The sequence below is a fragment of the Girardinichthys multiradiatus genome, chromosome 20 (genome assembly GCF_021462225.1).
Source record: "Girardinichthys multiradiatus isolate DD_20200921_A chromosome 20, DD_fGirMul_XY1, whole genome shotgun sequence".
Lineage (NCBI taxonomy): Eukaryota > Metazoa > Chordata > Actinopteri > Cyprinodontiformes > Goodeidae > Girardinichthys > Girardinichthys multiradiatus.
This window is the reverse complement of record NC_061812.1, coordinates 34,800,216-34,944,394: the sequence shown is the minus strand read 5'-3', so window position 1 is coordinate 34,944,394 and position 144,179 is coordinate 34,800,216. Positions and strand designations below refer to the sequence as shown.

General features: G+C 40.1%; 6 protein-coding genes across 8 annotated transcripts; 4 read left to right on the top strand and 2 right to left on the bottom strand.

Moving 5' to 3' along the window:
- The first annotated feature begins 55,494 nt into the window (after positions 1-55,494).
- Positions 55,495-57,427, top strand: msx1a (muscle segment homeobox 1a). The gene is made up of 2 exons (XM_047346586.1): positions 55,495-56,032; positions 56,213-57,427. Exons 1-2 carry the CDS (start codon positions 55,606-55,608, stop codon positions 56,629-56,631), a joined length of 846 nt encoding a protein of 281 aa, XP_047202542.1. The 5' UTR covers positions 55,495-55,605; the 3' UTR covers positions 56,632-57,427.
- Positions 57,428-69,964: 12,537 nt separating this feature from the next.
- On the bottom strand, positions 69,965-71,541 carry LOC124857130 (cytokine-like protein 1). Its single transcript, XM_047348256.1, has 4 exons — positions 71,333-71,541; positions 71,203-71,247; positions 70,805-70,951; positions 69,965-70,703 (listed from the first exon to the last, which is right to left on the bottom strand). The coding sequence occupies exons 1-4, from the start codon at positions 71,474-71,476 to the stop codon at positions 70,602-70,604; spliced, it is 438 nt and encodes a 145-aa protein (XP_047204212.1). The 5' UTR covers positions 71,477-71,541; the 3' UTR covers positions 69,965-70,601.
- A 1,871-nt stretch (positions 71,542-73,412) lies between these two features.
- On the bottom strand, positions 73,413-92,629 carry LOC124857496 (limbin-like). Of its 2 annotated transcripts, none has more exons than XM_047348769.1 (23): positions 92,149-92,629; positions 90,224-90,293; positions 89,809-89,987; positions 89,669-89,725; positions 89,363-89,549; positions 89,157-89,257; positions 88,937-89,002; positions 88,680-88,814; positions 86,980-87,119; positions 86,555-86,879; positions 86,237-86,476; positions 85,431-85,606; positions 83,579-83,738; positions 83,267-83,443; positions 82,829-83,139; positions 80,984-81,158; positions 79,745-79,888; positions 79,390-79,617; positions 79,069-79,298; positions 77,841-77,928; positions 77,582-77,754; positions 74,170-74,271; positions 73,413-73,937 (listed from the first exon to the last, which is right to left on the bottom strand). In XM_047348769.1, the coding sequence occupies exons 1-23, from the start codon at positions 92,356-92,358 to the stop codon at positions 73,583-73,585; spliced, it is 4,029 nt and encodes a 1,342-aa protein (XP_047204725.1). In that variant the 5' UTR covers positions 92,359-92,629; the 3' UTR covers positions 73,413-73,582. The 2 variants fall into 2 exon arrangements, with proteins under 2 accessions (XP_047204725.1, XP_047204726.1); XM_047348770.1 differs by having other exon boundaries at positions 88,955-89,002.
- A 963-nt stretch (positions 92,630-93,592) lies between these two features.
- On the top strand, positions 93,593-121,563 carry LOC124856290 (ellis-van Creveld syndrome protein-like). The gene is made up of 21 exons (XM_047346605.1): positions 93,593-93,721; positions 93,805-94,000; positions 94,081-94,194; positions 95,930-96,016; positions 96,407-96,630; positions 96,717-96,801; positions 96,901-96,999; positions 97,098-97,226; positions 97,325-97,486; positions 98,298-98,514; positions 99,842-99,990; positions 100,103-100,201; positions 102,372-102,584; positions 102,718-102,827; positions 102,971-103,172; positions 103,656-103,880; positions 103,980-104,115; positions 104,305-104,407; positions 104,688-104,814; positions 104,915-105,011; positions 121,271-121,563. The coding sequence occupies exons 2-21, from the start codon at positions 93,821-93,823 to the stop codon at positions 121,417-121,419; spliced, it is 2,907 nt and encodes a 968-aa protein (XP_047202561.1). The 5' UTR covers positions 93,593-93,721; positions 93,805-93,820; the 3' UTR covers positions 121,420-121,563.
- Positions 121,564-122,149: 586 nt separating this feature from the next.
- minar1 (membrane integral NOTCH2 associated receptor 1) lies at positions 122,150-126,719 on the top strand. The gene is made up of 4 exons (XM_047348464.1): positions 122,150-122,419; positions 123,171-125,178; positions 125,479-125,697; positions 125,825-126,719. The coding sequence occupies exons 2-4, from the start codon at positions 123,181-123,183 to the stop codon at positions 126,017-126,019; spliced, it is 2,412 nt and encodes an 803-aa protein (XP_047204420.1). The 5' UTR covers positions 122,150-122,419; positions 123,171-123,180; the 3' UTR covers positions 126,020-126,719.
- Positions 126,720-132,256: 5,537 nt separating this feature from the next.
- On the top strand, positions 132,257-143,952 carry LOC124856942 (rac GTPase-activating protein 1-like). 2 transcript variants are annotated; one of them, XM_047347929.1, is made up of 17 exons: positions 132,257-132,415; positions 132,722-132,821; positions 133,909-134,111; positions 134,297-134,451; positions 135,833-135,902; positions 136,005-136,058; positions 136,230-136,307; positions 136,430-136,547; positions 136,655-136,791; positions 136,880-137,044; positions 138,629-138,724; positions 140,106-140,304; positions 140,391-140,496; positions 140,613-140,745; positions 140,902-141,010; positions 141,723-141,831; positions 142,787-143,952. In XM_047347929.1, the coding sequence occupies exons 2-17, from the start codon at positions 132,737-132,739 to the stop codon at positions 142,860-142,862; spliced, it is 1,893 nt and encodes a 630-aa protein (XP_047203885.1). In that variant the 5' UTR covers positions 132,257-132,415; positions 132,722-132,736; the 3' UTR covers positions 142,863-143,952. The 2 variants fall into 2 exon arrangements, with proteins under 2 accessions (XP_047203885.1, XP_047203884.1); XM_047347928.1 differs by having other exon boundaries at positions 132,269-132,435.
- Positions 143,953-144,179: the final 227 nt, after the last annotated feature.

Genomic DNA, 144,179 nt, shown 5'->3' with positions numbered 1-144,179 from the left:
GTGGCAAGCTCATAGAGACTTATCCAACACAACTTGAAATTGTAATTGCTGCAAAAGGTGGCACTACAAAGTACTGACTTTTTGAACATTAATGCAACCTAAAAGTTTTTGCTGTTTTGTCCTATTTGTTGTTTGCTTCACAATAAAAAAATAATACATCTTTAAAGTTGTCGGCATGATCTGTAAACGAAATGGTGCAAATAACTTAAACAATACATTTCAATTCCAGGTTATGATGCAACAAAACATGAAAAATGCTAAAGGGGGTAAATACTTTTGCAAGTCACTGTAACTCTAAGTGATCTCTTGCTGGCAGGTACTATTTATTAAAGTCATAGAATGACATTGCTTTATTGTAAATTATGGTTAGAATACAGCACATTACTTCATTACTTCATCGGTTGTCCAAGTTGGTATGAAGATGGCACTGATTTTTAACTGTAAAAGTGGGATGCAAAACAACCCAAACTGCAGACATACAGAATAATCACATTCATGACTGAACCAAGTCTATTGCCTGGCAATGTCGTACGAACAATGGAAACCAAGTTGCAAGCCGTTCTGGTGCCGTTTTTTTACACACAAGCTCCTCTTTCTCTACTCCACTGAGTGAGATGGAGAACAGGCACAAGGGGAAGAGCACAGCAAAGTAAACATTACGCTACTCAAAAAGACAAAATGACTTATCTGACACGAAAATCTAGCTCATACATCAAATGAATTTATATTCAACATCTGAGAAAAATTTGAACTGAGACATCCCACCAACAGAATATATACTGGTTGATTCAAATCCTACCCCATCAATGATCATTTCACAGATAACATGTCATTGTAAGGTGGATTTTTAAAAGATGTGCCAGTTGGGGGAGTGCATGGCTTAGTGGTAGAGCAGACACAATGTAAATAGAGTCTGCAGTACTCAACCCAGTTGTTCTGGGTTTGATTCCCCATTTAATGCATGTCGTCCCCGTCTCTCTGCCTGTCTTCTTGTCAAGCTACTAATGAATAAATGCCACTACTGTCACCAAATCATTACATTAAAGAGAACAAATGGAGAAGCCCTGATACCCTTCACGAAGCTGTAAATCCCATCTTAAGTATGAAATGTTGACGGGTTGAAATGACCGGAACCTGTTTTCTTCATTATTTTTCCCCCACAAGCTAAAAAGAAAAAGAAGATCCTGATAACAATATATCAGCTTATAATTCACTGTAGCTGGGGATTTTTAAAACACCCCAAAAATGACAATGAGTTTAGGATGTTGCTCTTGGTCTTTAAACAATTTTTACATTCTTTGTTTCATGAGAGCACAATTAAAAACTTTGTTTCAAAATGTAATTCAACAGCATTTTTTGTGTACAATTTAACATCACCATTGTGCTACTTAAAACAGAGTAGTAAGTTTTATAATCTCTTTAGGTATTTTTAAGAGCAATTTTCATGTTTGTGAGATACTGACTGGATGCAATTAAACATTTAAAGCCCCCCCCCCAAATGTTTTTCTATTTTCATAATAACAATTGCTGATAAACTATAATACAGTGATAAGATTTACAATCCAGACAGTCAGTGTTTTGAGTTACAAACAAAATATTCAAAGCAAATCAACACTATTAAACTTCTAATTTCACAGAACACAGCAACAAAAATCACCTTAAACTTAATTTGTTTTAACGATTGTGGTGTTAGCAGTTTTAGCAGCACGTCTTGGTTTACTGTCTCAAAACTTTCTTGAAAATTTTTATTTCAAAAATAAATATTTTCAAAAAGTACAACTAGTTATTTTGTGGGAGAAAAAAAAAATCAGTAATGAAGCAGCACTTTGCACTGACTGAAAAAATGATCATCTCTTGAATTGTTTCTCTATTTGTAAAATTTGCCTAGTGATGAAAAACCCCTTATTTACATTTTAGGTTAAGCATTCCTTTTGATAGTGGTGCTGCAGAATGTGCAGTCTGTCCTCGAGCCCGGTGAGTTCACTTAGACCCTGGTAAAAAAAACGCCCGTGATGTTTTCATAGCCACAGCAGGCCTGTGCAATTGACCTTCTCTGTGCTTTTCATGTGGTGCAGTCCTAAGGCTTACCTCAAACCCACAACATGCTCTTAAATCATCTGCTCAGAACAGATGCAGCAATAGTTATTACATTTGAGGCGAGGCACAAGGGACAGCAGAATGATTCGCAAATATAGAGTATAATGTTATTGCCCTATTTTTCTTTTCCTTTTTAGGATTAGTTGCTGATCTCTTTGTAACTTTCCTTCTAAAATTCATTTTAGACAAAAAGATCTGTTTATGCATCAAATTAAAACAAGAATGAAAAAAGAAATAAAAATAATGAAGAACAGTTAAAAAACTTTATTTTTTAAGAAAATATGTTAACGTTACTGCATTCTTAGTTAAGAAATTTTGCTGTATGTATGTTGAGGATCTTTGCAGTCTTTGAGAGCGAGCGCTGGTCTCTGTATTGCCTGCGTGTAGCTGCGGTGGAGGATGTTCTGGAGGGGTCGGATCAGCCGCATCAGCCTTCTTAGCAATGGATTAGATGAAAATAGTCTTCTGTGTCATAAAAAGCCATTAAAGTTTATTGATGAGACTAATGTGTGTGTTTAAAGTAAATTAGAAGGAGGGGAGATGCCATGCTTTGAGGGAGAGGGTGATGAAAGGCTTGCATTAATGAACATGGTGGATGAACTTCTGTTTTCCATTTAGACAAACCACTTCCTCTCAGCTCAATGCACTAAAGCCACAAAAACACACAAACACACATTTAGTACCTGCTTAGAAATACAGTGTATTCTACAAACTGACAATCTCTATACAACACACTCAGACACAGACTCTCAACCCTGCCTCCGTCACAGCAACATACACATGTAAGTCATATACTAACCAGAGTAGAGCTGGCGCCTGGGGAGAGCAGCCTGAAATTGCCCCTAAGAAACCAAATCCACTTTATCAAACTGCCAGATGTCACTACCAATCCTCCTCCTGTAGACTCTGCTTTCGCCAGGCAGTAGCACAGAGGAGACACTGATTCCGATGAAGGGGATATGGTGACACAACAAAAAAAAAAAAAAAAAACACAAAACAAAACAAAACAAAACAAAAAAGATTTTTGAAAAGGCAGGATTACCTTTTTGGCACATTCATTATTTTTAATCAAACAAGACAGTTTAAAACTGCACTTCATAACTTGATGTTTTGTATGAAGCCACGATGTTACACAACAACATGACCTGTATATAACTATACTGCCAAAGTTAAATTAATTGTTTTTTAGGTAAATTTTACCCAGTGACAACCTGGAGCCAAAATCCTTTTCAACTATGCATACTTGAGATGGTAGTTCTGTCTTTATTTCCAGTTCAATCTAAATAAGCTTGACATTCTGAATACTATGGCTTTTTTATTTGTAAATAAGTTGTTAGCCAGAATGCCTAACAACACACACAACTGAAGAAGCTTTTACCACCTTCATCAAAAGCCCAATTGCTATGCCCCCATCCTCTCTCTTCACCCTGCTGACGCTGTACCCAGTGTCTACCTTTCCTCCATCAGGTGGTGGGCCAACATGAATGTGGCCTCCATTTGCCTTTTTGGGCTTGTGCCCCATTTGCCATGGGTCAACTACCAGGTGCTTGGTAGCAAGCTCCCCTCCAGGCCTGGCTTCAGGAGGGTAACCCAGATTTTATTCCGGGCGAAGATTGCCTAATAACGTCATCAGCTCTCATTGAGAACTTTAAAACAAGAGGACTTGGTTGAACTGGATCAGGCATATGATCATAATACCTCCTGGTCACCTCCCTTTGGAGGTTTTTCAGCTATTTCTCACCGGGACGAGACTCCAGGGAAGCCCCAGATTAGCTGGAGGGAGTATATATATCCCTTCTGGCCAGGAAACACCTCGGGGCTCACCCTGAATAAGCTAGAGAGCATTGCTGGTGAGAGGGATTTCTTGATTTTTCCTGGACCAGTTCTGCCCAAGGCCCAATTTCAAAAGACAATGAATGGATGAAGAGAGGTATTTTTTTTTTCTGACTGAAAGGGAATTACCTCAAATACCTGAGGCTCATCAACATAAACAGAATACCAGTGGAAACGTGCAAAATTCTGGGAAGCAGTTAGTTTTTATTGCTGTAATGCATCAAATATTTTTCTATTCATAATTAGTGTTAGGGTATAAATTATTTTTGACAAGCCATTTATTAATGAAAAGTAAATAAAGACACATAAACTTCTCAAATAAACCTTTCTCATTTCTGGCCTACCTGTATCACTGATGCACACACTCCAACCCAGTAGGTGGCGGTAATGTCCCTAAAACATGTTGCTTCAAGCACAGTCACCGGAGCTAATGTAAAGCTACAACTATCCTGATACAAGTTCAGTGTGTATGTGTATGAGTTTCAACACACACAATATATATAAATCTGAAATCTAAAATCTCATCTCTGTTTTACTGTCCTAAACTTACGATAAAATGTAATACTTTATTTTAAACTGTATATTTTTTATTTATTTAAACATTTCCCTTCAGTCAGTTTAAACTATTTTTAAAATAAAAAAACATTCACTTTTACTCCTTTTCTCTGTAAGATGTTTTATGTACTATAGAGTATTTTGTTGGTGCAATCTAAATAAGGCATGCACAAAAGATAACTTTTTTTAAAGGTAAATTTGTGTTAATAACAACACGACCGTGGTTGCTTAAGATGCCACGCAAAGCAAACACTTTTCAAAGTCCAACAGCTCCTTTAACGGCTCCAGTGCCTGCTTGGATTGAACAGGAAGTGAGAGGTAATTTGCCGTGAGCTCTGTCCAGCTTCAGAGCCCCCAGACATTGTGTCGTCCAATTACAAGTGGAGTCGCAGTCTTACAGAGACACGGAGCCAGCGGGTCACAAAGTTGAAACAGATTCCTGCCGTCCCCAGACAGATGTTGATTGAGTTCCTGGTAATCTGTTTGCTAAAATCACTCTTTCCCCATTTTCAGGCCTTTTTTTTTTCATTTCAAATCCATGTGTTTTATATAAATCTGAACAATCAACTGCAAATGGGACAGCTGTAGAAAAAGCCGAATATCGTTTAAAAGCAAAATACTTTGTCATGGGTACTTTGAGAAATGGAAATGGGAAATGGGCACATGCCTTAAGAACAATATGGTTTAAATAAAGTCAGCCTTATTTTACTATTATGTCACTAATTGCATTTCTTGCTTTTCCATTCTGAAAATAGATGTTTTCTTCGCTCGGGGAGAGACATTTAATGCATTTCCATGCCATAATTAATTAGTTTCACTTAATAGCCTGGAAAAGGCCCCTGATTGTACTAAAAACATGCTATCTTTTCCCCATCATATCCAGACACAATCAATTACTGATTGGTTTTCTCAGAGGAATCCAGAGTTTACAATGTTACAGGGTTAAAATTCAGTTGAATGTTCTGATTTTGTTCTGTTGGTAGAAAATGTTATTTTGCTTCATATGACACAATTTAACAAGGTAGATAACTTTTCAAGGTTTTTTTTTGGCTACTTTACAATGTTTCATGTGAGCTTAAACGTTTTCCATTGGATGATTTCAGCAATTCTGCTGAACAAAGATCTCATGCTTCCAAAAGACATACAATAAGGGAAAAAAAACCTTACCTGTCTCTGCTTTTTAACTCTTGTCCTACGTCCAATTACTGATATGTAACTTCAATCTGTCATAGTTCATTCATTTCTACTCAGCAGGCACATAAAAGCACAGATGATCTGTTTCATTCACCTCAGAAGTCAGAACTCAGATTTCAGAATGATGTCACATCCAGTTTAACTGTTCAAAATGCAATTCAGATAACCAGTGGGTGCACAGAGACCCAGCTAACTACTATAAGCAACAGGCCATTAGCAATGTATTTATCAGTATTCATGCTTTCAATCACTACAGGAACACTGTCACATCCAGAGGCTGCACAGAACTACTGTGATTGTTAACTGATTTAGTACAAAGAAGTGCAAATAAGAAGTTAGGGATGCATGTGAGGCAGCTATATTAAATTTTGAGGTTAATGCAGAAGTTTCAAGCTGCCTTCTTTCCCACTTGGAAATCAGACTTTCAATGTTTCAGTTGAGTTTGACAATTCTGACTTCTGGGTAAAAATTAAACAAAGTATATATTTAACACACCGGACATTTAATCATTCAATTATTTAAACATTAATAAAAAGAAATTTAAAGGAATAGCTCAGCTCTTCAGTTAATATCTTACCTTCAGTAAATAGCTCTATAGGTGCTTCCATTTAGTATACGGCCTTGTCCGCAATAACACAGACATTCTGGAAAGCAGGCGTTTTCTGCTCTGCCCACATGCCAAAGTGGCTTTTGGTGAGAAACACGTTTCCAAAGTGGACATTTTTGTAGTTGTTACCTGGAGATTGAACATCCCGAGATAATTAAAAGCGATTACATAGAGGTCAACTTTGCGCATGTCCATTGTTTGTATCTGTGCTGAAAATCCCAACAATATTGAAGCTCCTCAACTGTCTCACTTTGTCCTGACTCTATTTCCATTAAACCTCAAATATGATCTGAAGAAGTTAATGGGGGAGAGGAAAGGCTAAATAGCATGAAAAAAACATACAAACGGCAATTGTTCGTTCGTTCGTTCGTTGTCTTCCGCTTATCCAGGACCGGGTCACGGGGGCAGCAGACTCAGCAGAGACGCCCAGACGTCCCTCTCTCCAGACACCTCCTCCAGCTCCTCTGGGGGGAGCCCAAGGCGTTCCCAGGCCAGCCGAGAGACATGGTCCCTCCAGCGTGTCCTGGGCCGTCCCCTGGGCCTCCTCCCGGTGGGACGTGCCTGGAACACCTCCCGAGGAAGGCGTCCAGGAGGCATCCGGTATAGATGCCCGAGCCACCTCAACTGGCTCCTCTCGATGTGGAGGAGCAGCGGCTCTACTCCGAGCCCCTCCCGGATGGCCGAGCTCCTCACCCTATCTCTAAGGGAGTGCCCGGCCACAATACGGAGGAAGCTCATTTCAGCCGCTTGTATCCGTGATCTCGTTCTTTCGGTCATGACCCAAAGTTCATGGCCATAGGTGAGGGTAGGAACGTAGACCGACCAGTAAATTGAGAGCTTTGCTTTTCGGCTCAGCTCTCTTTTCACCACAATGGACCGGCACAGCGCCCCCATTACTGTGGCAGCCGCACCGATCCGTCTGTCGATCTCCCGCTCCATTCTTCCCTCACTCGTGAACAAGACCCCGAGATACTTAAACTCCTCCACTTGAGGCAGGAACTCCCCTCCAACCTGAAGAGGACAAGCCACCCTTTTCCGGTCGAGTACCATGGCCTCGGACTTGGAGGAGCTGATCCTCATCCCAGCCGCTTCACACTCGGCTGCGAACCGCCACAGCGCATGCTGTAGGTCTTGGCTAGAGGGGGCCAGCAGGACCACGTCATCCGCAAAAAGAAGAGACGAAATCCACTGGTCCCCAAACCAAACCCCCTCCGGCCCTTGGCTGCGTCTAGAAATCCTGTCCATAAAAGTTATGAACAGGACCGGCGACAAAGGGCAGCCCTGCCGGAGTCCAACATGCACTGGGAACAGGTCCGACTTAGTGCCGGCAATGCGGACCAAACTCCTGCTCCGCTCGTACAGGGACCGGATGGCCCCTAATAAAGGGCCCCCGATTCCATACTCCTGGAGCACCCCCCACAGGGCATCACGAGGGACACAGTCGAATGCCTTCTCCAGGTCCACAAAACACATGTGAACCGGTTGGGCAAACTCCCACGAGCCCTCGAGCACCCTGTAGAGGGTATAGAGCTGGTCCAGTGTTCCACGGCTGGGACGAAAACCACACTGCTCCTCCTGAAGCCGAGGTTCGACTATCGGTCGGACTCTCCTCTCCAATACCCTGGCGTAGGCCTTACCAGGGAGGCTGAGGAGTGTGATCCCCCTGTAGTTGGAACACACCCTCCGGTCCCCCTTCTTATAAAGGGGGACCACCACCCCAGTCTGCCAGTCCAGAGGCACTGTCCCCGACCGCCACGCAATGTTGAAGAGGCGTGTCAACCATGACAGCCCTACAACATCCAGAGACTTGAGGTACTCAGGGCGGATCTCATCCACCCCCGAAGCCTTGCCACCGCGGAGCTTTTTAACCACCTCGGTGACTTCAGCCTGGGTGATGAAAGAGTCCAACCCCGAGTCCCCAGCCTCTGTTTCCACCACGGAATGCGTGATGGCAGGATTGAGGAGATCCTCGAAGTACTCCTTCCACCGCCCGATAATGTCCTCAGTCGAGGTCAGCAGTCTCCCGCCCCCACTATAAACAGTGTTGGCAAAGCACTGCTTCCCCCTCCTGAGGCGCCGGACGGTTTGCCAGAATCGCTTCGAGGCCAACCGGTAGTCCTTCTCCATGGCCTCACCGAACTCTTCCCAGGCCCGAGTTTTTGCCTCTGCCACAGCCCGGGCCGCAGCACGCTTGGCCTCACGGTACCCGTCAGCCGCCTCAGGAGTCCCACAAGCCAACCACAGCCGATAGGACTCCTTCTTCAACTTAACAGCATCCCTTACTGCCGGTGTCCACCACCGGGTTCTGGGATTGCCGCCACGACAGGCACCGCAGACCTTACGGCCGCAGCTATGGGCAGCAGCATCGACAATAGATGCGGAGAACATGGTCCACTCGGACTCTATGTCTCCAACATCCCCCGGGATCTGGTCGAAGCTCTCCCGGAGGTGGGAGTTGAATACATCCCTGGCCGAGGGCTCCGCCAGGCGTTCCCAGCAGACCCTCACTATGCGCTTGGGCCTGCCAAGTCTGTCTGGCTTTCTCCTCCTCCAGCGGATCCAACTCACCACCAGGTGATGATCAGTGGACAGCTTAGCCCCTCTCTTCTCCCGAGTGTCCAAAACATGCGGCCGAAGGTCTGATGATACGACAACAAAGTCGATCATCGACCTCCTGCCTAGGGTGTCCTGGTGCCAAGTGCACTGATGGACACCCTTATGTTTGAACATGGTGTTCGTTATGGACAATCCGTGACTAGCACAGAAGTCCAATAACAAAACACCACTCGGATTCAGATCTGGGAGGCCATTCCTCCCAATCACGCCTCTCCAGGTGTCACTGTCGTTCCCCACGTGGGCGTTGAAGTCCCCCAGCAGAATAATGGAGTCCCCGGGAGGGGCACTATCCAGCACCCCCGACAGGGACGCCAAGAAGGCCGGGTACTCCGCACTACCACTCGGCCCGTAGGCTGAAATGATAGTCAGAGACCTCTCCCCAACCCGAAGGCGCAGGGATACGACCCTCTCATCCACTGGGGTAAACCCCAACACGAGACGGTTGAGCTGCGGGGCAACAAGCAAACCCACACCAGCCCGCCGCCTCTCCCCGTGGGCCACTCCAGAGTAGAAGAGAGTCCAACCCCTCTCAAGGAGATGGGTTCCAGAGCCCACGCTGTGCGTGGAGGCGAGCCCGACTATTTCTAGTCAATATCTCTTGACCTCCCGCACAAGCTCAGGCTCCTTCCCCCCCAGCGAGGTGACATTCCACGTCCCTAGAGCCAGCCTAAGCATCCGGGGATCGGGCCGCTGAGGTCTCCACCTTCGTCCGCCACCCAATCCTCTTTGCACCGGTCCCTACAAACGGCAATTGTTCTAGATTAATCTTTATCCTGGGACTTCTTCAGCTATGTGCAGGATCTTCTTTCGAATACCGATGTGGTTGATGTCGATGTTACCGTCATCTGCTGATGAGCCATACATTATGTATTATGTATTACAGTTTATGTAACAGAATCTTAGGGAGAGATTTTTCAACAGAGGAAAAAATAGTCATATAAAAGAAATGTTTAGAGTTGTGTAGCTGAGGTCCTAAACCAGTTTAATCAGACCAAAGCGGACTTCTACCATCTTAAAACAACTTCATCCTCTAAATAATCTAAGTGATTTATGCAAATGCTATTTTGTTAACCTTTAAACTGACTATATTTGCATTGAGCAGTTATTTACATAGATGCCAATAGTTATTTAAAAGGGCATTGGAGGTAGGAGACAGATTGCCATCAGTGATATTCCTATGTGCAACAGGTACTGAAAAAGTAAAAAGTAAAACATTGCCAGTCAGAGTTACTACCATATAGAAATAAGGCATTGGGCCATGGTGTTGGCACAGGTGTAAAACGTGTGACCCGTGTACAGAGACTACAATCTTCAACGCAGCCATCATGGGTTTGAGTCCTGGCCTGTTGATTGACCTTTGCCCTCTCTTTCTACCCTATTTTCTGTCAGTCAAACTTACAATAAAGGCCACTGGTGCCAAACAAAATGTAAGGCAGTGTGAACATCTATAAAATAGGGTTTGCTTAAACCTGTATAATATCCTTGCTTTTTACACTGTTTTATTTTTCTATCACAGTTACTGTGATTGGAGAAACGTTACATTCTCAGTACGTGTTTCACGTGGGAAGATAATTTTTTTGAGCACCGCCTACTACCACCAGCTCCCGTGCAAACACGAAGGGTCATCATACTGTTTGCATAAACATCTATGGTGTTTTTCAGATTGAAGTTGTTCTAAGACAGTAGACTCAGGCTTTGGACCAGGTCCCTCTCCGACTAGTTTTTGGCTTCAGCTTCTGGGTCCAACTGATCTGGAGTTATACTAAATGGAGTAGCCAAAAGAGGTAGCTAGTTCAGGAAAAACATTAACTGCTCATAATCTTTAAGCAAAACATCCTACTGTGATGTCGGGAATGAAGAAATTATCAACACAATATCAAAAGCTGTTTGCTATACATGGCTGTTAACATTTAAAATTTTGATATTGCATTTTAACACAAATGTTGATGCTTGATTGACTATGTTTTGGAGCCAACGTCAGTTTTCAAGCTTTCGGCACTTGCACATTGGCTTCAGCTTTGGCCTGGAGGCTGCTGGTTAAACTTATCTGTTGTGTGTGTGCCAAGCTGGCTGAACGCCACCTGTGGTTTGCACACAAGAGGGACACACAATCACACAGAGACACTGACTATTCCGACAGCATCAGTTGATTCATGCAATTTTCCCATCGTACACAGGAAGCGGTTTCTCAGGATCCCCATATTCCCAGGATGCCACTGGTAACGTGGTGTTTCCTTACCACCTCTTCATCTTCATCCCATTCCCTCCCTTGTTTGTTTGTTTCCCTGATGTTTTTATTTAAGGCATCAAAAGACACCCCCCACTTGCTCCCTCCCTTGCAACATCCCCTCAAAGCCCCAGAGCAGTCAGAATGATTTGTAAACTTCAAAAGACTAAGAGCCCCAGCCTGGTCTCCTCTGCTCATTTAGGTAATTCAATAAGCCAGGGGGGACAAGCGCAGCGGCAAACTGTTTCCCCTCCTGCCCTCTGTACCCTCGCTCTTCCGAATGGAGCCTCGGTGGACTATCTAGCACACATGTCAGTCTGTAATGGAGAAATGCTCTGCTAAAGAAGGATCCAGTAAAGGAATACTTCATGCTGTATTTGTTTTAAACAAATCAAACTTAAGTGTGTTTAGATTGGCAGCCAAGAGATCTTGAATTCTGCTTTCTCTGCCTTCTTCTCTCGTTTTAGTCCCATTGAAAGCAGCGTGCATGATAGTTAATTCTTCCTTTAAGCGCTCTCATTCTTACATCATAACAAAAGAATGGGAATTAGGCCCCATATTAATGTCTGCATTTGATCTGACAACCTTATGAAGTAAAAGTGGTCCAACAGAGAGACCCTGGTGAACTTCTCTGCGTTGCTGTCACATCTCTGCCTCTTCACGACAAGCGCCTTATCAGCCAGATCAGTGTGTACATGTGATGGTTCAACGAGGCACCAGTGCCATTAACAAAATCAGCAAAACCCAACCGACGACTTTCCTCTGATTATCGAGACGGAGGTGGTGGCACGTTTATGCAGGCACCGCTACAATGGGACCAGGCTCGTAAGCGCTGGGAGAACATAAATCTCTAGCTTTATCAAAACCACACAGAGACATTGGTGGTCACTCCCCACTGTGGGCTTCCTATAACCACCAAATCTACATCTGATAAACTTGTCTGCTCCACTTCACTGGTCCACAGCAGAAACAGTACATAATGCCACACAAAACCTGGTATAAATACATTTAGAAACCTGCATGCTCTGAAACAGTCTATAGAATATTATTTGAAATTGCATGACATGTTGCAGCTCATGTTGAAACACAGTCTCTAGACCTCAATGAATCAGTTTGTTGTAAATAGCAATTAAAGACATTAGCAGAGAAAGGTGGTGGCTGCCATGACTGAGAATGTGTGCTTTGTCTTCGGAAAAGTATTTTAAAAAGAAAGTGACACAGTGATCTGAAAAACAGAAGAAGAGCTTTAGTATTTAAGTCTTGACACACCTTCCACATTTCATGCATGCCACATGGCCTGAGACAAACTGCAAACTTTCATTACTTTCACAATAGCTTTTTGTCATTTTTCCATAAGGGCCAGATTTGTGAAAGGCATAACTAATAATTGTCCTGTAAACAGGTTTCTCCACTTTAGTTACCATGGGTCTCTTGGCATCTTCTCTGAGTTTAAGTGAGTTTTAGGTGCATGGCCATGTCTGTGTAGGTTTGCAATTGTGCCACACAGTTTCCATTTTAACCCAACTTTGGTTAAAACGTTTTTACTACTTTATCCCTGACCTATTTGTTGTGTTCCTTTGTTTTCATGATGCTGTTTGTTTTCTGATATTTTCTAACAAAGTGCTAAGGCCTTTACAGAACACCTGTATTTATACTGAAAACAAAATAAGCACAGGATGACTCCGTCTATGAATTAGGTGACTTCTGATTAGTTGCACATCTCCTTATTTATGTCAGAGTAAAGGGGCAGAATACAAAAATATTACTCCTCAGATATTCATTTGTAACAATTTTGAAAAACACTTACTTTTCCTTCTACTTCATAGGGTTCCTAAACAGTGGAAAAGTCTTGAATTTAATTGTCAATTTTTCAAGGTCTGGACACGTATAGAAAAAGAAAACACATTATTGTATTTCCAGAGTATCCGTCCGTCCGTCCGTCCGTCCGTCCGTCCGTCCATCCACCCAAAGATGATTTCAGTTTGCGCTAATTTCATTCATATTCTAAACTAAAAAATAGTTCTGAGTGCTCATGAAGCGTGCTTTTTCCTTTCCTCCTTCCTTTCTTCTTTGCTTCATCATTCTTTCCTTCTGTCTTTCATTTCTTCCATCGATTATTTCTTCCTTCCTTTCTTCCTTCCTTTCTTTCTTCCAGTCTCTGTTGTTCCATATTAAAAGCCTGACCACTCTAAAAATATCTGACATAAACTTAAAAACTATTACATTTATACAAAATAGTATATAAGTACTGAACAATCTTTCAATGTATGGAAAAGTCAAGAATTTTGACATGAAAAACTGAACCCTGACCTGTGAACCTTGACTTCACAATCATGCACTCTTTTATCCTGGATATGACATACATTTGCATTAGTATTCATTGTCATTTATGGCATAACAATTTACGGGGTATGAATACTTTTGCAGAGCCCTGTAGTTTCCGTGGCTGTCTCTGCCTGAGCCCACCTTCTAAGGAGGCAGTAAATGGTCCACTTTATCTCTTCTCTGTCAGCCATGACTGCAAGACCACCAGATAACAATCTAGAAAAAATAAACTGAATAAAACAATTTAATCGCCCCCACAATTCTTTTTACAGTCGTTTCAAAACTGTTCAAAGCAAAGTATGATTGAGATGAAATTGCAGAGATTCTTCCGGAGGAAGGAAACGCTGACTAGCCTCTTCGTCATTTATACTTGAGCTCATTGGGGCCGTACGGCTTGCTAGCACCGCCCACATAGCCACGACCAGGGCTGCATGTGGGGTGCCGTTGGATGGGTTGCTCCAAAGCAAAAGCAGCTCGCAGAGAATATTTAGATTGTGCTGTTGAAATATTTGTAATGTCCCAACACAGCTGCCGCCACCCAGAGCTGGCGAGGCGAAGACTGCCTGTAATTGATTTAATTATCGTAATTACACAATGGTTTTGTGTACTCTCTGTAGTCCTGGAGCAGAGGGGGGGTGGGGGGGCGTCAAAGTTAATGATGTGTTTCCATCTTAATTAATGCTGTGGTCCAGTCTGGTTAAAGCACAGCCGTACAAACACATGTAGATATAATTTTGTGGCAACTGACACAGATCAACGTTGAGGGTGGTGGTCTTTCATGGGTTGACATGAATGAAAGGACCAGTGACACTTTTTGTAGCAGGACTAAACAGCAAAGGTAAAAAAGACACAAAAGTAATGAGTGAATGCCCTTTGCATTCACACAAACTCCTGAGTTTGAGGGCAGGGGTGGGAGGGGGGGCTATTAAAAGTCTCGAGTTCTAGCCTGTAAATGTCATGTTTGGTCGAAGATTTCCGTTTTTGCCTTCTAATTGGTGTCGGGGGGATTTTGGGTTTTGAAAGGAGAGGCTGAAAAAAAAGCAAGTGAGGAAACTATGTGCGTTTATGTGTGTGTCGGGGGGAGGGGGGGGGGGGTGGTTATGGTGGGGTGCTTAAGCTCATAAAACTGCAGAGTTGCACTGAACCTGAAGCTTCACAAAAGCACGGCTTGGGTCACTGAGACGGGAAAACGGGGTTGCGCTAGAATAATAATTCCCTACTTTGATTTGACAGCACAAGAAAAATATTGTGTCAACACATAAAAGAGGTTACTGCTGATCATAAAGTACATTTACTGTTCAGGACTCTTGAGCGGGAGGTGTAGCTGACATGAGAACGTCAGTGTGGGAATGAAGAAAGGCTGGGTCAGGTTTTGCCGAAAGGATGATCTGTAGGTAAAAATAAAGAAGAAGTCTTCAACAGACTCCTTATGTTGGAACTTCAAAGGTGACACTGAGCTGTTGTCATAACTCCCACTTGTGAATCTGAAGGCATTTCTCTTTCACACTGTGTGCACAAACACCCCCAAGTCTCCCATCGCTCTACTCCCCCTGCACTATGTCTCGGTCTCGACAGTGAGTGGGTTACTCCACTGTTTACAATATTTCAAATTCCCTCTCAAGTGTTTGGTTTGGCAGGTTGTTCGGCCTTTTCCCTTGCAATTACAGGCTTGCTGGGTTTCTCAAATGGGGCTTTTGAAGAAATAACACTTTTCTCCCTAAGCTTAAAGGGGGGCGGGGGGGTTTGGCCAGCAGCTCATACAGTCAATCACACAGACCGAGCCTGAGCACTGTCTGACGCACTTGGCTACTAAAATATCCTGAAGTCTTGCATGAGTGGAGACATAGATGTATACGCACACTTTATGCCCCTCAGTTTAGTTCGTTTTCAACTGACTTGCTAAAATGTATAGATTTGATGTGAAAACTGTAAAATATTTTTTTATTTTTTAGAGATTGTCGCTATAAAACTAGAGTTGTGCCAAAGGTGATAGATAGGTGTTACAATGAAAACATTACGTAACCCTTAGTGGTACAAAATGCATTTTCAGTTCACAAACATTGGAAATTGTCCATCTACTTTTTTCTGTTATAGAGAAGCTTTCCCTTTTTTGCAACAATCAACCAGTAGAATCAAAGATAACTTTGAGAAGTGCCTGTTGGACCCGACTATACAGAAAATGAATATAGATGTAACAATGACAACAAATAGTTCTTAAAGTGTTTTTGGAAACACTAACACACAGAGTAAACGTTTCATGAATCTGTAATCAGTGTAAAAACATTTAGTCTACATTTGACTAGTCCATATTATGCAGCTTTGATACTTATCTTAATCTAAGGTGGACCTAATGCCAAACAGGCATGGAAAATGTTTTTGTGTTTATAGTAATGAAGGTTTCTTACCTTTTAAACCGGGTTTTAATCACTTTCTGAGTGTAGTGTCATTGCATTCATAATTGAACAGTTGATTTATTTAAAATTTAAACAATAGGGAATAAAATGCAGTCCAGATTCCTTCAAAACAGATGCTAACTTTACCATCGTTAGCAGCTAACAGCCAGTTGTGCTTTTCTCACAGTGCCTACAAACATTCATGTCTTGTTGGTCACGCTATCAATATTTCTGTATTGTGCCAGGGACCCAAAAAGCTGCTATATGAACAATTTAAAATTAAGGAAGCTATTATTGTAGTTCTTTTTTGTCTACTTTGTTAATGTATAGTGTATAATGTATAGTTGCAAAGATAACATGAATGAATATAGAAAGCAGTTTTTACATCATAGTTTAATTTATTAAAGAAGAAAAAGCTATCCAAATCAATCTGGCCTGATGTGAAAATATATTTGCCACCTTGTGATTAACCATTTTTCTTGGATCAACTTCAGTAGCCACAACAGATCTACATTACCAAGAAACCACTTAAATAAAATCTCTGTAACGCTAACCCTTTTACCTTAGCAAATAAAATAATGATTTGATAACTCTGTTTTTACTCAATATATTCCTGTCTAGTATTAAAAATTGTTGGATGATCTGGAATATTTAAGTCCAAGCAAAAACAACATGCCACTGTATCAGACCAACAACTTAAATAATTTCTTACTATATTATCAGACATAGCATTCACCGCTTTACCAGGGTCTCACAAAAACAGTTCTGACAAAGAAATGTGATCAACCAGGGAATTTTACGCCTAGCATGAAAAATGTAACTCAAAGGAGCAAATAGTGTGTATTTTGCAAGCAAATCTGAATATGCTGCTTTAATTTAGAAAACTGACTTTTATTTTAGGGTGACTTCTTTAGTTCTATTTTGGTAGCTGTTTAACCACAAAAGCGTGTCATTCTCAGCAGCCCTGCACCGGTAAATGCCCAGAGAAACGTCAGCTATTGCTTGAATACGAAAATGTTTTTAACAACAGATGGACGTTAAGTATTTATGAAGAGAAGATGAAATTAAAGGTGCGTCCTCAGCTTGTGGAAAATAGTCAGACTTGATTGAATGTAAGTGATCAAACTAAAACTACAGTAAATCACAAGATTTTTGCAGATTTTTTAAAAGTTTTTTTTTTTTTTTGCATAAGATCAGTTCTTTTTGGTTAACGAAATGTAAAGTTTCAGTTGTTCAGTTGCAATGATTACCAGAATATGATAAAAATTAAGATAATATAAAAATTATATTTACAGCTTATTTAATAAAAATCAGCTTTCAATAACAGGCATAGTTACTTATGTGGCACCTCATGAAAAATATTTTTTTTTGCATCTAAAGAGGTTTCTAGATTGGGCCTTATCACTTCCCCCATAAAAATGAATGATGAATTTTGTGCTTGTAAATTTAAATTTAGCTTGAGAGAAGATAAAAAATGATCCATATTTATCTAATCACAGCCAATATTTCTTGATGGTTCAAAGCCTGCAATGAGCCTCATCTTCTGCTTTAGGTTAGAACAGATGAGACAAAGAGAAGAAAGGGGGGATGAAATAGATGTTAATTTTTAAATGTTAATTAATCTAGAGTTGAAGAGCTCGCGTCTGTAGGAGTATTTTAAGGACATACAGTAGGTCATTGCCACATCACATTCTAGTAATCATGTTAGATGTAATTACACAATTGCTCTGCTAAACTTTTTCTGTGAAGATTACGATGCCGAGCTCAGATGAAAGGCCTGATAACATCAATATATTTGGCCTTGCATTGTTTGGGGGGGGGGGGGGAGCTGACTTCCTTACCCTGAGGCTAAGAATCTGCCCCCTCCTCTCTCCCTGTGCCCCTTCCACCCACACAAGGGAGTTAAAAATCCCATTTACTCTGACTGGAGCCAGGAGTTGGCTTGAAAAGGCAGAGGACAAAAAGCGATTTTCCACGGAACAAAACCATTACAATGGTCCCACTTTGATCTGGGCTCTCCCCGCCTCCACCTTCTCCAGTCCTACCAGTGCCAATTGAACTTTGTCACCATGCAACTGTCATCTACGAAGGGAAAACCCTTCTACTCTCAATGAAGCGGTCCACAGCAATTTAGTCCAGACAGGGCTTTGAAGTGTCAGGGAGAAGTTTGGCTCTCGGACAGCACTTTCTCCTCGCTACCTTCGTACTTTTCTTCCCTTCTCCCTGCAAATTGAAATGGCCAGTGAGACAGTGTGGACACTCCAGAGGGGGCAGCGACAGAAGTGAGGGAACATTAAATGTCCAGCATGGCAGTTTTCTCCCTCTTTCACTCCCTCCCGTCTGAGTAACAGAGGCATGCAGCGCTGGCATGTGGATAATAAGCCATGGGCCCCTGCAACATCAAAAGCTTGGAGAGCCCCTAAGAATACAAATGTGAGGCCTAATGGTACACTTCATTAATGTCCTCGCCATCAAAGCCCACTTTACTGACTTGGGAGATTGACTAATTTACACATTGTGGGAAATTGCTCCCAGCCATGCGTAAAACTGCCAAGCATTTATATGGAGAGACTCAGAGGGGGGAGGCTGGGGGGAGGTAAGTGGAAGGGACAGCCTGGATTTTCTTCTGTCCTTTCTTCGACTGTTGGAAGTGGCTAAAGGCCAAGCAGCGTCATCACACATACATTATGGGGAGTCCATGCCTTTGTTAATCATTCTAGGCATTATAACATGCAATCAAGCATTCTTCATCTTCTTCCCTAACTCTTCATCTTCTGCTCTTACAGCACAAGTTCTACCTTGTTTTAATCGTGTTTTTAGAAAATGTCAACATTTTTCAAAATGTGTGCTGCTACTTTCTGGAAGTATGATAATATGGGCCTCAGGTTTGCTATAAAGATCTAGCAGAGGTCTAAAAACTCACTTGTAGGTTTTAGTTTAACACTAAAAACTGGATCAGATAGAAAAAACAAAAATTGTTTAGGTAAAAAAGCACTTCAAAATACAATTCTGGTCAGAAGCTTTTATGCTTTTAATGATACATTTGAACCATTGTTCTTCCAGGGTGGGATCTCTACTTAGCTTGCATATTTACCCCCCTCCAGATCTCTTCTGTTTATTTTCTATTTGTTGGGTTGGAATAAAATGTTTCAGATCAAAAAACAAATATTAATATCAAAGATAATCTGAGATATGATGTATGAAGTATGATTTTATTTTCTAAGGCAAAAAAGTTGTCTAAAACAAACTGGCCTAAACCTAATTACTAATAGCTGGTTGGAGTTCTTTGGCAGCAACGACTCCCATCAAGCAATTTGCAATAACCAGGAATGTGTCTCTTATCGAGGAATTTTGGCTCACTGCTCTTTGCAGAATTGTTTTAGCTCAGACATAATAGAGGGTTTTTGAGCATGAATACACCATTTAAAGCTGCAGTAGGGAGTTCTGAGAAAACTGTGGACTTAGCCTAAAGTTTGAACAAGCACACCTCACAGATCCCTCCCCCTTGCTCTCTACTGTGCAACAGCCCTCCCTCCACAGTGGAGCCTGCAGTGAATGTGTAGGCTACTAAGCAGGGCCACAGATGACGGTGGATAAACAGCAGTGGCACATTCGCTATTAGGGACATCAACGATAAGCTTTACATTGACTATAACATGCCCATACTTTGACTGCAAACTTGGTCCTCAAGTCATTAGCACAGCGACATTAGCACAGCTGCAGTACACTGGCAATCTTGAACGAAGGTCCACGCAGTGTGGGGAGTGGAGGGGTATGAGTGAGCAGCGCGTACAAGAGCATGATTGAAACCACTTAGACATTCCTCCTGGCTCTGATTGGTTGTTTCTGACCAGGGGTGGTGTATTTCTGCAAATGGCTGTAGGACCATTGGGAAGAGCCAGAGGAGCTTGATTTTTTCAGATAATCTGTCTCATTATATACTGTCAGGACATGGTGAAACTTTTAACAAATATGATATAATTCATTTTTACAAACGTTTCCTACTGCAGTTTTAAGTTTTATCACAACATCTCAGTTGTATTTAAGTTTGGACTTTGAGTGGGGCTCTCCAAAACCTTCATTTTGTTTTTATAAGAGTCATTCAGAGACGGACTGTCCTTTGGATCATTGTCCTGCTGTATAACTCAAGTGTGCTTAAGCTTGAATTCACAGACTTATGGATTCTCCTTCAGGATTTTCTGGTAGAGACCAGAATTCATCAATCCATTTATTAGGGCACGTTGTCCATCACAACACCACCACATGTTAGACTGTAGGTATGATGCTTGTTTTTGAAATACTGTGTTAAACAATATATGTTGGTATGTAGCAGGAATAATTCTTAATGAACAAAGAACACAAGAATAAACTAAAAACTAAAAAGGAATGAACTAATCAGGCAACACCTCTGTAACAATAATGAACACTGAATATGGGAAAAACTGGATAACATAAACAGCAGGGAAATGGTAAGAACACAAACACAAAACCTAACACCCAAGGATCATAACAGGATCACCACCACCATCAACAACCATGAAGAAACCTTGTCAGGAGGTCGACCAGGAGACTGGGAGAACAATCAGAAATACTTGTTAGGAGGGCGTTGTGGAGGAATGGAGAACATTGCCAGCAGGGCAGCTGGGAGGCTCAGAGAACCCAACTCCGATCTGGGTGGATGAACTCAGCTAACTGCTCCACAAGACGTTGGAACCCACAAAGGTTCTCTGGGTGGCATGGAACCCGGAAGAACCCCCACGGAGCTCTGGAGAATGCTGTAGAAGCCAGAAGAACACTGGACAAATCTCTGGGTCAGGAGATGGAGGCCAGTCCACCTGGAGACTCTTGTCAGAAAACTCTGGAACAGGAACATGAGGCAGGTTGTCCTCTACCCCTATGGAGGAGAACTCAGAAACAGGAACACATGGCGGGTCATCCTCTACCTCCTTGGAGAACTCGAGAACGGGCACATGAGACTTAAATGGAGCTGAAGAGAGCTCAACAGGAGCTGTAGATGGTGGCGAGGACGATGACGGAACATGGGGCGATGATGATCTGACTCTGGGGCTCAGAGGCGACATGGAGCAACACAGTAAACAGGCCTTGGTGTGGCTGATGAAGCTAAGGAAAACAACGTGGTTACTCCAGGGTCAAGTTGGTTTAAATAGGTCGTTTCCTTAATCAGTCACTTGTAAACTGCATTTTATGTTTACTTTGTTTATTTTTGCCTGTGGTTAAAATTAGTTTGATGAACTTAAAGTCTGACAAAAAAAGCAAAAATAGACAAAATCTGTAAAAAAAAAAAAAAGGCAAATAATGTTTCACAGCACCGTACAACTGCAATAAAAAAACAGAACTAGGTGCACAGGTTTCAATTTATTGTTTATTTATTTCTAATTCAGACTGGGTCAAAAGTATACGTACAGGCTCAAATATATACATACACCCCACCTGATTTCTAGACAACATTGTTGATGGTTGTAAAAAGTATGGTGTTATGGCGCGGCGCTGATGGTGTAGGGGTTAAGCGCACAACCATATACGGAGGCTACAGTCCTCGAAGCGGCTGTCCCGGGTCTCCCCCTCTCTCTACCCCTCTTTCCTGTCTGCCTACTGTCAAAAAATACAAATGAAAGCCAATAGTGCCAAAAAAACATCTAAAAAAAAAAGTATGGTGTTAGGGAACATGTGTGTATGGGATAATTGTCTTATTAGAATGGTAAATAATGTCCAAACATTTGACGCAAGCAGTAACAATCAGATAAAAGGAAATTAGTTATACTGTTCAGGAACAACCTCGGAACCATCAAGCCTTTAAAAGCTAGAAGAGATACTGGGATATCAGTGTCATTCAATGTCCACAGTGAAGGACGTTTTATATGGTCATATGTTCAGAGAATACCCACATGGACAGGCCAAATGAATAGAAGAGGCACATCATTTTCCAAATTGGAAATTTTCTCTCAGTAACTGAAGATGTGCCATTGCCCATTAACATGACCTCATAAACCAAAACATTAAAACACACAATCGCCATCCAAACATGGTAAAAAAATAGAACATGTAAGAATTACACTTTGACGACAATGTAAAATCAATAATAATATGATAATATGATAATTGGGTTTTCCAACAGGACAACAAAATAAACATCTGTAATGGCCCAAAAATTAACCCCATTGAAAGTGTTTCGACTATGCTTAAATGCCTAATCCCTGCCAGGAAACCAACGTATTTAAATGAACCTTATCAATTCTGCTGAGATTACAGGTCAAATATCCAGCCAGAATTATGCCAGAAGCTTGATTATGGCTTCAAAAGCGATGTGGTTTTTGTACGTCTTTTGCTGCTCTGTTTTCTTTAACCTTTCACCAAAGTGACATCGTTTGGACCAGATAAAATCCAAAATAAATGTAAACTGACTAATCCATATAAATCCCTCTATTTGAACACATTTTTAACAATCACACACTCATACCCATAAAAACTCATATTACTGTCATCACCACTTATTATAGGCCATAGCTGCCTGCAGCCCTGTGTGTTTTACAACCATGTAAACCATACTATAGGAAATTAGATGACAGCTTGAGATATTTTTTGTAGCAGTTGAGCATAAACTTGCATGAGCATGCACTTTATGCATGTGTGTCTCAGAGGGATCTGGAGGGAGTTAACGCCTGGTTTTGGGCCCTGACACCTTTGATACAGAGTAAATCTTTCAGCAATAAAACTAGACGGTTTTAATTTGTCTCTTTTTGAAACAGTGTAGCTGGCCGCAGACACCAATGCCAATTTCTGCTCCAATGAAACATTGAGGGGAATGTTAAAAGCGTGTTGAGTGTCTGTATATGTAAGCACTGCTTTGACATAAGTAAATACACGAGCTTGGGTGGAACACCTGTTTATGTTGGAAACTGAAGGGGCTGACAGACATTATAAAGGAGTTTTCAGCTTTTTCCATGTAGCAAGAAAGTAGTAACTTTTTTCTAAAGGAGCTGAACTGGCAAAAGGTGCTGTGGCCCACTGGACTGTGGTTTGTTGGCAGGAAGGGAAACTTTAATATGTCTTATTTGCGATCTGGACAAAGTTTTGAAATTGGCCCGACCAAAACTAATGTACACTTCAGTCACCGACTGATCAACGGAGACTGTTTGAACATCATGACTAATTCTACCAATTAAACTATCACAGGCCCTTTTTCCAACAGACTGCTCATCTATAATGCTGTTCTCTGTTGCCATGGGCTTTGACTTAAATTCTCTCCATTCACAGTGGAGTGGAGCAAAGCACTAGTTCACAATCTATTAAAGCATAGCTAGGTTTACTCACTGTTCAGTATGACTGTTCAGAAGCTGAATGGTCAGGTCGGTATAGGCTGTTCAGGGCAGTATGGTTTGATCAGATTGGGGATTAGTGCATTTGCTGACAATGAACAATTCCCATAAGGTTAAATTTCCAACAGTTGAATCACGATGATGCAATGATTTACAGAGCAGGGAGTGTTCTAGGATGTGACATGAGAAGAAGTGAAAGCTCTTACATGAATGGCACCGTGGACGGTTACCCAAACACACAAAAAGCACAGAATAGAGATTTTCTGTTTTAAAGTATAATTGTTCAGCGTTAAATGATCCAGTTCAGATCTGAGCAGTCTAAATATTTTTAGGTTTACAAGTACAGGTGATCAAATACAGTCTAGATTTCTAAAAATACTCATTTCAAAGCGTACACCAGTTTTAGCATTTTTAACCAGTCTCAATTTACAGACTGTGTTTACGCTGGGTACAATACAGAGGGACACCCATTTGCAAATGGGCCAATGGTTTGACTTGGAATATAGCAAGAGAAAACTCCACCCTCCCTCCAAATTTAGTGGGTACTGATCCACATCCTCCAAATAAAAAAGCTACCACTGATGAACAGAAATAGAAAACGTACACCAGAGGATAAAATTTGCAGCAATTTCATTTACACCAAACCCCTTGAATGACCAGTAAAACGTGCAGCTCGCATATTATACAAATGACACTGTAATATGAACTGAGAAATCTCAATATAAACATCACACCACTTCAGCTAGGTTTTGCATGTCAGTTTATGCCTAAGCTATAAGCTTTATAAGACTAAAGTGCATTTAGACATAATTTTCCGTCCCTCTTTGTAAAGACTAAAATTATTCAAGTTCTGGGAACTTTCCAATGTTAAACCTGATAAACTATAGATTGCAAATAAAAGCTTGCTAATAATTGAAAATCAAATGTTTCTTCATGTGTTTGATGTGAAATATATTTTGTTCAGCATTTCATTATTTCCTCATATTGTCCACAAAACAAGAAGGTTTGGAAGAAGTTACTTAAAACTCACATTTTATGCAAATGACATTGTAATATGAATAGTGGAATTCCACGATTTATCATTATGTGTATAAGAATCACACTTCAGTCAAATTTTGCATGTCATTTTCTGTAAAAGCTGCAAGTCTCTGTAAGGTGTTTCTGTCAATCTTTGCAAAGACTGAAATTATCCTAGTTCTATAATTTTCTTGGCTCCTTAAACCTAAGAAAGTTCTACAAATCAGTGTTCGACAATAGTCAGTGATCAAATGTTACTTCATGTGAAATATAATTTAAGATAGTCCTATGATTTCTCCATCCAGAGTTTTTCTGTTAACTGTGCAGCAACCAGTGAGTTTCAAAGTGACTAAGGCCCAGCACTGTCAACCAACCAATGGAGACATTTTGGGTGAACCTGACATCAATGGAGTAAGCAGAGTCAGGTCTTGTGAAGCTCAAAGGGAACGCTTGAATTCACCTTTTGTTTGTCCCTAAACGAGACGCTGGGGAGACCGAGCCAATCTAGTCAGCAGATCTCAAAGAGAGGGAGAGCCACACTTGGATTTAAGTAATGCGCTGCTCCTTGTTGAACAAATTCACCATTGTGACTCGTTAGCCTGATACTATCCACATACCTGCTTTCGGGGAATGCATGTGAAAGGTCTGCTCTGGAGTCTCTGCCAAGAGGAGGGATGGGAGTGCCAAGGAAAGAGGAGGGGTCCAAACTAATGGGTCACAAATTCACATTGAGAGGAACCACATCTGCATTTTATCAACAGGGCCCAGATAGTGTTACAGGGGGACGATTGTCTGCAGATTGGCCATTGGGCCTTTTAAAGTGGTAAATTCTTGAGCAAAAGCAGAGCTGCGCACAGGATGACGTAGCATGATGCAGACTGCCACTCACTCAAACCATATGTTTATCACCATTAAAAAAGACCTGATGAATGTGGAAGATGCTTTAAATCATTTCAGGTAGAGCATCTTTATATTCTCCTTGAAAATGCTCCATCTATGATCATATTTGAAGCTGTTAATCAGCTCCATCTCTGACAATTCAGCCATTTCTTGTTCACGTCAGTTTCCTTTTTTTATTTACTCTCACTAAGATCAAACACATCAGTGGTAATTTGGCGGAAAGCCGTTATCTGCTCAGACATGCTTTCTTCCCATGGCTGACCCAGAACATCGTCTGACACATCTTCTCCACAGGGAGCTGTGGACGTGGGGGCCTGGCGTGGCCTGACAGCACAACAAGCCCCACGGGGCGTAGGCGTCCCTGTCGGGACCCTTGTCTCTTCCCTCTGCTTCATTACTGTCTTTTCTCCCCTTTCATCTGCAGTCTATTGCTGGCTGCAAGCCGCTCTTCATCCGGGAATACTGTGAATAAGGGGTGGGAGGCTGCAAACGGAGCGGATATGGGAAAAAGCAGAGTAAACATTTCAAAGACAGGGGATTTTCATTTGAGCTGTAAATACCCTTTTTAATTTTAAAACAGATGCCAGATTAGAGAAATGCAAATGTATGCTGTTGGCTTACACAACAGTGATGTATATATTAACGGTTTCCTATCGGAGATGGTCAACTTGAAACCAGGCTTCATTATTTATACAGTGTATATAATCTAACATCACAGCTGAATGACACTTTAGTGAAATAAATGAGGCACACAAGAAGACAATTTGTGCTCAGGGATAAATCGAGTAATCAATAGAGATGCTGCAGGATTTGGGAATCAGCTCTCTGGCTATTTATTCTTGATTAATCGGCCTGCAAGAAACCTTCAGTTTCTTTCAAGGCAGCTCACCCCAGTGACTAAAACATCGAGTGAATGTAACTTTGTGGACTCTGCTGCCTGAGTGACAAGGTGAAGTCCTTCAATTGGTCTTCAAAGGGCAGACCAATAAAGATGTTCAGATGAATCTCTCCACTTCATCTTGATTGTCAAAGTAAATGAGAGGGAGAGCCATTCCACTTTATGATCACCTATTTTCACTCTAATGGTGTTTATGAAGGGATGGAGATAAACAAATTAGGGCTGATGGGCTGGATAAGACACACACACATATTCAGACCAGACACAGCTTTTTTACTTGCTTACCATGTAATGTAAAAAATTAAAGTGAGATGTTTATTGTCTTTTTTTAAGCAATAGCTTTCTTCTTGACTTCTCATTAAAAGAAAGTGCTCAACTAATAGTTGTCCCATCTACAGGTTATCCCACCTGCGCTGCAGCTCCTCCAGAGTTACCATGCTAACCGTGGTGGATGACCATGCCTTGGTATTTTTGCAGTTGTGTCATAATATCTCTTTTGTAAAATGATGGATTGAACAGTGCTCTGTGACTCGTTCAAAGCTTGGGGTATTGTTATATAACCTAACATTGAGTTAAACTTCTCCACAACTTTCTCCCTGACCTGTCTGCCATCCTCATTGGCCTACATGATCCTTTTTGTTCACTAATGTTCTCCGACAAACCTCAGAAGACTTCAGAACAGCTGTGCTAATAAATAGTATAGAGGCCTACCATTACTGACCGTTGACCAACCTTAAAAATTCTTGGATATTTAGGGGTCTTGTTCACAAGTGAGGGAAGAATGGAGCGGGAGATCGACAGACGGATCGGTGCGGCTGCCGCAGTAATGGGGGCACTGTGCCGGTCCGTTGTGGTGAAGAGAGAGCTGAGCCGAAAAGTGAAGCTCTACATTCCTACCCTCACCTATGGCCATGAACTTTGGGTCATGACCGAAAGAACGAGATCCCGGATACAAGCGGCGGAAATGAGCTTCCTCCGTAGAGTGGCCGGGCTCTCCCTTAGAGATAGGGTGAGGAGCTCAGCCATCCAGGAGGGGCTCGGAGTAGAGCCGCTGCTCCTCCACATTGAGAGGAGCCAGTTGAGGTGGATCCGGTATCTATACCGGATGCCTCCTGGACGCCTTCCTCGGGAGGTGTTCCAGGCACGTCCCACCGGGAGGAAGCCCAGGGGACGACCCAGGACACGCTGGAGGGACTATGTCTCTCGGCTGACCTGGGAACTCCTTGGGCTCCCCCCGGAGGAGCTGGCGGAGGTGTCTGGGGAGAGGGACTTCTGGGCGTCTCTGCTGAGTTTGCTGGCCCCGCGACCCGGTCCCGGATAAAGCGGAAGATGACGAGTACAAGATATTTAGATGGTTTTTCTGGTTTACTGTTGCAAATTTCCACATGAAGCTGTTTCCCACATTGCATTTGTTTGGGCATACACATTTAACAACCACACAGTATTTGTTGTTTCTCTTTTTGCATGACATTTTAGTGAACTACAAATTATTCAAAACCAAAAATGTGTAATTTGAGCAGTAAATCATAAATCCCATTTCGTTAGATTTTTTTAATTTAGAGGTGAAAGAATTTGAGCGTACCATGTTTAGTATGAGCTTGTTTTTTTCACACAATCAGCTTATTAAATCTCTTATTTTAAACTAATAATATTAATATTAAATAATTCTTTCATCAAATTGTAATAACCCAAACAATTGTTTCTGATTTATTTCAGGTACATATCGTTAAGAATAGAAAAGGGAATGTCCTCTGATTGAATGAAACCAAAACCTGATACATGAAAAAATTGCTCTCATTCACAGAGGGACAGCTTAAAGAAATGATCCTCCTCTTTGATTTATTTGATCACTAACAACCTCACATCTTTGATAATTATGCACAGATTATCATGTTATTATGCATGTGGTATGCATCCATGAAAAGGACTCTACCTGCACATCCTCACCTTTTTATTTTGTGCTTTCTCTCACATGTAGCTACCCTCTCTGCCTGAAAGCTGCCTTATCTCCAGACTCTCATGCACCCCCCAGACTCTACTAATCAAGACAAACTCCAGCCCTCATCTCCTCCTAAAACCCACCCTATCATATCCTCCTCTCATTCCTAACGCCGGCCCCCCTCCCCTCCCTTCTCTGCCTCTGACCCGGACTCGTTCCCTCCTCTGCTGGCTGCCTGTGGCTGCTGGGCCGCACAGGGTCCCACTGTAATTGGTTTAGACATAATTTACTGCCCACTTGGTAATGTAGCATTTCAGCATCTGATAAAAATCATATCAAGTCACAGCGCTGGCCGCCACAGCTTGAAAGGGTCTCATTGTAATCATTTAGATACTGGAGGAGGTTCCTGCTCTCTTTCACTCAGCTTCGCTTGGTTACTAGCCCCCACCCCAGCCTTTGTAGTGCTGTTTCTCTGCACAATGACTTAAATATAAATTAATGTATTCACTTTTATGTATATATCTCACTCACATGTACAACCCCTGATGACATTTTCCCCTTTTTCTCCACTTTCATTTTTTTTTTTTTTTACTGTACACAATTATTTAGGGTCTGGTCAAAAGGTAGAAACCATAATTCTGGTTGCTGTTACTCACTTTAACTCTCAGTGTAATATTATTCTTGTTCACCTTTATTCTTTTGAGACAGGGCAGCAGGACCAAAAGGAACTGTTAACGAAAGAGGAGAATATGGGAATGAACGAGGAATTACCTAAAAAACAGGGAAAGCAGGGGAATATTAAGGTTTATGTATGATAATTGTTGCAGGGCTTTGCAAACGTATTCATATCCCTTGAACTTTTTAAACAACCTCAAACGTCAATGTGTTTTATTAAGATTTTAATGCAATAGACCTACAGAAAGTAGCTTATTGTGAAGTATGTAATTTAGTCATTGTATGAATACAGTGGTTTGTTAGAAAATAATTAGTGAACAACCAGCATCATTAAGACCAAGCAACACAGCTGGCAGTGCAGGGAGAACGTTGTGGAGACGTTTCATCAAGGTTTAAGTTGCAAAACAATATCCAAAGCCCTGAACATTACAAGGAAAACTGTTCAACCCATGATTCAAAAATAGAAAAATGTATAGCACAACTGCAAAGCTATGAAGTCAAGACCGCCAACTAAACTGACAGGCAAGTAGAGGATTAATCAGGGAAGCAACAAAGAAGCAATTACTGACTCCGAAGGAGCTGCAGAGATCCACAGCTCAGGTGGGTGAATGTTTGCACAGGAGAACTATTAGATGAAAAAAACAGATACATTTAAAGTTTGCCACAAACCATGTAGGAGACACAGCAAATATGTGGGAGAATGTGCTCTGGTCAGATGAGACCAGAACTGAACCTTTTTGGCCTGCAGGCAAAATACTGTCATGGAACACTATCACCATGTTCACAGTGAAACATGGTGGTGGCAGTATGATGTTGTGGAGACACGTTTTTGAAAGGTACGGAAAAGCTGGTCAGCATTGATGGTAAGGTGGTTGGAGCTAAAAGCAGGGTAATACTGGAGGAAAACCTGTTAGGTGCTGCAAAAGATATGAGACTGGGTTGGAAGCTCACTATTTAGCAGGACAACAACCCTAAACCTTCAGCCAAAGCTACAATGGAATGGTTTAGATCATAAATTATTCACATGCTAAAATGATCCAGTCAAAGTTCAGCCCTAAATTACGGGCCATAATATTCAGGGGATGGACAATAAAACTGAAACACCTGTCATTTTAGTGTGGGAGGTTTCATGGCTAAATTGGACCAGCCTGGTAGCCAGTCTTCATTGATTGCACATTGCACCAGTAAGAGCAGATTGTGAAGGTTCAATTAGCAGGGTAAGAGCACAGTTTTGCTCAAAATATGGAAATGCACACAACATTATGGGTGACATACCAGAGTTCAAAAGAGGACAAATTGTTGGTGCACGTCTTGCTGGCGCATCTGTGACCAAGACAGCAAGTATTTGTGATGTATCAAGAGCCACGGTATCCAGGGTAATGTCAGCATACCACCAAGAAGGACAAACCACATCCAACAGGATTAACTGTGGACGCAAGAGGAAGCTGTCTGAAAGGGATGTTCAGGTGCTAACCTGGATTGTATCCAAAAAACATAAAACCACGGCAGAATTAAATGTGCACCTCAACTCTCCTGTTTCCACCAGAACTGTCTGTCGGGAGCTCCACAGGGTCAATATACACGGCCAGGCTGCTATAGCCAAACCTTTGGTCACTCGTGCCAATGCCAAACATCGGTTTCAATGGTGCAAGGAGCGCAAATCTTGGGCCGTGGACAATGTGAAACATGTATTGTTCTCTGATGAGTCCACCTTTACTGTTTTCTCCACATTCGGGAGAGTTACGGTGTGGAGAAGCCCCAAAGAAGCGTACCACCCAGACTGTTGCGTGCCCAGAGTGAAGCATGGGGGTGGATTAGTGATGGTTTGGGCTGCCATATCATGGCATTCCCTTGGCCCAATACTTGTGCTAGATGGGCACGTCACTGCCAAGGACTACCGAACCATTCTTGAGGACCATGTGCATCCAATGGTTCAAACATTGTATCCTAAAGGCGGTGCCGTGTATCAGGATGACAATGCACCAATACACACCTCAAAACTGGGGAAAAATTGGTTTGATGAACATGAAAGATAAGTTGAACATCTCCCATGGCCTGCACAGTCACCAGATCTAAATATTATTGAGCCACTTTGGGGTGTTTTGGAGGAGCGAGTCAGGAAACGTTTTCCTCCACCAGTATCACGTAGTGACCTGGCCACTATCCTGCAAGAAGAATGGCTTAAAATCCCTCTGACCACTGTGCAGGACTTGTATATGTCATTCCCAAGATGAATTGACGCTGTATTGGCCGCAAAAGGAGGCCCTACACCATACTAATAAATTATTGTGGTCTAAAACTAGGTGTTTCAGTTTCATTGTCCAACCCCTTTATATGCATGCCACACTTTTAGGAATTTATTATTATTATTGGAGTTGGAAACAATTTGTGTTATCTTTAACTTTACAGTTACACATTACATTGTGTTAGTGTATGACATAAAATAAAATGACACCACACTGAAGTTGGTTCTAGGTTATTTCTTTGTAATGTGACAAATCGTCAAAACGTGTGAGAGGTATTAAAGGCCCTGTATGTACAAATTACACTTTCTTTAGGACTGAAATTTGTTGTTTTATGTGACAAATTAATAAAATGACAAATGCAATCCATAAAACTGCACACACTGTTTTGTTATTGTGTCTTAGTAAATTCTGCAATCGTAGTAACCCAGACTCCTTCAGTTAAAAAGCTAACAGGAAATTGGGATAATAAGCAGGATGCATAAGGATATGAACTTTGGGTTCAATTGCATGTGAAAGGACTTTTCTTCCAGGCTTATAAGAGCGGAAAGGAGACTTATGAACCAGCTAATCCAATAATAACACTGATTGCTCCTTAGCTTGCAGAATTTTAAACTATGTATATATATTAAAGCCCATAGCATGATTTAAAAGACTGATATTTTGACACTGGTTTTATAGTCTTATCAGTAAATTAAAATTTATAGAACACCTGAGATTTTACTTCTATGTTTTACTAAATAAGCCTACTATAAAAACAAATTTTAAAATAACCTAATACTATTTTCCCTTTTAGGAGTGATTAAGATCAAAATTTCCACCCACCCATGGAGCTGAAAGAGCGTGGAAAAAAATCCTCTTTGCTGGGCGATGGTATTTGAGATGGAAATTTAGTGGAGCCGATTCCTATTTCCAGGTCCTGAAGTGGATCCCTATAAGTGCACAATTTGCCATGTGTTTTATGAGCGGCGCTAAATCTGGGTTTTATCAGTGTTAGGGAAAATTCCAGGGCCTCTCCTTGGGTGTCATTAACATTTGAAGCAATAGCCACAGAAGTCCTTCCCCTCGCTTCAGGACTCATCTGCTGCCTGCTTGAACACAGAAAGTGAAACCACACAGAGAACAAAAGATGCTATCTAAAACACTAAACAAAATGCAAATATTCCTTTTTAGATTAAGTGGAAAGGTGACCAGGCAGCAATGAACTGCCTGGAAGAATGTTCTTTACAGTCAATTCATCTATGCGTTGTAGTAATTATTTATTTTATTTGACATTTAAAACAACAAACCAATTTCTTTCAGCTCTTTTTGGAAATAATCTCAGTAAATAATCAGTAAGTAATCTCTCAAGTGTACAATGTATAATTAACAAATGTGCTGTAAATTATAACTGAAAAACATACAAATCTGTGAAAGATAAAAATGTAAGAAAGATTTTTTGAATTTTGTTACATTTGCAAAAGATCTCATTGTACAAAGGTATCGGTCAGGCAAAGGCCTAAAAAGATCCACAGCATCATTTATATACCATGGCACAAAAAAGGCATCAATAATTGGAATAAATATTAGACAACAGTAATGTTGCAAAAGCTGAATGTTTCTCCAAAATTATTAAAAACAATTAGGTGGAAACTGGTCAGGGAGGCTGCTAAGGTGCCTAGAGCGAGACTGGAGGACCTGCAGGAATTTCCATCAAGGACTGGTCGTGTTCTACATGGGACTACAATCTCCTGTTTTCTTCATATTTCCTAGACTAACAAGTAGGATTGTGAGACAGAAAGCTTTCCAAAGAAAGCACCCAGGACAGGCTAAAATTTCCCACAACGATGTAGGAGATTGTGTTATGGTCTGATGAAACCTAACTTAAAGTTTTAGGCCACAATTTCAAAAGGAAGGTTTGGCACAAAAACAACAATGAGCATCACCAGAAGAACAACATGCCCACTATGAAACATGGTGCTGACAGCATCATTCTCTGGCTTTGCTTTTCTCTAGATGGATCAGACCTTTTTTTCTTTTATCAAGGTAGATCAAATCTAAAACATGCTATGTGCTTGAAAACAATGCCTTCATGACTGGGAAATATATTTGGAAGGGTTTCTCAAAGGTCAGAAATAAATCTGACAGAAAGTCTGTGGTCAACTAAGGACAATATATGTCCGATATATTTGGAGAACAAGGTACATTTTTTTATGTTTATTTTGGGGTTTTTTTAAGACATGAACTGGCATCATAATGCATCCCCAAAGAGGATCAAAGTTAGCTAATCATATTGAAAATTTGATGTGAAAATAATATTTTTTGCAAAAACAATAATCCATGTTTTAGAACTTCTGATTTGCAACTGTAATATCAAATAAAATACCACAGGCAACTGAGAAAAGCATGTCTTGTTATCTATTCTACTAGTCTGTCTAGATTATACCACATCATTGTTGTGAAAGCAAAGACTGGCTGTTCAGATTTTCATTTTGGTGAATGAGAGGACAAACAGGTTGCCAATAATTGTTTTTTTTCTCAGGGCGATGTGTTCTCTTTTAAGTCCTACTTACCTTTTAATGCGTCCATATTTTCTTTGCTTTTGTTTTTTTCTATGCCAGTCTGCACGACCCAAGCATAAACAGTTAAGGTATTTTAGACCATCACAGGTGACTCTAATGGGACAGTTTTATCTTTACTCAGTGGCCTAAACAAAGCGTCATACTGGAAGAGTGACCACAAACCACCAACCAATCCGTGCAACCTACCATTGGGATGTTATTAATTAAGTTGTTTGGACGTAACAGTGTCCACCAGGCTGCATAAGCACTAGTTAAGGCGGGTAAATTAGGCATCAACTAAGGTTAACCTTCTTGTATGTTTGGTGTTTCTGTAAGCCGCCAAAATGCTGCAAATCTCTGCCTGCCACCACAGGGCCGCCTTCCAGGGGTAAACCATTAGTACTCATTGTGAAAAGTGAGTTTTTAAGTGCTTGCTAAATCAAAGGCAGGCTTCTACTTTCTGAGGAGGAAGAACTTGGAAGTAAATAGGTGGTTTTCCTGCTTGGTCCAAAGTAAATAAGATAGAAAACTGCTTCCATCTACTTTGGAGCTCAGCCGTCTGGGTTCTATTTACACCGCAAGCTATTAGCCATCTCGCACCATCACGTTTATGACCATATGCACAGATGAAAGGTATTTGTACGCATGTAGTAAATCCTTGAGAGGGCCAAGTCTTGTTTAGCTGAAATAATAGAAAAGGGATTATCGATGCATGTGGTTGTGTGCCTAAATGCCCAACCTCTGACTTGATAGTTTTAACAACTTAATAGCATGTACTAAAGGGCAAAAGTAAGGGCCATTATGCTGGGAAAGCAAAAAAAAATCCAAGACTGGAAACAATTTTACAAACCAAGGTGCAGGCTTAAGTGTTTTTTTTTTTTATTGCTTGAGCTTATTTAGAACAGCTCTTAGAAATCAAGTGTCATTGGCAAACAGAGTAATTACATTTTAATCCCAACTAATATGTTTCAAAACTGTGTAATAAAACAATTAATACGCAGTCCTACCTCCAACCTCCAGCGACCGCGGGTGTTGGAAAGCTGCCATATTTTCACAATCCTCTCCACTGTAAATGAAAACACAAATGAAACCGTATATATTACTCAGCGCTGATGTCCTGACATCATCGCTTCATTAGTGCGTTGACTCTCACAGGGCGCTCTCTTCACACAAGAGTGTGCACTTGATAAGACTTGTGACCGCTTAAGAGGCTTTCTAGTGGTTTTCAGCATCTGTCAGGTGTCAAGTGTGGTTCTATGGCTTTGTTATAATAAAATCCCCCCCTTAGCTGTCACAGATCCACAGAGGTCCCCTCATCTACTGAAATTCACCCTAATGTCAAGCCATGAGGGATTAACTTCAGGCCAATAACACGCAATTAGATTTATTTCCCCCTCTTAAGCCTATTAGGCTACAGCTGAGCAGTCAGTGGTCATGCTTTAGCTGAATTTAATTGTGTTTTTTATGCCCAATGAGCTATGTACCGCAGGGGGTGGGAGGGATGAACGGATCCTTGTTGCACAGGAAAATACACCTTAAAGAGTTCACAAGTGGACGAGGTGATTGTGGCTCTGAGGCAGAGCTGTGCTTCCAGCATGGGTGAGGTGGGGACTCTGTAAACTGCAAAGTGAAACTGACACCGCCACTAATCGTTTCACTTTATATGCCTTTCATGGACTCAATAATCCTGTTACACAAAGATAAAGATGTGTCTTCCAATCTGAGCCCCTGTGCTGCTCCATCACAGGGCTTTTTTGCCTTTGTAGACACATTGGTTTGTCCTTTATTGCTGGCTGAGTGGCTGGCCCGCTGCTTCACACAAGAGAATGACAGAAATGAGAAAACATAGACCTAACTGTAAAGCACATTTGCTGCTTTCGATGGCAAATATCATAACATTTTAAAGTTATGTGTTTATATCTTATATTGTTTAATGAGATACACTTAAAAGTTGACTTTCAGCACGACTGGTGTCATAAAAGGGAAACTGCCTCTAATATGAATAATGACTGACCGCTCAGGGAAGGATGGTTAGAAAAAAAACAGGTTTTAGTAAAACCTACATTCTTTAGAGTGGAAATTGTTACTGAGGAAAGAACAGTAGATATTTTTAGCGTCAGTGAGGTCTTTAAAAATGAAGTCAGATGAAGCACAGAGAAGCAGGATGTTATTTGAAAGGAAACATTATTCCCTATGAGTCTGGAGACTTATGTGATTCATTCAGGCTGCAAGAGAGTGAGAGAGAGCGAAACTTCAGCAGAATACAAGAAGGCTTTAAAGCAGATATGAACTACTAATAATTTTGTCTTTTCCTAAAATAGTAAAATAGTTCACTCTGTTCACTCTCACCTTTGCTCCGAATATAAGCAGTTACTGATCTCTACAGCGGGTCTTAGAGCTTCATTTAATTTTGATGCTGATTCATTGAAGTCAGCAATACATTCACTTCTTCAGAAATAATTCACAATAGGACCTGTAATCTGTTCAGATTTTCTAATAATATTCCAAAATAAAACTTCCAGAAAACATGGTTTGTTGTTATTGTTTTCATCCACCTTGTCCATTCCACAACTTTAAGTATGTGCATTGAAACAGGCTAAAGGCATGACTAATGACAGTCTCAAGCAGTGCTTTTTTCATCATTAAAGTTAATGGTCTCCCAGGCTTCGGCGTGACCCTTCTTTCAGTGTCTGATTGTTGCATTGTCTCTCTGCTTTTAGTATGGTCCTCAACAAACTGAATGCAGCTCAGTCACACAGCAGACAGTGTGTCACGACGGTTTGTAAACAGTCACAAACTGATTTACTGATGCCGAGACACAACTTCACTCATTTCCTTTGTATATTTGGGCATAAATACAAATCTAAAACCTTAAATGCACAGAAGTTTTAAGTCTGTAGCTGAAGTTAGACATGGATGTTATCCAGGAAAGCCAATTTTATCTACTTTTAAATAAATCATTGAGCTTAGATTTCTGATCTTCTTAGCTCTATTATGTCAAACATAGCTGTTCAGGGTTTAGAGTCAGATTTATTAGGCTTAAACATTAAATATGGCCCATTCAAATCATAATTTAACACAACAATTATAGACAAAGCTAGTTACAGTGCCGTCAGTGGGAAATACATGTAAATTTCTAATCTTGTATACAGATATAAGCAGACAACACCTTGCAAAAGTATTCAAACCCCTTCTACATTTTCCACACATTGCCAAATTTTTTCACAAAGACAGTTTGAAAACCAGGGCATTCATTTGTATTTAGCCTTACTTACTCTGATACCCCGAAATGAAGCCACCAAATTAATGTAGAATAGTAATAAAGTCCATCGGAGTGTAATTTAATCTCATTATGAAAAACAGCCGTTCTATGAAGGCCTCAGATGTTTGCTAAACAACATTAGTGGACAAACAGCATCAGGAAGAACTAGGAACACAGATCAAAGAGAATATTGTGGAGAAGTAAAAGCAGGATAGGTTATAAAACAATGTCCAAAACTTTGGAAATGAATGCTGTTCAATCCATCATCCTAAAACTACAAAGGGTTGGCCTGTCCAATTTATCAGTCATCCGAGTCATGGCTATTAAAACAGGTTTACATTGAAGGCAACTGGACTTTTGCTCATTTATTACTCAATCCGTTTTTCTCAGCCTCAACATGTAGAAGAATTGGAGAAGTGGAGGTACAATTGACAAAGATTCAGATCTTATCAAAAAACTCATTTAGAGCTGGTTCCTATTCTTGAGATCATATTCACATTTAAATGAGAACTGACTCTTGCTGTCTGTTCATGCCATTCTAAAGGTTGAGTAATGAAGCATTCATCCTCTCTCGTCAGGTGATGAAATATATTCTGTTCCAAATTTGAATTAATCATGAAATGAAGGTTTAGTCACACCATTATGTACATGAAAAAGGTGGCAGAGACACCTCAGTGGAGTAAGGAACTAACCTACGGGTTCTGAAGACAGACCCTTAGGAAAAGTGAGGATTATCCAGCTACCCAGTTAGGAAACATGTTTATTGTGTTTCATTGTTTTGTCCAGAATCAAGCAAGTTGTTTTGATCCTGTGTACAGCCTATGACACCAAGTCTGGGAAGACCCAACAAATTGCTGCCATTAAAAGTATATCGCTCCACCCATAATGAGACCTGTGAGCACTCAGAAACCCATCATGCCTCACGCAATCCAATCAGAACAAAAACAAACATCATGAACAGCAAGCCCTCATTAGACCATCATCCTCCCAGACCCCTTCTTCAGTTTAAAACAGTGCTTGATGACTGAACAAACAAATCCCCAACATCTTTACTGTTTGGTGTTTGGGGTTCTGGGGTTCAGATTAGTAATCATATCTCTGTCCTGTTATTCTTGTCTGCCAGCGAGGAGGAGGTGTGGGACAGCGGATTCCAGTTAAAGGAAAGGAGAGGGGCTGGTGGGCTTTCACTGAAAACATAATTGGCATGGCCCCAGTGACACTGTCCATCAGATTGTGCTGTGCCTCTCTGTGTGTATTTGCGGGGCCTCTGCAAGGTTTCATTAAACAAGGAGCAGAGGCCTCAGAGGAGATGTTTGTGCAGCCTCAGTGGCTCCACCACACAGCAAGGAGCGCGGCTTCTTAAGCGCAGCCTTTCACAGAAACAATCAGCTTTGTAACAATATCTAATAAGAAGCCTGCCTGTACATTTTCTCAAGCGCCCGGGTTCGTCCCTACTTTAAGGTTTTATTAAAAAAAAGCAAATTCATTATAATATTTATTTTTATTTCAGACAAAATTAAACATATTTTTAGCCCTGTCATACCTAACTATTTTGACTATTCAAGGCTAAAATCATTTATTTTCATTATGAATTTTCAGTGCTATCAGAAAGTACTTGAACCCTGACAGGTTTTTTCTACACTCCTCTTTGCAAAATTGTTTTCATTCAACCACATTATTTCAAGCATGAGCAGGATTTTTGAGGTCATGGCACTGCAACTCAATTGGAATTAAGTCCAGAGTTTGACTAGGCCACTTCTAAACCCTCATTTTTTGAGGCAAGGTGGACGTGTCGATACACTTTGGACATAAAGCATAATCCGAATGTGCTCAAGGCAATGAACTGATGGTCGGACATTCTCCTTCGACATTTTCTGGTAGGGAGCAGAATTTATGGTTTTATTAACTACGGCAAGTCGACCGGGTCCTGAAGCAGCACAGAAGCCCCAGACCATCATACAAGATATCATGTTATTTTTCTGAAATGCTGTTGTGCAACAATAGGTTTGGCTATGAATAACTATTAAAAAGTGCTAAAGGCAATTATTAACAAAGTTAGTATTTTGAATAAAATTACCATTTTGGGGCACCACCTGATTATCAAGAGTTAACAACCAAGCAGCTCTTAGTTATTGTTTCATGAATACCTGCATGGTGCAGTGCAGTATTATAGGACAATAGATGAAGGAGTGAATTCACACACTGGCGTTCCCAAAGAGCACGCTCTAAACACATCTACACAATAAACTTCTCTTCAAAATATAAGAATTTATTTTAAAAATAATTCAGTTTCAATGTGAAAATACTTCAATTAACAAACTATTTAACTAAGCTAATAACATTTAATTAAAGAATGAAAACTAATAAACTACAAAAGAGAAAAAGAATAAACAATAACCAATAACCAATAAAATGATGCAATGGCATCACAGTTCAGTGTGAATATATTTGTTTCAGGACCAAGGTTTGGAATGAGGTCAACACAATTTTAAAATAAATTAAGAACAACAGTTGCTATGTGTTTAAATTACCAGTTCACACTGCAAATCAGTGGGGAAATTAAAATTATTATAAAATATTATAAGGTTATTTTAATAGATCTCTTCTTATAAAGACTGAAAAGTAACGTGTATGACTGATTAAATGTCACTTAAATAATAAGAACAGTCAAACTAAGGTGGTTTTACCACTGTTGATGCGAGTAGCAGCAGTCATCTTTTTTTAAAGATTTTTCTGCCACACCAGTAGCCCTTATTTTTGTTATTAGAAAAAAGCCAGACCTAAAGCGGGGCGGAGAGAGGGGGAAGACGCAGCACAGGTCACCGGGGACGGGACTCAAACCAGGGACATCGGTGCCGAGGACCGAAGCCTCCACACATGGGTTTGTGCGCTACGCCATGCACCTCACCCAAGTAACGGCCATCTTTAATGCCCCTAGTTGCCCGTGGTTTCCAGTTCAATTCAACTTTTGAGGGCATTCTAGTTGAAAATTCCTACTTGGAGGTTTGAAATTCCAATGATGGAATATTAGAAATTAAATATTAAGAAAAAAATATAATTAATATGAGTGCTGACGGCACGTTACGGCCGATCACGGAGCATACAGAAGGAAGGGTGTTTTAAGGACTATGATGACCTATTTTATGCAGGTTATTGACAAGAGATTGGTAAAACACAGATAAAACAGAGCAAGCTCATGTTACTGGGCCATCAGTGTTTGAGCCACTAATTGAAATAAAGTTTGTCTTAACTTTAAAAAAACAACCTAAAACAAATTTGTAGCTTCAAGGCTAATAGGCCTATTAGCGCTTAAGGAGTTTAGCACCACAATAATAAACACAATTAAATTAACAATATTCAAATTGTTTTATCCCATATTAATAATCTCTGCCCAACACTGTTTAGTTTTAGACCATAAGAGACAGGGTGCACACCTTCCAAAAAGCTCCTCTTATGTCTAGACAGTACAAAGAATATTTTCTCCAATGTCTTAGGGATCATCAAGATGTATTTGGGAAATGTTAGGAAGATCTTTATGTTCTTCTTAGTTAGCCTAGCTAGGTTATGGCCTTGAAACTCCCCCATGGAGGTCATTTTGCCCAGTTTCTTTCATGTTGTTGATGCATGAACACTGAACCTTAACTGAGGCAAGTGATGTCTGCAGTGCCATAGGGTTCTTTTATAACCTCCTGGTTGAGTCATCCATAAAATCTTGAAGGAATTTTCATACACTGACCACTCCTGAGAAGGTTCACCACTTCCATGTTTTCTCTGTTTGTATATAATGGCTCTGACTGTGATTCGCCGAAGTCCAAAAACCTTACAAATGGCTGTGTAACCCTTCCCAGACAGATGTCAACTACATAGTCTCTCATCTGTTCTTGAAATTCTTTACCTACTTCATGTTGTCAGACAAGTTCTGTTTAAGTGATTACTTCCCTATATGGGTCAGGCAGTAATCAATTGTAATGTGGTTGGGAAAACTGAGCTTAGCTTTTCAAGAGATGTAGTTAATAACAGTAAATTCATGATTGAATAAGGGAGTGACATTTAAATAATGACATCACCATTTAAAAACTTTATTTTCTATTTCTACTCAGGTTATCTGTGTCTGATTTTAGAATTTGTTTAATAATCAGAATCATTTAAGTGTGACAAAAAAAACCAAAAACAGATAAATTTGAAAGGAGGCAAAGTACTTTTATATCAGCTTTGCTCCTGGTCTTGTTCTGACCATCTGTTAGTGAGGAAACTCCTCTGAATTTCATTAAGGTGAAGATGCTAAGACCATTACCCGCTGCAGGTGAATTACTGACTGCTTATAACCTTGTGCAATGTTTTCTCCAACAGAGTCGTCAATCAGCGTTTGACATAAAGTGGTGAGCCACAAAAGATTCTTGGTCAGAAAGAGTTTTTTGCAAATGCTTCTTTTTTGCCCAATCCTGCTCTCCCCACCTGTCAGCAATAATCTACTGGTGGTGTAACTTGACAATTGCATAAACTTCACTGTCTTTCTTTTCCTCTTTCTCAGTTTCCTGGGAGTTTGTTTCTAGTATTACCTTCTAAAAGATTATATTTCATCAACACAATGTTGTTGCTTGGTGAAGACACTGACAGCAAGTGTTTTTTGCAGTTGAGTCTGCTGGTAAATAAAGAATTAGATACATATACATTTAAACTTTCAGTATTTATTACCTTTCTGTGAAACATCTGTACCTTTCATAACAAACTCTGCATGTCTCCAAACAAGTTTGTATTAGTTCACAGCAACAGCGAGCAATCATCTATTGGAAACCAAACCAACTGCACAACGGTTACGCTATGACACAAAAAACATGAACCGAGATCCTGTTCTGCATAAAAGAGCCAAAGCCGAAGTCATGGGCCTCAGCAAAGATAATCATCAGCAAGATTAAATAGGAGGATGGAAGAATAATATCAACCCTAAAACCCAGAGGAATCCATGCTGCCTTATAAGGTCTTCAGTGATGGAGAGAGGGCAGAGAGGGTTTGTGAGCCAACAAAACGGTGGACAGTACCAGCTCGTCCATGCATGGGAAAAACGTTCCTCTCTGAATGTGGAACAAATGAATTTAATAAACAATATCACATCTAAAAGAGATTCCAGTGTAAGTACCTCACTTGGGTCCTGATGTCTGGATTGAATAAGTCAAGGTAGAGCCAACTTTTCATCTTAAGAAAAAAAGAGGTTAATATTTTCTCTTAAATTACCCTTAATTCCAACATTCAAGTGGCTCTTAACATTTTCCACTAAGCCATCCAACCCAGTTCCCCAACACTGCAGTTAACAGCCTTATTCATCTTCAAATAGCACACTTGTAGCTCTCAGTATGCTCATCTGTCCATCAGGTGAAATTTAATAATCATATTTGTGTAACTTGCGCTTACAACCAGCCCCCCCCCCAACTCCCATCGCACCACCCAACAGAAGCTAAATACACACCACTTCAGCTGGCTCCACAAGTCTACTTTTGTCTGCTAGCAATTAATATAGCAGGTTTGTGCGACTCCATTGTTTGGACTGCTGGCCTCTTGTGGAGATAATGAGCCTTAATCGTTGAGTGACACCATAATTGCCAAGGTGTATAGTGACATGACAACAGACGCAATTACCCTACTTTTGACATCAATGCTCTCATTAAATGATGTCATTGAAACGTGATGCTTTGCATACACACCCAGCCACCCCGCCTATTATATACATGCACAGACACATTACACTGACCATGAAAAGGGTTTATAGGTATAGACGTACTGGCCTGCCTGGGAATCCAAAAAGTGATGCTTCACAGTGTATTTATTTTAGTTAAAAAGCTGATATTTTAGATAAATATCAGTTCTGCCACAATCACTGGTAGCATGCTTTGTGTTAAAGGTTTGTAACAATTAAAAGAATTGCAGTATTTATTATAGTCATACAGCATCCTCCACCCGCAAAGCCTTAAAACATTTTTTATTGTATTTGCATAATCTCGCAACGAAAATTTTAGAAAGACCCAACATTTAATTTGAACCCATTCAACGGGAAAACAAATCCTGTGAAATTATTGCAAGAGCCACACATATATTTGCACACCAATTAATTTCTATTAAATTAAATATGCTAAAGCATTACTTTAATTTATTTAAAAATGATCAAAGGGTATAACTATCACATGGCACACTCTTCAAAATGGAAAGATAGGAGAACACGCCTCTGAACCAAGGCAAAGTGTGCTGTGTCATTAGGTGTGTTGGTGGAGGACCCAAACGCAGGCAGGATGCAGGCAGAATAAAGTGAGAGGTTTATTTGAAGGTCAAAACTTAGAACACGGATCAAACAACTCAAGGCAGAAACATGGGCTTGAAAGGCACCAGGAGCAGTGGAAAACATCACAGGAACTAAAAGGAGAATCTTGGATGAAAACAGGGAGTTTATATACTGGGTGAAGTGATGGCTGGTGTGCAAACAGATGAAGCCGATTAACTGAATGAGGAGCAGCTGCAGGGGAGCATTAACCTAACAGAACTGAATGCAAAAATGAAAAAACACTAGTAAACATAAGGATGTGGTAAACAATAGCTAAACCGAACATGACTACACACTAAAGTCACAAGAAATACAAAACTAAAAGTGTCAAATCATCTCAGAAACGGGTGTTTTACGAGAAAAACAGAAGGAAATAGAACACAGTCCACAGCAAAAATAAAATTACCAAAAATAAAACAGGAACTACAACTCAAAACTAAATCCCCAAATGGCACAAACAATTTAAAGTACAAAATAAAGCCATAAAATAAATGCAGACTTCTTTAACTCATAACAGGCCGATCTTAGTTGTTCACCTAAACTTGCAGAAAGTCTGCAGTCAGTGCAATAATTCAAAAATTTCAAACATCTGGAACTGCAATAAACAAGGCTGAATGAGAACCAAGGTTTGTCCTGTGGAAATGCCCAGAGAGGAGGAAGATAATGGTCATGAATTCATTTGGAAGGCACTGAAAAGTTTTTTTGTGTTCTGGAACAGAAACGGTCAAAGTTAGAATGTAAAGTTACTGATGGCGGATAAAGTTTAAATTGCGGGTGAAGTTCCTTGTGTTGGAGAACTGTACAAACAAAAATGGCATCTTGGGGTCTCCATAGAGGGCTACCTACATGCCAACTGGTCGTTTGGGTGGAATCCCCCCTTTTTTAATCCTATTATTATGTAAATATGTTTCCTAAACTTTCCTAAACACAATCCATGTGATCTGGTCAGCTGAGACTGAGAATGAACTTTTCAAGAAAAGCACTCCAGTTGGAGTTAAAACAAACCATCTTGTGCCTACTGTGAAATACGGTGTTGGACCTGTGAGGCTATGGGCTTGTTACTCTTCCAAAGACCGGGGAAAATGTCCTTTTAGAAACACCAGTATATTTTAAAACAATGAATCAAGTGGACTTTGCCAAAACACTGAAAATGGGTTCACCGGGTCTTTCAGGAGGGTTATGATCCAAAACATATGGCCAAAACAGCACAGAAATGATTCAGCAGACAGAAAACCAACCTTTTCCATTGCTATCTCAGTCCCCCTCACACCTAAATCCTAGAGCTAGCTGTTAGGGTCCGTAGATTATGTAACTGCAGAAAAAAAAAAGATTAATTCATTTGAAAGACCCCTAGGTATCTTTACCAGTGGTGTCTGACTTTTTAAAAGATAAATATTGGCACAGATTCTGATTTTTGGCACCTAAAACAAAGGCTTACCCTTGTTTCAGTCATTCGACTCTGTGGACCTTAACCCAAGCCGTGTGACTGCAATATACATTTCTGTTTTCACTTAAATAGGGCTTAGAAGGGCATTTACAAGGTGCTTTTGCAAAGCGTGCAAAAGTGTTTTTTATGATGTGTTAGAAGCTGCAGTTATGTTAGTCACCACTTAAATATATGCAGTAAAAATGTGTCAAGCAAATCATTAATTTTGCGTTTATTGTCACACCCAGCACCTCAGCTCCACAATATGAGGCAAACACAGAAAACTCAGATATATCTACTGGTATAATAATTATTATCCTACTGCTGATATTGTCCCCCACGTTTTATCTCAAAAACCCCCTTCTCCCACCACACACACGTATACACACACACACAGAGAGAGGATACAGAAGCAAGCAAACAGATTACAAGCAAAAGGCCAAACCTATAAATACACAAACAAATTTGTAAGGTTGACTTTTGCAAATAGGTCTGCAAGGGAGAATATGTCTCCTGTTAACATTTTAAGGAGCTTTAGCTAAGTAGAAACACTTTCAAGAATAATAATAATAATAAAAAAACTTCATCAGTCAATATCTGCTCTTGATAAAATTCTATAGTGTGTGAAATATTTGTCCCTGGCTTTCATGAAGGCTTTGCAAAGATCCTTGGGTGCCATAAAACCTGAAGGCAATTAAAAGTGCTCATTTTTCACCACCGTTTCTAAATTCTGTAGCAATTAATCTGCCCAATTTGATTACGAACTGCACAAATTAAACAATAAAGACCTGTCTAATGAGGGATTAATTATGGGTAGCGGGAGGGGAAAGGGACGTTAGCAGCAGCCATGTGTCAGTGTCTCCTGCAGACAGCGCAGGGCCATAAGGAAGACAAAGAGGCTCCTCGTCCATGTGGTCCGGCGCTGATAGGGCCCCCTCATCACAGATCAGTAGATCCGCAGCCAAGAGAGCCCATAAAAGGGTGAGCCGTAATTGAAAGTGCCAAAATCAATAGCGCTGACAGGCCTTAATTAAATTAAATATGTCTCCCATAGGAGAGGGGTGGGACCCAGGGGACGAACGGAGTACAAGTGCTGCTGCCTGAGTGAGCTTAATGTTAGAGGGCTGTTGAAACATCACCAGTCTGTATGTGCATTATAGAACAGTAACTTTAAATAACTGATATGAGATCAGAGCAACTAAAGATGTGTTTTAAAAATGTCTAATATTTCCAGATGTCAAAACGCAAAAGTCATAATCACTAACATAATCATGTCATTTGATTTTGACCAAACTTGGCCAATTTTTCTATGTTATTAGCTTGAGAACAGTTTTCTCCAGTCCTCACCAGTGTGCAGCATTGGTTCTTAGCCAGGTGCATGAATGCATGACAATGAACACATAATATATAAGACTAAACCAAAATAAAATTAGATTAAGTTGAGAAAACGTCACACTGTTAATATGCTGCATCTGTGTGGTATTAGTTTCAGTGGTTGCTTGCAACAATGACTCTTAGAGTAAACAAGTTTCTTTTAAAACTCATTGGGTTTTTTTGTGTATACAGTGGCTTGCAAATGTTCCATATTTAGTCATGTCACAACTGTAAATGTCAAAAGTTTTAATGCAAATTAAAGGGTTAGACCAACATAAATTAGTGCATTATGGCTAAGTTAAAGGTAAGTAATACATCGTATAATACATTATCCTGTATTTATCTCCATTAATCTTGCCATTAACTCTGACCAGCTTCGCTGTCCCTTTTGAAGAAAAACATCACCACAGCATGATGCTGCCAACACTTTGTCCTCTTCTCAGTTTTGGATGATGGATTGTGCCCCATGACGGGCAAAACATTCTGATATTGTTTTACTTTTTCAAAGCACCGTCACAATTTGAAATACAGATTTCAGAATATTCTTCACTGCATTCATGTTTTTAGATGCAAAATGTGCTGTTTTTTTCCAAACAGAGGATGTCTTGAGTTTGCAGGCCTGTAATATTGCTGGTCACTGAAAGGCATCACCTGTATGAAAACAAAAACAACTCCTCACCATTTCAGGCTTCACCAATATTTAAAAGATTAGGCAGCTGGAGTCAGCAAAAAGATAACCAGCAGTGTATTCCTGTGCGAAGAGGTGAACGAAAGACAGGAGTTGGTAAGATAGGATGGTGACTGGGGAGAGGGCAACACAGGAGCTTCAACCCCTCTGGATAAACTTGAGTTGCAGACGGTTGAGACTTGTGAGATTAGAAGTGAGCCAGGTCTGCTACAGAATGGTCCGAAGGACATGGGCACATAGCAGCTCAACCTCTCAACTTTTGAGACCCCCCTGATTTCACCCCGACGCTTTTTGCGTTGCTTTTCTTTGACCAAATCCACAAGGTAAAGGCAGATAGACCATCATGATAATATAGGCTCAAAGTGTTTCTAAAGAATAGTTTATGTGTGTGGTGTCAACAGAAGGCCAAGGCAAGCTATTATTGTAAATCTTCACGATTGCATTCAAATACCTTTGACCACAGAAAATATATACCCCACAAAATTTTCTAAATTGATTTTTATACATCGAAAATAAATGTAACGAGAACTTAACGAGAACGTAAAAATACAGAATTCTTTATTTATATGCTGTTCACAGCAATGTTTTTTAAAAGCATTCATAACATAGTAAAATAAATAAGAAATGAGTCTTCTTAATTAAAAAAAAACTGTTTTAAATAAAATAAGCAATTATTCTTCCTTTTCTTCTTCTTCTTATCATTGTTATTATTCGGTATTACTGTATTATTAAGTAGTTGCTGATAAATCTTGTTACATAGCATTTACACAGTAATAATAATAATAATAATATCTATAATGGTTTATATAATATATACTTGGAGCTATATTTGTCTGCTAAAATAAATCTGAACATGTTTTCATTAGTTCCATAATTTATTTTTAATCCCGCAAATGCGTGTGGTTCTCCACTTCATTTAGCCAATCACCGAGCATCTTTTTAATGACCAATCACTGAGATGATTTGTTTCCTGCAACTATTGCTTGTTTCGCGCTTATTAAGCATTTAGCTCTAATTTGATTTCTAATCAACAAGCGCATTCTGCGTCTGACGGGCCCCCGAAATGATGGAGTTATCAAACGCGTCGCCATTAGTTAATCAATCCATTTTAGATATCATATTAGCCAGACCAGTGATTTGCAAATGATTGCACCGTGCACGGCTGTTTAATGGCGTGAGAGAAATAAAGGGGGAGGCGATAATTTCATTTCACACCAAAAGCTGCACCGCGGGGTAATTGAGATTTCTTTGGCTGAGCGATGAAATGCTGTAAATTTAAAAAAGCAGCAGTTTTTATCTGGATTTTACAGAGCAATGGGCGGCAGGCTCAGGAAGTGATACGGCTGCTGGGCCGGTGAAGTGATTTGGATTTGGAAGTCAAGCAGGGGTCATAGCGTGAGGGATGCTGATCCTATCAGGCTGAGAGAGAGTGTGTGTGTGAGTGTGTGAGTGATGCTGGAATAATGAAGAGACATGTAGGCTATGCTAACATACACACCTCTCCACGAACCACTGAATACAAAGTAATAGGCCATATATGATCATTACATCTTAAATGAAACCAAAGGATCGAATTGCACCGCATTTAATTTTAATTGGATGTTTGTTGGATGCATATTGAATTGGTTTGTGTTATTATAAATGTAACTGAATTGATATGAAATGAATATGCATATGAATTTCACCAGTTTTTAAAGTGCCTTGAGATGACATCACCTGTAGTTTAGGACTATATAAATAAAATGTATTAAAATGAATAAATAATTCTCGATAATTTGATTGTACCTGTTTTCTAATTATTTATTTTATAACTCTTTTTTTTTTTTGTTGAAAAGTTGAAAATAATACTGTTGCCTCGTGGTCATATAATTTATGCAAAGATAAAGTGACTTAACAACCTGATCATCGAAGGGCTAATTCGGAATTAAAACCACGTTGTTGTGAAATGACTGTGGAAGCAAGAAATGTGCCCTTTTAATTGGTTTTTGATGTGGGCAATTGGCTTTGTGCCCTGGGCAGCATGACCGAGGGGAAGGGGCATTACAACGCAAAAACACCAGCATTAAGTGACATTAATGAATATTGGAAATGCCTGTTTTGTAATTCATTTTTTATTCTCATTATAATATAAATTTTTATAATGCTGCATAATATTTAAATAATTATCCTGTCTGAATTGGCACTGTTCTTAAAAATGTTTTATATCCCTTGCTAATCACATAATTTAAACTGACAAAAATAAATAGTATTCAAATAAAGAGAGCTGATCGCTTTTTTATAATAATGAATTGAGACTGAGCAAACACAAATAGGCCCTGGTAATCCATTTTTAATTTAGGTGACATGTCTTTCTGCCCAGGGCATCAAATGCACACAAAAAAAAAACAAATAAAACCCTCCTTTCCTTTTGCCATCTCTGAATCAAAGTCTCACATATTTAATTTATGAAAAATTCTTTCAAAGATAATTTGAAAATTTTGCCTCTATGTAATAACAGAAAAAGAGCATTTTTGGCACCAGGACCCTGTGCTAAAAACAGCATAAAAAGCTCAACATATAGAAACCTGGACTGGATTATTAAGTTTGTAAAATCTCTATTAAGGGGGGATTTCTGAAAGATTGTTATTTAGATCAGCTGTTCGATTACTAGCACCTGATGTTTCTGATAGGTTACACAAGAAAATTATTTGTATTTATTTATTCCCAGATAGGGCTTAAAGGGGTTTGGTTGTAAATGGGGTGACAGAATTAGTCAGTCAGTCATTTTCTACCGCTTAAATCAAAATAATGTGCTGCTATAATGACAGATCACTGTTTGTTGTCATCGTTGCTTTAAATTGGATTCTCACCTCGGACCGCATATCAGTGCTGTAAATAGATATTAATATTTAAAGAGGTGAACACTGTGTTTCTTTGATCGGTTGAAGTTTAAACACCGCTGACTGCAACAATCAGAACAAAGCACACGGAAGTTTCTTTAGAAAACCCGAAGCACACCCCTAAAGTTTTGATCAAATTTCCCAAATTTCCACCTGCATCACATCAGACCTCCTTAAATCACCGTATACATCCTGATTCTGCAGGCACATATTTCTTTCTGCAGAGACTCTCCTCAGACAATAAGCCCCCCGCTAGTCTGGCGACAGCCGAGCTGAGAGCCTTTTTTTTTTTTCCTCTCTCCTCCTTTCCTTTCCTCTGAAGCGCAGAGAGGTTTTTATCATCCCCCATCACCACAGGGACGCATTCATCCAGCCTGTCAGCCCGGGAAAAGGTGAGGGAACTTGAATAGGGAATAAACTTCAGCGTATTATCGGTGTATTTAACTGAGTTACATATTTGAAGTGGAAAAAATAAAAATAAAACACGAATTTATTTTCTACTTTGGAAGAAGTTCAAACCTGGAGGCTTTAAAAGCGTTTATTCGCGTCGGCATGCCTCCACATTGGGACCTTATTTCTCTGTTTGTTGCCGTTTATAGTTGCTGTCCTGCAAGACCAAACAGCGGATTTATTATCTGTAACCTTCAAATCAATACATGAAGTATAAACTGAGTAACAAAATGTCTTTTGTTGCCATCTTGGCTTAAGTGAGCCATGTAGTCACACTGACAAGAACTGACAGGACAAATTAGTCATTTTCAATATTTGATGTTTATTTTTTCTTTCTCCAAGCAGGTTTTTCATCGTGATTTTTGGTTACCATGTAATTGTTACATAAATTTGATCCTCAGCACAGCCACAAGTCAGTAAAAAGTTGCCTAAAGCTACTCAGTACAGACAGGGGTTCGATTATCACATTCAAATGTAAATAATATTATCACACATTTGAACTGTCAGCCAGTCTATATTGCAGAGGTCCTTTTGTGGAACTAACAAAAACCGGTTTGGAGGAAATTACATGGGTCAGGGTTATTTATTTATTTATTTATGTTTTGTATTAAAAACTGACACTATATGAGTCACCTAATTTCCACTGCTCATATACGGAGTATCTCACAGTAATTAGCACAAAAAAAAAAAAACTCATCTTAAGCTAAAAAGTTAAAATCTCAGCTAAAAAATATATATAGGCTATACTTTTTAAAAGAGTGCCATTTTACTTTTTGTAACGATTATTTGCTAAATGAAACGGATATCCAGTTTGAGCTGGCACCTGAAGCTTTGATTTAATGACGGGATGGTTACTGAAGGGTGTTTTTAACGATGAACAATTCATGCAAGACCTTTAGAGAATGTACCGACCAATTCTGGACTATCGTCTGTCAGTTGAAGATTATAGATGGAGGGTCACGCAGAGCTCACACAGGTACAGCTACACCTGCCAAGCTGACTGACTGGAGCTCGTCCTGAAGCTTAAATGACCGAGAGGCATTGCTGCTTAGTGGCAGCAAAGTGGCCCGCTCCGCCTGATTGCGCTAATTGCTCTGAAACAGGATCCATTATGTATAATTATAGAGACCTTGGGCCGGACTGAAGGCTGCTGCTTTCATCTCTGCAGGGGGAAACCACTGCAGAGATGATATGTTCATGCAAGTAAGTCACAGAGTTATCATTTAGGTTATCATTAGGTCTTCAAATTAACTTGACTGTTTTCCTTCATAAAATAAGATAAACCTATCCACGCGTGGGTATTAGTGTCCCCACCGGGGGAAAGTCACTTATAACAAGCACCAAGAGCAAATTTTTAGCCTAAAAGAGCCCTTTTTACATCCACGTCTCTTTTCATGTCTTTACACTTTACATTGACAGAGTTCGCATGAAAAAGGGTTAAGACAACTTTGGGAGGCGGCAACAATGAGACCATTGTCTGCAGCCCCGCCCCCTGAGGAGAAATCAGAGGTAGTTTATGAAGTTAAAGAAAAGCCCAATGGGACTTGGAGCTTTTTTGTAACTTAACTCGGCCCTCATTTGTTACCCCGGGATTTAAATAAAACGGGATGGTAGACGTCTCCTCCGTGCCATATCAGCCTCTTTATGAAGGCCAGAGTTTGGGACATTGACTGGCACCTAAACCCTGCTGCTGCCTCATAAAGCCGAATATACAGAAGTCTACTGAGTCGGTTAGGAGATAAATATTATTAAATGTACATTTATTAGAAAAAATCATACTATAGTTTTGAATGGCGTAGATTTCAGCCTAAATTACCTATTTGCTGTTAATTTAAAATGTATTAATGAAGACAAAAAAATTACCTTAGCAGGTTTATAATGCAACGAAATAAACAAACACGTAATTTTGCATCTGACTTTTTCGGCAGAAAAATGAAATGGGGATTAATGTTTCGTGCTGAACATTAGTCAACGGCTCTGGGGCAATTCGCCCATTCGCCATTTTGTACCCCTAATTAAAATACACACGTCATTATTTGTCCTTTCTCTCTTTCATTTGGTAGCCGTATTACGTATCAGTTTTTCATAGAAGTATTTTAATGAATCATGAGGCTACTCAGCCTTATGCCCAAATCTCATTTAATGCTATTGTTAATTATTTAAAAGATATATAAACAGGCCTATACCCTTTTCCATTTATTATGGTTGGACTCCTATAAGTGCTGTTCAACTCGCCCCTTCGTGCCTTTGTAGTTTTGGGACTTTCGTACCGAACTTTTGCAGTATGAAAATTAGCCTTTTGTCGGAACGTATCGTGAATGCCTTAATTCTTACCCTTTCGTACCCAATCTGACGGAGTAATTTTCTGTATTAGTCAATTTAAATGAAATGTGATTTTATGACTCCTATAATTATCAGCAATAGAAGTTAGTTTTTCAATTAATGAAAATAGGATGTAATAAAGTCTTCAGAAAAGAATGTGCAATTCAATTAAATACGTGGGTTCTAGGAATTTTCCTGACAAAGTGTCTCTATAATTCTTGGAACTAACAAGAACAATAAACTGTTAGGCAATAGTTTATGCACATTCATACAAAATGTTTTGTTTACATGCACGAAATGGAGGTACGAAATGGCGAAGGGGCGAATTGATCCTGTGCTATAAAGTCACCACCATGCCAGTTATTAATGCATCTTGTGAGTTAGTGTAAAGTCACACTCCTGAACTAAGGACCAGTTAAGTGTTTGAGCCCCCAGGCAGAGGGGGCTTCAGTCTGATGATAGAGCCCCGGAGACTCGGGTGGCTTTTAAAAGCCTTCAATCTTGCATGTTTGGTGCACCAAATGTTCTAAGCGTTTCCAAACGCACAGCTGCAAAAAGCAGATGCATCATCTGCAAATGCAAGATGTGCAGCTGAGGGAACGATTAAAGCTAAGACAATAATCACCTGCAACTGCCATTAAAAGTGTCTAAAAGGGGGACATGGTTTGGTTTTCATGACTGTAGCAGCCAGGTTCTCATTATAAAGTAACATCCGCTTTCATGGCCCTCTCAACTAGTCACGACAAGCCTCTCAAAATAGCAAATTATTTACCTTATCTGGCTATCTCATACGCCTCAATCGCAAATCATTGTGTCACCTTGAATGGTAATTGCCCTTTATGAGAAGCGAGCCTTTTAATGTTTTAACCACGAGCGCACTGCAACAAGCCCGGACTTAATGAGTTTCTGTGTCTCCCAAAGGGAGGATAAATATTCCTCTCATCGAGAAGAGTCACACCAGCAGCACTCCGTCCATCCACAGCCACAGGTCAGAGACGTGGAAATATGGTGTGTATCTTGAGAAACACTTGCTTCGAGGAATCCTTGGTTGTACTGCGCGACGCTCGCACAAACCTGTGGGCGCTGACCCTTTTCTTCCACGCAGCCTTCTATTACATGACTCTGGCGCTCATTTCAATAGACTGCAGTAGCATGTGATCAGCTGAGAAAAGGCTAATTTCTCAGACTGAATGACTCAGTGTCCCTGGGCTAGGGCGGACAGAGGAAGAGGAGGAGGAGGAGGCGGTGCCGCGCTCTCTCGGGTGCGAGCGAAGCCTTTTTTTTTCAATAGTCTCCTTAAAAGTGCAACCCTTTGATCCGGACCGCGGCTGGCGCCTAAAAACAACATAAGTTGTCTGTCCATTAAGGAGTCTGACAAATCGTGACAGATTGTTTATGCGTGGTAATTAGCGGTTCTGACAATACCTGTCTTCACTGCCAGGGACCTTACATAAATATGTTGTGAAAGCCCATTTTTCTTTACTCCTGTTCAAAATGGGAAAGACATGAGTGCGTGCCATTATAGTAAAGCAGATGTGAGCTGATCTCCTGAATCCAAGAAATAGCTAATTGCCTAAAATTGGTCAGGGCAATAATTAGAACGTTTTAAAGCAACTGTGACAAACAAGGGCAATGTTTACCCTGACACCACGCAGAGCATGATGGGAGGGAAAAACAATTCAACAACTGTTAAAGAACTTATTGTAAAAGAACTGTAGCAAAGAGTGGTATCTTTGACATCATCAAGTCCCCATAAATGCATTGGACACTAGCTACATGCTTACTATTTGTTTGGGAGTGATGTGAAGGAAAAGCCTTTTTCTGCCCTACAATTACAAAAGGTAACATACTGGGGATTTAACTTGAACTGTGGGCTTTGGTCAGATGAGACTAAGTTGTTGTTTTTAAAGTGCAAACACTCCATTGGGATTGACGTAGAACAAAAATAAATATGTGGAAAATAACCCAATGCCCACTGTTTGGCATGGTGGAGGATCTGTGATGCTGTGGGTCTGTTTCTCTTCCCAAGGCCATGGGAACCTTGTTCGAATGCATGGCATCACTAATTCTTAAAACAAATTTTTTCAATTCAAAATCTGGTGGTCTGTACCAAAATCCTGTAAGTGGGTCAACATTTGTTCTCTTAGCATGATAGTTATCTAAACCATATGGCCAAATCAGGTTAGAAATGGTTCATCAGAGGCTAAATCAATCTTGCTCCATTACCATCTCAGTCTCCAGACCTGAAAACAGAAAACCTGTGGAGTGAGCTGAAGAGTAGAGAGAGGACCCATGGTTTCTGGACAATCTGGAGATGTGTGCTTTAACCTTGTGAATTGTTATAGGAGAAGACAATATGCTGTCCTATTGTCAAAAGGGGGTTGTACATCAACCCTTGGCAGCAAGGGTACCAACAGTTATGCCAATGTTGCTTGGGTTAGAAACACTTCTTTGCTCATATGGACATTTTTCTCTTACCAGATGTTCTAGAATTAAATGTTTTTTTCTAAAAAATTAGTTTTCAATTTGACTACTGCAATAAAATGTGAATTTACTTTACATCTTCAAAAAGCGTGCCAAGAAATGTGTCCACTAAAAAAATCAATCTTGCTACCAAGCTCGTCTTCTTAGCTGCGGAGCTGTGAGTTAATGGCACTTCTTAGCTTTTATTATCAGGAGAAATCTTCACATGCCTCCTTTTTGAAATTGATTTAAAATGTTTGTGACTATTTCACTGACATATTATGGCTTAACGACAGTGCTGATGCAAAACTCAAACTTGCGAGCTGGCCGAGCCTTTTAACCCAGAAGCAGTTGTTTCCAGAGGAGGATCCAAATTTTAACAGTTTTGCTCTATTTCAGTAAGGTTTCATGCCTCACTGACTTTTTTCTTTTTTTTTTTTTTTTGTTGTTGCTTTTTTTACATAAGAGAACCAACCACATGCTAAAATGATAATCAGTTAGAATTCAACTAATTTGGTTGAGTAAGCACATTTTAAAATTGGCTCTAGCTACTAACTATTGTAGAATCATTAATTCAAATCAATCCAAACAATTGGATGCAAACATGTTCAACAAATATTATTGGCTAAATCCTAACAGTTTTTCTTAGCAGTGTAAAAAAAAAACAAAATAAAAAAACGTAATCTCTTTGTTCTAGGATATAATTAGGAATAAAGCACCATTTGGGAGCGTTTATTCTTTATGAAACCATTAAGAGTTTGTTTTGTTTAAGTGTATTTTGAAGTTGGTGATATTGCTAAACTTCCCCAGTCTATTTTTCCCCCCCACATACCACTCTGCCCGGCCCCCGTCCCCGTTGATTGGCTGCCTCCCTCTCCCCGCCTGCATTATTATACAGCTCTGCGCTCCAATCTGGCCGCATAAACATGAGGATACCGTCACTTTAACAGAAGCGTTCCCACGACTGAGTCAGAGTTCACACTTGAACAGTCGTTTCGCTTTTTCCCAATTTTATTTGTGCCAGTCGAGACCTGTATGGCCCCATCGATCGCCATGTCAGCACTGACCGCCGGTGTGAAAAGCGAAGACCTCTCCCCCCGCTCGGTGCTCGTTAGCAGAGGCGAAATGCAGACCAGCCTGAGCCCCGCAGAGGAGACCGGGAAGCCAAAAGTCGCGATCCTGCCGTTCAGTGTCGAGGCGCTGATGGCTGATAGGAAGCCCAGCAGAGAGGTGCCATCTCCGGACGGCGCGGCCGGGACGTCCCGGGCGTTGGGGAAGGGGACGCGGATGGGGTCCTTCGCCGGTCTGGACGCTTCTGTTTCTGCTTTGCCGATGAGCTCTGCGTTTTCTGTGGGCGACATAATGAACATGTCCGAGGATGTGCTGATTAAACCCGAGAGCCCGGATAGTCAAGAGAGGACTTCGTGGATACAGAGTCCACGTTTTTCTCCAACTCCTCCAAGTAAGTTTTATTTAAAGTGCTTGTTAGGAATTCCCGCATAGGTAGATTTTAAATTGTGTAAGTTTAACGCTTACATTTAGGACACCTGCGTGTGTCAGCCCATTTTTCCACCAGATATTTTCAGTTTTTAAGATGTCGTGAAACTTTTGTTTTTTACTGGTTCGCTTTGTGTTCTTGCAGGACGTTTGAGTCCTCCTGCATGCCCGCTGCGCAAACACAAGACGAACAGAAAGCCCCGGACCCCGTTCACCACGTCCCAGCTGCTTGCCCTGGAGAGGAAGTTTCGCCAGAAGCAGTACCTCTCCATCGCGGAGCGCGCAGAGTTCTCCAGCTCCCTCAACCTCACAGAGACCCAGGTCAAAATCTGGTTCCAGAACAGAAGAGCCAAGGCTAAGCGCCTCCAGGAGGCAGAGCTGGAAAAACTGAAAATGGCAGCGAAGCCCATGTTGCCTCCGGCTTTTGGGATCTCCTTCCCCCTCGGCGCGCACGTTCCGGCGTCCTATGCGGGGACGCACCCATTCCAGAGGCACTCGCTGCCGGTGTCTCCGGTGGGACTATACGCCGCGCACGTGGGATACAGTATGTACCACCTGGCCTGAGGGAGGACGCAGACTGAGGGCAGTGGGACTACTTTTTTAAAGAGAGATTGGGCCCTTTCGCACCAGTGATGCGACAAAAAGAAGCATCCAGGTGGGGAGGTCAGTGTTGCATCTGGTCAGGGAGGGTAGGAGCAAGGCCTCCTAACGGACCCACACTGACGACCTTGTATTTTCTTCTCTTTTGACCTGGTCGGTACATTCTGAAACCGCAGAAATTATCCAACGATGTGTGTCATTTAATCTGAAGACTCACATGTTTCAGACAAAATTCTTTGAAGATGGATTTTTTTTTTTTTTTTTTTTGCAAATGTGGAAGATGTCCTGCAACCTTGCAACATATTTTGACCTTAAAATTAAGTGTGGACATTTAACAGGGCGTCCATGACAGCCAGGTGAAAGGTGACAGGACTTTTTCTCAGAGAGCTTGTCATTATTTTCGCAGCCATTTGGCTGGGTTTAAAAAACATCAACGAGTTGATGTCAAACTAAATTAAACCACGGCTTTGCAATTTTTATTTTCTTATTTTATTTTATCTTTTACTTCCATGTAACTGCGCAACCACATCGTGTCATCCAGTCCGTGAAATCTAGAGAACCACAGCATCTGTTTTTTGGTTTGTTTTTGTCAGATTTTTTATGTTTTGTTCAATAACAGCACTATCTGTTGTCGGATTGATTCCCTTACTTTTGGAAGGGAAAACTGTACTGTAAAGTAATGTACATTTGAAAAAAAATATCCTCATTTATATTCTGAATATATTTGTGACATAACTTAACAATAAATTGTTTATTCTTTTTTTTTTTTCCATGAAGTTTTTCGTTTTAAATGACGGTTGTTCATTTTATCTGCAGGAAATATCCATTAAATCTATATTAAACATATTTTAGAAGGATTTAACACAAAATAAACAGTTTTTTAGTGTTATAGATTTTAAAGAGGAGATTGGCGTTAACATCTAATTAAACAATGTAAAAGGTGAACGTTGACAGTCTGCTAGGGTTGTTCCACATAGGATAACCAAACCTGACTTTACATTTTTATATTCAGGCTAGATTTGGACAAGAGCTATGAACTGAAAAAAAAAATTGGAATCTTTTTTTTTTATTATCACAAAAGTCTTGTTCAAAGAAAAGGACTGGTCGACCTGCATGAAAAGTAGCCTACCTCCATGCAGCGCCCACAGTTTGGAGGATCAGGCCTGTTTTTGCTGGTCAAACTCACACATCTTGAGGAAAGTGTCGATCAGATGAAACACAGGTGGATTAAGAATGAGTTATTATAATATCACCAAAAGACATCATTTAATTGATCTGATCTCAGTCGAACCCTCTCATGGTCTCTGTTTGTGCACGTCCCTGCGTTGGTGTGCAGTGGATTTAAACATGTCATGTTATTTTGAGGAAAAGTTGCAACATCAGTATTTCCTGCTGATTCCAAATGTCGGTTTTCTTTCAATTTTACTGATTCAATTTTCTTTTTCTTTTTTTCTTTTCCAAGGGCTGTAATGCATAACAAAGGAAAATATGCTGCAGGCTCCTTAGTGGAGCTAGTAGTTTTGAAACCAAATGAAAATGAAGGATTTTAAACACTATTGACATTTATGCATCAAAGCATATGGGCCGTATCCTCTGATTTTTAATGTGCATACTGTTGGCTGATGCCTGAAAATGGGATTGGACTTCTTATTTCTGCTGCATTTATTGAATGGTGGTGAGGGGGGTCCGATTTATTAAACATTTGACCTGCTGATCACAGCTCTGACCCGATCATAGGAAAATTGTCTGATTCCGATCAAAGGCCGATTGATCGGTGCATCTCCGTGGGAAGTCTCTTCTTCGTTGTGTGGCTTTTTGCTTTGAAACATCTAACCCCGTGGACAATCACGTTTGCTGACTTTAAACCCAACAGATACATATTAAAAAGAGCTCAGAAACAATCAGCTGTGTCTGTAATTACGTGCGTTTGTGGTGTAAAGTGACACCTCTTTATATCCTGGGGAGGACCGAGCCAAGAGTTTTGAATCCCTGGAGTAAACGCATGTAGAAAATAACTGAACAGAAACTTAAAGTCATTTTCTGCCATCAGGGAACTTGGATGACAAAAGAGGGACCAGATAGGAGGGGAAGGGTGGAGGGAAATTAAAGACTGCTTCGCGGCGCTTTTAAAGGCTTTCTCCGGACTTTCCTGCCATTCAGGCAGGGGTTAAACTGGAGTAAAATAATTGCTGTAATGAGCAAAGGCAATCTGCCGCAGACAGAGGCCGGCTCCAGCGAGGCTGTAGCTCCAGGCAAGGCGGAACTTTTATCATTCCTAAAATGTCAACGGGGGACTGGGACGGGCAACACTTTCAGCGCAAAGCGCTGTGATTTCCTCCCGAACAACAAACCAAAACCAAACCTCTTCACTTTACTCAGGTACAATCCCTTTCATTTAGCTTTTATTATTTAAAAATCAGTTGAATTAATTTCAGATGTTTTCTTTGGCTTGACTCCTCAGATCATCTGCGCTCCGTCTCATCCAGCACGCAGGCATGAATTAATACATAATCCCGGACAATAAGTTCAAATCACACGGATGGACGCTCCTTCTGAAAGGAGCAGAAACTTGACACAAAGGAGCCAAAGAGGACCAGTCCTCTCCTCTGAAGCCTTTCATTCCTTTTTTTTCCCCCCCACCGCTCTCTATCCTGCCAGGGGCCAAACACAAAACAAAAGTGGCTTGTTTATATGGTCGAAAAGATCACAGGAGGTTCTTCTGACTCCGTAGTAAAACCTCTTGATCCCCAAATGAGACAAATAGGTTATCATTTTGGATAAATGGTTATGAAAAGAAGAGGTCTTTAACCTTTGAATGGAGGAGATATTATAGACAATTTAAACTTTAACAAATGTCTGTTATGCAAAATAAAAACATTTTCATTCAAAAACATAAGCCGATTTTGCCTTTTTATGTCCTTGCAGGTAACTACACGCCTGTCCAGCGTCACATGCAGCCTATAATAACACCACATGAATGTTATAAATCATGGCTCAAAGATAGCCATCACCGGCAATTTCTTGCGGATGTCTCTCCGCTAAAAGCAAGGAGGCCAATAAAACTTGCCTCCTGCAGAAAACCAGATGTTCATGTTTTAACGGGAAATTACAGTAAAATCAGAGTATATGTTTTCAGAAATGAATCTCGGAATAAGCTTACCATGCAGTCAGCTTTGAGGAATTAAATAAGGGGCAATATTTAAAACGGACAGATGTAAATTGTCCCGCATTTTATGTGTGGTTGTGGTCTGGATTCAGCAATAAACCTGATTAAGAAGCGGATGGATTCAGCAACAGACTTTTTTTTCACCGCGACCCACTATGGAAGAAGCGGTAGAAAATGAATGACTGACTGACATTTAGGTATAGTTATTTTAATATTTTAAGTGTATACATGAGCTGTTTTACAGAGAATATGCTGGTGCATATATGTGGAAAAATAGAAGCTGCTAAAAACTTGCTTGAATGAGGAAATTAGTTTATGTATTAGAAAGTCCACTAGAGGGCAGCACTGCCCTTGTCCCCATGCCTCAAAAGGTTGAAATGTGCTGCGGTCATCTGACTTTGGCCTCCCAGTTCTGTGCTTAGCAGAGACAAGAATAAAGTCCTCAACGGTAAATCTGTTAAACCATTAAACACTATATCAAACTGAAATGTATTATTAACCTTAATCATTATAAAAGCCAAAACCGATTAAGGTGTATTTGGTGTACACAGGGGAATAATTTAGAGATTGAGTAATTTCCTAATGCAGGCTAATGAGCAACATTTCAGAATAGAATAAAATAGTCTTTATTGTCTTTGTCCTAGGGGGCGGGGAGGGTAGGTTTTATTTAGTGGCATTCGAGTAAAGGGAGAGAGATCCCAAATCTGTCAAAAAATACCTATTTGCTTAGCACTCAAATATGGCCTTTAAGGAGGTAAGAAGAAAGCTCTTGTTGAAAGACCACCATAAGAAGTCTAACTTGCAGTTTGTCACTTGCCAGGTCTGGACACAACACATAAACTAAGGTGCACTGGTCAGATGACACAACAAGTGAACTTTTCAGCTTACATGCAAAATAAGGAGGAAAGCTAACATTAGACACCTGAGCACACATTCCCCATAGTGAAACACGGTAGTGGCAGCATCATGCCGTGGGATGCTTTCCATCAGAAGAGACAGGATTTGCTTCAGGTAGGCTGGTGCATGGATGCGTCTAAAAGTTACAGAACAGTGGCTCTTTAGGAGTAGAGTTAGAGACCCATGGTTTAGCGGAGTCTTGCGCTGAATGGTCAAGTCAAAGTCCAGACTTATATCCAATTCAAAATCTGTGGCAAGACTTGAGAACTGATGCTCAGATGTGCCCTTTTCAGATATTTTAACATGATAGATGAAACTTTATAGCGTCACAAAAAATGGAAATATTAAAGGGGTGTGGAAACTTTAGCAAGGGTCTACAGTGAGATACGATGGATACCAAATAAAGTCTTGTCAGAAGTACATCAACTGTACCATGCATGTTCTGTAAATACATTCCTAGTCTTTAACATTAAATAAATCAACAGCCTAAAAAGATGAATTAGGGGAACACAGGGGGATAACATGTTTAACAGCAACGCAGCCTCTCTCAACAGCCTGCTTGACTGACCAGCACAATTATTATAAACAGAGTAGAGAATGTGCCGGTCATCTATTGGTGGAAACATTTCCTTATGTGCACTAATGAGGCAACATTTTTCTTAAAAAAATGCAATAAAAGTGCTAAATGTGATGGAAAATTGCCTGAAAACCCTATAAATGAATCGGAATCACAAACTGCATGGTCACTACTTTAATGTGAATAGGTTTGTGATGTGTTCTTTATGAGGGAATTTTTATTTTAACAAAGCAGAGAATGATTGCTGATTGCGCAGCGTTTAGCGTTTTTGGTGCAGTCCCTGAACACTATATTGCCACGGACCCCTGCGGTTTTAATGTTCTGTTCTCGTTTTGCTTTTAAGAGTAGGTGCATTGTGCGGCCCTATAATTATGATTAATAAGAACAGCAATTAGGCTTTATAAGCGCACTGTGGGCCGGTTTTCCTTATAAGCCACATGGAGCTGACTAACAGTTTGGTCCTTTTAGGGTCAGTTTATTACAGCTGTGAGGAGCTCAGACATGACGGTTCAGAAGCAGGGTCTAATACAAAGTAAAACGAGTTTGGAGAATTCTGGGGATTCCTCACTGAGCAGATATAACTCCAGTTCCCAGTATGGCAAAATGCCTGCTGGATATTGTGGCATTATAGGGTTGCGCACATTGCAATGCAACATTGTGGTTGCAGAATTATACTCAAAACACCATAATCAGTTTGGAAATGTGTGTTAACCACATGGGCAGTTTGTTTAATCCATTCATGGATAATAATGTTAAAGAAATTATCGACTTTGTGCAAAGAAAAAATTTTGGAATCCTAAAGTTTGACAATGATTTTACTCAAATATGCAATGCTTTGCAATTGTATTCAGAAATCCTTCTCATTCAGTCAGGTTGCAAGCACAGATTTCAATGGATTGGAAGGTAAACATCTGCCTGAATCTCAAGTCTTCCTACAGGATGCCTTCTAAGATTGCTAGTGTTTAGCACCATCCATCTTCTCTTCAGCCTTGTCTGTGTTCTGATGAAAAGAAACCGCTGCTGTCATAAGATGCTGTTTTTTAGGGGTGGACAGCCTTTTATTTTGACCCCAGTTTTCTCAAGTTTATCTTAGTTAGGGAGGTAATTGTAGGTAATCGTCATTTGGTTTATTTATTTGAATAGTTAAGTTCTGGCCAATATTTTCAGATAGTTTCCTATTGTTTATTGTTTTGGCATTAGCCCAACCTAAGATTAAACCCAGCCTGAATCTAAAATTAACATAACATACTGGAAATAAATGGTTGTAAAATAATACAAATGTGTTTTGTGGCTACTTGAAGTCTGATACCGATGGATCACCTGCATGTAGTGTCCTGGACACCCCTACACAGGCCATAACAAAATCCATAGCCTGGTGCTGCCATTACCATGTTTCATGGTGTGTTCCAGTGTGCTCAGGAGACAGGCGATCTTAGTTTTTCTTCAAAATGTTCTCCAGTTGACAGATTCCTCACCCTGAGCTCTAGATCTTTGCAGCTCCTCCAGAGCTACCATGGGTCCCTTGGCTGCTTCTCTGATTTAATGCTCTCTTTGCCCAGCCTGTCAGTTTAGGTGGATGGCCATGTCTTGCTAGCTTTGATGCTGTTCTATCACTAACGTTCTCTAACACCCTCCGAGACCTTCTGAGAAGGATTAAATTTATGCTGAGAATAAATCAAAGGTAGGTGGAGCTTTTTTACTCATTACGTTCCCTCTGAAAGCATTTGGGTGCCCTGGATTTTATGTAGGGGTATCAGAGTAAATAGGGTTGAATACAAATGCTGCCGTGCTTTTAAATTTCTATTTGTATGAATAGAAAAACAAAATGCTTTTTTAACCCTCTTCACAGTTATGCACCATTTTTTCTTGGTCGACCATATGAAATCTAAGCAAAATACATTGAAGTTTGTGGTTGTTTGAAAATATGTGGAAAACTTTAGAGGATGTGAATAGTTTTGCAAAGCACTGTACACAATGAGAGATGATGAATATTCAATAAAGACTTGTCTTAGACTACTAAAGCAGTAAAAAGTGAAACAATCCTTGTAATTGTGCAGTGTGGTACTTGGCTAACTAGCACCATCTGCTGATGGACTTAAGTACCTTAAGCCTGTTGTTTCGCCCAAAAGAAGAACCCTGACTACAAACCTGCTTGTTTCTGAAGATGCTCATGATTCTAACGCCTAAACATCAGCATATCTACTGCTTGATTACTTCTTCGAACACAAGCTCAAGATGACTACATGAGTAGGCCGCAGGGATAAAAGATAACCATGGAAAGTCAGGTCAGAATAAAAATTATATTTAAAAATAAAACTTTGGAGAATTTGTGAGTGAACTATTCGCAGCAATGAAGCAAACCAGGCAAAGCACAGCAAAAGCATTGATTAAAATTTTGAAACAGAGAAGTAATATAGCATGTTTGCATATGTTTTTAATTAATATCAGTCAGTTGATGAGTCATTTATTATCGTAGAAAAAACACTGCGCCACTTAAATGGTTTCTGTTATTTATTATCCGGCTCAAATATTCTAAACTTGTTTCTATGAATAGAGCAGTCCAACACGTTCTTCTTCTCAGCATTTCAGAACTTGAGGTACATTTCAATCCATAACCCAAAAGTAGATTTGAATGTATGTTTAAACTGGGACAGGTCCCCTTAGGGATGCACGATACATTGGCATTAACATCAACGTCGGCCAGTGTTAATCATTTTTTAACATACTGGTATCAGTTCGCTTATTAAAACTGGGTAAAACTGGGTAAAACTGGGTAACATTGCTGTTATCTGCCATAACAGCAATGTTGATGTCACATATTGATATCGGCCGAAATTGATGTGATGGTACATCGCTAGGTTATATTATAGGTAAATCTCATTAAAATCCATAATCATTGTGATTTGGGCCATGTGGGTGGTTGCCCAGGGTGGCATTAGAAAAGATTTCCATGTTAAGGTTTTTGGCCAACATGTAGAAATCACTCAGGGACACAGGAATTAAACAGTAAGTGGTTTATTTAGAATAGATTATTCTTAGTAAGATCTATCGTCTTTGTTTAAATTGAAGAATTTATGGGAGGCCCCCCGATGTTTTGGGGGCGCTAAGCATTTGGCTTAGTTTGCTTATGCCTTGGGCTGGCACTGACACGCATAAACCAGGATCATGACAAAAGGGAACAAGCAGATAAAAGCCATATAACATATCTGTTAGATTTGTCTGGAACAGGGATGTCCAAAGTGGATCCTCGAGGGCTGGTTTCCTGCATGTTTTAAATGTTTCCCTGCTTCAGCACACCTGATTTCCATTTATGACTGATTAACAGGCTTTTGCTGAACTGCAGTCATCTGAATCAGGTGTGTTAAAGCAGGTAAACATCTAAAGCATGCAGGACATCAGCCCTTGAAGAGTGACTGTACACCCCTGGTCTAGAACATGTTTTCTGTTGCCTTTTTTGCATGTGCAGTGTTTAAAATAAGAAGAGTTTTTTGCCCAGGGGCGTTACAATGCTTCTTTTCTACTTGGTAACAAATCATACCGTAGGGAAGCCATGTTTGCTTTAAATGGTGCCACAGAACTAATTGACTTTATTCGTCGCACCTTTTAAACACTTGCCAAGTCTTTTCTGCCAATGCCAAACAATTTATTCTGCTAATGATTCCTGTTTTGAGTGTCTGGTAGCACAGGTAGCTACTGACAATGGGGTGCTTCAATGTCCCCTGCGACAGTGGTGAGCTGGTTTCTGCTGACGTTGGACTTTCTTCTTACCATTCAGCTTGCTTTGAAGAGCTATTTTTTTATTTTATTTTATTTTATTTTATTTTATTTTATTTTACCAGTGCAGAAAACCAGCAGGGGAAACAGTAAAAGTTCTTTCTATGTTGCTAGATCACAATAGATAAACTATAAGAATCATGTTGTGCGAACAATTCTTCTGTCTGCATAAAAAACGGCTCATGGTTATACAATGGAACTTATAACCTAAGGGGTTATATTATAAACACTGTACAATAGTTTGCTTGTGCATCACTTTTTTAGTAGTAGCAGATTGTAAAATAATGACGTGCTTCATGTTTTTAATGTTGTGAAATCATTCGGACTCTATAAAATAATGGTTAAAATAAATCCATGTCCAAACTTCACATGTTATTTATATTTTAGTAAATTTATTTTCATATTTTAATCAATACTGTTTTTATTTTATGCTGGTCCATATAACACCATTCTAGCAGTGTTCTACATGTGACTCTGAATGCAATAACGCAGTTCAAGCAGCAGAGGCCAGCAAAGGACAGGACTGAAATCAACAAAGCAAACTTGTAAATAACAACAATGCCACATGGTAACCTTGCTATCGGTAAAAGAAATAATGATGCCAAGCTAAAATATATGGCGTTCCCCGTTTTTATGCTGTTTTTGCTGTGCAGTTGGGAAATATTTTGTGTCAAAGTTACATTTTACCCTTAGGTCATCCCCATGTCTCAGGTTAAACCTAATATAACAGCTATGCTAACTGGTTGAAAAAAATGAAGTACTTTCTTATAACACTTTCATTGCTGGTGTTTCACAACTTTTTCCACATATACAGGTCCTTCTCAAAATATTAGCATATTGTGATAAAGTTCATTATTTTCCATAATGTCATGATGAAAATTTAACATTCATATATTTTAGATTCATTGCACACTAACTGAAATATTTCAGGTCTTTTATTGTCTTAATACGGATGATTTTGGCATACAGCTCATGAAAACCCAAAATTCCTATCTCACAAAATTAGCATATCATTAAAAGGGTCTCTAAACGAGCTATGAACCTAATCATCTGAATCAACGAGTTAACTCTAAACACCTGCAAAAGATTCCTGAGGCCTTTAAAACTCCCAGCCTGGTTCATCACTCAAAACCCCAATCATGGGTAAGACTGCCGACCTGACTGCTGTCCAGAAGGCCACTATTGACACCCTCAAGCAAGAGGGTAAGACACAGAAAGAAATTTCTGAACGAATAGGCTGTTCCCAGAGTGCTGTATCAAGGCACCTCAGTGGGAAGTCTGTGGGAAGGAAAAAGTGTGGCAGAAAACGCTGCACAACGAGAAGAGGTGACCGGACCCTGAGGAAGATTGTGGAGAAGGGCCGATTCCAGACCTTGGGGGACCTGCAGAAGCAGTGGACTGAGTCTGGAGTAGAAACATCCAGAGCCACCGTGCACAGGCGTGTGCAGGAAATGGGCTACAGGTGCCGCATTCCCCAGGTCAAGCCACTTTTGAACCAGAAACAGCGGCAGAAGCGCCTGACCTGGGCTACAGAGAAGCAGCACTGGATTGTTGCTCAGTGGTCCAAAGTACTTTTTTCGGATGAAAGCAAATTCTGCATGTCATTCGGAAATCAAGGTGCCAGAGTCTGGAGGAAGACTGGGGAGAAGGAAATGCCAAAATGCCAGAAGTCCAGTGTCAAGTACCCACAGTCAGTGATGTTCTGGGGTGCCGTGTCAGCTGCTGGTGTTGGTCCACTGTGTTTTATCAAGGGCAGGGTCAATGCAGCTAGCTATCAGGAGATTTTGGAGCACTTCATGCTTCCATCTGCTGAAAAACTTTATGGAGATGAAGATTTCATTTTTCAGCACCTCCTGGCACCTGCTCACAGTGCCAAAACCACTGGTAAATGGTTTACTGACCATGGTATCACTGTGCTCAATTGGCCTGCCAACTCTCCTGACCTGAACCCCATAGAGAATCTGTAGGATATTGTGAAGAGAACGTTGAGAAACTCAAGACCCAACACTCTGGATGAACTAAAGGCCGCTATCGAAGCATCCTGGGCCTCCATAAGACCTCAGCAGTGCCACAGGCTGATTGCCTCCATGCCACGCCGCATTGAAGCAGTCATTTCTGCCAAAGGATTCCCGACCAAGTATTGAGTGTATAACTGTACATGATTATTTGAAGGTTGACGTTTTTTGTATTAAAAACACTTTTCTTTTATTGGTCGGATGAAATATGCTAATTTTGTGAGATAGGAATTTTGGGTTTTCATGAGCTGTATGCCAAAATCATCCGTATTAAGACAATAAAAGACCTGAAATATTTCAGTTAGTGTGCAATGAATCTAAAATATATGAATGTTAAATTTTCATCATTACATTATGGAAAATAATGAACTTTATCACAATATGCTAATATTTTGAGAAGGACCTGTTATTTGGCTTTTGTTCTGCAAAGTTCAACTGAGAAACACATTTGTTGAGGAAGAATAAAAATAAAAAAGTGCAATAACCTTTTTTGAACCACAGCTTGATTCATTTTTAGTATTTAATCATCTTAGGGTCAAATCTGTCGTGAATTAAATTGAATCTGCTAAACCCACGGTAAAGATCCGAGCAAAATGTGGGACAAAAGGCTGACAGTAACACTGAAGCAGATGCAGGAATTTCCATCCAGTGCTGTTTGTGTTCTACATGCAACAAACTGTTGCATTCTCCAAATGGCTAGACTATAGAGTAGGGTTGCAGAACAGAATCCTTTTCTTCCAGGATTGGCAAAAATCTCCCACAACCTTGTGGAAGGGCAGTGCCTGTGAGTGGGCAGCAAAGCCTCGGTGACCCGTCCCCTCCTTGTCTTGTGTCATGATGTATGTTTGGATGGGTTGTACTGGAATTCTAATTTCCCCTCGGGGATCAATAAAGTATCTTTGAATTGAATTGAAAGATGTTTTATGTTCTGACTGAAGCCTGAATTTTATGGCAACAATTCTTAAAGGTTTGTTTTGGCACAAAAACAAGACTGTGAATCACAAAAAACAACCATACCATACCATTAGTAAATCATTGTGGTGACACCTTCATTCTCTGGGGTTTCATTTCTTCAGCTGGAATAAGACTTATTGTGAAGGTGAATTAAATTATGAAAATATGAACAAATCTCTTTAGACCAAATACCTGAACCAAAACCTTCGCCTACACAGCTGAAGATAAGCAGGGATTTTATTTTACAGCTTGACTCTAAAGGCCAAGCAAACATCCATATCAACAAAAAAATTACTTCATGAATTGAAAATTCTACTTTTCAAATGGTCTAACCAGGGTTCAGAACTAAATCTGAAAGAAAATCTTTGGGGTCACCTAAAGGTAACTGTGGACAAGAAAAAATCCTCACAATCTAATAGATTTAGAGAACTTTGGCAATGTAGAATGGGCAATATCTAGAAGTGGGATGCTGATAAACTCATACAAAACAGAGGGGAACATGAATTAAACAAATGGTGCTTTAGTTTAAAAGTTTGCACACTTATGCAACCAGGTTATTGCACATTTTTTAAATATTTTTGTTCTAAAAGATTAGTTCATTTCTCAGTTGCATCATGCAGGATAAAAGTCAAACTATATAAATCACTAAGGATCGTCATGTTCTGGATCACTGGGTACATCTGGATCTTTTACAACCAGGTGACATTAAAGTAAAAAAAGAACAACTCCACCTAAGAAGGCTTAGATGAGATTTTTATGTCCCTGTTCACAATGTTGCTGATGCAGCCATGCTTGTGTTTGAACAATTTTCAGCTCTACCACAGTGTTGGACTCATAGCTCAGCAGTTTTACTATACCATAACTATAAGGTGGTGTTTATGGACCACCTTGTCTACTATTTATTCAAAGAAGAGAAGAAGATATGAAGTTTGACAAAAATTTTCCACCAGTTCTCGTAGTTTCTGAGTGACATATTTTCCAAATGTAAACAACAGGGAATCTCCTCTTACAATATTTTGTCACACTAAGTACCCTTTTCCATTTCTTTCTGTTCCATTTTAAACAAAAGTTTAATCCTCACAAATGCCACAAAGGAAATGTTGGGTCTAGGTGGTCAACTGTAGAGGTACCTGATGCCCTTTTGTGCACTACTTAGGCTTTTTCGTATCTCCAAGTTTCTGCTCGACCATGAAAGCCTGTGTGATGTAACTTTGGTACCCACCCACTAGAGTTCAGGTGATAAAGAAAACGACTATTCAGGAAATGAACACAAGAAGAAAAACGCAGTGCTTGTTTCCAAGAAACCCAGTGAGGAAATTATCTCCCAGGGACAGCAATTATACAAAAACTGGCCCGATATTCTAGTGAGAAAGTACTTTATTTTTGCACTTCAGCTCAGTGTGCAAATAAGTGCATTTACCGCCTTCTACGAGGCTTTAATGAAAACTCTATGTCTCTGAGTGCAACACGATGTTTTAGCTGAGCTAAAAATAGTATGAATAGGTGCACATGCTTCTCAGCGTGGCCCAAGTGACTGGTACAAATGGACAAAGAGGCATGTAAGGCTTTAAAGATGACTCAGTTGGGGAAGCAATTAATTGAAGAGTGAACCTTGAACAATGTATTTAGTTTAGCTCAAGTTTAATCGTTTGTGTATCAACTGGTCATTTTGCTACTTTGCTGTTTCATATTTGTGTCCTGTTTCTTGTGCCAGTCCTTTTGGGTACAAAAAGGAGCTGCATGCCAAATGATATTGATCTTACCAATTCTGTGTCAATTTGTATGTTTTGAAACGATTCATCATAGTCTCGGTTTATTACATCCCAAAAACCTGCCATCTAACAGAAGTGTGTACTTTAGAGATCTACTGAGTAGAATGATGTAAAACAAAAAAAATAAGGATGTACAAACTGATAGGAAAGGAACATTTTTATTACTTTAAGGGAACATTTACTGATTGTGGGCATGTACAGCATATTAGAGAGATTTTATATTTCTCTGAAGAGTCCTTCCTATTCATAATAAGAAAGCAGCAGAAACATCACAACTCCTTTCATACAAAGTCTATACAAGAACATTCAGAAAATTACAAACTGTACGAGGGAGAAAGGTCCCTTTCTTCTCCAACATGTTGAAGGACCATGTTCAAGCCTTCAGATGTTTACAGGACACCCACAGCGCTGCTGCTGTGTGGAAAGCTCACAGTTACACAGCTTATTTCTGTTAATGGTGTACAAACCTTTGATCAGACCTGGTAAAGAAGCAGTGGTCAGTCTGCATTCACAAGCATCTAGTACTGGTTTATTATTTCAAGGTTTTCATCGGCATGGCTGGCATTCAGCTAATTTCCTGTGGAAAGTTCTCCGCTCGCTGCTGGAATGAAACCACACGTGTCCACTGACATGCAGACTGTCACCCAACCCTCAGCCAGTTGGCATGCAGGACATGAAACAACCCTGTCTTCGGTGTTATATAAATGCTGTTACTGCTCTACATTTGGCTACTATGGATTTCTATGAAGCTATGTCTATATATGAGATTGTGAACAGTCTCATCTGTCCTCCTGCAGCACCTGCAGCCTGTCTTCTGCTAAGTTTGGGCTGCTACGTCCAGTGTCGATAGACTCACAGTCATCTGTGAAAAACACCAAGTCCTGTCAACAGAAAAATAATTAAACACAATTAAATGCACGTTTATATTTGGTCAAGGGGCTCCAGCTCAAAAGTATAAAAAACACAGCTGAGAGGCTCTCACCCGGTAACAGACTCTGGTGATGATGTTGTACAGGTTCTGGATTTTCTGTTTCAACAGGACCATTCTGGGCTTCTCCCTGCAGTTTGGGTCGGGATGGTTCAGCACCACATAGAGAAAGTCACGCAGTTTGTTGGTGATGCATGCGTTCTAAGGAGATAATACAATGCTTTTCAAATGGTGTGAACTGGTGGTCCTCTCAAGTTTCTCCAGAGATGTTTTCAACAGATCTTCATTTGACTGGAACATGTGTCTCAAGCTTGATGCAAAACCATCAATTAAATGTAGCTCTTATCTGATAATAAAATAATTTATGTTGAACTGAAACAACAACCAGAGCAGAGCAGGTTTCCCTTTTTTTCCCCGTTTCCCCACATGCTTTAACATCATTTCCAACTTACATGCACATCAATGTGGATGACAGGTAGACCTCCAGCACACACTTTCTACAAACCAATCAACACGATGAGAATTAGAAGACATAAAAGCTGCCAGTCTAACATGAAAACTGCAACAGTGAGGAGCTCTTACGGTGAGGCGGAAAGTGTGGATCTTATTCAGCAGGGTCATGATTTCTTTGCTCAGGCTGAGCGCTCTGGAGTAGCAGGTCGGAGGAGTGCAGTCATACTGAAGCAAGGCGCTGAAGAAGCAGAGAGCCGCCAGTCCCAGCCTCATGTCTGTCAGCTCTAAACAGTCCAGCTGCTTGTGCAGGACTCCTAACAAGTAAACTGCAGAAAACGTCTGGCTGCACTTTTAAGGATGGAGAAGAAGTAAAAAAAAAGAACAATGAGGATGACGTGGAGGAACTGGAAGCCTCAGCGGGGAAAAAAGAAAACACTGAAGGCACTGTTGGATCCTGAAGCTTTATTTTAGTCTGCTAAAAGCAGATCCAATAGTTTTTGTCTGCTTGTTCTGGTTGGTTAATGTAGACTATAAATATCCTAAATATATTTCAGAATTTCTCTCCATGTTGAAAACAAGAAAAGCAAATCACAGCATCAGGGTTTAATCTTTGTAATAAAGTCATCTGAGTTAAGTTTCTCAATACATTCATACATACTGAAATTATACATTTTGGCAGTGTGGGAGAATATATTTTTTTTGACAGAAATAAAAACACTAACATTTCCATGACATGTCAATTTACAACATTTGCATCTCAAACATGCTGCTTCCTTGTGTGACATCATGGGAAAATGAAACGAAATTAGCCAAGATGTCAGGAGAAGAATCCTCAACATCCTCAACAAGTCTGGCTCGTACTAAGGTAGAGTTTCCAGACGCCTGAAGGTGCCACCTTCATTTGTTCAAACATTTCTATACAGGTATAAACTGTGGGAATGTCCAGTCATCTGACTGTACCGCCAGAGTCCAATTCTGTGCTCCATAAATGTAAAAAGTGAGTAGCAACCCCAAAACTAGTCCTGAGATAGACATCACAAAGCCCTGATCTTAGTCCACAGAAAACCTATGGGTAGAGCAGAAATGTGTGTATGAGCAAGGCAGCCTACAAACCTGACCCAGTTACACCAGTTCTGTTTGGATAAAGGGTCCAAAGTCCCAGGAAACTATTGTCAGAAGTGTGTGGAAGGACAAATGCTAGATCAGACTGCTACAGTTTAAAAAGCCATTCTGCCAAATACTAAACTTCTGAGTTTGAAGAAAGTAAACTATTCTGATATGCAGCAAATAGAAATAATCTTGGTAATCCCAGTTGACCTAAAACAGGAAAAGTTTGGTCTGATTTAATATCAGACAGTGAGGGAAAAAACAGGTTATGCTTTTAATTTCAAGTCAGAGAAATTATCACAGCACTTTAACATGTAGAGGACTATTTTAAAGAACGGATCTGGCGGTTCTCCAGCAGACATTCATTGACCCCCCCACAGAGTATGCTACAAAAGACCATTTCTAAAAAACTGACTCTACAGATTACTGTATCCAACCATTTTAATGGTAAGTTGAGTGGGAGGGAAAAGTGCACAAGTAACAGACTTTCCTGCAGCTTCGAGAGGATTGTGAAGCAAAGTCCATTCAAGATGGAGTTAGTGTTTCAATCAAGGAAGCTGGCTTCATTCGTGCACATTGGTGGTGTTAAGTCAGTCCTGAACCAGAGATGACACCTGGGCTAAGGAAAGAAAGGATTGGACCGTTGCTCAGTGGTCCAAAGTCCTTTATCAGATGAAAATTAGCATTTTATTCAGAAATCAAGGTTTCAGTCTAGAGGAAGGTCTGAAAAGCAGAGAATCCAGGTTCTGTTAAGCCCAGTGTATGTCGGTGATGATTTGGGGTGTCATGTTATCTGCTGGTGTTGGTCTACAATAATTCCCTAACCCACATTTCAATATTTAAATTCCTTTTTTCTATTGTTCTTGTGCAATTTTTTAATTTTCTGAGAAACAGAATTATGAGTTATCATAAGCTGTAAGGCATCATCATCAAAACAAATAGAAATAACTGGTTGAAAAACATCACTTTGTGTATAATAAATCTATATACAGGTTTCACTTTTTGAACTGAAATAAAGTAACCTTCTGATGATATTCTAATGTGATAAAATCTACCTGAATCTGAAAGATCTTAAGGAGGAAATACAAAAAGACACACAGTGTAAGAAGTCGGTTGCCTTTAATTGAAACAAAGCCAGATGCTACATGCATGTTAAAAAGTAGAAAAATATGCTGTTTTAGCTCCAAAGTAAAACTCAATTCATTTGATTTTCTTATGATCATATATTTACAACATAATAAAAACATTGTAAAAAGACATTGTATGTGAGCCTCAGGTTGTAGGAGCAACCGAGCCTTTCTTGAAATTAAGAAAATTCCTCTTCTTTTTCCTTTTCGGGACAACTGCAGTGTTATTAGATTCAGGTGGATTCCGAAACACAAACAGGCGCTCTCTGGTGGCGGGGCTGCCCGGTGCACTGCAGGCAGAGGCCGAGGTCATGTTTTCCTCTGCAGGGCCATGCACTGCCTCCCTTATAGCATCCACAGGCTGCTGTGCTTTTGTGAAAACGTCCTGCTTTCCTCTACTCTCTACTAGAAATGGTCCCGCATCACTTGGAAGCAGGAGATGGGATCTGGGGAGCAGTTTTTTCAAAACACTCTGCCTCTTTTCCTGAAGCCTGAGAGATCTGGAACACAAAGGGGCCGTTGTTAGCTGCATCGGAGTATTTAGGTGCTTACCTCATGCATCTGACCGCTAACGCCAAGCCACAACCATTCCTCTGATCAAAGCCATATTTCACTTCAGTTTGGGATTTGTCAATGATGTTCCCGAACCACTGAGCCATTAGTTAGTCCTGGTGGTAGTTTAACATCAGGCCTTTATTTGGGTTGATGATCACAGAAACGTGTTGAACCCACCTCTCTCTTTCCATGGCGCCGTTTGGCATATTTGTAATGTTTTTCCGCACCACAATTTCCCTCAGTCTGACAGGAATGGCTCTGTTCTGCTCCCCAGCACATCTGCAGAAAGAGCCACAATCATATCATGAAGCAACTCAATGGCTTCACATCAAAACCTGTAATGTCTGAAGCCTTTTCCACAAAACAGTGTTCTCATCCAGAGATGACTTCAGGGAGTCCTCAGTGTGAAAGAAAAGAGGTTTCACTGCCAGAGGTTGGCGTGAACCCCATGATGCAAAGCTTAACATCTGATTTCTGCTCATATTTTACCAGCATTCAAACCAGGTGCGAGGGAAGCGCGTCTCATCCACAGCTCGGTGGAATGGCTGCCTATCACAGCCAGCGTCTAAACACCAAGGTGCGGCTGCGAGGCAGCAGTTGCATGCGCAAGCAGTGCATATGGTGCCTGCCTTGCAAAAGTATTTACACCCCTACAACTATTTCACACGTGTTTTATAAGGACTTTATGCAATAGATCACATAAAATAAAATCAGTGCAAGAAATCCACAAACACACTACTAAGCCATACGTATCACGTCATCTCGCTCGAATAAGATTATAAAATGGCTGCAAAAGCTGAATTTCCCAAAGACAAAGAACAGTAAGAAAGACCTAGAAAGGGAAAACAACATCCCGTATGTTCTGTTGGATTCCTAAGCGACCTCATGCTGGAGACATTCCTCATCAGTAGAGTAATCCGAACTCAGCAGGAGACAGAAAACAGGAAGAGAGGGAAATGAAATGATGAGTAAAATCATTTATCTTTTCATCTTAGCTCAGGGTAAAAGGACTGCAGCGGAGCTGTGCACAAACTGTACTTCTTATTTAAATTAAAGATAATACTTGGAGATGGCTGCGTTTCAATGAGCTTCTGTGCGAACATTGATGGTTTCACTACTTCACTTAAAAAGCTTCTCTCATGAACCACAGAGATTTAGCTGCTGAAACCTTCACTGGTTACCAAGTCAAGTCAAGTTTATTTATATATAGCGCTTTTCAGCAACAAGGGACTCAAAGCGCTGTACATGAGGAAAAACATTACGATACAGAAAATCAAACACAGAAAAACAGATTAAATGACATTAATAATCCTTGGGGGTTTACTGGTAAGAGCTGGTTCTAATCCAATCTTTCTAATAGAGGCAATAAACTCATTAAGTCCTCTATGGTAAGGAATTAATTATGTGCTAGAAGAAAAACGATAATATTAATCCTTGAGGTCACTGGTATGAGGCAGCTGTGGTCCCATCATTCAAATAGTATCAGTCATGGGCACTCACTGAAGTCTAAGTAGAGAAGCTGGGTCACTGGTACAAAGTTGTTGTAGTCCAGACTTTCAAATACTAATAATTGGCTTTCACTGGTATGAAATAGTTGTAATACAATCCTTCTAAGAAATCTAAAAATCTATGAAGTCATATTTAGGTAAAAAGAAGATAGGAAGAAAGACCACATTGGGTAAGAGGAGGGAAAATAAATCATATTTCACATTTTATCCTTAGCAGGATACAGTTTGAGATATCAAAAAAAACAAAACCTAAGTACAAATAAGCAACATATATACGAGACAACATATAGCAGAGATACGGTGAAGGCTGTATGTCAGGGGTGCGTATGTTTATATGAGCATGTGTGTGTGTGTGCAAAGCAAGTCCATGAAGCACTGTCACAAAGGCCATTGTCCTTGAAGGTACGATGGAGGGTTCATCAACCGGCCACAAAGTTCTGAGCAGGTCCACAGATGTCCTCAGGGAAGGGAGGGGGCAGAGCGTCATGTTTACGTAACTTCCAGGAGAAGTTGAAGGTAATCAGCCGTCAAGGCCGTGCAGGGGAGCCAGATTCAGAAAAAAATAATTATTTGGGTCAGGCTGATTCTTAATTTTCCGTCAGCCTTGAGAGTCTCCTGGTGCTTCTCAATGTCAAAATCCAAACAGTCAAATTCCAGGTCTTTCGCCAGATCCGAGCATTAAACTTCTCCAACCAGTTGAGGTGAAAATACAATCTTTTCAGAAATTGAAGGGAAGCAAAGTAACACGAGGCAGCGGATTCATCCAAAGATGCGTGTTAGCTGATGCAGATCTGCTTGTGACTACAGCAGCTAAAAGAAAGATGCTGGTTGTTCACTAATGTTCTCTAACAAACCTCTCACAGAACACATGGATCTAATTACAAGGAAACTTGCTTCTGAAGGATACAGTTTGGATTTCATTTAGAGGCATCAGAGTGAAGTGGTGCAAATACACTGTGCACTAGTTTGTGTTGGTCTATCACACAGAATCCAAATAAAATATACTGAAGTTTTAAAATGTGAAAAGGTTTACGGTGTGAATACTTTCGCTAATCACTGTTTTATCAGCCTTAATGCACACATTCAGCATGTGGCGTATGCAGCAAAGTCTCAAGATAATCCTGAGTTTGTTTTTTTTTTATTGAGAAACATTAGATTTTTATTTTAGAAGATATTAAAATGTTTTTTTCTTTTTAAAAAACTAGAAAAAGCTAAATAAGATCAAATACCTTAAAGGCTACTGAAGCCAAAATGTACATTGTTATAGGGGTTAAAATGAAGATCTTTGCCTGTCCAAGAATGGTTGAGGACAACCTCAACAACCTTAGATTTTCTAACCAGGTTCACATGTTTTGTATTTTATTTTTTATCTGTCTGATTTTATTTTACGATCCATTCCTAACAATTACTCCTCAGGATTAGGTTGAAAATGATCAATAAAGTCTCTAGATGCAGGCGTGGAGCCATGATCTGGTGGTCTTCAGCCAGAAAACACTTCTATCCATTTGCATTAAAGAAGAAGTGGAGTTTCATTTGCTGTTGATCATTTTCAAGTCCATTTCAGGATGTCGGTTCGTTTTCAGCATGTGCACCAGCCAGGTTTGAAGCCCTCTCGCTAACCGTAATACGATAAATCAAACAAGGACAACAACTGTCTGCTATTTATTTAACCCTGCTATGTCTTTAAGGGGAAACAGATTTAATTGGTCAGATGCCCTCTGAGACCACCGTGTTTGTATAGATGCAGGTCCTGAGCAGTAAGACTACTTTCAAAAGTTCAACGATTGAGAGTTCCAGTTTTTGACACGCAGCAGAGATTTAGTGTGCAAAGGTTGTTCTAAAGGGAGACAAGGGAATAAAATAAGAAAAGGAGAAAACAAAGAATTCCTCTGGAGTTGACAAATCATATCAGATTCCCAGAAAAGGGTTGAGAAAGGCTTCACTAGAGTGAGGTTCACTATAAATCAGACCTATTCTCATAATGTGATCCAATACAGTAGGAGTAAATCATGAAAGAGCGAGAACCAAACAAGACTTCGGTCATCTTTGCATTGATAATAAACCACAGGCTCTCTTCTTACCCGAAGCGCTCATGCTCTGCAGAAGCTGAAACAGGATGTCTGCGGCAGAGGGCGTCGCTGATCGAAAGAAGTTCACTTTCAGGCAGACTTGGGAGAAGGAGACGCAGAGCCTCCAAGAGAACATCGTCAGAGACGTGACTCTGCTTCACCAGCTGAGAGGCAAACTCCAGATCCTGTCAAGTACAGACTCTCTTTACGTTCTTTTAATCAGCAGTAGCATTTCCACTGCTTATAAAATTGATAGCGGGTAAAATCAGACCTGATCACAGTTCAAATAAAGTCTTTTGAGCTTGATTTGTTCTTTGAATTCTTCCTTGACTTGTTTGCTGGTGGTAATCTCTTGAAACCTGAAGAGAAGAACAGGTTCAACACTGAATGTCAAAAACCTCTGTGAGCCCTTTTCATTAACACAGGCAAGGCAAGTTTGTCTGTAAAGCACCATCCAAACACAGGGTTGTTTTAAGTGCTTTACAGAAAAATAAAAAGGTAAAACAAAAACAGCATTAAAAACAAGAAATACATAAAAATCTTAAAATTGTTATAAAGAATAAATTACAAAAACAGTTGAATGCAAATTTAAAACAAAAAAATAATTAAGAAACGATTAAAACAAAACTTTTATGAGTAAGGCTGCAAAATATAAGCAGGTAAAATATAAGCAGTGATGTTTTCAGTCCTGGTTTAAAGGGCCAGCCAGACAGTTACTAGGGAAACGGCACTTGCCTGACTGCATTGAGTCCATTGTAAAGTTCATTGAAGAGGAGACTATGGGATGGGATTGTTTTGTTCTGTTGTGTTAGGAAGCCCTTAATTTTGCCATATTTTCTAAGAAGCTAATTGGCTAATTTAGTTATAGACATTGTGTGGTTGTTAAAATGCAGATCAGAATCTCATGCGCTCTGTGATTTGTAACCTCACCGACTAGTTGAAGCACAACTCTCTAACCTTAAAACCCAAAAATGGTGGCATCTGTTTTTTTGGCATTACGCTAGAGGAAATTCTTACCCATCCACTCATTGACTGGCAGACTAACTCTGTGAATGTAAGAGACTGGTTATGTGGTAACAGCCATCAACATATGCATGGTAAGCACATGTTGTAATACAATCTGAGATGGGGGATCGAAAATATAAGCAGCCATAGAATGGCGCCTTGAGGAACCCCACAGGTGACTTTTGTTCCCTCGGAATATAATTTCCAATGTTGTCCCTGTCTTCCAAGTAAGATTTAAACCAATTCAGCATTAACAAACAATCTTTTTCCCCTTTCTAGTCTAACCATCAGTATGTTATGATCAACTGCGTCAAACACAGCACTGAGATCTAGTAAAACCAAGGCTGTTTTGATGTATCACTGTTGAAAAGAATGTCATTTAAAGCTTTGTCCAGAGCCATCTCAGTGCTGTGGTGACCGCTGCAGTTTTCAGGGCCTGGGAAAAATGATTTGAGTGAAGAAAAAAATATTTAGAAGTTGGGTAGATGGTTTACCTTTCAAAGGTAAGGGCAATGACCTGTTCACACTTGTGAAGTGCCTCTTGGAGAATGGAGGTCATGCTGCAATCTGGCTGGAGCTCAAACACATGGTCTTTTTCACTGGCCTCTTCTGCCTCAAAGCCCTCTTTCTGGATTTTATGCAACAGTACTCCCCGCTGAAATACTTGTAACCTGTCCAGTTCTGTCCTCTCCGACTGAAGCTGTTGTTCTGCTTCTTCTAGGCCCTTTTGCAAGAAGGGTTGAATCAGAAACTACCCCTTCAGTTTAAATGGCATGCAAAGACACGAAGGATTATCCAAGATAAGAACTACCTACCAAGCAGTGGCTGTGTATACTCTGAGCCATATGCTGTAGTTCTGGGATTTGTCTCTCCCAGAGCTGTTGAATGAGCAGGTTCTGCAGGGTGACCATGGCCTTGGATGTCTCCAACACTTTGGTCCACCTCTCAGCCTTCTGAAAGATGATTGTAGCCATCTGCATAGCCAGCTTGTCTGCCTGACATAGCAGATAGTCCTTCCTCTCTCTCTGCATCTCCTCCATTACCTGCCAAAGTAAAAAAATAATAAAAAGTGAATTTCATGGACTTGTTGGATAAAGAGCATTTCTTGAAAATATTGAACTAACTGAACTAAAAGTACCTGGAAATGAATCAAAAAGAAGATAGAACTACCTTATTCATAACACTGTTCTCCATCTCCCGCTCTTTCTCAAACAGTTTACTCCTGTCCTGGAGCCTCTTTTGGAAACACACCACCTCTGAGATGTCTGTTTTCTTTCTGGCCTCAGTGGTTTTCCCCTTGGACTGCATATTTTCCTGAAAAAAACCCCCACAAAATCCACAAGTATTGTTGGGAAATAACTCCATGCGGAAGGTTATTATTTTATTGTGATTAGAAATTACACCACCCTGTGGAGTCTGCATAGTTTCTTAACAACAACATGCGTTCATCCAGCAGCCATGCAGTTTTAGCTTTGACACCAGTATTGTACTGGTGTACAGGTACACCCCTCACCACTTCTATAGTTTATATTACAGAGCCATGCAGTGGCTGAACAAGACTCACTTTTCTTTGCATAATCAGTTTGTTTTACTCATGTGGGTTGAACTGAATTTCCCTGCAGTCCTGCAGCTTTCAAAACATTATTAGGAGGACACCGTCTGTCACGTCACTAAAACCCTTTTCCAATCCATTTAGTAGTTTACCCACAAATACATGTTATTTGGCCCCAAAAGGTCAAATTATTGCCACACACGTGCTGGATGTAAGGGAAGTTAAAATACTGGTACACAACCAGCTGCATTGAAATGTTCTCTCCTTCATTTGGCTCAGACACTAAGAAAAAGAAAATTATTTAAAGGTCTAATGAACAGATTGGGGGAAAAACACTCAGGGCCATAGTTTGGAGACAATCGTTCAGATTTTCCCACAATTTTGATGCATAGAAGGGTTAGGATTTGATCTAGTGTATGAAGTGTTTACTTCATACTTTTTTCTGTGTTGTGAAAAAGTGGCCTTACATTTATTCAGCATATTCCTGTTAAAAATATCTTCTTTGTTAAGAAAACAAATTTGTGTTCTGTGTTTGCTGTGAGAGATTCATAAAGTGTCATTACAAACTCTACATCATCCACTTGGATTGACAGTATAAATCTTGGTTTGAGAGCATGACTCAAAAAGCTCTTTGCATTTCAGAAAAATTACCTATGTGAATTATTTATGTCTCATGGTTTTAAGAATTTTAGGTTTTCTGGCTTTAAAAAAAACATTTGTTGGGCCTTAAACACAGATTATATACAAATATTTATAACAATTTTGAAAGAATAGAGGTTACTAGAATAAACAAATTTAAAACTTGGGTCTTTAGAAGTACATAAACTTATGGCGGTAATATGTGATTATCTATTCACCATCTCCTCTTGACTTTTTGCTCTCCAGGTAGTCAAAGCAGCATGGAGTTTAGTTCTGGAGACAGCGTGAGGAAGCACCAGACAGCAGTCTATTACAGACAGACTCTTCTGAAACTCTAGCTTCATCCTCAGCCTGTCATCCTCAGACAGGGTCACCTGAGATGAACAAAGACACCTGAGACAGAGCGAAAAAGGGAGAATTAACAGGAAAACACCCTCATTCCAAACGTTAAAACTTTCCACAGATGAGGTAAATACATTTATCATCTGAATAATGAAAAATATAGTTAATTCCATATTTGTTGTTTTAGACAGAGTCAATGATCTAGATTCTTCTAATTTAGCAGCTACTGGGGAATTTTTCAACATCTAATGCGCAAAATAATGTAACTATTTAAAGTATGTTTTTTATATATACATATAAAGGGGTTGGACAATGAAACTGAAATACCTGGTTTTAGACCACAATAATTTATTAATATGGTGTAGGGCCTCCATTTGCGGCCTATAGAGCGTCAGTTCGTCTTGGGAATGACATATACAAGTCCTGCACAGTGGTCAGAGGGATTTTAAGCCATTCTTCTTGCAGGATAGTGGCCAGGTCACTACGTGATACTGGTGGAGGAAAACGTTTCCTGACTCGCTCCTCCAAAACACCACAAAGTGGCTCAATAATATTTAGATCTGGTGACTGTGCAGGCCATGGGAGATGTTCAACTTCACTTTCATGTTCATCAAACCAATCTTTCACCAGTCTTGCTGTGTGTATTGGTGCATTGTCATCCTGATACACGGCATCGCCTTCAGGATACAATGTTTGAACCATTGGATGCACATGGTCCTCAAGTATGGTTCGGTATTCCTTGGCAGTGACGCGCCCATCTAGCACAAGTATTGGGTCAAGGGAATGCCATGATATGGCAGCCCAAACCATCACTGATCCACCCCCATGCTTCACTCTGGGCATGCAACAGTCTGGGTGGTACGCTTCTTTGGGGCTTCTCCACACCGTAACTCTCCCGGATGTGGGGAAAACAGTAAAGGTGGACTCATCAGAGAACAATACATGTTTCACATTGTCCACAGCCCAAGATTTGCGCTCCTTGCACCATTGAAACCGACGTTTGGCATTGGCATGAGTGACCAAAGGTTTGGCTATAGTAGCCCGGCTGTGTATATTGACCCTGTGGAGCTCCCGACGGACAGTTCTGGTGGAAACAGGAGAGTTGAGGTGCACATTTAATTCTGCTGTGATTTGGGCAGCCGTGGTTTTATGTTTTTTGGATACAATCCGTGTTAGCACCCAAACATCCCTTTCAGACAGCTTCCTCTTGCGTCCACAGTTAATCCTGTTGGATGTGGTTCGTCCTTCTTGGTGGTATGCTGACATTACCCTGGATACCGTGGCTCTTGATACATCACAAAGACTTGCTGTCTTGGTCACAGATGCGCCAGCAAGATGTGCACCAACAATTTGTCCTCTTTTGAACTCTGGTATGTCACCCATAATGTTGTGTGCATTTCAATATTTTGAGCAAAACTGTGCTCTTACCCTGCTAATTGAACCTTCACACTCTGCTCTTACTGGTGCAATGTGCAATCAATGAAGACTGGCTACCAGGCTGGTCCAATTTAGTCATGAAACCTCCCACACTAAAATGACAGGTGTTTCACTTTCATTGTCCAACCCCTGTATATATGTGTATATATATATATATATATATATATACACATATATACATGTGTGTGTGTATATATATATATATATATATATATATATATTATACCTTCTTTAAATGCAGTGAGTAAGGCACATTTCTTTTTCTAGATTTCTATATCACTGACCTAAAGAAATCTCTCCAGTGAGCCCTGAGCTCCTTCTGTTCCCGCAGCTCTTGCTCCATGCCTTTCTGCAGAGACTCCCTGGTGCAGCTGAGGGTGCGCAGTGCTGCCTTGCCGTCTTGATGTAGCCTTTCCTGGCCCTGCAGTAGAGCAGTGGCCCCTCGCCCTGCACCCTGCCCTGACCCCACATCTGGTTCCACCTGCAGCATGGGGTGTTTAGCGCCTGGCGGCAAGAGTGCCAGCACGGCCTGTGACACAGAAGGCTGGATGGCTTTAACATCAGCTATCACACCCTGGATTCCTCGCATTGTTACCTAAAGAGAAAGCAGAACCTCAATAGATTAATCAAAAAACTTTTGAGCTCCATTTTAATATTTAGCTTCTATTTTTAATTTAGTTCACAACCCGATTACATTTTAATGTTTACTGTCAGAACAGCACCTTGCGGATGTCGGCAGCACCCTCTTCATCCAGATTGTTGATGAGCTCAGCGAGCTCCAAGCTGTGAGTTGTCAGTAAGTTCTGCCAACACTGCAGATGGTGTGCTACATCTATCTTCTCTTCCAGACTTTTGGTAATGCTGGATAAATCCCTCTGTCTCTGCTTGTGGACCCTCAACTGGAGAACAGGAAACTTAGAGGTTACAATGCAATGTTACTTTGCAAATAGATTTTTCACAGCAGGTTTTCCTGTCTTAGTCCAAATGAATTGACTGAATGAAATGAATGAAGTAAATTTATTTGATCTCCTCACCATGTTTGAGATGAGCTCTCTCCTCTTGTTAATCAGTCCGCAGCGCATAGAGCCCTTTTCTTGGTTCAGTGTCTCATCCAGTCTTTGCCTCAACATAACAAGCTCCTTCTGGGCCTTTTCTTCCAGCTGATCCAGCTGCTCTGAAGCTACAATACTCCCCCTGGTGGTCAATACAAGCAAACTAAGCCAACTTCAAATAGCATACTAATATTAATGGTCAAGTGATTTTAATTTATTTAACAGACATTTTTCTAACCACAGATAATGGTGAATTAGTGTTGACTGGTACTTTAGATAACCCTTAATAGATCTTAATAGCAGACAGAAAAATTATTCAGGAACTTGACACTGTTAAAAATTGGCAGTAAATGGAGATCAATAAATGTTAAAGATGGATAAATGGAGCCAGTTGTTTTATGGGCTACAAGTAACTGTATAATAGGAGGAAAGCGATGTCAAGACTTTATTAAGCTGAGAGGAATAAAATATAATGAATTTGAGAAAAGACTGATAGAAACCCTAACAGTAAACAACAAAAAGATAAGAATATTTCCATATCCTCTGGGTATGACTCATTTATGTACTGTAGTTGCTTTCTCTTTCTGTGCCTCTGGAGATCTGGTGGTAGAGACATTTAATGCAATTTCACACACAACCTCTGAAGAGAACATATGATCTACCACGTCTGGGACCTGCTGTGGTTGGATCTAATGCTCAGCATCGCCACTGTTCCAGCAGCACACAGAGCTGCTGCTCCGCTGACTGTCCTTAGGGGTCGGCTAGAATATTGGCCTGATTTATCAGCCAGCTGATACTTTGGCCTACTTTTACTATCAACCTTCCAGCTATGAAATAAACGTACAAATTTAAAGCATAGTTTCTGATTGTTTCAGAAAGTGATGGAGTGATGGTTTCCTAAGAAGAGACAGTGCCTCTAATCACGTAAATGAAGCGGTTTCTCCCCACTGCCTGAAGAAGACAGTGCTCAGACCACAACCCTGTCCACTGCCTGTGTGGGCCAGTCCAAGCAAACGCTTGTCTCAGTTGCCACGTCTTATCTGTTCATTGCACCCGATCAACTCACCGGACCTATTGGACGTGTTCATTAGAGTGGTTCACGTAAGAGGTTGTGTCTGGGCAGAGAAAATTGGTTTTGGATAAAACAATTTAAATATGATATTATATTAATATTTATTTCATTGCGTTTTGCTTTATTTGTGGTGTTTACTGTTTGAGTGCCAAAGGCCACTGGCCCAGTAGTATATTGGTTTTCTTTATTCTCTATTTTTACTTAGTAGTTTAGTTGAATGTTATAGCCTAGTTCAAGAGTTTATTGACTAAGGTGTTTTAACAAGAAGTTGCAGTTTTTGTTAGTAAATTCTTGTATTTTGGAGAGAAGTTGTGTTTATTCTGTATATGTGTGCAGAGCTTGCTGATGGAGAACGCCAGAGTGCGAACTGAGAGACTGAGAGCTATTTGGCTATTAATGCCTGATAATCAGGTGGTGCTCCGACTTGGTAATTTTGATCAAAATTACTAACTTTGTTAATAATTGCCTTTAGCACTTATCAATAGCTATTAATAGCAAAACCAACCTATTGTTGAACAACACTGCTACAAGTGAGCTCTTTATCTGAACCCAAATACTGCTCTCTATGTGAGACATCATAGTCATTCATTAAAAACTCATGAAAAAAGTTGTGGCCATCTTTGCAACACTAAATGTATAGATGATCATGTTCACCATAATGTTATGTTTTCAAAATTGTTGATCTGAGAAGTATCTGAATGCTGTACTGAGTGAACCTTCTGATGTTAGTAGGATGAGGGAGAAATGGGCTCCAGTACCAACCTCCTGATGAGGGTGAACCAGCTCTCCAAGTTACTCGAGGTGCTGGAGAAAGTGTCGGAGATCAGGCCATCGAGGCTGTGGAGGCTGTGGACCAGGAACTTCCTCTGAGCGCTGCGTTCAGCCAGGACATACCGCTGATTGGCAACAACTACATCCAGCACTTCTTCCAGCTGATCCTGAATCAGAAAATTACATAACACTGAGATTAATTATTAAGATTTATTATTAACAAATGTGGAATTTGATGACCACAATGCATCCATGCTTTTTTAAAATCCATTTTAAACCATTTGTGAAGGATGCAGATGTCTATGAACTTGCATGGTACTTTAGGTTGTGCAGAACAGGTTCTGGTAGGGTCCATGAAAAAAATAGCCATTATGCATAAAATGCGAGAAAGAAATTGTTCTTAGCCTCTGCATTCTTGTAAAAAAATATTTTTAAACACAGGAACGACTTTTTGAAGGAGTTTAATAGAAAGCTATGCAGCCTCCCCACTTATACCCAATCCTGACTCCCTCAGCTGTTACAGTCACTCAGTAGATCGTAGAACCTTCCAGACCACAGGTTCTGGTACGTTTAGTTAAGTCTTCTGTTGTTTTTTGTCCTCTTAGAGGAGGTTCTGATTTGTTGAAAATGTTATTGTTCAAAACAAAAATAAAAAGAACAAAAAAAAAAAAACGGATTTGTAGTCCATAATTACCAATAATGTTGAATTAAAATTGAACAAAATACAAAGGTAGCAGGATTTAACCTTAAAAACCATGCTTATAAAACTTCAACTACATGTTAAAACACTTGTTCACCTGACAAGTAAAGTACTCATGTTGAAGACTCTTTGCTGTGCTCTTCTCTAACTCGCCCATCCTTGTGGCCTCCTCTAGTTCTTCTGAGAAGATCTTGTGCAGCTCCACCCGCCGCCACTCGATGATCTCTCTCTGGACCTTTGCTGAAGCATCTTCATGCCGGACCAAGAGGACGCGGCGGAGGTGACTCTGGCTCAACTTGTGCAGCTTCTCCAGGAGGATGCTGCACTGGAGAAGCTCCTGGCCACATCACAAATAGAAGGTCTGTATACTGGGTCATGTTAAGGTAATTTTTCCCATTAAACACATTCTCACTACCTGATGTGCTGCATGCTGACAAAGCCGCTCGGCCTGGGCCTTTTCCGCTGCTTGTCTTCGATGCTCTGCTTCCATCTCTTCATGCGTTTCGAGGTTACACTGACCAGCCAAAGCAGCCATGCGAGCCCCTCGTTCCTCCTTCAGGCGCCCCTCCATTCCCAGCAGCTGCCCATGGACCACACTTAGCAGCCTCTGCTGGGCCTGGGCGCTGACATGGCCCTGTGATCGCAGGCCCGCGAGCAAGCAGGACATCACGTCTTTGTAAATCTGAATCCGGGTGGCCTCCAGGTTAGCGGAGGCTTGTAGAAGTGACGACATTTCAATGCTTCAGAAACAAGGGCAGAAAAAGCAACACAGGTCGCTTTTTTTTTTGTTTTTCTGGGAAGGTTTAATTGAGGTTATTAATAGAAAGTTAATTCACTGACTTATCCAAACCCTGGTACATGTTCTGTGGATCCTCCAGCACCATGACGTCCACCATCTTGTCTTCAAATGCAGCCTCATCTTTGATTGTCTCACTCATGCTGGACTCTGCATATTCAGGGTCCGTATCACATCTGATCCTCTAAAGCAAAAAAAATAAAATAAAATAAAATACCACAAATGCATGAATAACACAGAGCAGACCTTAAAAATCACACATTCACAGAAAATGAATGAAACACGTGCATCTTAAAAAAAATACATCAAAATAATAAATACTACCAGTTGAAACTAAATAAATAAAGACACATAACCAAGTAGTTTTTCCCTCGCTGTCTGACATTAAATCAAATGAAATTGTTCCAGTTTTAGATCAGTTAGGATTATCAAAATTATTGATATATTTGCTAAATGCCAGAATAATGAGATATATTTTTTACAGCATTTGTTGTAAATTCAAGTTCAGACGTCTGCAAAGATGATTATGTCTTTAAACAGCTTGGGGATGATGATTCCGTGGCTTCTGTTTTCAGTTTTTAACACATCAAACACCTTAGCGCCTTGTGTGACATGGTAGAAAAATCAAAAGGAAATCCACAAGTCTGGTTCATTCCTGGGTACAACTTCCAGACGCCAAAAGTTGCCATATCCGCTAAACCAAGCATCAACATCGTGGTGATGTCCAGCCATCCTGCTGTTCGTGAAGAAGACAGGTTCTGTGTCCCAGAGATGAACGTATTTTAGTATGAAATGTACGCATCAACCATAGAAGTAAAACAAAGACGAGATAAGTGAGTGTCATCATCCATGGTGAAACATGTCCTGCGCCAACATGGGCTGAACGGCCACTCAGAGGGAAGAAGCCATTAGTCTGAAAACAACATTAGGAGCCGAATTTCAGGTTGCAGATGCACTCAGGGCCAAAGACCTACATTTTGGAGACATCTTCTTTTGGTCTGAATATACTGTAAGGTTGGCCACAAGGACAATAGTTACATATGGAGGAGGAAGAGAGCAGGTTGCAGCCCTGAAAACACCATCACAACTGTGACGTACGGGAGTGGCGGTATCATGTTGTTGGGGTGAATTGCTGCAAAAGGGACTGGTGCACTTCACAAAATAGATGGCATCATGAGGAAAGATTATTATGCAAAAATACTGAAGCAGCACGTCAAGATATCAGGCAGGAAGTTAAAGGCTGGGTACAAATGGGTCTTCCGAATGAACAATGATCCTAATCGTACCACCAAATCAATGCTTTAGAATGACCACCACAAAGCCCTGATCTGTGGGAGGAGCTGAGGGAGCGTGAGAGCTTAAGGCAGCCTACAACCAGACTCAGTTACAGCGGTTTTGTCGAAAGGAATGGGCCCAAATTCCAGGAGACTATTGCTGAAGCTTGTGGATGGACACCCAAAATGTTTGACCTGGGTCATGTAGTTTAAAAGGCAATTCTACAAAATACTAAGGGATGTATGTGAACTTCCAACTAATGAATTTTAAAGAAATTTCTTAAAAAAATTATCATGGTAAATATTGTGATGTTTAGCAAACAGAAATAATTTTAGTAATCCTGACTGACTGAAGGAAAAGTTTAGTCTTATTTAATGTTTGACTGTAGAAAAACTAGGCTGTGTCTTTACAGTGTAACTAAATATAATAAAGGATTAAATAAATAATCAACACTTTTGAATTTTGATACCCTTTGCTGAAGAAGGCAAAATCTTGGTCTGGGACTTGTGAATTTTAGGGCGAGAACCCCCAGCAACAACAGCACCAAAGTGACAAAGAAACCAGCAACAAATCCAGCAAAATGGACTCCGTGATTGGGATAAATCTGAGAGGGTAAGCAGATTTTAAACAGAACCAGATTTCTTACCATCACAAAGCAGAAACTTAAAAAAAGATCACTAACAAATGCATAATTATGCAAGAGATTAGGCACTCATGGTAACTTACCCTATCAGTGGAATTTACCTTCAATGTCAGATTGGCTCTTAGTGGCCCAAACATGCTGACATCATTCTGTGGGATAAAAGGAAAGCAAAACAACCTAATTAGAAAGATTGCAGTGACTACACCTATTTTCTTATATTGAGATTGTGAAACAGTTGTCTTAGCGAAAACACTAGTTAGAGAAAATGAATTATGATTAAAGAGAAAGAGAACAAAAATATACCTGTGATGCATTAGAGAAGGTCAGGAAAGCAGGAAGATCAAGGAACTTATTGTTGTGACTCCTTACGTGAGCAGTATAATTAACAACAACATGAGATCCGGCTAAATCAACAAAATCAATTAAACTGCATCAATTTGGATCCCAGAACATACACATTTTTTATTATATTTAATAACCTTTTACAACATTCTGATGCAGTTACAGACCCAGCAGTGAATCAATAGCAAACGTCTGGTAGCCTCTTTCGATGACCCTGCCCTCGGTTCTGATGGGCACTATCCCAGATATGGAGTCTCGTACGGCCACCTGAGAAAGGTTGGTCCCACTCAGGGGGCCCAGATTGTGGATCAGCAGGAAGAACGTCAACTGAGGGGGATCAGTGCCGAGCTTCACCTGGGTCAAAATGATTGACAGTTGAAATATCTTATTCCACTAATAAAGTTCATGGAAAAGCAAAATGCATAGGAATAAAAGTCAGGTTGCCAGATTTATATCGGAACAAGATGATGTACCTGAGCACACTTGTCAAATTTAACCCCAAATGAAGATGGAGGTATCACACTCTGCACCTGTGGAGCAATCCAAAGATTTAACTTCTGGACATTTCTAACAATATATTAAGTTGATCAATTAGTTTTAGAATTCAGACGACCTGAGGAGGTGGCTGAGGTGGGCTGTGTCGGATGAGTGTGCTTCTGCTCTTTCTGAGGTGCAACAAGTTTGACATGTAGGTGAAGGAGGAGTAAAAAGAGTGTCCCCACGGCCCTGCGGGAGCCGAAGACGACGATGGGCTATATCCATAAACAGACAGGGGCCCGTTGTCCATTTTACCTGTAAGACCAGAAGGGAGTATTTAAATAAATTGGAAATAATCACTGTTAAGAAGACTAAAACTGAAAATAATGATACAAATAATACCAGTTATTACTTATTTATAAGCATTTCTTTTTCAGCTTTTACCAGTGCACAAAACATTTATTAGAAAAGTCCTAATGGCTTACATTGATCAAGCATGTATTCACAATCGCATAAGGAGTCAGCATTTGTCTGCTATTGTTTGAACAAACCGTTAATCGTGAGCATCGTCATGCCAGCTGACCTTCCTCCCTGGTATTGAGGCATTGGATTGCAAAAGTTCTATCAGTGGGAAAAAATATATATTTGTACACATTTATTAAGTTATTCTGTAGCTGAAAAACATCAGAAATCTTCATGGCATAAACTAAAGTACCAAAAGTATTGAGACACCACAAACAAATCATTAAACACAATCATTCCCATGGTAAGTGGTGGATAAAATCAAGAACCTAGACATGCAGATTGCTGCTACAAACATTTGGAAAAGATTGCCCCCCTAAATAAATTCAAATGTAGTACAGCGAAGGACGCCAAGTGTGCAAGACGTGCCTTTGTGAAATTTCCTCGCTATTAAACATTCCACAGTCCACTGTAAGTGGCATCATAATAAAGTGGAAGCGACTGGAAACAGCAACTCAGCTATGAAGTGGTAGACAAACCAAAATCACAGAAAGCGTTAACTAAGGTTTAACTGGGTTTGGAGGCTGCCATGAGAACTGTTCCTACCGCACTGCACTATGCCAAGTGTAAACGTTTGGTGAAGGGTGCATTGTGGTGTAGGGTTGTTATTTAGATGTTAGGCTTGGTCATTTACTTCCAGTGAAAGAAACAGCAGCATCCAATAACATTTCGTACAATTTCATGCTTCATGTGAAAACAGTTCGTGGACGGCCCTTCCAGATCCAAAATGACTGTGAATCAGTAAACAAGGTCCATTTGGACATGGATGAGCGAGTTTGATGTGACCCACACAGAAACCGGACCTCAACATGTTTGGGATAAATTAAAGCCAGGTCTTGCTGCCCAACATGCTCTCCTGGTAGAATGATCAGATAGTCCCATAGACTCCTAAACCTTGTGAAAAGCAATTCCTAGAAAAGTTGAACTTCTTAAAGCTACAAGGGTTGCTCCACTTCCATGCCAAGGGGGTAGCGTGTTAAAAATGGGATGAAATTACAGTTTATTTGTATGTAAAGCTAAGTGTCTCAATACTTTTTTTTTTTTTTCAGATGATTCTGCAGTCATGGGGTGGATCAGAGATGGACAAGAATCTGAGTACTGGAAGGTGGTGGACCGCTTTGTGGCATGGTGTGGAAACAATCATCTCATGTTGAACGTGACTAAAACAAAGGAGATGATTGTAGATTTTAAGAGAAACAGGAATAAGTCAAACACTATTTCTATCATGGGAGAAGAAGTGGAGGTGGTGGAGGAGTATAAATACCTCGGTGTTCACCTGGACAACAGACTAGAGTGGAGATGCAACTGTGAAGCCATCTACAAGAAGGGACAGAGCAGACTGTACTTCTTGAGGAAGCTTAGGTCCTTTGGTGTTTGCAGCAAGATGCTGCATATCTTCTATAAGTCTGTTGTGGAGAGTGTGATCTCTTCTGCCATCATCTCCTGGGGAAGCAGCATCAGAGCCAGGGACTTAAAAAAGCTCAACAAGCTGATAAAAAAGGCTGGTTCTGGGGACTCCTCTGGAACCTCTGGAGATCATTGTGGAAAGACGGATTCTTCATAAAATGAAGAACATTATGGAGAACCCTGAGCATCCTCTTCATGAGACTGTCCTACAACAACAGAGTGTCTTCAGTCAGAGGCTTCTTCAGATCTACTGTAAGACGGAGCACTACAAGAGATCCTTCCTGCCCACAGCCATCAGCATCTACAACTTTGAAGAAACCCTCATAATGAGCTACAACATTTAATTTCCCTTTGGGATTAATAAAGTATTTTTGAATTGAATTGAATTGAATTGAATACAGATTATTGTAGATTTAGTCTTAAACAAGACTAAGAGCATCCAGTGTACTAGTTAAGAGACAAGCTAAATAAATATAATGCATCCCTGTATTGATTCCACCTTTGAGAAAAACATGCAAACTCAAACAAACAACAGTGAGTTACTTACGCCATATTTCCCTGAGTAAAGAGGTGTTGGTGTGTACCATGATGTACCCGCAGAGGTACCGTTATAACAAAAATGTCCAACTCTGTTCTCCGTGACTCCGGCGTGCAGTGTCACGTCGTGACCGCAGCCAGCATACAAACACAAAACTTTGATAGCGAAGAAAATCGACCATAACGTGAACTTTTCCGCGTTGAAATGTACCCGAAACATTCGTATTTTATCGCGCTTACCACCGAGCGCAGCGGCTAGCTAACTGCCCGTCTTGTTTCTGCATCTTGCCTCGGTTAAAATCCTCCAAGTATTTACTTCATCTTTCTCTACACGCATTAAAGGTAAAATGGTCGCTGGCGCTCAACATCTTTCCCGGTTGTCAGAATCTGATGTTCGTTGTCACTCACGCAGTTTACAAGAGACAAAAAATTATGATTTGGAAGTCTCGAAAAGTTAGGAAAGATGAAAAAAACGGGCTGCTCCTTTAACAAGTATCAAAATAGTGGCACCGCGAAACGTCCTGTTATACCTTTCAAAATAAAACATACATTGAAGCTAGGTTGAGTGTTCAGGTATCTTGTATGAATGGGTCCCAGCTCGAACTCACGCTGCTTGACCCCGACACATAATCAAAACACTCGCCCTCTCCTCAAAAATACCCATTGTGCAAAAAACTGGATGGATGGATGGATTCAGCAACATTTTTGAGAAAACTCAAAAGACTTAAAAAAAACAACAACCTGTGTTTTTCCTGAAATCAAGGTGGAGTCTCAATCTAAAGTGGTCCTTATGCGAAAAGAAACTTCAAACATGGAGTGTACAGCTATTATTTCCTATTGGGCTTACACACCACAGGGGGACCATTGACTGAAAAATGCAAACAGATGATAAAAATATTCCTTATGGCACTATATGGGGTCCAAAAGTGCCACAATTCAATAGAAAAGTGAATAATTAAATAATTACTTTATTGTAAGGATATTTAGTTAATATTTTAAACAGCCATTTAAAAATATTTTGTTAAATCAATGTCATGAAGAAATATTTATTTCATTTACAAAAAGAATTTACAATTATTTTCTAATTCATGAACCTGTGCATCAGCCACCATAATGATGCATTTGATAAATCACAGACTTATATACCTTATTCTTATTGGATGTTATTTTAATTAATATGTTAAAATGATTTAGCATAATTGAATCCTTCTTTGCATTGTGACCAGCCCCCCGCCAGCCCAAGCCGCCCTGAGCAGAAAGCCATAGCCTGAAATCACCTGAAACCGGAAAACATCCTTTTTTTATCTCATTAATTAACATTAAAACAATTTTGACCTGTAAATTAAAACAAAACTTTGTGCCTTATTTTGAAAAAAAAAAATAAAACCCACATACGATATCTGATCTAATTTGCTGGTTTTTGTGTCTTGACGCAGAGACGTCCCCTTTGTGAATCTGGTCCTCCTCTCGGCCGCGTAATGGAAGTTGCGTGAAAAGAGGAGCAACAAGTTTTGGAACGGATTTTCGTTACTTTAAGGGTTGAAATAAAACGCACCATGGGAGCCGAAACATCTGTGTGAAAGGTTTGAGGATTTCAATTTCTGCCAAGACGTTACGGATGTTTGGGCGTTACTGAAACCAGTTAAGGTCCAGTTTCTGTCTATAGATTGAATCCGTCTGAAATGTCAGCGGCGGAAGTGCCTTCTGAATGCAGCACCGATGTTCTGGTCAGTGTGGCCGAGTCGCTTCATGTGTATCCAGGCCTGCTGACAGTGGCTGCAGTGTCTGGAGGACTGTCTGGTGTACTGGCTGTAGCTGTCCTCTATGTCTTCTGCATGAAGCCTCTGTTGTTGACTAGACAAGTGAGCACATATCGAACCGCATTTTTCACCTTAGTGATTTTCTTCAACCACAAAGACTAATATTACCCGCTCTACTGCAGGTTTACGACGCAAGGAGGCTGCTGGAACCTGATGTTGGAAATATGGACAACAACCAAAGTGACTGTGTCAGCAACAGCAAGAAGGAGGCCCCCGGTGGTTCCGCCAATGATAAGGTGTTTACATTTACTCTCACCCAGCATGTCCGAGTTAATTACAGGATGCTTTGTATTCTGGAAAAGTCTGGAATTAAATTTGTTGTATTTTCCAGATCTGGATAAGTATAGTAAACGAAATTAGTGTGGAAAATATTCCTTTTTTCAGACTTTGTTTTCCACTGCTTTGCCCGTTGTCCCATCTATCCATCCCTTTGTTTATTCATTCATCCATCCATCCATCCATCCATCCCTTTGTTTATTCATTCATTCATCCATCCATCCATCCATCTATCCATCCCTTTGTTTATTCATTCATTCATCCATCCATCCATCCCTTTGTTTATCCATTCATCCACTCATCCACACGTCCATCCATCCATCCATCCATCCATCCATCCCTTTGTTTATCCATTCATCTATTCATCCACTCATCCATCCACCCATCCCTTTGTTTATCCATCTATCCACTCATCCACACATCCATCCATCCATCCATCCATCCATCCATCCACCCATCCCTTTGTTTATTCATTCATCCACTCATCCACGCGTCCATCCATCCATCCATCCATCCATCCATCCCTTTGTTTATCCATCCATCCATCCATCCATCCATCCATCCCTTTGTTTATCCATTCATCTATTCATCCACTCATCCATCCACCCATCCCTTTGTTTATCCATCCATCCACTCATCCACACGTCCATCCATCCATCCATCCATCCATCCATCCAATCCATCCATCCATCCATCCACCCATCCCTTTTTTGATTCATTCATCCATCCATCCATTCCTTTGTTCATCTATTTATCTATTCATCCACTCATCCACACGTCCATCCATCCATCCATCCATCCATCCATCCACCCATCCCTTTGTTTATCCATCCATCCATCCATCCATCCCTTTGTTTATCCATTTATCTATTCATCCACTCATCCATCCATCCATCTGTCCATCCATCCATCCATCCATCCATCCATCCATCTGTCCATCCATCCGTCCATCCATCCATCCATCCATCCATCCATCCATCCATCCATCCAAAGATGATTTCAGTTTGCGCTAATTTCATTCATATTCTAAACTAAAAATTGTTTAACCTAGTGGTGGGCAATATGTATCGAAAGACATAAACATATAAAAGGTGATAATAATCATATCATGTTTATTTTAAACATTTCTGAACAGATTTTGATTGGTTTCTGCAATTTTGCCAACTTTTTTGTGCACAATGAACACTTAAGGGCTTCCGTAAGACTTGAAGTACCCTTGGTCTCAGGGTGTTTTCCTTGACTTCAGCATTAAAGTTTAAAAGTATACAAGGATGCTCAGAAAAGTGCAGTCTTGCTACTTAAAAACTAGTCTATGAAGATATAAAAAAGGCCTGAAAATTAAATGTACTCTTCAGTAAATAACCAAAAGAATGACTGAATTTATTCTGTAACTCTTACAAGGGAAACAACAGCACTCAGAAATAAAAAACAAATATATGTTAATATTTGATGCTGTTTGTGTTGTCATTATACCTCTGTTATTGACTTTTACAGATAATGCTTTTATAGTCAGCTGACAGCCAGGGTATTAAATCTCTTCCATTGTTGATTTGGTGGTCAGAAGCTGAAAGCTCCAGGAACCTCTGTTCTACATAATACCATAATAATACCAGATTGTTGATACATTCGAATCCATGAGGATCTAATATCATATTGCTCATCTTTAGATAAAAACACTGTGTTGTTTCTGAGCAGGAAAAGAAGCGGCCTCCTATGAACAGTGATGTGATGGCATTTGCCTCCAGAGCCAAGGTGGTCTACCCAATAAACCAGAAATACAGAGTAAGTTTAACACTTCTCATGCATGGCTGAAATCTAGACTTTTACATGATTTACCCAAATATTATTCTTGCCCTGCCTAAGCAACATATGTTTTCATTAAAATCATAGTTTTGGTTGTATGCAACATTTGTAGTGAAACAAAGAAAACTGTGAACAGTGTTTAGTGGAATGTGAAAACATTTAACTGCACGTTATTTGGTAAAGTGTAAAGTAAGTGAATACCAAGCACCAGTCTATTCTTTATAATAACATTGAATTTACAATAAAATATAGAAAAATGTGTTTAAAATCAGCCAAGAGGTATGAATGGTTCTTAAGGCACAGCATGCATTTCAATGGCAGTACGTATAGGCTGTTTATTTTTTTCCTTTATATGCATGTGCTTGTCAGCCTTTAGCAGACGGTGCGTCAAACCCATCCCTTCATGAGCACTCAAAGTTGCCGCCGATGCCTAATGAAGAGTCCTCCTCCTCCTCTGACGGAGGGTCCCTGAGCCAAGAGCAGGACAACAATGACAGCAGTCAGTTTATCTCCATCATGGAACTTCCTAAGAGCCTGCAAAACCAGAGTTTCACCAGAGTCTTCCACTACCCCCACACACTGGCACAAACTGGGTATGAGCCAGGCACCTTCTGAGGGTTAAGCTTTAACAAGACAACGTGTCCTCCTCATAACTGTTGCTTGTCGCTTTTCTCTGCAGCTTTGAAGGCAGGATCAGCCTTTACTGTTTGGCCTTGCAGGAAATACAACAGCACAGCTCTCAGCTTCAGGAAGAAAAGTATATGGTGAGCTCGTGATGGATCGTTTATTCAGGCAATATGCATCATGAAGATGTACAAATAATGGCACAAAATCTTACCTTGTCGTTTTACTGCACACTTCAGATTTTTCTGCAGATGCTTAAAATTATATTTAGCGTTCGGTTTCCAAAAGATAAAAAAGATGCAGACTTCGCCAAAAATACACTTCTGATGCAAGAAAAGGTACGAACAGATGCTCAAAATTAATGGCACGTTGTAAGACAGCACATGCCTTAATTTAGTTGTGTTTGTATCAATTTTAAGATTTTTTTCATTTTAAGAAACTGAATGAATTGAGGAAACGGTTGACAACAGGCCAAACTGCCAAAGAGACGATTCATGATGCTTCCTGTTCACTGGAAGAGATTGAGAGAGCTCAGAAAGATCTTCTTGAACTCAACCTTCAAACGGTAACAGAAAGCCTGATCTCTAAAAAAAGTGTTGTAAATCTACTAGATAACTAAAAAGTACCCTAAAGATTGTGACTCAGTGTATTGTGTCTTCATAGTCCAAAAGTTTCAGCTCACAATTGGAGGATTTGTGCCAGCTTCTGCTGAGGAGGGGAAATGGATTTTCTCCAGAAGAAGCACATGATGACATCCTCTCTGTTGTTCAGACTCTTTTGTCAGTAGAAGAGCACCTGATTACGCTACAGGAAGCTGATCTGAAGGTAAAGCAGCATTTTTGATCGGTATGTTAATTTCCTCACATCATCTGTTCTTTGATCCAATTAATACTCTGCCTTGGAAAGGTTTCTATACCCCTTTGAAATGTTTAAATTATGTCACATTACGACCTCACACTTCATGAATTCCAATAAAACATGAACATTTTATTGGAATTTTCACAGAGAGAATAAAGTAGTGAATAACTGTAAAGTTGAAGGAAAATGGTTAATGGTTTTCCTAATTTTATTCAAAAACAAATCTGAAAGGTGTGGCATGCATTTGTTTTCAGCCCCACTAAGTTACCACTTAATAGAAGCACATGTTGCTATCACATTGAAAGGTCTTTTAGGACATGTCTCTAACATGTGGTATCCATCCTTCAACCACGAATCTCTGCAGCTCCTCCAAAGTTACCTTTGCAGACTTGGCTGCTTCTCCTCTCTGCTGCTTTCCTTACACAGCTACACAGCTTTGGTGGATCCCCATATTTTGGTTGGGTTGTAGTTTAACCGTCTCCATTTTGGATAGAGCGTTGCTCAGTTTCACTTCAAAAGGCAGTTGGTTGCAGTGGAGATTCTTTAAGTAGATCAGAGAAATTGCAAATGCATGTGTCACTTTTAAGGTTTTTATTTGTGTCCTTTCCCTCCACTTCTTAATGATGAACTCACTACCTTGTGCTGATTACAAGAAATCCCAACAAAATACAACAAGGATTGTTTGTTGCAATATGACCAAATGTGAAAACAGTTGAAGGGGTTGGAAGACTTTTGCAAGGCCATGTTTGTGTGAAAAAATCCTTTTCACATTTGTTAGAGAACATTGGAGAGGTTGCTGTGGTGGGAGGAGTTGTCGGGACTCGTTCAGTCCCAGCCTGCCTTGCTGAGGTGGGAAGTGACTCTGAGACTGGGTTTGATTGCTACAAGGCTGGAACAGCTGACGAGCGCTGAAAATCTGAAGCCTAACCCCATGGAAAAGATACTTTCTGAGATTCAGGCCGCTCTGACCGAAGGGCTTCAGCGGGGCACTGAAGGTAAGAGCCAGTCCTCTGTTGTTAAGGAAAACAAATAGAAGAAGATCAGTGTAACATATGTCTCTTTCAGCTCATTTCTTGCAACAACTGTCAACATTTAGCCTACTTTTTAAACTTTACGGACCCTCTTCTTACAATAGAATATTGTCTGGGATTCCTCTTTTAATAGAGCACACAGTATCACTCATAGTAATGTCTCCCAGATTCTTATGCTGCCTCTTGTAGTGTAAAATTCTCCCGAAGGCCTTATGTGTATTCTTTTTTTTTACCGTAGAATTGTCGTCTGAGTGCCAAGAAGAAGCCCAACAGATTTACTTTCACAAGTGGAGCATCACAGCTAATGCTTTAATGCTCTGCTTGATTTTTATAAAAGAAACTTTATTAGAAACTGCTTTGGGATTATTTCAGTTGACGGAAACAAAAAGGAAAAAATAAGAAAGATAAGCAAGAATAAGCAAGAAAGAGGGAGAGATGGGACAAAAAGGAAAAATGGATAATAAGAGAAAAGACTGGGAGGAGAGAAAGAAGGATGAAGAGATTACAATATAACACCCTGCTTGCTTCCACACCTGCAGAAACATATATAATAACAGTATTGTTACCAAAAAGTGCATGGTACTAATGAATGCAAGATTTACTTTGTCAGTCTGCCCCAGGGCAGCTGTGGCTACAATGTAGTTTACCACTGTCGGTGTGTGAATGGGTGGATGACTGAATGTAGTGTGAAGTGCTTTGGGGTCTAAGGGGACTTGATATAGTGCTATACAAATACAAGCCATTTACCATATTTAATGGTAACTGTGGCTCAATATAGAGCATTTGTGTATATATATAGAGCACGGGAACCCCAGGAGAACCACAGCCGGGACTATCACGACCCCCCCCCCCCACATAGCACACACCACATAGCACCGTGCTCACAACAGAAACCCGAGGCCCTACACCAAGACAGGACAAACTCACCCGGCAAGAGGTCCCCGGCCTCATATGTATTTAAAGAAATTATAACAGTGTTTATTTGTAGTGTCTGTTTACAGCAGGAAGGCAGTCAAAAGTTAATTTTAACACTTATTTATTCTTCCAATCACATTCAGTAATTTAGTTGATCATATTTATGGTTAATGTGGATAATCTTATTAGACTATGGCGAACGTTCACTAATCACTGCATCATTATTGTTTACTCGTCATTATATTTATTGCTCGTACTGAAGCCAGTTTATTAACAGTCACTGTGAGCTCATCCAGGTTGTTTTTTAAACTGTAATTGTTTTTTTGAAGAATCCTTTAGGCTGGTTTGTTTACAGGTTTAGTTTTTTTTGTTACAGAATGCACAAAGAAGACAAAGGAGCTGGTGACCGAAAAGTGCCGCAAAAAGGAGTCCAAGAAGAAAAAGCTCGAGAGGAGTCAGATGAATGAAAGGAGTCGAGCTCTGGAGCTGGGGCAGACTCGCTGTGACCTGCAGGAACAAACCTCTGTTAGAATACTTTCCCTGGTTTATTTTTATCAGTTTTTTTTGTTGTTTTTTTTTGTTTAGATCCGTTTGTTGATACCTCTTCTGGCTGATTTTGAGCTAACTGTCACTTCAGGTCTACCAGGAGCTGCTGATGAGACAAAGGAAGCAGGTCTCTGATTTGGAGCTGCAGCAGGATAACAAAATTGCAGAGGTCCTCTGCGATCTTTGGAAGGTAAAACAAATAAATTCAGAGTTCTTTATTTGTTAGCTGGTGATGCAGAGTTAGCTATTTCAGGATCAGTGAGAAGAACAAAACATGTACAAAGCTATTTAAAATTAAACTCTATCCTTCAGAGGCATGTCAGCTCTTCATTCAGGTAGTTACTAAAGAGAGCAAGACTTTGGTTGAGTTTTTCAGGTACGAAAAGGAGCTATCTGCCACACAATATCAATTTATATGCACCAGGAATACCACGGATGCTTACATATTACAGCAAAGTCACTGTTTTAGCTTTTTGTTTTGTTTTGTTTTGTCTTGTTCTTCCTTGCAGTTACTTATAGTACTATATAGTAGACACTAGCCAGCTTTAAAATGTGAACTCCATACTTATTTTCTCTCTGATTTAAAAAATTAGTAAAACATGGTTTGACTGCCACTGCTCTGTCATGCACACACACAGTCTGACATTACTTCTGCTCCTAAATATTGAATGACTGCTCATGGCATCAAGGCCAGAAAGAAATATTTTGAATTATGTTAATATTAGTTTTTATTTTAAAACAATTGAAAAGTTGCAAAAAGTGGGTAGGTCAACGCTTTACCAAAACTACAGAGTTTAGAAATCAGCTACTCTGATTGGTGGATTTCTAAGGTATTTTTACCATACATCATAATATTATAAATACTTTGAGGCTTGTTGTAAATTGTATGTAAATGAGGAAAACATCATCCCTTTTTAAAAATGGAGAGCTGTGTTTATGAAACCAAAATTTCAGTAAAATGTTGCCACCTGAATGTGGTTCTAATGGTCATTATACACTCACCGGCCACTTTATTAGGTACACCTTGATAGTACTGGGTTGGACCCCCTCTTGCCTTCAGAACTGCCTTAATCCTTCGTGCCAAAGATTCAACAAGGTACTGGAAACATTCCTCAGAGAGTTTGGTCCATATTGACATGATAGCATCAAACAGATGCTGCAGCTTTGTCGGCTGTACATCCATGATGCGAATCTCCCATTTCACCACATCCCAAAGGTGCTCTATTGGATTGAGATCTGGTGATTGTGGAGGCCATTTGAGTAACGTGAACTCATTGCCATGTTCAAGAAACCAGTCTGAGATGATTCGTGCTTTATGACATGGCGCGTTATCCTGCTGGAAGTAACCATCAGAAGATGGGTACACTGTGGTCATAAAGGGATGGACATGGTCAGCAACAATATTCAGGTAGGCTGTGGCATTGACACGATGCTCAGTTGGTACTAAGGGGCCCAAAGTGTGCCAAGAAAATATCCCCCACGCCAGTACACCACCACCAGCAGCCTGAACCGTTGATACAAGGCACGATGGATCTATGGTTTCATGTTGTTGAGGCCAAATTCTGACCCTACCATCTGAATGTTGCAGCAGAAATCGAGACTCGTCAGACCAGGCAACGTTTTTCCAATCTTCTATTGTTTAATTTTAGTCAGCCTGTGTGAATTGTAGCCTCAGTTTCCTGTTCTTAGCTGACAGGCGTGGCACCCGGTGTGGTCTTCTGCTGCTGTAGCCCATCCGCCTCAAGGTTCGATGTGTTGTGTGTTCAGAGATGCTCTTCTGCATGTCTTGGTTGTAACGAGTGGTTATTTGAGTCACTGTTGCCTTTCTATCAGCTCAAACCAGTCTGGCCATTCTCCTCTGACCTCTGGCATCAACAAGGCATTTGTGCCCACAGAACTGCCGCTCATTAGATATTTTCTCTTTTTCAGACCATTCTCTGTAAACCATAGAGATGGTAGTAAATCCCAGTAGATCAGCAGTTTCTGAAATATTCAGACCAGCCCGTCTGGCACCAACAACCATGCCACGTTCAAAGTGACTTAAATCACCTTTCTTCCCCATTCTGATGCTCGGTTTGAAATGCAGCAGATCGTCTTGACCATGTCTACATGCCTAAATGCATTGAGTTGCTGCCATGTGATTGGCTGATTAGAAATTTGCGTTAACGAGCAGTTGGACAGGTGTACCTAATAAAGTGGCCAGCGTATTGCTGTATATTGCTGCAAGTCAGTGTGGATTGTTTTTACTAGCACATTATGTAGGGAGAGATTTGTAAACCAGCTTACCTATATGTTACTCTTAATCAAATTTGTGTTTATTTGCACACGTGTTAAGCTCATATTAAATCTTGCATCTCCAGAAACTTCGGGCCTCTTGGTCGAACAGGCTGGGTGAGATTGCCAGGGACGTCTTTTTCGCCTCTGTTCCTGCTCAGATGAACCTCACTGCTGAACAATGTGAGAATCTATGGCTGAATGTGGAGAATGGGCTGGCTGATCAGCTGCAGCAGGTGGAGAGCACCGCCAGGCAGCAGCTGGAGGACATCAGGGCTGAGCTGGAGAAGGATCAGCAGGTAGACACCATGCTGTGAATCAAATGTCTCTTTGAGGGTGTTTGGCAGCTGGATTCTTATGAAGACAATAATTTATCTAGTTAGATGTTTTTATTTCAGTTAACCGTTTCAAACTCAGCCCTTCTTTTTGTAGGTGTGGATCGAAGGGATGGCTCTGGGGCAGGCCTGTCTAAAGCATCTCGGTGAACAGCAGATGAAAATCATTCGAGCTATGGTGGCCAGGCAGAGCTACACTCTCAGCGGGTGGATCTTTAAATTAAATTTAAATGAACACATTTAAATTAACTGTAGATTTCTAGCAGCGTTCTTATGTGTAGCTATGCCCCCCTTATTAATTTGTAGGAGTTGTTGTATCATAAAATAATGCAGTATGATTGTTCTCTTAGTGACATAGAGAAGCTGATCGAGAAGAAACACGAGCACCTCTTGCTGCAGGTGCAGAGATCCTTTGTGGTCAGACATTTCAGTCTGCACTTGCTGAAAGAAATGAGGTTGTCCAAACTGAAGATGCTCTCTCAGACTGATTTCAGAGCTCTGCTAGTGGAAGATCCCAGTATAACACAACTCTGTGTTGATTCAACTCTCAAGGTAGGAACAGTGAAGTACACATATATGATATTGAAGTGTTTATGAATAAATTCGTAAAATGTGTTTAATTCAGCATTGCAAGGAATGTATTAATTTAGATTTGTATGACAAAACAAGCCAGCCCCAAAGCACAACAAAACAGAAACATAATGTTAATTCAAATTAATTTTATGCAATGCACTGTGAGATTCCTAAAAGAATGCCAACATTTTCTCATCCAACATGTTGTATGACAGATGAACTTGCATGAAACTATTCAACAAAGCAACTTTGCTGTAGTATATTCACCTTCCTGTTATCTGCTGAAGTCTTATTTGATAATGTCGTGGCTGCCTGAATAAATGACCAACATGCCTCTGTAGGAAACTTCTTTCTTAGTTTCAGACTGCTGTCACCAATATCTATCCAAAACATTGGAACCACCTACATTTGTTTCTTCTGGGATAACGTTCACTGTTAAGTACCCTTATTGTCTCAAAACAGAACAGCAGGGCCAACCTTGCAGAGAGGCACCTGGGTCCAGAAAGCCAGCTGCTGAGGAACAGCCTCCAACAGGAGTTCCTGTCTGAGCTGGAAACGGCCATGGAGCTTCTTCAGAGCCATGTACAGCTGGCGCTAGGCAACGCCCTCAGCCACGCCATCCATCACAGGATGGAGGCCGTGCCCACACAGTCAAAGGCTTCTTCTAAACATGACTTGACCATGAAAGTAGGGGCTTGTTTGAATTAATTACTTTTAATTTGAGGGTATGAATAATCTTTTTCTACCAAAATGCAAACCATAACAGTTTTTTTCTTTTTTCTTTAGCACCACCTAATTGAAGCTGCAGCAGAGAGTGTCTATTTGACCAAAGATTCTCTCAGCGCTTTGGTTCAAATCTATTATTCTGACCTGCGGGACATTTCCAGTAATCTGCAGCCAGATCAATTCAACTTAAACCAGGGTAATATTATGTTTCATATTTGCTACGTAATCCACAACGCTTCCTTACCTAAGTGTTCTGATGTCTGTTGTATACTGATGATTTTCTGCTTTTATTCACAGGGTATAATAAATGAAAATCAATGCTGTTGTTAGACAGAAAAAAAAAAATTATCACTTTAGTTAACTCTGCTTTTACAAACTTTTTCAGAGGTGAATAAAAGGCAAGATGGCAGCAGCCAGCTTAGAAAAGCTTTGCTGAGAGAACTTGTGAACTGGGGTGGGAGACCCGCCTCTGCTGAGTTTCAACAAAGGTACAGAGTCCAGCAAAAGAGTTATTCTGTGGTTCCATTTATCAAGATTATCAGAGTGGATTTCATGGGGATACTATGCGATAGAGCGAAATAGTAGCATAGGATCACAGTAAAGAACGTTGAAGTTTATCACTGTAATTTGACAAAATGCAAAGAAAATCACTGGGGAATTAATACTTCTGGAGGTGTTTAAAAAGAACCGGCTGTATCTGCAATTTTAGGTGGACTGTGTGTACTAAAGGAGAATAGTTCATCATTTGTGCTTGTTTTCACACGTCAGGGTTGTTGTACATAAAAAAAAGCTTCTGGAGCAAAGTGATCTGGAGCAGGAGATGATGTACGAGAACCTGAGGAAGAAAAAAGTAGCGTTGGACCAAACCATGGAAAGGATTAAAACACAGATAATGGTTGGTGTGCTGCTGCATTTCTCTGTTTGTTGGCAGGTGAGTGAATCTGTTCACGCTGCACTTGTGTTTGCTGAGAACACTGTGTTTCTGCATCCATTAGGAGGCAGAAGAAAGCTTCATAACTGAGCTGGCAGCTATGGCCCGCGTTTCTGTCCACAGTGTAGACCAGACGTCCAGCAGCGAAGAGGACAACGCTGGTAAGCAACCTTAGCCAGGAGTATGAGAATTTAAGGCCATTCTGACTCTGACAGAATTGATGTTCTTTCAGCCACATACCAAAACAATTCCAAGCATTTCTTCCTATTTTTGAACATTCACCTTAATTTGAAGTGTCTATGGCAGGGTCAGATTGTTTTGCTATATAATATGTAAAAGCATAATTTTGAGCATTGAAATTAAGAACAGTACATGACTAAAAATGAAATGGTTCCCTTTTTAATACCTTGTGCTAAATGAAAACTAACTGCTAAATAGTGACCTCCTGGCACACTTTTCTTTTGGAATAATGTACTGTATTTTGCAATACAAAAGGTCTATCTGTATTCTATTCAATTCAGTTTATTTATATAGCGCCAATTCACATGTCGTCTCAAGGCACTTCACAAAAGTCAGGTACATACATTCCAATTAATCCTAACCATTGAACAGTGCAGTCAGATTCAGTTATTTATTCAAATTGGATAAAAAGTTTTTCTATCTAAGGAAACTCAGCAGATTGCATCGAGTTAGTAACCTGCAGCATTCCCTCCTCCCGGATGAGCATGTAGAGACAGTGGACAGTCACTGGCGTTGACTTTGCAGCAATCCCTCATACTCAGCATGCATGTAGCAACAGCGGAAAGGAAAAACTCCCTTTTAACGTGAAGAAACCTCCAGTAAAACCGGGCTCTGTGTGAGCGGCCATCTGCCACGACCGACTGCGGGTTTGAGAGAACAGAGCAGAGACACACAAAGAATACAGAAGCACTGATCCAGGAGTACTTTCTATGGGATACTGTTGCTTTCTAATGGTGATACTATTGCTACAAATTGAACTGACGATATTGATTAATCCACATTTTTCCAATAATTTCCTTCTTTTACCATTACACAATGTCTCCACCACTTTCCGCTAGCTTTAGCATCTCAAACACAGGACGTGAACATAGGGTATGGGCAGTTAAACTCCATCCGGCTGGCCGAATATATTAGTGATATGCAGGATTTGTATGCCTGACACTAATATTATATCCTGGCAAATATTGCTTCCATGTGGTCTTTTGCGTGATATTGCACACATGTATATGGCGATGATGAAATATAACGCTGCTGTAGTGTTAACCTTTGGAGAGAGCAAACTTTAATCCGGAATCCTTGGAATCTTGGTTGAATTAAAACTTGCACGATACCCTTAAAGCTGTCAGAATTCAACCCGCTTCAAATAATCACATTTTACTTCAAATTTTTGAAAGCTCTCCAAAACATTCTCTGTGGTTTCTTTTCACTTTCTTGTTCTGACACAGGCAGATTTTTTTGTCCTTTGAAATAATAGATTTTATTACTACTCTGGCTTTTCTATATCAGTCTTGCGGAGGTATCATCAGACCCTCAATTCTTTCCGCCCTTAATCGGTTCGCAACTTGTGCTGAAAATATATACTGGTCAAAACATTCTCATTTAATGGTTTTCTTTTTGTTTATGAATATTTACGTTGAACGTCGATTCTCACAGAAGGCATCGAAACTGTGAATGAACACAGATGGAATTAAGTAGCAAATAAAAAAATTTAAAAGAACTTTAAATATGTTTTATATTTTGGAGTCTTTAAAGTAGCCACCCTTTGCTGTGATGACTGAAATATTAATATTTGACTGTCTCTCTATTAACCTCTGGGAAGTTCTTTCAAGGCTTTTTGCAAAGCCATTTCAGGTGACCACCTCATAAGCTCATGGAGGGAATGCTAAGAAAGCAAAGCAGTAATCAAACCAAAGGGTGGCTATTTGTAATAATCTAAAACATAAAAATGTTTTGAGTTATTTCACACTTTTTGTTTACTATATAATTCTGTGTGTTCACTCAGTTTTTTTGCCTTTGGCGAGAATCTATAAATAGTCATGAAAATATAGAGACCTATTAAGTGAGAAAGTGTATTGAAAACCTTTCACCCGTAGTGAATGTGCTTCTGTCCAGCCTGCACTCCGCTGCTTAAGGCTGGAACACGTTGAACTTGCAGAATGTCAGCAGTGTGAAGGATAATAAATGTAAAAGAAGAGCCAGCTACAAAGCCTTGTCTGCTTATTACAAGTCAAAGACAACACATGGTGTCAGAAGTGACCGGGAGCAACTTTTGACAAAGGGTTTGCAGTGGAGGAGCCAAAATGAAAGTCACCAGCAGCGTGAATGAAACTTGCTAACGAAGCAACATGCTATCTGAGTTTGCTACGGCGTGTGATGGGAACAAGCGACAATTGACTATTGCCCCTTTTCCACTGGCTCGATTTGGCCGTACTCAACTCCACTCGCCTCGCTTTGCGAGCGTTTTCATTGCTGTTTTTTTCCACATGACACCGGTACCTACTTTTTTGGTTCCTACTCCTGAGCAGTACAACCGGGGCTGAGTTGGGACTACATGTGACGTGAACAGATTGTTGTTCACTGATTGGCCATGGGAGGAGTAAGAAGATTTTCACCGAGATATTGCAGAAAAAAGTTGATAAAAGCGGCTACAATAATACTGACTGCATTTCCCGGCGCATACTGAAATGTAATTTTACTATTTGCAAATCATAAACCATGTCTGAAGGCTGAAAGCAAATTAATTACACGCAAGCGTTGCACGCGTTAAACATCATTCTAAACCAGCTGATCAGACATGAAATCAGCTGTTCAGACGCACATAGATTATCCCAGAAATGCACAAAACAAAACCACAATGAAACAGCGCGTTTGGTTTGGAAATTTATTGACAGTCCTTAAGCAAACCACTGCCTGTAGGAGGAGGGAGCAGGCATAGAGCAGTGGCCCGTAATCAGACTGCCTTCAACGGATCACACGGGAGGAAAATTCCGCTGACGCCGCGAAGCACGAATGTCCGTTATCCAACCTAAAACTAACTTCACGGTTTTGTGCTTTAAAGTCCTTGTCCTCGTTATTGCCATGGCTGAGACAAAAACCTTCTCACAAAGGCCTGTACTTCTTGAGGAAGCTTAGGTCCTTTGGTGTTTGCAGCAAGATGCTGCATATCTTCTATAAGTCTGTTGCAGAGCGTGATCTCTTCTGCCATCACCTGCTGGGGAAGCAGCATCAGAGTCAGGGACTTAAAAAAGCTCAACAAGCTGATAAAAAAGGCTGGCTCTGTTCTGGGGACTCCTCTGGAACCTCTGGAGATCATTGTGGAAAGACGGATTCTTCATAAAATGAAGAACATTATGGAGAACCCTGAGCATCCTCTTCATGAGACTGTCCTACAACAACAGAGTGTCTTCAGTCAGAGGCTTCTTCAGATCTACTGTAAGACGGAGCGCTACAAGAGATCCTTCCTGCCCACAGCCATCAGCATCTACAACGGCTCTTTGAAGAAACCCTCATAATGAGCTACAACAACATTTAATTTTCCTTTGGGATTAATAAAGTATTTTTGAATTGAATAGAATTGAACTTATTCATGCAAACGTTGGAGCTTCACCAGTCCAGGCAGCAGTGTCTCTCATCTTTGCTTCTCCTGCCACCCTCCCACATCCTCCTCACAGCAGATCCCCTGAGCCTTATTTTATAAGTTCTGGCTGGGCGGTGGTCCAGATAATTATCCCAGTGGATTATTTTATACAAGAAAAAACAAATGGAAGACATTCATGCATATACAATTATGCACGCATTATTTGTATTTTGTTTATTTATTCGCTTTATTAATTGTTTTTTTATCATTTCATGGTGATAACTTTAATGTGACAATGTCACACAGTAATGATAACAGCAGCACAGCGCACTCATGGCAGGGGCGGGGCTTCAGTCGCCATAGCTCCAGCCGTCAGTGGAAGCACAACTTGAAAGCCTTCGATTATGTACTGTATAGTTCAAAGGTTGTTCATCCATGTTGACTTCATGGCTGGGGTCCCAACAGGACGACTTACATTAATAGGATATTTTAGACATTAAAACACTAGGGCTGCACGGTGGGAAATATCTTCCCATGTGAGTTCTGTTGGGAGTATGATTATTGATTGAATAATCTTGATCAATAATTATAATTACAAATCATAATCTGACAAAATCAATTTCTTAACCATAAATCCTCATTTACGAATCGAGACCAGAGATGTTTCTGGTGTTGTAATTGTGGCTCAACGCCTCTGACAATTACAACCGTTAAATACTCCGTAATAATTAATAACTATTGCCGGAGATGTCACTGTTTAATCGACCGTTTCTGCCGAAACGTGGGGAACTTGAACGTTATTTTGACTGACACATCACTTTTTGCACACAATGAAACACCAAACGCTCTCTCTTTATCTATGTGAATATTTATAAATTTTCACCTACTCAACATGCAAAATTCTACAAACACAGGGGTAACACATCTAAATAAGCAAAATCAACAAACGGTAGTGGGTATGTATTGAGTCAACCAGCAGTTTATGGCACTACAGACGAAGGGAGAGGGGGATATGAGTGGTGGCGAGTGGTGGGGGTTGGAGCGCAGCTCCGACTGTCCTTATGGTCTTCTGATCATAAAACGTCCCCCTAACTCCTGACGACAAAGGATTGATAACTTTTGGCAGCAAGCTAGCACAGTGAGATTGAAGACAAAGGTAAAATGGAGAATTTTACCATGAGGTCGTTTTAACGGTCCAGTCTTGCCATGCACCCGCGTTCAGATAGTAAACACAAACAGCTCGAGGACACGGCGGATCCCGATATTACATAACACATCAAAGTTTCAACAAGCAAGGTTACATGTACATATTATTCAGAACACATGAGATCCTAACCAGCGATTCTGATCGTTTCTACAACCTCTGACCCTGCCCAGGCCTTCTAATAAAGAAATTTTAAAAAATGGGTTTTACTTGTGTCGTCTTCTTCCGAATGAGGGAATTCGAGCGAGGAAAAGTGGGATTAAGTTAATGTGCGTCCACAATTAACTTCAGGGGAACGGTCAGTCTTTGTCCTTTGGTCTTCTTGACAAAAAGGAAAAATATGATCTGACCATCAAAGTCGACTTGAAAATGAAACACGGTAGCGGTTCGTCTCTCCGAAACTCCGTGTCTCCAGTTACGTGTTAACTCACGTCTTCGATCGGCAAAGTGAAATCTCTGGCCTTCTTAGTCCACAGATTTCAGTTATGAATGGTTCGTTGTCCAACGAGAGAGAATGCATGAAACTCTGCACAGAATTCTTCTCTTAAAGTGACGCGCTTCAATCACCAGATGATTTCTAGCAGAAGGCAAGTTTTCAAACATGGGCGCCTCCTATATAGCACCCTGTGACGTCAGACTGGGGACGCCCAGTCATATCAGTCGCAATGTTCGATGGGATATGTAGGAGCGGGCTGTCCTGGGTACAAAATGGCCGATGCCATTGGAGGGGCACAGTGACGTCCAACAACGTGCAGATAATCCAATACTCAGCAAACGAGTGGTCCAACAGTTCACTCCGGGTACTCCCAACAACATGCATGTTCATTTTCATCCATCGTAGGGCTCTTATTTTTGATTCTAAAAGAAAATAAAACATCCAATATTATTAATTAAACAGATATTGTGAATAGAAAAAATCTCAACATGGTAAAAAACGAAGTTCTCTGAAACACTAGACAACTGTGGCCAACTATATATATATATATATATATATATATATATATATATATATATATATATATATATATATAAATTGTACTGGCTAGTAATCAAAGGAAACACGTCCTTAAATAATTTGCTTGGGATTGGTTCTAACATACATGTTGAAGGTTTAGATGAACCTAATATTTTTGATAACTCAGGAAGCTCCACTGGATCAAAACAGTCCAAACAGAGATCAGTTTATACAGCTACCTTCTGTGAATGATTATCTTCTTTTTCTTTTTCAAGGGGTCTTCATTGTCTAATGCACCACGCAGTAAGGAAGTAAAACTATTAACAAGAGAATCAATTTGTGAAGGGGAAGAAACATAATCACTGCCCCCCACTGTGGTTTTCTGTGATAATGAGGAAAGTAAAAATGGAACAGATTCTTTAAAGGTTGTTACAGCATTGTCTGATAATGATCTACAATAAGTTAATGAAAATTTCTTTCAGGTGTGGAGTACTCAGTTAAACTCAAAGATTATCAAAAATGGTCAGACAGGGCAGGGTTATGAGAAAATATTATTTCTTTATAATAAATTCCATTAGTCAGCACAAGGTCCAGAGAGAGAAGACACAAATTAGGTAGGTTTGCTAATGTTTTGAGCAAAGCCAATTGAGTCTAATGCTTCTTTTCCACTGGCTCGATTTGGCCCAACTCGGCTCGCTTCGCGGGCATTTCCATTACTGTTATTCCACTACCGGTACCGGTTCACTGATTGGCCGTGGGCGCGGCCAGACGTAAGAGTCGACGAGCATAAAACAAAACAACTGCCATTTTCAAACATGCATTCAAGCGAGTTTATTTCTTCGGTTTATATCTTGGAATTGAAGAAGAACCCCATTCAAGCTCACAAATAGCAACAGCACAGGCCCCACGTCTTCCATAGCTCCTTCGTCTTGTTCTGGATTGTCAGAGCTTTGGAGAACTAATAAATTCGTCCAGATTCCTAGAAAGAATAGCTTCTCCATCCAAAGTGCGATGGATGCCGTTTCTCCGGATCAGACCAGGTTTTCCTCAATGTTTGACAATTATCAGCCCACATCGCTTTCAGGACACCACCTAGACAGCTAGCGGTTGAATGACAGTATGCGGCTAAACACGTTGTCACCGGTCAGATCAGGGAGGGGACCAGAGAAAATTACAGAGTCCAACATTGTTTTGGCACATTTACACACTGAATCACACTAACTCGTTGACCTCCGATTGGCATAACCAGGTGTCATTTCCACCAGTGTGAATAATAATCTTACTGTATTTACGCTTATCCTTAGCCAGCAGTTTCAGGTAGGATTTGATGTCGCCCATTATGGCCCCTGGCAAACATTTGATTATGGTTGCTGGTGTCTCGAGCCCCACGTTTCTGACTATGGAGCTGCCAATTACCAGAGTTGGCTTCTCAGTGTTGCTGAGCGGGGAAAGTCTGTTAGAAACGCAGACAGGTTGTTGGTGACCTGTGGGCTGGGAACTAGGACTATGCTTTCTACGTACAATCACCCAGCCGGCCTGAGGTCCCAGCTGTGCGGGCTCTGCTCAAGAACTACTAGAACTACGACACGTACCATTATTATTAAAGGAGGCAGAGGAGTAACTGAACATTTGACACAGAGAGCAGGAGAGAGGAGAAGACTCAGAGAGAGATTGAGAAACAACAGAATGGATGGCCATGGTGGAGCTAAAGCTAATGCTAAGCTAGCAACCCCTTATCACTACGAGAAAAACTGTGTGAAACATGGAGGCTTCCCAAACGTAAAGTGCAGAAACAGAAAATATGCGTTTTAACGTGCCTATGTGTTCGAATAAGTCAGAGATGTCACAGTATAGAGAAATCAGATCAAATTGAGAGTGCCTTCACTCACCAAACAATCCACAGTGAAAACAGGAACTGAAGCAATACGCCTTACCAGGCTCCTTCACAGCAAAACGCCTCAAAAATAGTAAATGTAGAGTTGCACATTACATAACATCCATTAAAGTGTACGAAAGAAACTGTTTTCCTTGACATGTTTTGTACGGCGCCCGGAAACTGACCTGTGAAAAAATATATAGCGTGCGCACAAAATACTAATTAGTTCCCACAAAATACTAATTTGTTTTGACAAAATACTAATTTGTGCCCAAGAAGTACTTATTCGTGCGCACGAAATATTAATACGTTCCTTCAAAGTATTAACTTGTGCGCACATTATACCTATTAACTTTTTGCATCAGGAAGACCAAGGAACACATCAGACAGGTCAAGGATAAAGTGGCACATAAAGCCGCATAACTTTCATGTTTTCTCACGTTACAACTTCAAACCTCAATGTATTGTAACGTTAGGTTAGAGCAACCCAGCACCAGTATTTCATGCGCAAGTTATACCTATGTTGTCACAAATAAGTACTTTGTGGGAACAGATTAGTATTTCGTGCGCACGTTATATATTTTCTTTTCTCCATGTCAGTTCCCAGCCGCCATAGTTTTGTGCATCATCGGTTAATTATTGTTTTCAGCCCACTGTGACTCAGGAAATCAGAATTTTTGAAGTTAAGCCACATTTTCTGATTTGTGAAAGGGAGATTACTGTGGCAGCTGCGATCTCCTGCTCCATTCTTCCCTCACTCGTGAACAAGACTCCGAGATACTTAAACTCCTCCACTTGAGGCAGGAACTCCCCTCCAACCTGAAGAGGACAAGCCACCCTTTTCCGGTCGAGAACCATGGCCTCGGTCTTGGAGGAGCTGATCTTCATCCTAGCTGCTTCACACTCGGCTACGAACTGCCCCAGCGTATGCTGTAGGTCTTGGCTAGAGGGGCCAGCAGGACCACGTCGTTTGCAAAAAGGAAAGACGAAATCCACTGGTCCCCAAACCAGCCCCCTCCGGCCCTTGGCTGCATCTAGAAATCCTGTCCATAAAAGTTATGAACAGGACCGGTGACAAAGGGCACCCCTGCCGGAGTCCAACATGCACCAGGAACATATCCGACTTAATGCCGGCAATGTGGACCAAACTCCTGCTCCGCTTGTACAGAGACCAGATGGCCCCTAATAAAGGACCCCCGATTCCATACTCCTCGAGCACCCCCAACAGGGCATTACGAGGGACACAGTCGAATGCTTTCTCCAGGTCCACAAAACACATGTGGACCGGCTGGGCAAACTCCCATGAACCTTTGAGTACCCTGTAGAGGGTATAGAGCTGGTCCAGTGTTCCACGGCCAGGACAAAAACCACACTGCTCCTCGTGAAGACGAGGTTCGGCTATCGACCGGACTCTCCTCTCCAATACCCTGGCGTAGGCCTTACGCCAGGGTATTGGAAGAAAGGTTTATTTGATTTGTGAGAATTCAATAAAGGGTCATTTTAGTGCTTTTTTGCATCTGGACCACATTAGAACTGGTCCATCTGAAAAACTACAGTCCTTAAACTCATCAAACCCAAACTATATTATTCTACACTAATAGCATAATATTTCTAACCCAGTTTGTGATTTGTGTAACCTTTATTTTGATTATGAAAGATCCCTAAATGAATTTAGTACTTTTTTTGCATCCGGGCCACATTAGAACTGGTCCATCTGTAAAACTACAATGTCTAAACTCTTCAAACCTGAACTAGACAATTTTGCACTAACAGCAGAAACTGTCAAACCAGGTTTGTGATTTGTTAAATCTGTTTGATTTGTTAAAGTTCAATCAAGGATGTTAACTCTTTTTTTGCATGTGGACCACATTAGAACTGGTCCAATTTAAGAACTAGTATACTTAGCCTTTTCAAACCTAGAGTAGATTATTCTACACTAACATCAGAATCTTTCAAACCCAGTTGGTGATTTGTGCCACTGTCCAGCCAAGTACGACTTCAATAACAACAATAAAAACATGTGAGAACAAATGTGCCATAACCAATCAAGTAATTTCTAATATATGCAAGTCTTACTTTCCACCAAGAATTTAAATAATTAGTGGCATGGCTATTTGATGTTGTTTTCTAGAAACATGTGACCTATCGAGACCAGTAGAACACAGGGAAGTCCATGCAAAAAATCTCCTGTTTTCACTCAGTCTTAATACAGGGCTTAGGGCAACTGTAAACATACAGGAAAAATAAGGATTAAATGGCCAACCTACTTTTATCAAAATTTGTGTTATCTATATCATTATTTTCTCTAGCCGGTCTTCTTTTAAATGACAAATACAATATGCATAAACATTGGCAATACATTGGGGAGGAGAAGGAAAAAAAGTTAAATTAAACAAAAATGATGCTGTCCATACTCCCCCAGTGTGGACAGGGTGAACTGAAGTACTTGCCAGAAATACTTCTCTTTCTGCAGTGTTCTTCTTGGGATAATGGGATTGTCTCTGGGCCCTCTGAACCGAAGTCAGATTACTTGTATCTAGTCACAAACTTGGCCATTAAAGTTGATGCAAAACCCACAAACAGGACAAAAAAAGCTGTTTGGTGACCTAACTGCACTGTACTGTGGAAAGCTTCATGCAGACCAGCTTCAAGATGTGAGAAGCACATAGATGTTTTGGCAAACTTCAAAGCAAATCTTTAGGTATTCTTGAACACCGATATTATTGAAGGCCTGAAATACATGAATCATAGCCCAGCGGAATTCAGGTTCAACCTGTTGAGGTTTAAGGTTCTGAAAAATAGTCAAGACGCAAGCAACTCAACCAGTTCAACAATGTTGCTATTGTCTGATCTGATGTAAGCATTTTGCAAATAGGGACCACAGTTTTAGTTGTATTCTGACACAAAACACATATTGAATTTACATATTGAAAATACAATCTTCTGGATACTGATGGGTTTCATTTTTGTACTTGGTTGTTCTTTGTTTTTTTTGAATTTCTAAGTACTCTGTGAAATCATCTCTGTCAAGGCAATTTTGTAGGCTCTTTTCACTGGATATTTTCTGTAGAACTGCTACAGATAAAGCAATACATCTAGAGAAATCACAGAATGGTGATATTATTGCAATGTCTTCTATACTTAGATAGCCAGTGCAAACTGGGTGAAACCAGTTTTTAAAAGGACTACACTGAGCACATAGTTCTGTTGGATTATTGGGCTGTTTACAAATGCAAAATAAAGTGTCAACATGATACTCTGAACTTTGATCCACTTTCTTGGTCTGTGCATAGTTTTCAGCATCTCAGCTATCTGCACTGAGGACTGGGTTTCTCTGAAGAACTGCTGTCTTCTCTTAAACTAGATCATAGCAAACCCGTTTCTTCTCTTTACATGTGTCCTTGTTTCTAAATACTGCATCTCTGTTTTTCTCATTGCAAGTTTTGGTAGGGGGTCCCTCAAGATATAGTCTCTGCATTTTGCTTGGGAGATTCCTTTCCTGTCACTTTCGCTCATTTCTTTGCCTCATTTTGTGTGTTGAAATTTACAGATGTTTAGAATAGTGTCATTTCCTTTAGAAAAATGGTGGTATCCTCCTGAACTACATCTGAACCAGTCTGACTACTTTCCTTTCCTCCTCTCTCCCCCCCCCCTCTTGTCATACTTTCCCTCTATATTATGCTGAACAATACAAACTGGTTTTCTTTTCGACTACATTGTCATGAAATAGTTTTCCTGCCAGGTCTTTCCATATGGGGCTGTTCCAATGTATTTTCTTTCTTAAATGTCCAAATGCTAACCGTTCTGCATCTTGTTCTCACCTCCTGACTATGTCCATATATCTGGACAGTCATGTCTTTGACCTCTTCTAAAATTTTCCATATGTTTTATTCTGACAAAGTGAAGTAGGACGTTTTCCAATAATTAACTTTGTGCCTAGAAATCCCAACTCCTTAAAACTCATGGAGGCAGAGGAGTAACTGAACATCTCATGGCGGCATTGGAGGGGCTAATCTGGAATACAATTCTGGATAAGTGTGTCAAAAAGGGGAGACAGTTTAATTACAAAAATATATGGTTATTTATTGCAATATATGTAATCTTCTAAACTGGTTTTGTATCAAAGCGGAAACAAGAGCTGCAGAATTCTTTTCTTAAACTTAAAAAGTTAAAAATTTAAAATCCTTTGATTTGACATAATCTGGCAACTGGATTTTGATGTTTCTTTGTGTCTCAGTCAGCAGCAAGGGTAGTCTTAAGAGGTGTATATTGTTATAATCATTTCACCCTAATTAAACGTTCTGGTCCATGTCACTTCTTGCATGCTCCAGCTTTTGAATGCTACAAAATTGATACTGATATCCTGCCATTGCTCTCTGATGCACATGAACATAAATACAAGTTTGTAAGTACTACAACCTGTATACAGCTATTGCACTTTACGAATAGCCTGATGATCTGGTCGGTAATGAAAAATGAGGTGGAATTGCACTTCAGCCATTTCTTGAATTGGAAGCTACAATCAGAAGCCAACTTTAGCTTTGTGTTTTTTCACACACGGGCATTTTTAGGGTCTTGAAACATTGGGGGCTTTAGCCCAGACTCAGAATATATTTTTAATTAACATAAGACAGCAACGCAGTTTATAGGTAATTTAAAGTTAAAATAAGATACGATATGTTGTACTGGTTCTGTGCCTCGGCTGGGTTTTGATTGAATGTAAATTATTGTTGACCAAACAAAAAAGGTTTACAATAATTTTACTTGGTTTAAATTTTTGTTAGACGTTGAATGAAGGATAAGGAGAAGCAGAGTTTAGGATTTATGAAAAAAAAAACAACATTTTGCTGAAGCAGATAAGGACACATTTTTTAGTATTTAGAAAAAAACTTGTTCAACAAAAGTTGTTCATAAACTCAGAGATGTTTATTATGGGCCAAATAAATGTGCCTTTTTTCTCAGCTACGTTACACTCTCATCATAGTGTTCCAGATTCTAAGCCCCAAGGGTCTTCATTTCTTTCATTTCAAAAAAGGAAACTGGTAAAAAGTTGATTTTCTAATGTCTTTGTTAAATGATAAAACACGTTTATTTATTGTAATTATGCTGAGAGCTTTCCAAACATTTTATAAGGCCCGAGCAGGAAAACTGCAAGGGCCTATTGTAATCGTAGGAATTCTTATTCAATGTTTTTTCCGTTGCGTGTTTGCGGGGCAATATGGGGACTTTGCCAAGCCCCTAGATGCACACGCTTTTACCCAAAATTGTCCCCCACGTAAAATTCTTGTTACTTAATGTCGTTGTCAGTGGGCGTGGCCAAACCACTTAGCCACGCCCCCAAATGTGAGTTAGGCCGAACCGTAAATCCTAGAGATCTGAAATTTGGCACACTGCTAGAGCTTTTTCACTTTTACTCACCTCGAACTTTAACAAACTCCTCCTAGGGATTTTGAGCTATCGACTTCATATTTGGGCAATATGCTGATAAGGCATGGGGAATTAAAAATGATCAAAATCCTGAGTTTTCGGCCATGTTTAGGGAGCTTGGCTGGGGCACGAACTTGGCGTTCGTGCCCAAACTAAAAATATGCAATAACTTTCACATAAAAATGCCAAACCACACCAAAGTTGGCATGAAAGAGGACATTCGGGTTCCCGACAATCCTATGGGGTCATATGCTGACATCATCAAAGCCACGCCCCCTGAGAACCGGAAGTCCCTTTTCTCACTTGGAAAGGTGCCTCTCTGACCCTCTTGACCCAATCAACTTGAAAGTGTGTCAGAAGACAAATAACTAGTGGGTCTAACTTCGTTTGAAGCACAGTAACTTTTCATAAAAGGGCGTGGCCGTGGTGGCGCGGCGAAGTTGGATGTCATGCCATGGCCATACGTTTGGCTCTAATTTCCACATAGATCATCTGATCTGCACCAAATTCTATGTGATTGATCCTTTTCCAGTCCCAAACAGAGATCTGATCACATATTTGGTGGGTGTGGGCTAATTCATCCACAGCGCCCCCTACAAAATGTTAAAAAATCAGCCCCAAGTCATGCTTTTACCGGGGAATCTGAAATTCGGTACACATATGTAACTTCTCAGGACCTACAAAAAAGTCTCTTGGAGCATTGGTCTAAACCCCACAGGAAGTCGGCCATTTTGGATTGAATTTGCCATTTTGACCCTGTTTTGGCCGTTTCTAACCCGCATATCTGAGCGAACTCCTCCTTCAGCTTTTGACTTAGAGACTTGAAAATCACTCAGTATACTCTTAAGGGATTGGGGATCAAAAGTTATCAAAAGCTTTTTCATACATGATAGAATGTGGGCGTGGCAACGCCTCAAAATATGACTTCTTGCCACCAAAGACAAAATCCATATAGCTCCTACAAGGAAAGTCACAGACAAATGAAACCTTCTGAGATTGATCTGTCTCTGGCCCTGAACAACATTCACTCATCACATGCTGACATCATCAAAGCCCCGCCCCCTCACAACAGGAAGTGTCACATTTTCCTTTAGAGAATCTATTTTTGATGTTCTTCACGTAATCAATTTGAAAATGTCCAAAGTAACAAATAACATGATGGTCTTAGACAGGCGCCAGTACTTACTGCTTTAGCTGGAGGGTGTGGCTATGATGGCGTGGCGAATTCTGATGTCACGCCACAGCCATACGTTTGGCTCTAAATTACACATGGATGGTCCGATTCACTCCAAACTGAATATGCTTGATCTTTGTCAGCCCCCAAACAGCTCTATTGGATTACATTTAAATTTGGAACAACAGCGCCCCCTAGGACACTTCAAGGGCTATGTTTCCCTCATACATCATCAGATGCACTTGAAATGTAGTATCATGAGTTAATGATGGACATGTTTACACAGTCAACTGATGACATCATTATAGCCCCGCCCACAAAAAAACAACTGAGTGCAGCTTCCATTAGGAATATCCGATTTACTCCAAACTGATTATGGTTGATCTTTGTCAGCCCCCAAACAGTTATATTGGATTATATTAGAATTTGGATCAACAGCGCCACCTAGGACATTTCAACTGTTCTATCTCCCTCATAAATAATCGCATCCACTTTATTTTACTGGCATTTTTCCAGCCCTTCATTCCACTTATAAATAAACTGTTCTGAGTCTTTACTATAAAACACTTTTTGAGAGAAAAGGTTGTTAACTTGTCGTGTTTAAAATATACCACAGTGCCTCAATTTGGACCTTTGTTGGACTCTCTTTAGTCCTGTTATTAATATTTCAGTTATTAATGACTGCATTCATATGGTATGTTTGTTTCGCCTTGAGTAAAACTGTATCCTTGTTTAATTAGTTCAGTTTATATAATATTACATGTAGCATTGAGAAAAAAACTGTGTGATTAATTGCAATGTGTTATTTCTTTTAATTAATCTAATTAATGCACCTTTAACGGACATGTTGTACGTAGCTTGCCAGCTGTAGTTTAAAACTCTTTATAAAAGTGATGGATGACGATTGTTTAGTTTCCAGTTTGCATCAACAGGTGCTTCATACAGGTGGAGAAACCTCCAGTCATTCCAGCACTTTATCTGGAATCGTATTAACAAGGCTTTAAACTGTAAGAACGGTATGGCAGAATATTTTAGCCATTTCAATACGGCAACTTTTTAAAACTTGATACTGGTAACCAGCTTGTTTCTAGGCTGGATATTTTAAAGTTTGTTCTTCACTGTGTAAAGGAACCCATCATCAACATCTACAGCTGTCTTCTCTGAACATCCAGGCCTTTTTAAGCTGTGCTCTTGCCTTCAAGAGGTGACCAAAACTGTCTATATTGTTATTGGCCACCCCTGATAAATATATGAAAAAAAAACAGATAAATGAAATACAAATAAATAAAGCTTGTATTGTTTTAGCATCTTCTCACCCCTGAAAATTCTAATCTTTTCAGAAGATTCATTCAGTCGGGCAAAAAAAGCCGATTTAAGAAATAATTGCCTTTATCAAAAATCTTAAGGCCTATTACATAAATGTAAGATAACCACTTTTTATATTTTAAGTTAATCAAGATGTGTAAGCATTTTTAATATGTAATCCATCTTTTCTTGTTTCCCTGAAGTGTGAATACGACACTAATAGCGAGCACCAATCAGAATTACAGGGTCGATTTCCAATCAGCGGTTTTTGTAAAGTATGTAACATATATAAGATATAAGAACAGCATTCGGAATGTTGGTTTTTTGCATTCCTGTAATGAAGAGTCATTACATATTTATATTTAGAAAAGAGGCAACGTCACAACATGCGTGTGAGACAGGGTTTTACTAATATAATACAAAGAGAAAGCGATGACGAAGTTGTCATTTTTCAATGGCTTTAACATTTTAGATTAGCGATTAGTGTGGTTACTGCAGTAAACATTACTAAAACACCACTGTCCATGTTTATTTTCCAGAGAAAGTAGATCCTAACATTAGGATCTACTCTGTCTACTTTCTGGCCGTTAAGCTGAAAATGGTCTGATTCCAGCCGCCAGCCTATTTTCTTGCACACAAATACCGTAGCTTTTTCTTAGAGACTCTAAATAGAAAAAGCAATCGAACATTCCATTCAAGTGTTGCAGATGTTTGTTATTCTCTAAAATCCAGGAAATGATTAGGCCGCTTCTAATTTTCCTGCTATCTCCTTGATGAATTAGGTTTGTTAATACAGTTTCAATTTGTCCTGTTTTAATACAATAATCTAACGTTCAAATGTCAATATTTCCTGTCCCTTATGATGTGTTGTTTTTTGACAGGTGAACAGAGTGTTCCAATACTGGACCTTCTGACTCTGAACCCAGCTTTAGATCCAGCCTTGAATCCATCTCTGACTCCACTGTTTGCAGCTCCTGTGGTGAAATCAAAGGCAAAGAAGAAAGGAGAGAGAGAGTCTCACCCAAGCTGAAATCTCTAGATGATAATAAAAGCATTTATATTTTTATGTAAAACTGGACTCAACTCTTTTGTTTGAATATGATAATGAAAGTTCACCCTTTGTTAGTATGCACTTTTTTCTACTAAGAAGCAATAAAAATCAAAAATAATGAAATGGACTGATCTTTCCAAGTTTTGTTCCTTCTTCTCAACTTGCGATTAAAACTGCAACATAGCGGACTTGACAGTAATGCATTAGTTGCCATACTCACACCCATACTGTGGCTCGTTCACTGCATTGATTCTTGAGTGCAGAGATGATGGATGCCCTACCCTCCCTCTCAGCAAGTTGTTAGATGAATTAGAGATGTCCTTCCTGATTGTAGCAGAGTGCTGCTACTCAACGATGAAAGCCTCGCCTTTTTTCTTGCTCTAATGGGATTTTAAGTACAAGCCCTTATGGATAATAATGCAGAGTAATGGCGAAGAGTCTGGCAGACATCTCTGTATGCAGCAATCTAGTGGGAAATTTTAGGGTTTCCTGTCAGCGCAGAAGGTTTATGTGTGAATTAACAAACATCAATTTTTAATCTGCCTTTTTAATTGAATTGCAAAGCTTGCACCCATAACCAGTTTTTGTTATGGAAGCCTGAGAAAATATGGTCCACATCCACTAACACATGTCTGGGTTGATCTGCCAAGATTGTATATGTGTCTCCTGTTAGATGTGCTCGTACTATCAACTTTGCAAGTGTCGTCAATGCTGATCTGTGATGAGGGGAAACCATTTGGATGTATTTTAAGGTCCCTCAGGGGCCTGCAGGGACTTGTGGGAAAGTGACCTGATTTCTAAATTTCTCCTCTACTGCCCAAGCTCTGGGCTTGTCGCTTCTAAAGAACGGAGAAAGCCTTAGGACTGCAAAGGGAGGATGAGCCGACCCAGCCAGAGCTTCTTGGAATATGCAAACACGTTAATGTGGATTTTGTTGATGGATACGAGAGTAGCTTCAGATCTTTGCCAGTAGATTCAGGTGAGTAAAAATAGACACAGGTAAATGGAGCTAGAGATACTGTATGTTTGCAACACATTGAATTTACAGGGGTGTCCTAGAACAAAAAGAGACAATGTACCTTTTTAAATGTTGTCATGTGTTCATGTTAATTAACTGTATGCCATCTTCAAAATAGAGCCATCAAATACTCATCATCATTATGTGTTGCACTTGCAAAGTGGCACTTAAGCTGTTAATAGAGACGAGTGAAATAAAAATGTCCAGAGAGGTAAAGATGTGCGCAGTGTGGCAGCATCATTAGATCAGATGACCAGTTATTTAAGGACCACAAAATAAGGTCGCATCAGAGTCCTGAATAAATTGCTCCTTCACTCCATCGCAGAAAGGCATTTTCCTGCAGTTATGTTTAGAAGGTTGCAGTATCAACTCTTGAGTTGATGCATTATATCTGAAAGAAACCTGCAGAGTAGGGAAATCTAAATTAATTGATTATGTGATGTTTAATGTAACCTGCTATTGTAATAATGCTTATTACATAATACAGAAGTTTTTGAGTCAATAGAACCTACTGGATAGCACAGATTAATGGTTGGCAACCTTCAGCTATCATTAAAAATAAAAGGACTTGTTGTCTTGGGCCAATAAAAGAAAACTTTTATGATTAGATAGATACACTGAAGCACTGTTTAAAGGGCAAATCATAAGTCTTTCTCTCATAATAAAGTTAAAACAAATGCAAGTTTTGCTCACTATTTGCCCTCCCTAACAGGTGAGCAGCAATGGCTGACTTGCAGCAGGAATATCCCGGAGTCCTCCTGGGGATCCTGGAGGAGCTGGCCAACATGCGCCAGTGGCTGACATTCCAGGACCTTTGTCGCATGGTTAGCACTCGCTTTGACCTCGACCACCTCATTGAGCTCAGGGCTTTGCTGTTTGCTGCCGCCAGCAGGGACCCCTGTTTCCCTGCTACTCTGTTCCGAGACCGGGTTTCCACCAGAGGCCAGGGGCTTTCACCCATAGGGGTCTCTGCAGACATTGTGACTATTTTCAATCTCATTCAGATGACAGGTGGAGTCTCTGATAGCAGCTATCCAATGAGAGCCCAACCAATAATCCCTGTCGATCAATCTCCTGGCCCCAATCTGCCTGGTTTACACCCTCTGAACATTCCTGGTCGAGAACAAGCACGCACTCACTCTGACTCCAGTGGGAGGCCTATTGCCCAGCACTTGCTTTTTCCAAAATCAAATTACTCTGCTCGCAAGCGTGGAAGTCTTCCCCCGGATCCCATTTCATTTGTGTCTTCCCCTCCCGTCCGGACGAGGGCTGTGTCTTTTGACTTGCCTCACACTACACACTCATACTCCAGCAGTCCAAACCTCAATGAGGTAATGAAGAATATCTACCTGCCTCTGGAGACGGACAGTGAATCGAGTGGAGAATCTGCGGCAATGGAGGTGTTTGAAGGCGAACAGGAATCATCGGTTGACCAGAAGAGAAGCGCCTTTAGGAAAGACTTCCACAACCAACCGCCTCTAATACCGCAGGTGACTGTCAGCAGTGAGTCTCCAAGTCCTAAAGCAGGGCATGCAGGCTTCAACAAACACAGCTTTGAAATGATCCCAAATCCTTACCCATCGCCTACTGCAGTTCACATGTCACCAGAGCAACGGGCTAAAGTTAAACATGAGAGCTTTGAAGATCTGCAGGATTCAACTTACTTTGGACCAGGCTCAATGCAAGAGCCATCTCCCCGGCACCTTCGACCACCCAAGACACAGAGGGCCATCTGGAGTAATAAGAGTCACAGTCTGGAGGACCGGCTAGGCATTGGCAGCATTGATCTGGGGATGGAATCACATGCGCCACAACTTCCAAGACGATCTACCCCTGTTATAAGTAGTTCCTCAGGAGGTGAGAGTATAGACAGTGGATTGCCAAGTGGAAGTGATAGGCTGAAGGCTCAGGGAACACAAACCGACCCACCGGATCCCCGGAGACTCCGGAGCCTGGTTCATGCTGATCGGCTCTCCTTCATGACTTCATTAGATGACCCTGAATTTGGTGAGGATGACATCAGTGCAATTTTTCGCTTCTTAGATGACATAAGCATGTGTGGATCCACAGGAGTCCTGCATTCCAGCGATGGCACAACTAACCAGGACACCCCCGAGGCCCGACGTGGCCGCTTAGGCCAACTCCAAAGACTTTTCCATTCCCTGGAAAGCAGTGATGATGGGCTAAAGACCAGCGTCTGCAAGTTGCTGCTTCGCATGAGTCAGATAGAAAGACAACTGGAGTCACTGAATGATGTGAAGGCTGAGATTTCTCAGGTACTCTCTGCTTTACAGCGACTGGATGAAAAGATCCAGCAGCCTATTGTTGGTGGTGGTCAAAGCGCTGGCGGTAGATGGCTTGAGCCTCTCAGTGGTGTCTCCTCTTTTATGAGCCACCCTATCACTCCCTCTGACTCATCAGAGCCTCAGCCGCTGTCTGCAACTGGGCATCTGTTATCAGGGACCAGCTCAAGTAGCGTGGACTGGAGCCGATGGAACATCACTGGGGATCAAACAGAAAGCAGCAAAGGTCAAACGGATTCCAAAGGGCAGAAAGAAGGGAAGAAGGATGCATCGTCTCGCCGTGCCTCCAAAACCCAGCTTGAAGAAAAAAATTCCTCTGATACCAAACAGCTGAACGTCTCAAACTCTGCAAGAGACTGGTCGGTGTCCTTCTCAAAAAGTAAAGATGGTAAAGCATCACAAAGGAAAATTGGACAGGTAAAGAAGTTCTACTTATTTCAGTTAACATACTTTTTATTCTAATGCGTTCCTACAATACATAATGATGCAATCTATGTATCCAAGTAAAGTTTCTCATATACTAAACTAATGCTAATTTTGAAGGTAACTGTACTGTTTCCATGTTGCGCAATTATTGTTGTGCATCGATGCCTTTCCCTCCATTTTGCAGAATATACATGTTTCATTATGTGGATGTGTGACAGATTAAACTGAACATATGTATTGCTTTTGTTTATGATTTATGTAAAGCCTATGTTTGGTCTGTTTTTATTCCAGGGAGATCAGTCAGACAGCACTACCAACCTGCTTTCCCAAAAGCCTACCAGCATGGTGGAACAAGTGTTTAACTCGTCCCTGTTCCGTCACAAAGATAGCACCCTAACAAGGGGGCTTGGCTCTGGAAAGGTCATTGACCCCAGACTGGCCGAAGGAAGAGGGAGAGCCATATGGACCGTAGATGACAGAGAGGCACGAATCTCCACTTTGGACTTACAAGTAGGAAATGCTGACCCTATAAGGGCTACAAGAGTTGCATGAATTTATCTCTTTCTTATATTGTCTATATATGACATCAGTACATTTATCTGTCAATAAATAAAACAAATGGCATTTTGTTTGTCAGGGTCAGGAGTCTCTGAACCCCAACAACATGGAGTTCTGGATGGACGACATCTACACTCCGGGCTACGATGCCTTGCTCCGGCGTAAAGAGGCTAACCTCCGGCGGCTCAAGATATGCAAGCTGGTTGCTCTCATTGCCACTGTTGTAACTATTATTCTCATCATTGTCATTCCAATTTGCACTATGGGTATATGAACACCCTCACAGAGAATCTACGGCCTTGCCCATCTTCTTTCATTTTATTACTTTATGTGTTTTCAGCAGCCATGTCATGTACTTGGAAACGTGCACGGCATCCCTATAAAGATTATTACGTGAGAGACTTTGACACTTGGACTCTAAATCTAGACTGGTGATTTGGAAGGTCTGAGTACTTGTATTTCTTAGCATGATGCACCATGGTTTATTATGACAGAAAAAACAACCTGAAGGTCATTTCAGAACCCATTTTTTCACCCATTAGCTAGGACTTGTTTGATGATGTTTATTATCAACATTTTTAGGTGGCTGAAAACAGAACTCATCAAATATGAGAATAGTTCTGGTTGAACATATTGAAGCTAACAACACTGAGCCAGTTGACAAGTGTCAGTTTGTTCCCTTATTTTTTTCTTTTGAGTCCACCTTAATTATGGTGCATTTGCATTGTAATTCAGCACTGAGCACTGCCTGACTTGTTTTTGCTGCTCCTTTGATAACAATCCAGGACTTATATCACCTTTATGTAAGATAAGAGTTTTATCAGTAGGTGAGAGTTTGGGTGATTTGTAGTCTTAGATGGTGTGTACAGGGCCGTTGTTTTCTTTAGGTTGGAATGTACTTGAATTTCCTTTAAGCTATATTACACACTGTTCAAGCAAGCTGGAATCAATAAAAATATTATTTTTATAGAGTTATCTCCCAATTTCTCTCAGCAGGAAATATAATCATTTAAATCCACTTATCTGGGGTGCAGGGTGTTTACAAGGTGTCATGTTTCAACAGTCAAAGATGGTTGTTGTTGATGCTTTGGATGTGGAGCAGTGAAGGAAAGAGGACACCTCTTCCAGTAAACACTCTCTGAGTGGGAGATTCCACTTGCAACTCAATTTATGGGAAGATTGAAGTGCGCTGATGTATACATTATCTTTTGACAGGACTCGCTTGGCCAGAGTTTCTTTACATACCTACAGACTCACTCAGCACCAGCGTCATCTGGTTTTCATTCACCTGTTGGCTCACATTCCATCTATGACACAGATTAACTTATGAAAGCAGAATATAAAACCTTTTGGGGAATATATTCATAGCATACTCTAGGTCTCTTAGCACAAATAAGGCATTGTAAAGAAAAAAACACAGCCTACCCGAGTATTGTTACAGATCATGTCCACCTCTTTATGACCACAGTATACTTTTCTTGTGATGGCTATTTTCAGAATGATGATGTACCATCTCACCAAGCTCAAGCATTCCAAAAGCTCCCACCCTCAGTCACCAGATCTCAAACCAAATCAGCACCTTTGGGGTGTGTGGAAAAAGAGGTTTACATTATGGATGTAGAGCTGAAAGATTTGCAGGAACTGGTGTCATATGTTCCAGAATCTCAGAGGAATGACCCCCTCAACCTTGTTGAATCTATGCCATGAAGAATTATTACAGTTCACATGAAAATACATTAGTCCAACCTGGTGCTTTGAAGGTGCACCAAATATAGGGGCAAGTATGTAAATAGCTGCACAGCAAAATTGTGTCCTACATTGCTCTAAAATTAGGCTTCTTAAGCTGTGGTTCAAGTACCACAAATGGTACCTGGTACCTGTTTTGTGTCTTATGCAATGCAAATACAAAGTGACACTGACGTGGAGCTAATAAGAATTGTTCAAGAACATGTTTTCCTAATCAAAATCTTATCCAAAGAAAAGTGCTATTTGAAAAAAATTAGAACCCCCTCTAACATACAGAAGTGGTTAACAGTGACTCAAGAACAGTTACCTCTGAAGTAAAAGTTTACCTTTAACCTAGCTTAACCATCCTTCATTTTGAAAAACAGTGGAGTTCACTGGAACTTTTTGCAACCAGGCTAACTGATGTAACCAATTCAGTTTGCACTTTCAAACAATGTAGCTACATGTTCAGAAAAGGAGGTTATGTTATGTGTGTGTGTGTGTGTGTGTGTGCGTGAAAATGGCAGACGTTGAAAAATATATATTTTTCCTGTGGGTATGACATAGTTTTACCTTCAAGGCAGCCATATTAGATTCTGAGGCTAGGGTTGATCAGAAACCTGCAATTTTACAAGCTATATTTCACTTCTAGGAACCTTCTATTAATTCTTTCCAACTACAAACCCAATAAATGACTACAAATTTAAACTTCTTAGAAAACGTAGAATGCACAATTAAGTTGCATCCTTCAACCAACTGTGCAAAGCCAAAGGATAAGCAAGTATTTATTTATTTATTTTCTGTTGTTTTGTGCAGTGGCTGGGAACTGACATGGGGAAAAAATATATATATATAGCGTGCGCACGAAATACTGATTTGTTCCCATGAAATAGTAATTTGTGCCCACGAAATACAATTCATGCGCATGAAATATTAATTTGTGGCCGTGAAATATGTACATGAAATATAATGTGTGCATGAAATACTGGTGCTCTAACTTAACGTTACAATACGGTGAGATTTGTGGTTGTAACGTGAGAGAATATGAAAGTTATGCGGCTTTCTTAACCACTTGATCCCTGACCTGTCTGATGTGTTCCTTGGTCTTCCTGATTTGAAAAGTTCATAGGTACAATGTGCGCATGAATTAATACTTCATGGGAATGAGTTTCGTGTGCACGTTATATATATTTCGTGGCCGCAAATTAATATTTTGTCTGCACAAATACGTACTTTGTGGGCTCGAATTAGTATTTTTTTGTATTTATATATATGTATATATATATATATATATTTTTTTATTTTTCTTTTTTTTTTTTTTTTCCGCCATGTCAGTTTTTGGGCTCCATAGGTTTGTTTGTTTTTACAAAGCTTCATGTGGAAAAGTGTAAGTCCTGTTGCGATGCTGCTTTAAAACCTCTGACAGTATGGTTGTACTTAGAAATCGTAATATTTACTCGGGTGGTGCATGTTACTCAAATGCAATAACCATTGCTCTTAAACAAATGCTGCCTGTTTAAACTGTGTGTAATTCAGTTTTTGATCAGGCTCACAATATCAATTACTGAACTATAATGTGCTGGCTAACATTCTAGGCTGTCAAAATGTGATGCCCAAATTTCACTGCAACATTATATTCTAAGTTACAAACTACAATACTTTTTGCAAAGATTTACATTTCTTTCTTCTGTAATTAAGTACTTTTTGTCAAGAGATCTGAACGCTTTACACAAAACTGCAACAGTAGAATGGCCCATGATTCTGTGCTTTTGTCATTAATGAAACAGTAGCCCACGGAACCAGTAAGTACAGGAAGAAATGTATTGATTGTTTCTCATATTCTAAAGATTTTTGTTTTGCCTTGTGTATACACACAAGTATATTAGGGGTGTGTGTTCTGCTCCAATGTACACGCCTTAGTAGCTCTGCTGTATATTTGCCGAGTGTTACCCATGAGGATGTTTATAGATCCATTACTCCCGCAGTGTTTCCACTGAAGAGGGCCAACCCCAGAGTCAGCAAAATCTGCAGGTGCTTCCATTCCACCGTCCATGCATTAGTGGACCCTTCATTTTACACTCTAGGGAAAGTTGAAACGGATTGACTTGAAACAGGGAAGTTTTTTTTGTATATGTGCACTTTTTATACATGCAAGTAGAAGGTAAACAAGGAATGACTGTACCTTGCAGTAAAGAATACTTGTTTGCAGTGCTTCATAATTGTGTGTAGGTATGTTGATTTGTCATATAGTAGCTGTCTGCAAGACATTTATGTCTTGCATTTATTTTCCAGATCATTTTCAATAGAACTGATTAAAAAAATAAATGTGTTTAAACTTTACATGTCTTCAAGTGTTACAGTGCATTCCAAATGTATTAATTTTGTCATATTCAAACCACAAACTAATATATTTTATTGGGATTCTTTCTGATAGACCAACTTAAAGTAGTGCATAATTGTGAAGTGAAAGAAAACGGGTTTTCAAAACCTTGTATTTAGCTCAATCCAGCTTCCTGTCAACTCTTAGAAGCTTACCTGTTCCTCCTAAAGAAACATGTTCCCATAGCATAAAGCTGCCACCACCATATTTCATTATAGGGATGCTGTGTTCAGGGTGATGTGCAGTGTTAGTTTTCCACCACATATGATGCCTTACATGTAAGTCTAAATACCTCAGTTTTGGTCTTATTTTATTAAAGCACTTTCCTCCATGTTTGCAGTCTCATATGTGGCTTGTAGGGGACACAGTAAGCTTGGACTTCTTTTGACTTTATTTTAGCAATGATTCTTATATAAAAGCCATATTTGTGGAGTGCACAACTAATGGCTGTCTTGTCGAAAGACTCCCACCTAAGCTGTAGCTCTCTGCAGATCCTCTAGAGGTATCCTTGACAGCTTGCCTGCTTCTTTGATTAATGTGCTCTTTCCCCTGACTGTCCATTTAGGTGGACATCTGCATTTGACACTTGTGCAGTTGTGCCTTTCCATATGTGGATGATGGATTGAGCAGTGCTGTGGGAGATACTCAAAGCTTGGGAAATTGGAAAATTTGTCTTATAATGTAACCCTGCTTTAAACCTCTTCACAACTTCCTCCCTGGCCTGTCTGCAGTGTCCATTGGTCTTCATGATGCGGTTTGTTCACAGAACATCTGTATTTAAACTCCGATTGCATCACACATATGTTGACCCTTTTTTACAAATTAGGTTACTTCTACAGGTAACTGGTTTTACTGGGTTTTCTTTGGGGGTATCAGAGTAAAGGGTGTTGAATGCATGTCACACTTTTCAGATATTTATTTGTGGAAAAATTTAAAAACAATGTGTCAATTTTCTTCTATTTCATAATTATGTACTAGTTTATGTTGGTCTATCACATACAGTCTCATTATATTAAAGTTTGTGGCAGTAATGTTTGAAAATGTAAAAACGTTCTCGGGGTGCGAATACATTTGCAGGGCACTGCATATTGAAAGTTACCAGTAATGTTCCTCTTAGTTTTAGACCAGGCAGTGACCAGTGTAAACCAGAGTGTTAGAAGTTAAATGATACTTGACTGCAGGAAATGTACCTGTAGACATGAATTATTGATAAAAGCATAAAGGCTGTATTGACTGACAGATCCTATAATCGCAAATCAACAATAATGGACTTGCAGTGTTCAATAGTCAGGCATGCAGTACTTGAGGCAGTAGTCTAATGCAGAACCAGATGACATGTGCATTACAAAAAAAAAATCAAACAGGTACATAGAAAATAGCTGTAGTCTGTTGACACATTGTTAAAATTATTTACTGGACACAGATATATAAATCTGGACAACTGATTCACTGTATATGTGTGAGAGTGTTATTCTCATTAAATGCTGCATGGCAGATTGGTTGCTACACCCAGATATGCCAGCAGTGGCTGATTAATGAAGCTGCGGTGTGCATCCTGAGAGCCAGGAGGAAGACAACAGCACACAGTTACTGACTGCATGTTTCAAAGAATTTCATGCATAATATTTACCTAAAATCAGCTTACATTGAAACACAGAATCTGGCTGGAAGCACATAAATAAGGTTTACTCATAGGTCAAGAGTTCCCTATTTAATTTGAGTATTTAGTTATTTATATTATACATGTGTTTTCAGGTCTGATGTAACCCCAACAGAAAGAGTTACTAAAGAGGTTGCAAATAAAATAATGGTAAAAATGCCCTGTACTTGTATAGAGCTTTAGCTAATCCAATGACCCCAAAGCACTTTACAAGACAGTGTCTTACCCAAGGACACAACAACTGAGACAGATGAGGCAAAGGTTCGAACCAGCAACCCACTAGTTATAGGATGGACACCTACCACCTGAGGCACAGCTCTTGACGATACGGTATTATTAGAGACATTTTGGTAATCTTTACACTGGCCACAAAGCAGCTAATTGATTTTTAAGAAACTTAAATAATTTGAAGAATAAAATAACCACTCAAATAGAACCAGTGTAACAACATGAAGCAGAATAAAAGGTCTCAAAGAGCAATCTATCATGGCCCATTCTAATGAAATCCAGGAAGATGGAACAGTGGTAAACCTTGTGGTTGTAAAGTAGTGGAAGACCCACCAAAATTACTTCAGATTAGTATCTTACCTACTACAGGTATTTATCACTAATAACCTTCAAACAATAATCCATCTCAAATCATTCACTATCCTCTTGATAGACATGAATTTCATCTGTTCATCTGCTGTTTGTTTCTCTTACTCTCCTCTGTGCATTTACACGTCTGGCTGTGTTGGGGGCGGCAGAGCTCCCTAACGTCCGCTTTCAGCAGACGAAGAAGAAAACCGGCGCTGATTTTGAACTAAAGGAATGTCAGGCGTGGCTGTGTTGATGCTGTGCTAACACTTAACCATTCCTCCGCTGTTCGGACGCTATTATTTTGCATGCTCCCCCGACTACGACAGGTGCGGTATATATTGGACAGGTAACTGCTTTGTGATCTTTGACGTAATTAATTCATGTCGGGAAAAACTGTTAGCTGGTCGCTAGCGCACTCTGGCAGCATTAAACACGATTTATTGTTATTTTAGTCAAATAGTTTTCGAGCTAGATGTTTGTATCTGACTCAACTGTGTATTAACTGTAGCTTTACTGTGTATTTAATGGTGCCTCCCAATTACATATATGTCCAGACCGGATGTATAGCTTAAAAACAAAGCTAGATGTCGCGTACACAAAGGATACATTAACTCGTTTCTTTCTGCTAACAGTCGCAGTGAGACAGCATGGAGTTGTCTGTTGTGAACCTGTACAACCAGTTTCAGAGTCTCAGAGCTCAGCTGGACGCTCTGAATGAGAGCACCGAACCACGTAAGTTATCACCAGACCTCAGTGTGATAATTGCCACCTCTGTACAAGCTACCAGCTCCTGTAGTCCACCTTTTAGTATGCTTAGTGTTACAGCAGTAAATGTTGCTACGCAGCCTGGAAAAGCATTAATTGATTTGAAGTCTTTTCCAGGTCTGGATAAGAACGGAAAAAAGTAAAAAGTGCGGAAAAATACTTGAATTTCTGTTTACTCCTCACATTATATGAAGGTTCGCCTCTCTATCTGTCCATAAGTCTGTCTATTATCCAGCCATTCATTTGTTCATAGTCCAAACTTCTTTTCTCACAGTCTGAGATTTTTGCAGGGTCCATAATTAAAGCCGTACCTCTGTAGGAGTATCTCACATTAATTCATAATCAACTTTTTATTTCTACCTGCATAGTTTATGGAAGCAGTGTACCTATGCTTATGGTATGTATGTGTGTCAATGGTGATGTAAACATTTCCAGTAAATATAGAGAATTCCTCGTTTTTCTTTTCTTTTCTATTTATAGTTGTGCTGTCACCACTACAAATAGAAGTAGAACTGAATACTTGGGTTGTGGACTAGTACTGTTAATTATTAGCTTACTTTATATGTTACTGTTTCTATTATCCTATGTATGTATTTATGTTTTTCTTTGTCATATGGTGGATTTAGCTTGGATGTTTCCTGTTATTTTTTTGTGGAGCACTTTCTGACTGTGATAATTGATTTATAAATTATTCATTCATCGCAATTGCAAGTGACATTCTTGCAATAAATCCACATTTTCCTCAAACCTTTCTGTTCCATCATTGTAATATTCCACTGTTATCTTTAGCATCTCAGTCCCTAAGATCTATATCAAAGTCAGAGATAGTCCACTCAACTGGTCGAATATATTATTGGGTTGCAGAGCATAAATTAGGGACATCTGAACTATAGAAGGCTACTAAAAATTCATTCCAAGCGGTCCTTTGCAATTTTGATGTTGTGCATATTACTATTGTGAAAATGAGTGTGATAATATGTCGTGCAGCTAATTAAAAGTGCATTGTGCAATATGAGTATACAAGAATCTGTTCCACCCTTGTCTTGCACTGCAGAGTTCCTCCAGATGGCAGTGAACTTCGAAGACTGTCGTAAGAAATGGCTGCTGGCAGGTCAAGAGCTGGTTTCCTGCAAAGAAATGTTGGCCAAAGTAGAAACGGAGACGGGGGCCCTGGAGGTCAAACTAAAACACGCACGAAACCAGGTGGACGTGGAGATCCGTCGGCGGCAGAAGGCAGAGGCGATCTATGAGAAACTAGTTAGTGTCAAACTAATTGTTTTGTCTGCAGAGTTGTTCACAGGTTATTGTAAAATGTAAAAGAAGCTAGATTTTAGTGCTTTAGATAAATGCCAGCATCAGTCAATTGTTTTTACAAAATAACCCATCTGCATTTGTCTGCGTGGACTTGTCCCTGTCACCCTGCTGCTTGATGGGTCTAAAAGGAGCGGCAGCTACAGCTGGTCCGGGACCTGCTGATTTCAGAGAATAATGGCAGCAGTGTTCACCTAAGTGAGGAGCAGCGGTCAGCCCTGGCCTTTCTCAGCGCACATTCGCAGGCAGCCCACTGTGCTAAAACCAACCTCAACTCCAGCCAAAGGTCAGCCTCACACAACCTGGTCTTAACATTTGCAGCATCTCTGATCTGTTTTCCCTCAACATGATAAGACAAGTGAACAGACTGATATTTAATGGCAAAATGTAGAGGCTAACATTAGATAATAAGGAAGGGAATTTGTATAGGTTTTCACGGTATTACTATTAGACCGAGTGGGAGGTTCGATTATGTAAAAATACCAAATTACATAAAACAATGAAGGCATCTCATGGAAACAATGCAGTTACAGAGCATTACGAAAGTATTCATACCCCTTAAAGTTTTCCACAATTTTTCACATTATACCGCAGACCTTAATGTTTTTATTACAATTGTTTGTTTTAGACAAACACAAAATTCAAAACGTTTTATAAATATGAAAGTTGTGATGTGCATCTGTATTGTCGATATTTTGTTGGACCATGTTTTGCTCAATTACAGCTTTAAGTCTTTTGGGGTATGTCTCTACAAGCTTTGCACATAAAGACACTGAAGATTTTGCCCATTCTTCTTTGCAAAACAGCTCAAGCTCAGTCAGATTGGATGGAGAGCTTCTTTGTAAACTCATTTTTAAGTCTTGCCACAGATTCACCTTTGGATTAATGTCTGGAATTTGACTCAATACAAATGTGCTTTGATCTAAACCAATTTATTTTACTTCTGGTTGCATGTCTAAGGTCATTGTCTTGTTGTAGGGTGAACCTTGACCTCACTCAAGGTTTTTCTGCAGCTACTAACCAGTTTTCCCTCAGGATTGCATTGAATTTAGCTCCATCCACATTCCCCTAAACCCCGACCAGCTTCCCTGTCACCACTGAAGAAAAGTATCCCTACAGCATGATGCTGCCACCGCCATGTTTCAGGGCAGGGACGTAGATGTGCAGTGTGGATTTTCCTCCTCACATATTGTTTTTATCTCGTCCAAAATGTTAATGTGGTCATATCTGACTAGAGCGCCTACTTCCACATGGTTACTAGCATGGTAGAGACGTACTACGAAAGACTTGCAGCTGTAATTGTAGCAAAAGGTTGTTCTACAACATATCGACTCAGAGGGCAGAAAACAATACCAATGCTCATCACACTCTTCAGATTTTTTATTTTTCCTTCAACTTTAAAATTATGCACTAAGGGTTTGGAGTCATAATGTGATTACAAAGTGTAAATGTTAAAGGGGTTTACATACTTTTGCCAGGCACTGCATACTGTGATCAAGAAGAATAACCGCGTGGATAGAAGTTTAAATAAAACATTGCGTTCTGCATCACGACCCTGTATATCAACTGTAGTCTGAGGAAACTGTTCTTCTGAATCACAACGTGGCCATACTCTAACTCGCCATGTGCCCACTTGGTTTGTTCACTGATGCCGATTTATTTTACAGATTAACTAGAATCGATGAATCAACGTCTTTGCTGTCAGATATCAGCTATGACCAAACGGATGAGTCTCTGGTACGCTTTCTTTGTGTCAAATGGCTACAGTAGCTTTATTTGGAGGAGCTCATTAATAGAGCAGCTCAACATGTCTTAATTGTCTGGCTGTCTCTGCTTTAGGACAGGGATTCTTCTGTGATGAAGAATTTGAAACTCCGTAAACGACAGAAACGGGTGAGTCATGTCATTACTCACGTTTTGAACACAAGCCTCGTTGCTCACACTGATGATCCCATCATTTAGACGTTTTATGTCTGTAAAGACATAAAACAGTTTACGGTTCAATCCACTGGATCTAATTTGTTTTTATTTTCTTGCTTTTTGGAATTATGTCTGAACTTTCAGCGCTCCTCCAGAAAGCTCGCTGAAGGTCCTCCACAGGCAGTGAAGAAGCCCCGCTCCACAGGACGTACATCAGACAGGGTAATGTTGCCCTCTGCAGTTAACTCTGCTCCACAACACTTTAAAAACAACCCACTTTTTTTAAGCTTAGATTGCTGTAGATTAAGTTCACAAAAAATGCCCTCCTCTTTAATATGATTCAGAATAATGAATCTGTCGTGGCCAAAACAACCATCACGGTGCCTGCGATTGGTGGTGTTGTTGAGGCTGTCTCCACCATTGAAGCGATACCGTATTGGACCCGTAGCAGGAGGAGGAGTGGTGAGAACTTCTCTTTCATTTCACTTTTTATGACCTTATAATGTGATTTGGAATCAATGAAAGCAAAATGTTTGTGTAAACTTCTTGTGGCTGATTTTTGTCTCCAGTGTTGGCTGACACAACCACCACTGACCACTCTGAGGCTGGTAGTGAAGCCCCCAGCAGGCCGGTCTCAGATATTCCAGCCCAAATCCACACCCCTCGAGCCAAAGGAGGGAAGAAACATAATTTTATCCCCAAAACGGTTGGGCTAAGTTATTTTTTTCTAAATAGTCTTAATTCTAAAACCAGCTTATTTACCTTTTTTCTAAACTACCTTCTTCATCAATCAGGTGATCAAGTCTGAGTTCTGTGCACCTTGTGGCAGAAGAACCAAGTTCGGCAAGCTTTACCTTCGCTGCCAGGACTGCAGGATTGTGACCCATCCAGAGTGTCGGGATAACTGTCCCCTGCCCTGTAATCCCTCAGTGCTGGAAACTCCCATGAAGGGAGCAGAGGTATGTTTCTGATTGCTTCATGTATGTTTCCTTTACATGCCAGGTGCAGCAACTAAAGCTTCTCAGTAAGGTTAAGGCCCAATTCATGCTGTTATCACATTTTGTCTAGATTACATAATTCTCTCTGTACTGGTCTTAATCAGTCATCACCAAGGTGTCTGCAAAATGCAGCAGCTCTCTTTTGGACAGAGGAAAAAAATCAAGAACAAATTGCACCTTTCCTGGACCTCCTTGTGTAGGTTCCTTTCTATTTTAGGATTCAGTTAAAAACTGTATGGCTCGTTTCTAAGAATCTAAATTAGAAACGCATTAATCAGAGATTTGTGTTTGATTTCTGATCACCATCTTTTGTACGCTAAAGCTGGGGACTCACTAAACAACTTTCACATTCTTCACATAATGGAAAGACTAGGTCTTCATACTAACTTGGGATCATACACTTAACTGGATCTGCTGAGGGATAACGGACCACAGGATTTGTTAAAGCCACCTGAGTGTATCAAACTCGAGGAAACATGTGGTTTTAAAGGAAAAAACATACCAGTAGGTGGCAGTAGTAGAAGATATTCTCAGAATTTGAGCGGGTTAAATTTCTGTTACACACCCCCATTAAATGAATAAGATGCAATGAAGTTTATTTCACATATATGAATAGGATTTATGATTTAGACGCGTTGACTGTATTTTGTTTGTTATACACATGTTGAGCGATTAATGTGAGGTTGTTTGTGGATTCTGGAATGATCGTCAATGTTGGCTGTAATCTAAAAATGTTTTTATTTCTATCAGACAGACATTAATATAATGTTTGTGCTGGATCGCGCAAATACACAGAATTTATGATGAATAGCTTTATTCTAATTGGAAAACATTTTATTTAGAAACGTGCCCATTACCTTTATGTTGTTGTTTGGTTTATTTCAATAAGGTCCTTCACCAGTAACTGAATGACATATCAGAATGTCTCTCTGTTGGTTTATTTTATTTGTATTTCAGACTGATTATAATTTTTTAGTTTTTAGTTTGTATTACGCCACTATTGCTTTGCTTTTATGTTTATAGGGTTGTAGTGTGATTAACGTTTAAGTCCCTTTGTGGTGTAGCTGGGTATTCAATTCATTTTATTTATATAGTGTCAATTCACAACACATGTTGTCTCAAGGCACTTCACAAAGGGTTTGAAATGGTATAGGGCTGTTGGGGAGGTTAGAAGAAACTACTGAGTGTCATTTTAGAATGGGCTATGTGTAGAGGTACTAAGTAAAATAATGAACTGATAAAGTTTGTCCATCTAGAGCCCACTGGTGGCCATTGTTATACTAAAAACCACAAGGATTGGGGGTACCTCTCTCTGTCAGACTGATTATAACCATTGGAAAAGAGAAGGGGTCGCACAGGTAGCAGAAATGGAGGGTGTGGTTGTCTGCCTTTTTGATTCGGGGGTTTTTTATATTAGTATTAGTTTATACCTCACTCTTTGGAAAGCAAAGTTTGCTAAGAAAGATTTAAAACGTGCTATATAATTACAAACTGATCTGATATTTTCGGGTTATGTACTCATTAAAAGATGTCATTTTTGTACAGGCTACACTGGCAGACTTTGCTCCGCCCACCCCCCCAAGGATCCCGACCTTGGTTATCTACTGCATTAAAGAGATCGAACGCAGAGGTCTTCATGAGGTCAGACGGGTTTAAAAAACCTTTCTTCTTTACACTAAATGCATCTGGAAAGTATTTCCAGCATTTCAGTTTTTCCACTTATTGTAATAAAATGGATTCATTTCATTTTCCCTATGAATAATACCCAAGAGACCCCATAATGACGAAAGGTTTATTAGCATTTTTGAAATTTTTATAAAAACAAGAAAGGATTTATATTGTTGGATCGCAAGTCTTGGGTACATCTTTAGAAACTTGGCACATCTGATTTATTTTTATTTTTGTTTGGGCTATGCTCCTCTGCAGATCTGCTCAGCATCAGTCAGATAGTCTGATGCTATGTTTACATCTTTTACAGAGAGGCTCATTTGGATTTAACTGTCTTAAGCTATTTCATCGCTTTAATCTGCATTTCAGAGCCTTTAAAAAAAAAAAAATCTATATTTGGCTGCTGTCTCTTTGCCCGGCATGCAGATTAGTCTTCCAGTCCCTACCACTAAAAAACATCCCCACAACATGATGCTGCTGCCACCATGCTTCACAGTAGGGATGGTGTTACCTGGGTGATGAGCAGTTGGTTTTTCTCCAGACACAATTCTTGAATATTAGGCTCCATTTTAGGTTCATAAGGCCAGACAATTTAATTTCTCCTTGTCGGGTATCTGATAGTTATGAAAAAAAAAAAATTTAGTGCTTGAGTTTGTATACTTTATTATATATCTTATTACCCACTAGATAAAAAAATACAATATGGAAAAATGGGGGTTATTAAGATTGATTTGTATTTAAAATATGTAATTTCGCTTTGATTTGTCACATTACAGCTCTGGTTTATGTCCATATTGTGGAGCATAACAGTTTTTGTGTTACTGACAGAAGTCGCATATAAAGTACACCCAATCAAATAGGAAATATGGTTTTTTGTACTGCCTTTTTTGGCTTCTTGTAGGTCCAATTGCATTGTTGATTTGTGCCAACTGAGACCTTACATAATTAGTATGTTCGATTCAAATCCATATTCAATGAACTGAGTTTAACCCCCGTGGTAATCCAGTTAATCTAGAAATGTGAAAATGATCAGCATGAACAGCATCATAGCAAAGGTTGTAAATACAAATTTCAAACAGATTCTTTCCACTTTGTCGTTATGGGAAATTGTATGTTAAATTTGGAAGATTAAAATAATGTTTCCTCATTCTGCAATAAGGTTGCAACATAACAAAATGTGGAAAAGATTGAGCGCTGTGAAAAGCTTCCAGATTCACTGTAATTTTCTCCCTATACTGATAATATTCTTGATAATTCCTCTCCTGTTAGTCCTCTGGGTGTTATTATGGTACCATTGGTTGAAAACAATGCCAGCAGAGATACAGTTCCAGATTAGTTTTTTCCATTGGTGCAGGTTGGCCTTTACAGAATCTCCGGCCATGAGCGCCTGGTGAAGGAGCTGAAGGAGAAGCTCATCCGAGGCAAGACTCTACCTTCCCTTAACAAAGTCGAGGACATAAATGTCATCACAGGTGTCCTGAAAGATTTTCTCAGAAATCTGCCCGAGCCGCTTCTCACCTTCCGCCTCAACAAAGTCTTCATGGAAGCAGCCGGTGAGTTTTCGAGGCTGCAGCAGTAACTAACTGGCTGCTACATCTGTTTAACACTTTATGAGAATCGTTTGTATGTTTCTCTGTAGAAGTACAAGATGATGGCAACAGTCTCGCCCTGTTGTATCAGGCCATCAGTGAGCTGCCTCAACCTAACCGAGACACACTGGCCTGTCTGATGATTCACCTCCACAAGTACTTTTCATCACTTATAGTTCAGCAGCGCTGAAAAATTCATTTTTTCTGTAATCTGTAACTCAGGTTTGCATGAATAGGAAATTTACCTGAAACTTTTTATATTTAATCTCCAGGGTGTCCAAAAGTTTGGACACTAAGATGGATGTAAACAACCTGGCCAGAGTCTTTGGTCCCACTCTGGTGGGTCATGCTGTTCCTGACCCAGACCCCATGACTATCCTGCATGATACCAGCAGACAACCAAGGGTAAAGTGAATTTTCAGAACCTTATTGTTTAATTTAGAAGGGTCGTGGTGTTTGCATCTGAGGTGATGCACATGTCTGCTTTGGATTTGATTAATCTATTGTGACTGTTCAGACGGTTTTGTTTTTTAGTAAGCAGCTTATTTTGGATTTCCATAGGTTGTAGAGCGCCTCCTGAGTATTCCCGGGAGCTACTGGAGCCGGTTTGCTCACCCCGATAACGAAGGCATGGAGACCGCTCAGCACACCGACACTCCGAATCAAAAAGGTGGACAACTGCGCACTGATAAGACAAATGGCAACATCTAAAATGAACAGGACATGACTCAGAATGATAGATTTTCTAACTAGCTTTGGGGTGATTTTGGGTGATATTCTGGATAGGATGTCCCTGTTGTATTCTTACTCCCTGGATTTCAGGTGCGTTTCCACTGATTGCTTCAGGGCTCCCGTCTGCTCCATTGTCAAACTGTCAAATGCATTTTTCAAAACTGTTTTCAGGGAGCTTTTGACAGACTCCCTGCGTTTCCATGGGACCTTTTTCCACAATTTAGTGTAAAATTGGTATAATATAATCCAATAGTTTGTGCTTAAATCAAGTTTGGAGCCAATATCTGGCAAAGTTTATCTGAGGTTATGAGTACCTGGCTCTTCGTTGTAGGTCCTTTACATACATACCATTTAGTTTACATAACGCAAGCTTTCCTGAATTTTGGCAGTTTTCTCAAGCATGAAAATATCCAAATCCATAGAGCACATTTCAAAAAAACAGCAAGTTTGCGTAAAGTGCTGTACAAAAATAATATAAATAAAAGACATAAAATTAAGACAATTACAGAGATTGAAACACCCATAAAATAGAACAGAGACATTAAAAAGAAAATGTCAACACATTCTGGACCAAACACTTTTCGAAAAAGATGTTTTTAAAAGAGACTTAGGGAATTGGTCTTTATGTTAGTTCTTCCTTTTTTTCCTAGTGAGCATACTGGGGCCAGTGACAACTCCAGAACAGCAGATGATGTCCAAAACGCCGTCCTCCAGCTCGCTGTCTCAGCGGGTGATGCAGACCCTCAGCAGTAGCACCATGTAAGCACACGTACACTTCTCCCACACAGAGAATACATTCCTTTTGAAAAACTATAGCCACATACTCCTTGAACATTTTCCCATTTCAACCACAAATGTCAATGAACTTATTTAGCAAGTGGTTGGAAAGTGAAAGAATACATGGTTTTCAACATTTCAACTCTTATTCATCTAGAAACGAACCAAAAAAAAAATTCCATTATTCTTTTCAGAAGCTCAGCTCAGTCAGATTGGATGGAGATTGTCTTTGAACAGCAAATTTCCGAGTCTTGCCGCACATCCTCAAATGGATATAGGTCTGGACTTTGAATTGGGCCATTCCAACACAAATATACTTTCATCTAAACCATTCCATTGTAATGTCAGGTTTTTAGCTGTCTTTATCTAGTCTTCTGCCACTACTGCCTGGTATGTATCTCTATCCATCCTCTTTCCTGTTGATGTTTACCATGCTGAATGTGTAGACAGGATGAGTTGCAGTGTTTTCCATCACAAATGGTGTTTTGCATCCAGACCAAAAAGTTCAAGTTTTATTTAGAGGTATCAGTGTACAAGCGGCTGAATATGAATAAACAACGCCCTTCCAGATTCCTTGTTCTTCTCTGCAATGATGCACGATGTTGTGTTGGTCTGTCACATAAAAATGTATTGCAGTTTTAAGTTGAAAGTTGACAAAATATGGGAGGGTTCAAGACATAACCGACATCCATCAGTCTGGAATTGGCATAGATAATTCTTTGCCACGAGTATTTTTTTTCGGGCTTAATTTTCTAAACTCAAAAGATTAACTAATAATATCATTGCATAATTTCTGAATTTTTCTAAATGAAATTTGTTTTACTGTTTGCAAGGAGCAAAAACAGCAAACTTTTTTTTTAGAAGTATTGCATTTTGCAGTTGTTTAGGACCTAACTCCATTATTGTTTTTTAACACTGCCCCCCTTCAATTTCCTAGATTTGGGAGCAAGAGCAAAGCCACATCTGCCTCTAACCGCCAGGGAAACTTCTTTGCTTCACCACAGCTGAAGTAAACGCAGGGAGGCCAAAACGCTTTTATGTATTTGGATGTTACTGACTGCAATAATAGAGTATGCTGTTGTCTAATCATGTGAAAAAATTACTGTGCAATCTTAAGATTCAGTTTTTTTTGTTTTTCTTTTGAGTGTTTTTTTCCCCTTGTAAAACATCAAGATTTGACTAACCTTTAGTCTTTTTATCTTTGATCACTAATATTTTATTACTGACCAAATCTGATTTCTTCTGATTCAAGTTTTAAGCTTTGAGTAACCAAGCAACTGTTTTAAACAGATGGAGATCAGTGATTGTTATGCTTTTGTGAGACGTTCAGAAACTGTATTTACCGATGAATGTCAGTGATTATGTGGTTGTAACCACATGTCAAACCAGCACACATCAAAAATATGACTAAAGAAATGAATGGGGAAAAATCTTGTTGTTGGCCAGTGTAGCTTTTTTTCTTAGTATGTAACACTTTATCTTTCTGTTGGTGTGTTTTGCCGTATGAACAATTATGGCTTTTATTTACTAATACCTCAGTACACTAATAGTGACATGTCATTTTCTCCTTGGTAACCTACACCACTAGAGGATACTGTTGCACCAGTATAGAGATGCAAGCCTTCTGCAGTGAATATGATTTATTGTATTTATTCTGCACATAAACACTCAGACATACTTGCATAGATATTATTCTGTAAACCAAAGACTCACTCATGTGAGCTTAAACCTCCGTCTGCTCTGTTTGACATGAAAATTATTTGCATTTGTATTTAACTAAAGTGTTACACTATATATGTTGGGGGGAAAAAGTTATTCTGCATGAAAAAAAGTCCTCCCCATGCTGCTTTTATTGTACGGATGTTTAACAAATGTGATGCATAGTAGTAACTTACAATAAGAAGTATAAATGTTATTGCTAGACATAAAACCCTGATTGTATGGTGGTATTTTTGCAGATATTTTATTCCTTTTTCTTGCATTCATTCCTTTCTGACATCCTGTGTAACTGATTTTGTTTGAAATCTGTGGTACAAGTTATTAAAATTCATTCCTTTCTCTCTGCATCCATTGCTAAGCTAAAAATAAAACATAAAAATCTTGTTTCTTTGTCTTCATGCATGAAGTAGGTCTGTAGGGGGAGGAAGCTTTCTGCTTTAAGGCTGTCCCAGTATACACAATAAGATATGTTAGTTTATACTTAATATAATTCATCCTGAACAAAAGGCTTTTGCACCTTTGACATGGATAATTGTTACCACATTAGTGTGTGTTATTAATGTTCCATGCAGCTTGGGTTTAATTCTTCATTGCTTTTCTTTTAATTGAAT

Coding starts and splice junctions, on each gene's coding strand:
- LOC124857130 (XM_047348256.1), bottom strand. CDS start 71,476: ATGAGGCTGGGACTGGCGGCTCTCTGCTTCTTCAGCGCCTTGCTTCAG. Junction 71,248..71,332: donor TCCACACTTTCCGCCTCACC/GTAAGAGCTCCT, acceptor ATTGGTTTGTAG/AAAGTGTGTGCTGGAGGTCT. Junction 70,704..70,804: donor TCACCAGAGTCTGTTACCGG/GTGAGAGCCTCT, acceptor TTCTGTTGACAG/GACTTGGTGTTTTTCACAGA.
- msx1a (XM_047346586.1), top strand. CDS start 55,606: ATGGCCCCATCGATCGCCATGTCAGCACTGACCGCCGGTGTGAAAAGC. Junction 56,033..56,212: donor TTTTTCTCCAACTCCTCCAA/GTAAGTTTTATT, acceptor GTGTTCTTGCAG/GACGTTTGAGTCCTCCTGCA.
- minar1 (XM_047348464.1), top strand. CDS start 123,181: ATGGCTGACTTGCAGCAGGAATATCCCGGAGTCCTCCTGGGGATCCTG. Junction 125,179..125,478: donor CACAAAGGAAAATTGGACAG/GTAAAGAAGTTC, acceptor TTTTTATTCCAG/GGAGATCAGTCAGACAGCAC. Junction 125,698..125,824: donor TCTCCACTTTGGACTTACAA/GTAGGAAATGCT, acceptor TTTGTTTGTCAG/GGTCAGGAGTCTCTGAACCC.
- LOC124857496 (XM_047348769.1), bottom strand. CDS start 92,358: ATGTTTCGGGTACATTTCAACGCGGAAAAGTTCACGTTATGGTCGATT. Junction 89,003..89,156: donor CCTTCTCTAATGCATCACAG/GTATATTTTTGT, acceptor TTTATCCCACAG/AATGATGTCAGCATGTTTGG. Junction 77,755..77,840: donor TTTATTTGAACTGTGATCAG/GTCTGATTTTAC, acceptor TGTACTTGACAG/GATCTGGAGTTTGCCTCTCA.
- LOC124856942 (XM_047347929.1), top strand. CDS start 132,737: ATGGAGTTGTCTGTTGTGAACCTGTACAACCAGTTTCAGAGTCTCAGA. Junction 135,903..136,004: donor ACCAAACGGATGAGTCTCTG/GTACGCTTTCTT, acceptor TCTCTGCTTTAG/GACAGGGATTCTTCTGTGAT. Junction 136,059..136,229: donor TCCGTAAACGACAGAAACGG/GTGAGTCATGTC, acceptor CTGAACTTTCAG/CGCTCCTCCAGAAAGCTCGC.
- LOC124856290 (XM_047346605.1), top strand. CDS start 93,821: ATGTCAGCGGCGGAAGTGCCTTCTGAATGCAGCACCGATGTTCTGGTC. Junction 99,991..100,102: donor ACCTGCAGGAACAAACCTCT/GTTAGAATACTT, acceptor CTGTCACTTCAG/GTCTACCAGGAGCTGCTGAT. Junction 104,408..104,687: donor TCTGCTGAGTTTCAACAAAG/GTACAGAGTCCA, acceptor TTCACACGTCAG/GGTTGTTGTACATAAAAAAA.